The sequence below is a fragment of the Equus caballus genome, chromosome 24 (genome assembly GCF_041296265.1).
Source record: "Equus caballus isolate H_3958 breed thoroughbred chromosome 24, TB-T2T, whole genome shotgun sequence".
Lineage (NCBI taxonomy): Eukaryota > Metazoa > Chordata > Mammalia > Perissodactyla > Equidae > Equus > Equus caballus.
The window spans coordinates 51,207,974-51,352,152 of record NC_091707.1 but is presented as its reverse complement, the minus strand read 5'-3'; the positions used below and the strand labels follow the sequence as shown (position 1 = coordinate 51,352,152).

General features: G+C 47.9%; 1 protein-coding gene across 3 annotated transcripts; it reads right to left on the bottom strand.

The window, feature by feature from the left end:
- Window positions 1–67,017: 67,017 nt before the first annotated feature.
- Window positions 67,018–113,784, bottom strand: TUNAR (transmembrane neural differentiation associated intracellular calcium regulator). Of its 3 annotated transcripts, XM_070249168.1 has the most exons (4): window positions 113,303–113,784; window positions 112,710–113,027; window positions 101,560–101,678; window positions 67,018–69,439 (listed from the first exon to the last, which is right to left on the bottom strand). In XM_070249168.1, the coding sequence occupies exons 2-4, from the start codon at window positions 112,846–112,848 to the stop codon at window positions 69,254–69,256; spliced, it is 444 nt and encodes a 147-aa protein (XP_070105269.1). In that variant the 5' UTR covers window positions 112,849–113,027; window positions 113,303–113,784; the 3' UTR covers window positions 67,018–69,253. The 3 variants fall into 3 exon arrangements, with proteins under 3 accessions (XP_070105269.1, XP_070105271.1, XP_070105270.1); XM_070249170.1 differs by lacking the exon at window positions 101,560–101,678; XM_070249169.1 differs by lacking the exons at window positions 101,560–101,678; window positions 112,710–113,027; window positions 113,303–113,784 and adding an exon at window positions 70,285–70,565.
- Between the last annotated feature and the right edge of the window lie 30,395 nt (window positions 113,785–144,179).

The following is a 144,179-nucleotide window of genomic DNA, read 5'->3' as shown; positions in this document are numbered from 1 at the left end:
GTGCTTAGTGATGTTTCTTGGGTGAAATTTTCTCAGCAATGACCCAGCAACTCTTCTGTGCTGCGATTCGAGGCTTGGGAGAAGGCCCTTCCCCACCCCCGACTCTGTCTCGTCATGGCGCCTTCCTTGACATCACCGCAGGTTCATGCCGCTGGCTCCCAAGAGGGCTTCATTCAGTTAAAATCCTCTGCAGGAAGAGCAGCAGCGGCTCCATCAGCTGGCCGGGCCTGGGCCTGGGTGCTCAGCTGAGAGCTGGAGATGACTTTTCTGCGGTCACAATTTTATGGACATTTGGCCCCGGCCATGGCAGTGTGGGCAGCGAAACCGGACGGCTCGTAATTCCAGCTCTGCTCCTGGTGGACACAGGCTGCAGGTGCAGGCAAGCGCCTTCGTCTGAGCCTCATCAGTGAGTGAGGGCAGACCGTGAGCCGGGCCCTTATTTTCCCAGATGCCCTGAACCTTGATTTTGTGAGAGGGTGGTGTGCATGCCACTATATGGTTAGCTCTTGTCTGTGTTAGCCAGGGTGGGGTTGGGTCAAGGTTGTCCACGGTCTCCACCTCTCCCGTAACAAGCAGAGCTCCTGGGACCATCTGTTTGTCAAACACACGGGCTTCAGGCCCCCACCCAGCCCTGATGAACCAGAGTTGCTGGTGTGGGCCCAGGGACTTGCATGTAATTGGGGGATTCTGATGCACAGTGACCACTGTCCATAGGACAAAGTCCAGCCTCTCTCTAGCGTGGCTTGCAAGTCCTACAGAATCTGGCCCTTGCCTGACATACTCCTTGTGCACCCTTCCCCCAACAACACACACACACACACACCATACACCATGACCCAGCCATTCCCTACCTCTTAAAATTTGGAGAATGCGCCTGGATGAGTCATACTACTGTGATTTTGCTCACACTAGTTCCTTCTCCTGAACATCGTTTCCTACAACTTCCTCCCAACCCACCTCTTCTCCTCGAAACCCAAGATCAGCTGCTCATGCTTCGTGCTTCATTTGAGTGTCATCTCTTCCCTGGAGCCTCTCTAGAGTCATTTGTCCTCAGAGTACACCAACTCCACTTTCCCTTATGCCCCCCGCACCATGTCCTGACACCTGTCACCTCACCTGTCATCCTTGGGGACCCTTGTGTGTCTACCTCCTCCCTCCCAGCCTGCACTCCACGAAGGTAGTGCCACTGTAGTATTTGTCATGGTAACCCCAGGGCTTACCCAAGAGTGCCCAGCACCTAGAAGAGATGTAAGTGTTCGCTGGATGAATGAATGAATGAGTTGTCTATGCAGCTCCTGAGAAAAAAGAACACAGTGTGTGGTCAGCTGAGTTCTGGGAGAATAGGCATCGAATTGGCCAGCATCATTTGATGAGGGAGAGTAAGATCCTTACTGGAGGGTGGTGGAGAATCTTGTAGGGCACCTTGAAGAAATTGGTGTCAGAGAATGGGATGGGAAGGTTGCATGACAGGGAAAGTGGGAAGCTGAAGTGGGAAAGGGATGTTGACCATTCAGGCCTTTGTCTCACATTCAACTGAGATCAGCCTTGGCAATTTGGATGGTTCAAATTCCAGGAAGCTCGTCTTCTTTGTTGCACATGCCTTGCTCATCTCAGACTCTCTATGGCTGGCATAGTGCCTGGTACATGGTAGGCAGTGGGGCCATGTTGGCTGAGAGCATAGGGAATTTGGAATGGGGCGGAGTTGACTTCTAACAGGGGAAGGACAGAGCAGCAGGTGCAAAGCTAAACTGGAAGTAGAAACAGCATAAGCTTTGGAATCTGGCAAACCTGGGTTCAAATTCCAGCTCTGCTATTTGCTGTGAACCTTGAGTTAGTCACTAAACCTCTCTGGGCTTCGGATTCCTCCTGTGTAAACAGGGGTAGGGACCTGAATCATGAAGAACTGTTGGGATGATTGGAATATGTTTCTGAAGTGCATGCACAGAGTGGGGGCTCGTAGACAGCAGCTGTTGCTGTTCTGTGAGGTTCCTGTGATGAGCCTCCTCTGTCCGTGGAGCAAAAGGGAGAAATATTGGAGATTCTACCCATGGGGTGGCCATCGCTCAGCATACATTCAGATCATGTTTTTATATTGGTCTTAGAAAGAGCCTTTTGGGCAATAGATTTCCTTATTGAAATATTCCCAAGGTTTAAACCCACAGGTGTGGGTTGGGGACAACCTACCTGGCAGCTCCAGCTCCACCCCTAGTAGCCTCCCTCTGATTATTGAGGTTCCCATTTATTATTAATGAAGATGGTCAAAAGTTGACATCATTAGGGAGGTCTTTGGAGAACCTATTATACATTTAACAAAGAGCCTAAAATGTGAGGTGTTTCCTCCTTCAGGTAAGACATTCTAATCCCTTAGAGGCCCATGTGTGGGCTTTAGGGGACCTTTGAACATCCTGCAATGGAATGGCAGGTTATGAACTATTGGATAAGTTAGATGATTTTATGTTTTCAAAAGCCAGAGTTTACTTGGGAAGAGTGAGCAAGTCTTGTTTGTCTGCTGGTTGATGGCTGGCTTCAGAGGGAAATGCCTTTCACAGAAATGGATGGGGGTTCTCAACCCAGACACAGCTGGGGCAGAGACTGGATTCTGACCTGGGCGCTTTCTGGAGCTGAACCTGGATCAAGTTCCCCTGTGCTTTCCACACTCCTAAATACCAGAGGTGGGAAGGACATGCACCTTCAGGCTTTCACGCTTAAGAATCTAAATCCTATGGTTCCTAACTTCAGGTAGAGAAATCCTTGGAGTGGGGAAAAGACGTTCCTCCAAGAGCTCTGTGCCCAGAAGGGTTAAGACTCTCCTGGCCTAAATGTACTTGAACAAAGCTACACGGTGTGGAAAGAAATTCTCCAAGAAGCTGTCTCTGGGTGGGGCTGTCCCCCAGGCTGACTGTCTTCAGAGAGGGTGAGGATCATCTGCTGGGAGCCCATCACTCCTTCCTGGTGGGACGAGCAGTGGGAGAGGGGCCTTCATAGGGGAGTTTGGGCCACACATCTTACTCAAGATTGTCAGAAAGGGGAGAGGAGGTATCTGTGAGTCCTTCAGCCTCTCTCTCACATCTCAGAAATAACAGGAGAAAAAATGAGTCTAACCAAACCTGTAGACTGGTTCAGGGGAGGTTCTGAAGTCCAAGGCCAGCAGCATCAGAACTTTCAAGGCTTTGGAAACTTTGTAACAAGCTAAATGTGTTACTTTGTTATCCAATGCCTTTTTCTATTCTGTGACTAGAGGAAAAGTATTACATAGTAGGAATATTAGTCCAGACAGGTAAGGTTCTGCTGCAGAAACAAATAAACCCAGGATTCTCTATAACTCCATGCAATAATGGCTTATTTGCTTCTTGCATAAAGTTTAATGCACTCAGGGGGGGCCCTCTTCCACCTTGCAGCCATGTCACTTGGTGCATGCTGCAGAGGCAAGAGAGAAAGACACGTCACTTCTTTCACACACCATTGGCCAGAACTAGTTACCTGGCCCCAACTTAACTGCAAGGGAGGCTGGGAAATGTAAGGAAGCAAAGAGAGTACTTGACGAGTACTGTCTCTAGCAAGTATGCCCTCTGGGCTCCAAATGTCCTTTTGATCTCTTCTCCTCCCACACACAGCTCACTCGATCCCTCCTTCAAAATCTCTTCTAGTTGCTATATCCAGTTTCAAACCTAAGATTTCCAGACGGTGTTTAACCATCTTCCCATCAGGTCTACATGGCTCCTCTTGGTCCGGGGATCTCTGAACTGAAAAAGCAAGTCATTTGCCAACCCCACCCCCAATATATAATGACGGAACTGGACAAACGTGACTTTAATAAGTACTCCTCTTTGGAGAAAGGAGAGATGGGAGATACACAGCAGTCTCTGTTCATTATAGTCTGAAATCTCGCTGAGCAGACACTGTCAAAGCCCCTATCTAGGGGTTGGGGAGTGTCCATGGTTACACCCTGACATCACTCTCTGGGAGATGCTCCCTTGTTCACTGTTCTCTGTTAATCCTGGTTCCACCTTCTGGGAGGTTCTTCCTTTTTTATGAGCCTTGTTGGTGGCGTGCAAAGCGGTCATTGAGGAATAAGCCCTCTCTGGGGACTGCTTGGTCTTTGGGCTGCTTGGTGTTCTAGAAGCTTGGCACAAAGATTGTCTTAAGTCTTGAACGGTGAAAGCCTCCCTCAGCCTGGCTGTGTCGTGGTTTCTTTGGTAATACGACCCTTGAAAACAGTACATTTCTGATATATTTGCTTCCAGCTGGGTTCATGCATCAATAACTGTACCTAAAGCTTGTTTTGAAACTAGTCCCCTATCTGCATTATTTCTTTGCTCCCTTGCCTCATGCCCCACCCAACTTAACGGAGGCCCCATTGGGGATGTCTGGAGCAGTAGCTTGGCTACCCACACCCTTACTCTGATCTCTGCTGTGAATTTGATCTTTACTGGGACGTTTGGGTGGACTTTGTACCTTAAAGCCTCTTTTGATCCCATCTCGTTCTATTTTGGCTCTAGCAATGGTTGGCTTTTTCATCCCTGCCAGGCCCCAAATTTCTGGACTCTCTGTTTCCCCCTTTTTCGTCTGAGCTCACATCCTCTTATTTTATCTAATCAATCCAGCCAACAGTAACCAACACACACCATTAATGACATTTCTCCAACTCCTGACCTAGAATTGTCAATTCATTAAGCCCGTGGTCTGCCTCCCAGATAACTACAGGCAACAGTTTCACCGTATATTGTGCTATTTTCTAATAAGATGACTTTGACATGTTTCTTAGTTTTCCTCAGTGCCTGTCACTCTATCACTAAGGAAGTGTCCAATATTTTAGGTTTGTTGCTCTGGCAGGACTCCACGTCTGGTCCCAACTTCTGTTGTGGTTCGGATAATTAGTGCTTGTTGCCACAATGAACCAACCCTGAAGTTGCTCAGCTCGCACGATGAGCGTAAGGGCTTGGGAGCAAAGACCAGCATCTCAGATCGGCTCCCCGGAAACAGGCTCTGAGGCGGAGCTGTGTGTGGAGGCTTATTGGAGAGCGTTCAGGGAAGACATACCCGTAAGGAAATGAGGAAGGAAGGACTGGGTGGAGGGACAAGCTGACTTGCTGTGTGGTTGCCTGGAGACCTCAGCCAGTCCTCGGGGGGGCTCTGGAGCTGGGAGGGCCCTTCAGCGTTGTCCCAAACTGGAGCAAGAGAGACTTTGTATCCAGGCATCAGCCACTCACTGGCTACTGGCCACCCCCTTGGAGAGGACATACCCTTGGGTATGGATTTATCCCACTGAGAGGGGAAGTCCCAGTGAGGGATGCAGCTGTGGGCTATCAGCAGCCAGGTGATGTGCGTATCCTCCCTGAAGAGGGGACCTGTGGGGGACACCATAGTGTCCATGTGAGGTGATGCAAAGGTTCAGGTGTTACAGAGAGGGCACCATCACTGACTCAGCTGCCCTCAGCCCTGGAGCAGGCCGGCTCCAGTGGACACCTGAAGTGAAGGTGCTTGGTACGGATGATCCCAGCTGCCTGCCTCCGGATTCCCTCAGATAACAACGGCTGTTTCTCTTTTCCCTTCCATATCGCAAGCAAAGACCTCTCGTTTGCAGAAACTAAACAAGGACCATATTGGGAGAGGATTCTGGGAAATTCAGTTTTGTGCATTTCCTCTGCAATGCAGTGGAGAAGGTGGCAGGAGGTGGGGACGTAGCTGAAACAGACCACCTGATGGTGTAGAGATGCTCCGTAAATGGTCGAAGAAATGAATGATCCAAAAATTGGGAAAACCTTTATGTCCAACGAGAGTCATCCTAGAATCATTTACAAAAGCGAAATGATCCCCAAACAGGTAATAAAAGGGGATATCTGAGTATGTGGGCATGAAATCATGAAGCCAGGCTGCAAGCTGCTTGGAAGCCAAGATGGACCCAGCACAGGGCCCAACTCCGACACTCAGTGAATGTGTGATGCACCGCCTAATTGGCCCCCTCGCTGGGGCATTCGCGGGTATGAAAAATGATAACATGCAGCGGCTAAATACAGTGTGGAGGACATGCTGTTAAGCGGAAAAGCAGGATTCAAAATCTTAAGCTCACTGTAATTAAAATAAAGTATATATGCAGGTGAAACAAGGCAGAGAGTGGAAATGAAAAAGAATGAATTGTAAAGGCTCTGGGCAGCATCTTTGGAAGCTGAGAAGCTGGAGGAAGAAGAGGAAGAATGGGGTGAGTGGCCTCTCAGAGCAAGGGGGGCTGAGGGCAGGTCAGGGGAGGCGGAGAGGTGAGTACAGATGCAAGTGGTCAGCCTGTGGGTGTGGGAGCAGAGCAGGCCTTCCAGCCCACTTCCTCTCAAGGCTAGTCAAGCCATCTTGGTTCAGGAAAGGAGATCACTAGGTGCGGACAGGTGTGATAGCCATCTTCCTGAGGGTCCCAGCTGGTCATAAAGGCTTCTTTGCCTGCTTTTTCTCTGAGCCTAAATTTCCCTCCAAGACCTCATGGTGGGCGGTAGCCAGTCAGATTCAGAATTTGATGATCCCTTGGTTCTTGGGGCAAATATTGTCTATATCTCTTGATGAATGAAGCTCAGGTAGGTTAAACTACCCACTACAACGTGATAGAACTGGGATGAGAACTCAGATACGATCACATCAAGTTTAGCTCCTTTTTGCCGCACATCTTTGCTTCTGTTGAAACTGGGTATGATTAGAGTAGCATGCATGGGTGTGTGCACACTTTGTCACACCGTCAGCACCATCACATCATCACATCATTGTCTTCCCACCACCACCATCATCCCTTCCTCATCATCACCCCATCATCTTCATCACACCAGCCAGTCAGTTTAAGACCTTATGAGTCAAAGCTGAAGTTTCTCAGAAAGAAGAAATTCTCCCTTCAGACTGTTGCAGCAACTCCTGCCTGAGTTTCTAGCCTGCTGGCCTGCCCTATGAATTTCAACCCCACACCGTGTGAGCCAACTCCTTAAAGTAAATCTCTTTATACATCCATATTGATATACATAGATATAAACTAAGATAAATATAGTGATATAGATATCTGACTATATATAAGATATATATGGATAAGTATACAGATATATAAAGATATATATGATATCTATATATAGATATATAAATATATGTAAGGATATATTTATAAACACATTTAAATATAGATAAAAGTAAATATATTTATTGTATATATACGAAAAGACACACACATGTATATGATACACATGTATCTGGTTGGTTCTGTTTCTCCGGGGAGCCCTGACTGACACACCTGGTCTAATGCCTCCATTTGACGCAGGAGGAGAAACTAAGAGCCAGCAAGGGGCAATGGCACGCCCAAGGTCACACTCTGAGTTGGTAGCTAGATCCCAGGCATCTTGACCCAGTTTGAGGCTCTTTCCTGTCCCCCAAATGAAGCCTTTGCTGAGATCTGTGGTGGGGAGAAGGCTGAGCTGGGGAGCCCGCGTTGCCTTCTCTCATCTCGTCTCAAGCACAGCCTTTCATCGTGTGCAGGAGCACTGGGCTGGTGTTAAAGTGGATTGTTTTTCATGTCTCAGAACTTCAGCCCTAGAGGGAAGGAGAGTGGTACAGAGTGAGGGACATTTTCGCTGATTCTCATTTCCTTGAGATTTTGCATAATTTTGGTCATTAACTTCGGGGTGCATTGTCAGACCGTTCGGTCCCTGGGGGGCAGTAATGATGTCTGTTGTGCGTGAAATGCTGTTCCAGGTAGAGAACTCCAGGCGAAGAGGGCGTTCGGCATCAGGAGCTGACCCAGTTTTTCAAAGAGCCCGGAGGATTTGTTGCGCTTAAAATCCTGCATTTCCATGGTCCCTTGTCAGGGAAATTTCCCTTTGTTGTTGCTTCTGCTGTCCTTGTCCTGAACAGCACATTGTGTCTCAGGGACCTTCACACTTCACTCCCCACCCCACCCGAGGGCGCAAGAGCTAGGGGCCTCTCCTTTGCTGATGAGGCAGGAGCACTGGACTGGGAGTCAAGGAACCTGGGTCCAGCCTCAGCTCTCTCCTGCTTTAGCTGTGCAATTTTTCTGGAGCCACTTACCCTCTCTGGGCCTCCTCCCCCACCTCTTGAGGCTCCCGTAGCTTGTGGTTTATACCACAAGTAGTAGTAGTAGTTGTCACATAGTTGGACCAGTCCTGTCTTCAAGAGATGCAGGGTAGTGTGGTGTAGACAGCTCACACTCTGGGCAGAGATTCTGTTTGAGTCCAGCACGGCACTTGTTAGCCACCTGATCTATGACTCGTTACTGAACCTCAATCTCCCCATCTGTGAAATGGAGATGTCACAGGTAATGCCCCAGAAGGCCCTTGTGAGAATTAAATGTGATACTGTCCTGATGACTTGTGAGCTTTCCTCAGCATGATCAGTACTCGGATGCCTTTCTCCTACTAAACTGGGGGCCTATAAAGCAAGGACTCACTGTTCATATTCTTACCTTTGAGGTCCAGCCTGGCATATAAAGGATCTTCAAAAAGTGCTGAATGATCGGTTAAAAAAATGAAAATATCCATTCGTGGATCATTAAATGAATGAAAATATGCATCACTGAACAAACGGGAGCTGGATAGGAAGATCCTGGGGAATAATTTTGACCTCTGCTTCTCAAACGTGTGTTAGCAGTGCCGCTATTTATTAAAACGACATTGTTTGCAGAAGTCTGTCATATAAGAGATGAAAGCAAGGCTCTGACCAAAGTGGAGGTGGGCTTCCGGACCCTCCCAGCTCAGGCCACCTCTTGGCCTCTCCCTTTTCTGTGAGCACTGAGCACCGTCTCTGGGTTTCCCCAAGGGACCCACAAAGATGAAGCTTGTAAACCACAGCATCAGCCCAACCTCTCCCATCCACCTCCTAGAGACTCATCCATCCATCCATCCATCCTTAGGAAATACGCCCCAAACAGAACCCCTGCTCATAAAAATCTTCTCCGCGCTGTTATTTATGGCAGCAAATGTTTGCAGAGAACTAAAAAGACACAACAGTCATGATATTTACACAACAAAGTAAATTAGGAAATTCCACTCAGTGGGGTAGACTGGCTGATAACAACGACTCTGAAAATAATCTTCAACACAGTAGAAGACCAAGTGGAAAAGGATTGGAGCTCTGTAAAAATACGTCTTTACCTGGACAAGGGAGGCAGAAGAACACGGGGGAATTAAGACAAAGTGTTAGGCTGGACTGGAAGGACTCTGGCCAAGTATTTCCCCTTCTTTCTCATTTCTTTATTGCTAGCATAAAGCTGCTTGTGCCATATATAAAAATCAGGAGTGAAAAAGAGACTACTTTTTTTTTTTTAATACAGAGGTGTGAACCAGGAAGTTGTTATTCTTTGCTCCCATGTTACAGCTGTTTCGTAAGAGTTCAGCATACTTTCAAGTTGGAGGAAGTATTAAACTGTGCATCGTGTGTGTGTGTGCATGCGTGTATACATGGTGTATGTGTATGTGCACGCATGCGTGTGCATGCCTGTGTGTATGTGTGCACATGGAAATGCACGTGTGGGTGCCCGTCCAGCTTCTCTGAGAGGCTGGTCTGGAGAGGTTATCCCTGGCCCTGGTATTCAGAGGCCTCTCTCTGTCTGCCTGCTCCAGTCTCATCCCATTAGCCAAGGTGCCGCTCCACCGGGCTGGCACTCCCGTCTCAGAGTGTTATTAAATACACAGATCGCCCCTCACCTATTCTTAGCTCTGGCAGATTCCAGAGGAGGAAAATGAATTCTGCCTCTGCTCAGAAACGGCAAGTTCATTCCAAGTAGTGTCACCACGGGCAGAAGCAAATGCTATAAAGCCTTATAAAATAAGCAGACACTCCTGGACACAGGGGCTTGTTTTTTAAGAAAAATTTTAAAAAGCCTGTCTCTGCTCAGCATGGCATAGTACAAAGATCATGACCCTTGGAATAAGGGAGACCTCGGTGTCAGTCTCACTGCTGCCGCTTCTAGCTGCTGGACTTTGAGCAAAATATTTAATCTACTTGAGCCTCCCATCTATCACTGTTTGCTCATCTGTAATTGGTGTTATGGACTGAGACCCATATGTTGAAGCCCTAACCCCGAATGTGATGGGATTTGGAGATAGGGCCTTTGGGAGGTAATTAGATTTAGATGAGTTCACGAGGGTGGGGCCCACATGATGGGATTGGTGCCCTTCTAAGAAGGGGGAGAGGCACTGGAGCTTCCTCTCTCTGCCATGTGAGGACACGGCGAGAAGACGGCCATCTACGAGCCAGGAAGAGCGCGCTCACCAGGAACCAAACCAGCTGGCACCTTGACCTTGGACTTCCAGCCTCTGGAACTGTGGGATGTAAATACCTGTTGTCTAAGCCACCCAGTCTATGGTACTTTATTATAGAAGCCCAAGCTGACCAAGACAATTGGGGATAAATTGTCTAAATAAAAATTGGGGATAAATTGGGGATGAATTGATTCTAAGGTGGATAGGAGGGTGAAATGAGATAATAGACAAAAGCATTGATGTCTGCCTGCAGGTACATAGTAGGGGCTCAATAAACATTAGTCCCAAATTTCTTCACATCCTGATGAATTGAAAAATGCTTCTCCCGTCTGCTCGCCTCCTGTGCCATTCTCCCTCCTTCTAATATTGAAGGCAAATAATGATTAAGAGGGAGAATCTGGAAATACGTGACTTGATCAAGTCCTCCTCTCCCTTCTCCATCCTTTTTGCCCTACCTGTGGGGTCCAGGGGCAGCTGAGCTCCAGTAAGGCCTTGGGCTTTGTGGCAATTGTAAGTGTTACCAACTGTGGGATTGAGCAAGGACCCAGAGACCACCTTCTGGCAGTTCCAGGGTGAGGACTGGGCATTTTAAGATGCTCAGTGGGAAGAATTTGGCCCTCAGGGACCTGAGGGCTTTGGGAGGATGAAGGAAAGGCCAACACTCCCCTACATGTGTGGGCCTGGTCCCCTTGGCCATCAAGTGCTGAAGAGTTGATGAAACAATGGATCGATTTCTGTCTGCCTTTGATGCCAGAATAGCACTTGAGGACATGGAGGCTCCTCTAGCCAGAGGCCTGGGCAGGGGACTGCCCACTGGTCTTCCACCAGCCTCAGCTTCTCACCTGTGAGACTTCTGCTGCTTGGGACACATTAATAATCAAGCTAAACTGGAGCCCTAAAGAGGTGACAAAAATAACCTATCTAGGAAGTCCAGAGCCAGAGAGAGGGAGTAAGTCATGATACATACAGCAGATGCCCAGTGAAGTAGGGCGCTGGTGGGGAAAGATAATAACTTAAATTCTTAAAACAAAAGAGTAACGTAAAGTGGTTCAAGTAATAGCACAAGTGAGACTCTCTGGGACTGAAAAATGTGGTCTCTGAGCTCAAGGAAACAAGTAGGAGATGTTGATCATGGTTGATACCCAAGTTAGTGGCCCAGAGGGACAAGTGCATGAAATATCTGAAATCTCAGAACAAAATTATAAAGACTTGGAAATCATAAGAGACTAGGAAGAGAGATTCAGGGAACTTAACACATGAACAGTAGGACTTTCAGAAAATGAAGATTGAATAGATGGAGGAAAGATAACCAACCACAAGCAGAAGAAAACTTTTATGGGCCAAAGAAAAAAAAGCTAAGTGGATTGAGAGTGTTCGCTAAGTTCCAGGTTGGATTAACAAGAAAAGGCGCAGACTTAGGCATCTCCTGCTAAAAATCCCCAAACTCTAAGGATAAAGAGAAGCTCTTACAAGCTTCCTGGAGGAAATAACAAATTACCTACAAAGAATAAAGAATCTGACTGACATCGGACTTTTCCTTTGCATCAACTAGAAGATTGAAGATAATAGGGTAGCATCTATAGACAGCTGAGTGAAAAGGATTGAGACTCCAAATCCTAAATCTGCCAAAGACATCCTTCACCAGAAGTGTACACCTACATGGTCCAACTGAAAAAGGACTTGATAATAATGCTCAATTAAACTGAGGTCTCTCAATTAACACTCAAAGCAAGACCTCAAGCTGAGGAGATGAAAAGGAGGGAAGCAATGGTGAGTAGTGACATGTAATAAAATATATATACATGCGTGTAGTTAAATATAAATGAACAAGATTAGGCTGTCTGGGGTAGTGTAATATGTTTGTTCAGTAAAGACTATTGAAATAGAAAGGACAGACTGTCCTACACAGTTCACAACTGAAAATGTATTAAATCAACTCAGCGAAACCAAGGAGTTGTAAGTAGTGGGGGGAAGGGAAAAGTACAGTCATGCACTGCATAATGATATTTTGGTCAACAACAGACTGCATATATGATGGTGGCCAGATAAGATTAGTACTGTATAGCCCGGGTGTGTAGTAAGCTATACCACCTAGGTTTGTGTAAGTACACTCCATGATGTTTGCACAACAAAATCACATAAGCTCATTTCCCAGAATTAAAGTCATCATTATGCAATGCATGACTGTAAAACCATCCTCAAAGTCTTATCCAGGGTGGAAAGAAGAGAAGCAAAATGGTAGAGGAAGGAGAAAATATCTCCAGTACCCATCTTACTGGGCGAGGAGGAAGTATGGGCGACAAAGAGCATCCTGGTGAGGACACAGTGAGTCTTTGGAGGGAAAGAGAAGAGTCAACATCTTACTTCCAAATATTTGTATCAAAATCTATGTACCTGATGAAGAGAGCAGGCAAAGGGAAAGAAAGCACTCATGGAATGGAAAAGGACAAGAGAACTTCTAAATTAACAATGGGAAGAAATAAGATGAATAATAGCTTCCTGATCATGCAACGGAAGGTAAGAAAACAGTAAAATGAAACAAATAATGAACACAAAATAAATGGTAGAGAATAGAATAAAGTCTAATAGCAGTTACACTAAATGTGAATGGCTGATTTTCCCACTCAAAGGCAGAGACTTTCATTTTGGGTTAAAAAAAATAAAATCCAACCATATGCTGTTGAAGAAGCTATGCTTAAGACAGTAATAAATGTTTAAAATAAAGAGGATGGCAAGGTGAAAATACAAGAATCAATAGGCTTTGTCTCTTCCAAGAATAACCGTCTAGAAATGGAAATAGGGAGAAACAGTTCACTCACAGTAGTGATAAAAACTCTAAAATATTTAGAAATAAATATAATAAGAAAGGACAGGATCTATATGAAGAACAGCAGAAAATCTCATTGAGGGGATAGGAAACCAAGATCTGAACAAATGAAAGAAGATGGTGAGTTAGGAAAGGGTATCTCTTGTCATAAAAATGTACACCTGAAACAAATATGTACATGAAATAAAATTTGTACATGACATAAAATTTCAATTAGAATTTCAGAGTCTGTTTTTTTCGGGGGTAGGTTATTGAATAACATAATATGTAAATTTGTGTGAGAAAATTAATGTCTGATCATTGTCCCCACACATATACCAGATGGATGTGGACCAAAAAAGAGGCCATCAGCCAGACACGTCAAAGGTATAGACAAAGAATAAATGACTTGCCTTATTTGATAGCAGAATATCTTATAAAGCCATTGTCACCAAATCAATCTGATATTGGGTTAAGACTAGACAAGTAGATCAAGGGAACAGAATTGTGTAGGTCCCACTTAATAGGAGGTTTTAATATATACTAAACATGATGGCTCAATATGGTGGGAAAAATGGGTTATTGAACAAATAGTGCTGATCCAACTGGTTACCCACTTGAAAGGAAACAAAAATGAATTGCTATTTTAGATTACACAAAAAATTTAGGTGGATTACAGACTGGGTTAAAAAAAAGATAGGGAGCTGGCCCTGTGGCCAAATGGTTAAGTTCATGTGCTCAGCTTCAGCGGCCTAGGATTTCACAGGTTCAGATCCTGGGTGAAGACCTGGTACCATTCATCAGGCCGTGCTGAGGCGGCGTCCCACATAGCACAACCAGAAGGACCTACAACTAGAATACACAGCTATGTACTGGAGCTTCAGGGAGAAAAGGGAGAAAAAAAAAAAAAGAGGAAGATTGGCAACAGATGTTAGCTCAGGGCCAATCTTCGTCACAAAAAGCATTAAAAAAAAAAGATAAATTAAAAATTTTCAAGATGAATTATACATAATATCTAGGAGTGGGAGAAAACTTCTGAACCAAGACCAGAAATCTGGATGCTATAAATGAAAAGACAGAGGTTTTTGAATATATGACATTTTAAAACATATATGGTGAAAAACTCTTGTGGACAAAGTAAACACACAAACGGTAGACTTGGAAAAAAGTATTTGTGGCGCAGATGACAGTCAACATATACACAGTATATGCAGAGTGCTTTAACGTTTGACGAGAACAAATAACACAGTAGACAAAAGGGCAGCCTACAGGAAGAAGCATTATATACAATGGCAAATCCAAATGGCCAGATTTTTATGGAAATTCATCAGCAGTCAAGAACATGCAAATTAAACTTACAACGATGCCGTCACTTTATACCCTAAAGCCTGGCAAAATTTAAGAGTGATAATTGTCGCTGGAGGGCATGTGGGAAAAAGGCTCTCTCACGCATTGTGGGTGGAAGTGTGAGTTTTTACAACCCTTCAGGAACGCAATCTGCCAACATCTGTTAAAATTAAAAATTCATATGAACCTTAGCCTAGCGATCCCATTCCTGGGAACATAGCCCACAGAAATGGAGCCAGGAGACGGCAGCTCATGTGGACAAACATGACTGCGGCAGCATTGTTCACGGGAGCCAAAAACAACTAGAATTAAGCAGACGCCCTTCTTTTCTCCTTGCCACCAATCAGCTTCAAGATCCTAACACTCATAAACTCTGGTAACACTTCACACCTGTATTGGGGCCAGCCCTGGTTGGTGCTCTCTTTCTGGGGCATTTGCCCTTTTAAGGGGGTACTCCAGAGACCAGTGGCAATGGAGTTGTCTTTGGGGCCAGAGGGTGGCCTGCCACCCTCAGAAGAAGCTGCAGGGAGGGGGGTGTTGGCTTGGGGTCTCGGGGTCAGCAGAGACTTGCATGCCAGGCTGACGGTTGGACTCTGCTGGCAGGCATTGGGGTCCTAACGGCCACCTGAGAGAGCTACGTGCTCGAAAGGAGACCTGGACTCGGGGAGACCCTTTGCTCTCTGCCTTCCAAGGCAATCTTAACACAGAATGTGAATGCCCCCAGCTGCCCTCACACACAGGTGTGTGTGGGCATGTGTGTTTTCCTGGGGGCAGGGTTACTATAGCATCAGGGTCTCAGAAGACTCTGTGCCAATCACTATTCTAAGGTGGCATTTTTTCTTTGGCTAAATTAATCCAGCCGTGGGTTAGTAACCTATCCCTGGTTGGGAGGCACTTTTCCAACTTTAGGGGCTCTCTGTTTGAACGCAGGACTCCTGGGTCTCTGCCACGCACACTCCAGTTTTCCAGTTTTTTGACCTGGAGTCAAGAGACCCATTTCCTGGTAGGGGGGTAGCCTGCCTGCTAAGGGGCTGAGCCCAATGGAAGAAGCAGCCTGAAGCTGTCTTCCTCCCTCCTGGGGATTCGCATGCCTGGTTCTCAAACTTCAGGTGCACAGGGAGCTGATCAACGCATCCACATCCAGGCCTCACCCACCGAGAGTCTAGGGTAAGCATGAGCACGTGCCGTGTTAGCCAGCACCCGAGGAGGTTCTGATGCAGAGGGTCTGCCGACCTCGTTGTGAGAAACAGTGCCCTGAAGTCCAGCTGGATATCCCAAGGCCCTCTTCTTCCAGGCTGTTTTGTAATGACGGGCTAGATTCAGATTCTCAGGAGCTGCTCACTCTAAATAGTAACGGTGTGCACGCCCATGTTCATAGCAACACTACTCACAACAGCCAAAAGGTGGAAGCAACCCAGTGTCCATCGATGGATGAATGGATAAGCAAAATGTGATGTATCTGTACAATGGAATATTATTCAGCCTTAAAAAGGAAGGAAATTCTGACACATGCTATAACATGGATGAGCCTGGAAGAGATTACACTAAGTGAAATAAGCCAGATGCATAAGGAAAAATATTGTATAACTCCACTTACGTGAGTAATCAAATTCAGAGGCAGAAAGTGGAACGGTGGGTGCCAGGGGCTGGAGGGAGGGGCTGGGGAGTTAGTGTTTAATGGAGACAGAGCTTCAGTTTGGCAAGATAAAAATAGTTCTGAGGATCGGCTACACAACAATGCGAGTGTACATAACACTCCTGCACTGTATGATACGAGCTTAGATACAGTCCAGATGGCAAATTTTATGTTATGTACTTTTTACCAAAATTAAAAAAAAAATAGTGCTGTCTAGGGAGTGTTGACTCTGTGCTTGACACCGCCACATCACAGCTCAGGTGCATTTCTCTCATCTGTATAGCAAACCAGATTGGGGCTATTAACACCATCAGTTTGCAGATGAGAACATGCTGGCATTCACAAATGTCTAAAACAGTAGCTTACTTAATCCTCCGAAATCATTCATCTATTCAGCAAACACTGGATGAGCATCTGCCCTGTCCTGGATGCTGCGTTAAGTAAAGAGTGGATCGGGGACCCCAGGATCGCAGCCCTCACAGCTCAGACACTAGGCAGGGATATGGGAAAGGGGGCAGAGTATGGAGGCTCTGTGCACTGGATGATGGTCCAGGGGCATCACGGCCATCCCCTTCTAACACCTGCATCATGGAAAGGAAGCCAGAACAAAGACCCCTTCCTCCTAATGCTCTGGGTGACTCTGCCAGCGAGGGACATGGGTGTCATGTCCTGAGTTGTAGTGAGCTGCCCTGGGGAAGGGGCCTGGTTTTACCTCCCCGGGACTCCCACTGCTTCCTGCCTCAGGCTTTGTTCTTAAATGACACCAAATGGCCTGCAGTTCCCTCATGCACTCTGCTTTGGCTCTCAGTCTCCTCCTAGAATTCCCTTCCTGCCCAGGTGTCATCTCCGAGAAGCCCTCTGAGTCCTCTGGGTTGGGCCAAGCACCACTCCCTCAGGACCCAGGCCCTAGGGACCTCGCCCTGTCACTCATGCGTCTGGCTCACACCCTTCCTTGAGCACTCCTTGTGGTCAGGTCCTTTTTTCCCTTGGCTGGAGTCACTAGACTCACCAGAGGGTAACAGGTGGTCAAGAACGGGTTGACGAGTAGACCCCTGTGTTAGTTTTCTAGGACCACCGTGACAAAGGTTCACCAACTGGGGGGCTTAAACGACAGAAATGTGTTTTCTCACAGTTCAAGGTGCGGGCAGGGTTGGTTCCTTCCGGCAGCAATGAGGGAGTATCCCTGGGCCTCTTCCAGCTTGTGGTGCTGCTGGCCACCCTCGGCCTTCCTCGGCTCGTAGACAAGCACGCCAATCTCTGTCTGTCCTCACATGGCCTTCCCCTCTAGACATCTTCTCTTCCCCTCTCGTCTCTTATAAGGACATTTGTCATTGCCTTTAGGATCCACCTAATCCAAGATGATCTCGTTTCAAGATCCTTAATGACATCTTCGAAGACTCTTTCTAAATAAGGTCGTGTTCACAGGTTCCAGGTAGACACATCCCTTGGGGAGGGGGTCACCATTCAACCCACTGCAACCTCATCCCCTCTCTGGCGCTCAGCTTCCACCAGCCGTGACGTGGGGACAGGACCAGGTGCTGTCTGTGCCTCCTGGGGGAAGAGAACAGGGTGCCTCTTGAAAACAACGTTCCTTGGAGTGTCAGGGGTCCCTTGGGTGTGAGCAGCACAAAGCTCTCTAAAGGTTCTTTTTCAAACGGTCTCGTTTTCCCCTAAGAGTTCTACTCCCATCAGACCAGGGGGAGAAAGAAAATGTGAAAAATGAGCCACTTCCATCCTTTCTGAAATACCAAGTAGATGTTTAAGTGTTTGTTAAGCATTCCAAACATGGGTAAAAGTACAGAGATGATACGATGCAGTGCCCAAGCACAGCAAGTTGATGTGGAGAGGCCTCCTGAGGGGGCCGTCTCTCTCTCTGTCTCTCTCTTTCTCCTCTCTTCTCTCTGTTCCTGTCTATCTCTCTCTGCTTACGTCTCTCTCTTTATCTATTTTTCTCTCTCTCTGTCCCTCTCTGTCTCAGTTTCTCTCTGTCTCTGGATTCCTGGTTTTGTTTTGTTTTGTTTTATTTTATTTCCTTCCATTTCAATTTTTCTTCCTCTTTTCTCCCAATTATTCCCAATCCAGTTGTGCTGTCCTTCCATATACATTCTTTCTCACATACTGTATATCCTTCCAAACATTGATTTATTCCATGTCTCAAAGAAATCATGTAGCATTGTTTTGGGAATATATGTGTATCATTTATAAAATGGAGAATAATGAGATTGCATTTTCTTCATGTTTTTCACTCCACATTCTGGTTTGGAAATCACGCTGACTGCTATGCAGATGTGTACACTTCATTTTCCTTCCCATCCCCCAGTGATGGAAGCCTAGGCCTTTCCGGTCCTTCACTACTGTAAACAACAGTGCAATGAACATCTTCGAATATGTCTCGCTGGGTAGCTGTGGAGAATTTCTCTGAGGTTTGAACATTAAGGTGCAGCCTCTGGGTCGTTGAGTGGAAACACACCCAGGATAAACACTTCCAGGCTGCTGCTCTCTAGAAGGCGATTCCAAATTCCACGCATGTCCTGTGCTCACACATCCACACTTACACCACCCAGCGTTCTCATTCTGCCCATCTGATGAATGTGGACAGGTATCTCATTTCGATTTGCAATTTCTCTGAATACTGGACACTAGCTGTCTTGTTCAGAACTAGTTACTTAAACTTTTCATGCCTCAGTTTCCTCTTCTTGAGAGGTTGTAAAGATTCTCTGAGTTAACCCCCCAGAAATGCTTATACTGTGCTTGGTGTAGAGTAAATTGCTCAATTAATGTCAGCTAAGCATAGTCAATTGATGTTTATTTGCATGAATATGTCTAGTGACGAGAAGCTCATTACTGAGGCACAATCTACCTGAGGCCAGAGAGCAGTGGGTGGCAGAGCCAGGTTGAATCCGGAGGCCTGCCTTTGAAGGAAACTGCCCTGCCTTTAGTCCTGGTTGAAGAGACAGAAGTTGGTGGGTACGTTTGTAACACATGACACCTCCCACTCCACATCCAGCCACAGATGAACACAATCCCAGAGGAATTTCAGCCCAGGGTCCATTGACGATGGACATTGGACCAGATAGGCTGTATGGATTTGGGGCCTGGTGATAATGGACGCTCATCAAGAGACGGACAGAGAGAGACAGAGACAGAGACAGAGAGAAACTGAGACAGAGAGGGACAGAGAGAGAGAGAGAAATAGATAAAGAGAGAGACTCAAGCAGAGAGAGATAGACAGGAACAGAGAGAAGAGAGGAGAAAGAGAGAGACAGAGAGAGAGACGGCAGATAAGGACAGAGAGACAGGCAGAGAGAGTGAGATGAGAGAGGGATAGAGGGAGACATAGTGAGAACATAAAAATGTAGAGGAAAAAACAGAATGAAAGAAGGTTCCTAGCCTCTCCCCTGAGGCCAACTGTCTCTTGGTTCCAGTGTCCTGCTCTATCCTACACTAAGCTCCTCCTGTCTTTACTTCTGCTGCCTTGAATGAGTTTCAGTCCTTGCAAACAAATGCATCCTGATTGAACCCGACAGGTGGCAGGACCCCAGGATCCCTACTTCTCATTCCACTCTCTAGCGGTCATTAAAAAAAATACTGTCTGGTTAGCGTCTTGAGGGCAGTAGCTGTTCCATCGATATGGCTGGATTATCCCAGTGAAAAACCAGAGACAGTCCACATGCCCAACTGTCAGAATCTGCAAAGTCAAGCTATTATCGTGGTGGAATGGGAGGCAGACATTTAAAATGATAAGTGTGATGACTACAGACAAGGAGAGACTTTCTGTCAAGGAAAGAGTTAAGTGAAGAAACTTAGGAAGCAGGAAAAGGTATTGATTACAAAGGCATAAAAACAATGTTGACATGTTGATAATGATCAGCAGAGGCCCTGGAGAGGTATGACTGGTCGTTTTGTTAAGATAACAGAGTTCTATATTTTTATGTAATGCTGATGCACAAAGAAGGGTATGAAATAATATTATTTGGGCCAGTATTAAAATACACCTTTAACGCATTTCCTGATAACATACCTCGAATATGGAACACATAGTGCATCCTAATAATGCCCTCCAAGAGGTCTGGGCCACTACGCAGGACTGATGGTAGAGATGAGCCAGGCCCTTGGAGCCAGGGACCCAGAGTGAGTGCTGGCTCCACTGTTAAATCTGTATGAGGTGGTTGTTATTACCTGCCCTTGATCCACCCCAGCCTGGTGGTCGATGGACTCCCTGCACTCAGTCAATTTCTCTCCTCCTCCTCACTCATTCCTTTCCTTAACCAGCAACACAACTTAAGCATCCAATGCTGACACTTTCATCTCTGAGTAGCTACCATGTTGCTTGCAGGGTGCTGGGATACAAAGATGACTACAGTGCATTCATTCAGAGGTTTCCACCATGAGTGACAGACAACCCAACCCAGACTGGCTCACTCAGAAAGAAATGCATCCTGGCAGAATTAGAAACCTAAAGCATGGTTGGAGGATCCAGAGGTTCCATGGTGTCATCAAGGATGTTTCTCCCATCTCTCTCTTCTGACATCCACAATGCTGGATACACACTGAGGCTGGTTTTCTTTATGGTCAAGGAGACACTGGGCCAATGTCCCTCATTCATGGCCAGTGCAGGGTAGGGGTGAGACAGAGAGATCGCAAGAGAGAATGAGAGATCTTCCCTGCCAACTCTACAGGTCTACAGATAAAGAGCTCCTGTCTTCCTTCCAATTGGACCAGCTCTCACACCTGCCCTGAGCCAGCATCCATCTCCAGAGCAATGCAATGCCTCAATTGGCTTAGCCCTGGGTTCATGACAATCACCACTAATTAGTCCACACAGCTTGGACTAATACATTCCCCTCCCTGGGCCTGCAATCAATTTCTCAAATTTCATTCCTCTGTACAGTGGGGGAATAGTGGGGCCATTGGCAATCAGTAATGGTGTCCATCACACAGAATTTCTGCCCTCAGGGTCCACAGCTTAATGGAGGAAGCAAGTAAATCACTAATCCAGGAAGTGGTGGAGTGACAGACGAAGCCCACCTCTGGGGCACAGAGGAGTGAGGAATTACTCAGCCTGAGGTCCTGAAAGATCCCTGGGAGGCCCCAGCAGATTGGAGAGCTGGGGCGGGGCAGGGAAGGGTGAGGAGGCATTCCTAGGAGGGAAGAGCAGAGGCAAAGGTACAGAGGTTTTAGTGGCCATGCTCTATGTGCCTAACTGAGCAGCTTGGTTGGGCTAGAGCAAAGCATACGGCTTAGGATGGGGTAGAAGGAAGTCCAGAGTGGCAGGGTGACCCAGACCTTGGTGTCCCGCTATCCTGGTTAAGCAGCCTGGGCTTGATTTGGTGAACCAAGCAAAGCCATGGTGGTCTTCAATAATAACCAAATACAATTGGATCAATGTCGCTACAAAACCACACTTCCTCTTTGAAGCCTGGAGGTCCTTATTTGACCATCCAGGCAGGAGTCACCTAAAGGTGGGGGAAGGCTCATCTCTCCTGACTTTATTGTCCTTTGACTGGTCCCCCCTTGCAGTGTCCGCCTAGTAGCTTATCTGCAGGAGAGGCCTGGGCACCAGGGCTGTGACTCACAGGGACACTTCTGCAAACCTGATGAAAAGCTTCGTGCCGTGAAGCTTTACTTAGCAGCATGTTCCTCCACCGCAGGCAAAGTGACAGCCAGTGACTAATGTGTGGATGCAAAGGTGTTACTCAGGGTGTACGCTGGAGGGAAGATTAATAGAATCAATACTTGTCCTGCGTTTTGGGTTTGGGGGTGAGAGAGCCGATTTTAAACCAACAGTGAGTCACGATGTTTGCTTTCTTCTCTTGACCAGATCAAATAAAGCACAGTCTTAACTCTGACTGGTGAGCCCTACTTGCTAAAGGGTCCTCTTTTGCTTTGTGACCGTTGAACGGTAGTAGTGACTCAGCGATGCACAGTGTTCTTGCTTTCTTTCCAGTGTCTTTGTCTTTCTAAGTCTCTGTCCCTCCAGCTCTTTCCTTCTCTTCCCCTCTATGACCCCTTCTCTCTCTCTCTGTTGAGGTAGCATTTCATGTGGATACCCTACAAATATCTGTATTTTATTAATGCCAGGCATTGTGAAGGATTCAGAGAATATGAAATCATAATTCTCAGTCTTAGCGTGGAGACTATTCACAGAGTTGGAAAGAAGCCAGAGTAACCTACAGAAGGTATGCTCATGTGAAATGGGGATGCCAGTTCTAAGTCCAGGCACCTTCTCAACCATGGCTGAGCCATCTTCCCAGGGAGATGTCCCTTGGCCTGGCTTATGGTGGCTCTCCGGGGAGGATTTGGATCTATAGAGAAGTTAAAACTGTGTCCAATGAGCACCTCCTCTGTGGCTGGACTGTGCTGGGTCTGGAGATACAGATGAGTTAGGGACAGACCTTGCCTTCATAGTACCCAAAGTTCAGGCAGAGGGGCAGCATCCCAGGCGTGGCATGCCCCATGAGCAGCCAGATCCTGCTTGTCCTGAGCAGCTGGACTTAGCTTGATGCTGGGAAATCCCTTCTGCTCTCTGGGCCACAGAATCCTCATGTGTAAGGGACTGGACTGCATGACCTTGCAGGTCCACCCAGATCTAGTATCTCTGAGTCTTTGATTTCTGATTTCAGCAACCAGAAATGTTGCTGTCCTTGGTGCTGACTGGTAAAGAAGACTGAAAATAGGATGAAGGTTTCTGGGAATTGGGGAGCCCCAACATCTGTCTTGGATGCTCTCCGTTACTCCCCACCCCAGTCAACTGGCTTCTCCTGAGCCCAGCAGTGTCTTGGATGGGAGAGTAGTGGAGGCTGGAGGGTGAGGGCCAGACTGTGTCTCCCCTTGCCTATCAGAAGAGGAGAGCAGGACCAGGACTTGGTTCTCCTCTTTGTGCAAGGACGCCTGGGATCCAGCAGTGGAGAGGCCTGAGGGATGGATCGGGGCACTTGGCTCAGGGAGACCCACGATGGCTCAGTTAGACTCTCTGTGTCTCAGATTCTTTTCCTACACTCAGGGACCATGCGGCAATATCTGGCTTAGAACCCAGGTTTCTTGGTGGCACTGAAGCTAACCCATAACTTCACCCTACTGTCACATGCCTGCATCTTAACCACCCATGGCTATCCTACTGTGAAACAGCCCTGCTCCAAAGTTCTGTGTGAGCCACATTTTTTCACGTTAGTGTACAAATCAGGGCAATATATGAGATGGGAGTCTTGGATTGGCGGATCACATATGTGATGCCTTATGGAATTTCTCAGCCTGACTCCAACCCTCACTGTGTTTAGGACTTTAGGACTTTTTTTTTTCGCACTTTAGGAATTTCAGTTTTGCCTCCGCATTATGCAAATATTATCTGGGGGAGCAGGGAGATGTTACATGTAATTATGGTGAATCATTTAGCAAACAATTAGGGGACAGAGAACAAACAAGTCACTGTTTCCAAAACTCCTCTTTAATCACTTTGCACATCCTCAGAACCCAGAGCAAATATTAAGATAATTAATCACTGCCAGCCTGTCAGTCATAAGGACAGCATTCCCAATTAATTATACAGAGTTGATGCTCAGTCCAGGAGGGGCCTGAAGTTTTGTCCAAGGTCACTCTCTGAATTCTGGATTCCCTCTCTGTGGGCAGAGATTCAAGTCAGTTCTGACGCTTCCTCCAGGATTATCTGTCCCAGGCTTGGCTGTCATTGACAATGAATTCCACACAATCTTGCTGTTTCATCAGAGCATCTTCCACATGACATTATGTAACCTTCCATGCTTGGAGGAGGAGGGACAGACTTTCCGGTGATGTTTTGGAGGTCAGGTTGCGGTGTTTTTGTTACACAAGGGCCCCTTTGGAGAACCAGATGAGTCTGGGAAATCCCTGAGTATTTGGCAGCAGAGTGAGGTGGTGCCACATGGTAGAAGTGCCCCATCAGGGTCTGAGACTGGCCTCAGAAGCAGATGACCTCTGGGTGGAGCAGTTTCAGAGAGCCAAGAGCACAGGAGGAGATCCGTGGGCTGGTGTGATGTGCTGGGGGCCCACCAGCATTCACATGGGGTCTGGCACATGGTGAGAGCCACTAAATGTGACTTTGGGTGGATGGATGAATAAATGAAACAAAACTTTATGCCTCATCCTCAGTAGAGAACAGGTGTTAGATGAATGAAACTCTTACTCCGCCTTTACGATTCAGTTCACATGTTACCTCCTTTGCAGGCTTTCAATGACCCCCTTTGCTGCATTGGGGGGCCCTCCCTGAACTTCCACATGTCCCTTCACCTCCCTCTCGTCTCGGATCACACTCCGCAGAGACTGTCTGTTTACCTGCTTGCCTCCCTGGGACTGTCAGTTCCTGGGGGCAGGGACTGTCTTATTCACCTCTGCATCCCTGGTGTCCTCCTAGGACTTGGCATGAAACAGGTGTCCAGTAAGTGTTGAGCAAATGAAGGAAAGTGGAAATTAGAAACAAGCAAACAACAAAAGGTAACAGTGTAGAGCCGTCGCAGATGTAAGTATGTGCAAGCAGGAAACAGTCCTAGCAGAGCTGGAAGGACCTTGGAAACACAGGCCAAGTGGAGTCTGTGTGTGGGGAGTGCAGGTGATGCTGACGAAGCAGAGGTAGTCTGGGTACAGTCAGTGGTACCGCAGGTGAGTGCAGAGCTGGAGGAAGCTGTGGCTGTGTGGGGGCCCCTGCGTGTCTGGGATGCGGTGGATCATAAGACAGCCTGCACTGGCAGGGATTGAAGTTGTGGACTTCCTCCTTGACCATCCAAGTCATTATGGCCCCCAGGCCATACTGGATTGGGTGGCAGAAGCCAAAAGTTTCAATCTAAGAGAATGGGCAGAGTCAGTGAACTCCTGGGCTCTGGGTCCTGCCTGCCATCAGGGCTTGTCTGGCCATTTTGATCCTCACTGACCTATCTGGGCTCATGCTCCAGGGCATCTGCATCCTCCTGACCTTCTTGGTACCGCTCGGTCCCGCAGGACTCCACCTCCAGCTGTGTGATCTGAGAGATGGCGTGGGCCAGGGGAGTGAGCCCTGAATTGGTTTTGAATCATAGCCTTACCTCTTACTGCTCTGTGTCCTTGGGCCTCAGTTTCCTCATCTTTAATAGGAAAATTTAAATTATATAATGCATATTAAAGCCCAGTAAAGCCTGGTTAAAGATGCCAGATTAAATACATGTATTTAACTTTGCTCCCTTATGAAATCCCATAAAAATTACAGTAAAAGGATTTTTAAGAAGGCTTAGACCTCAAGGCTAAAGAGAGAAGGAAAGGAGACAGCAGCAAATTTGGGATCTGGAATGGGAAGCTGGTAAACAAATGAACAGGATGTAAATGATGGAGCGATTGGAAGTATTGCACTTCTGGAACTGGGGGAGGATTGATTGAAAGTCAAGAAGCAGTTAGACTTCCAGCTTCCTTCTGCCGCTTCATGTCACTGGGCATGCCCCTTTCCCACTCGAGCAGAAGATGGGAGCCTTGTTCTCTGGGGAGAGTAGGGAGAGGGGCTCTGCTCTTGGGACTCCAAGGGCACCTTGATGGAAAGCAGGGGGCTCAGTGAGCTCTGTGTGCTGGAGTACCGAGTACCAAGGGCAGGCGGGAAAGGGTCTGCCTTGGGTGCAGGCAACAAGGCCACACACTGTCCACACAGAACTTCACAGAAATTATAAAATGGAATAAAAGTTGGTTTTCTGCTTCACACATATTAGAATGACTGTCATAAAAAAAAGAAATATCTTTTGTTGATCTGTGTTCTAAATAACTGTGTGGTTACTGTTGGATTTCAATAATGTAAATGTAAGCTTCAAAACAGCACATTTTTATTGCTCACCCTTTAATATTTTATTCTACATGGAAGATAATTAGAAGAACCCCCAGCACATGCGGACTTGGTAATGTGCACCGTTTGGGTGGAAGTGGCTAACTTTTCAGATCTGTTCCAGCATCTTGGGGGGTTCCTGCACATGTTCCTGCATTTGCAAAAGAGACTCAAGATCAACCATTTGTAAAAGAGAGCTCAGTGCTTGGCAAGACAAAGAAACAGAACTTGAGTTCCTTCACCCTTGTCATTCTATGTGACCAGTGGAATTTTATTAGTGCTTAAAATTGAAATCGGTAAATCAGAGGATGACTTCAATGCACCAGTTTTTTTGCTAAGTACAGATTTTAGTTCTTACAAGAAATATTTTACTGAATTTGCATAATATTATTAAAACTGCAGTTTATTCTCCTGTTTTAACCATCAGTAGTTGGTTCTAAAACTAAAGAAGAAATTAAAAATGATTAACATTGATCCTCACATGATTATAATTGAAAATAATGTTTTCATATAGAGGAGGGGGTTTGTAAATTGATCTGTTCTGAAAACAGGCTGGGCATGGCTCTGTTGAAAGTTTAAAACTCTGATTAGCTTCTTCCACTAGCATCCAAAAAGAGATTAGGAGTCTTTCTGGGAAATTTAACCAGCCCAAAGGAAGAGCACCAAAGATATTAAGATTTGGGATTTCCCAAAGAAATTGCCCAACATGAGCACTGTTATCAAGCTCTGTCTCCACCTTGCCTTGACACACAGTAAGCTTTTTAATGACCACCTGCAAAGACTACCAATTGGCCAAGAAATTTTGAGAACACACTCAACATGAAAGCTATCAAAACAAGTGAATAGAAAGGTCACTTGAAAGAAATGGAAGCTGTGCAGAGACAAGTAAACTTCAAATAAATTATCCTTGCTGGTCTTAACAGTTAGTCTCATGAATATCTCCTCTTGCAGAAGACTGCTTTAAACAGGGGGAAATGCTATGAAAAGGACCATTTCAAGACTGAAAGAGGATTCTTGGAAATTAAAAAATATGATAGCAGAAATGAGAAATTCAATTGATAAAGTTGAGTAATCTCCTGGAAAGTAGAGTGAAAGACAAAAGATGACAAAATAGGAGTTAAATGATAAGAAAACATGAGGACCAGTACAGGAGTTCTAATATCTAAATAAAAGCAGTTGCAAAAAAGGAAAAGAGAGGAGAAATTCATTGATAAAAAATTCTAGTTGCTTCCCTAGGATTGAAGGAGCTGCGTTTCTCATCTGAAGGGACCAATCAAGGCCCAGGAGGAAAGTAGACCCAGCCACACGCAGGCACATTGCCATGAAATTTCAGGATGCTGCAGGCAAGGAGGAATCCCACATGTTTTCAGAGGTGGAGAACAATTTTCACACGAGGGATTGAAAATCAGAATGGCTTCAGGCTTCTGAACACCAACACTCTATGTGAGAAGACAGTGGAGCAAAGCCTTCCAAATCCTCAAGGAAAATGCTTTCCACCTAGACTTCCATGCCCAGCCAGACGGTCATTAAAGCAGGAGGGTAGACTACAGTTTTAGCGTTTACAGCCCTGCCTTCTCTCCTCAGGAAGCTACTGGAGGCTGTGCTGCACCAAAATGAGGGGGTGATTCATGAGAGAGCAAGGCATGTAAATTAGGAAAGTGGGGTGCAACAAAAGGAAGATGTGAGGGGAATCCCCAGGATGCTGGCAAAAGAAGCTCCTGCGAGGCCAGCTGCCTGGTGGGCAGAGAGAGGTCAGTCCAGATTGGGGCAGGTCAGAAGGCTCCAGGAAAGGGCTCTTGGAGATGAAATTGATAGATTGTCTGGTGTGTTTGGACACAGGGGGAGGAGATTTACATACCAGGAGAGTGCAGGGTTGAATTAGTGATAAGCACATGAAAAAACTAAACAGAATGTCGGGAAGAAACAATGATTGACAGTTCAGGTTTGATGAGAAGACACTAAGATGGAATTAGACGTTCACAAGGTTGAGTTGGGGAAACACTGTGAGTGACAAAGGGGAGGGGGAAGAAGAAGGCAGGAGAGCCCCCAGACAGCATGCAGGGCGGACCGAGTGAAAGAGAGAGGGAAGGGCGGAGAGTGGGGTAGGAAGAGTCTGGACTTCAGTGCAGTTCCCAGAGTGGAACAGCCAGAATGATGGGGGAGCTCTCCAGCCAAGGATGCCCATTGGAGGTGTTTCTAGGCTTGCAGGATTGGGCCTGTGCTCAGTCATCAGGCTGCAGAAACGTGGCCTTGGAGTGAATGCGGAGACGGACCGAGACAGGCAGCAGCTGGGCCAGCCATCAGTTATGCTCCCCGCAACCAGAGATCTGAGTGGTGCATTTTCGAGGCCACCAAACCAAGAAAAACGAAACACACGCTGCAGGGGTCAGCTTGGCATTGCAGTCACATAGTCATAATAATGCAAAACTGGCTGTGATCTAAATCAAATGATGAAATAGCCATGTTGGGAGGATGAAGGCTGGGCGTGTGTATGTAGCGGGTATGGGAGGTGGGGAGAAACGGCTGAATTCCGTAATGGAAAATGAATAGATGATGTTCCCAAATCAACCAGTGTAAATCTATCACCTATAGATACGGAAGCGAGTAGGAGAAGAATCTGCAAAAAGAATTGAAAGTGGTTGTCCCAGAGGAGCAAGATAACGAGAGAAAGAACAAGAGGGTGGAGGTGGCAGGAAGCACGTATAAATAAAAACTAGACTTAGTGAGTCTGTCAGGCACCTGGCGCACGGTGAGTGCTCAGTCACGATGATCATGATGATGGATATGGTGCTCCTAGTGCCTGACCTGTAGTTGGTTTTCACTTAGGGTTTGTTTCATTCCCTCTGTGCAGGGCGGGTAATTAGCAACGGGTGCTCATTTTTAAGGATTCCTTATTAAGTGATCAAAGCTTTTTAGTATCCATCTCCCTCTCAAACCAGCCACTTTACAGGGAGCCAGAGCTGATGTCTCATTCCGCATTAATTTTTAGAGTGTGTGCACACCCTCCTTTCTTCCCCGCCTTTCCTGAGAACAGGATGAGTCTGTGTGCCAAGCAAACCTCTTAATGGTGGAGGAGAGGAAGATGGCACGTGCGTTTTAATAAGCAGAGAACACTGAAGGGAAAGCGCCTGGCTCACATGACGTCAGCCCACAGATGGGGCTGGCAGGTAAGCAGAGCAGAGCTGGCTGCAGCCACAACCGTTCCAGCTGTGTCTGCGGTGAGGCACCAGGCGGAGTGCGGGGAGCAGGGGAGGGCCCACGCACACCTGGAAGTCTGCTGCAGTGCACGGGGCTACGGGGGGGAAGGCCTGCCTTAGGTGTGCCAAAAGGACATTCCTAAGGAGGTCTGGGTCTTCACGCTGCCAGCTGCAGCCAGGGAAAGGGGACGCTTGGGAAGGCTGGCTGGCTCTGCCCATTACCTGTGGCTCCAAGTTTCACCGCATCTGCAGACGGAAAGCTTGGACCTGCGTGTGGCTGGTCATTGGCAAATGCTGATGGAAACAAAAGCACGGCCCTCACCTGGGCACCTGAAGGCCGGGTTCTGAGACAGGCTCTGCTGCCATCTGTAGGGCCTGAGCCATCTCCTCCCCTTTCTGGGCCTCAGTTTCCCCATCTGTAAAATGAGGGGTCCTCTCCATCCATTCTGATGCTGATAAATTTCTCTTTGGCACAGGGCCCACATACAGCAGGCCTGCCATCGATGTCTGCAGAGTGAATGAATGAGTGCTGTCACCCACTTTAGCAGCAGCTGTTTGGAATGGTCCCTTCTACCTCTTGAACGTAAGAGACAGAGAAAGCAGGAAGGATGGGGAGCTGGCTGAGAAATTTAAGAATAAACAGGGGAATCCAAAACGTGGCTTTCAGTGCCTCCTGGGGCAGGGGAAAGACCAGCTCCACACCCATGGGCGTGCAGGGGAGGAGGCACAGCTGCAAGAGGCAGGCAGATGCCAGTGGTTACCATGGCAACTGCAGTTGGTGGGGAAGGGAGCCAGAGGATGCCAGAGTGGCTTTGTTTTTCCTTCTTATTTTTTTTAAAAAACAGCTTTCTTTCTGGAAAGGAGAGAGGAGAAGGAAGTAATTGGGAAGAGGGGCCAAACAGAGGGAGAAGTTGGGGGGAGCAAAATTCACCCTTAAAACTGTAAGGAAATCCACCCACTTTTAAGCAAACCAAGTGCACCTGTTCGATGATTTGAGGATAGCAGTAAACGTCAAGAACTGCAGTAGCTACCCAACAGCTGCTGCGTGGCGGGTCGTTGCTCAGCCCTCCACACACGTGATGAGTTTAATCCTCATCACGGTTGCCATCAAGATAGAGGATCGGGACCATTTTACAGATGGGGAGACTGAACTCCAGAGAGGGTACGTGCCGGCACCCAAGGGCAGCACAGCAACGGAGAAGAATTGACACCCAGTCTGTCTGGCTCCAAAGCCTGTGACTACACTGTCTGCTCCATTGCCGTGGCACAGCCCCGTGTAGGTAGGTAGGAAGCCGCAATGATTGTGCTCCATTTTTCTTCTCAACACCTTCAGGGTGCAATCCCCGGACCTGCACCGTGTAAAGACATTTGCTTCCTGCGCTGGGGGACACTGAATGTCCTCTCCTCTCAGAGTTCATGTGGTCACATGCATGGGGGGTGCAGAATCAGTGGTGGGTAACGCACAGGTTTTGAAGGTCAAATCCTGCCCCCTGCAACCTAGGAGTTGCGTGACCCGGGGCTGTGCCTCAGTTTTCTCTCCTGCAATGGGGATGGTCACAGACCTTTTCATACAGGGCTGTAGCAATGACCGAATGTGCTAAAGCATGTTGAACCCACTGAAGTGTCTGACCCATAGCACCTGCTTGACACGCTTAGCCAGCTTACTGAACACATGCCTTTTACAGGAGAGGAAAGGGAAGCCGAGAGGAAGGGCGATTCCCCAGAGTCCCACAGCAAGTTAGGACAGGGCAGTGGCCTGGACTCAGCCTCCTGGCTCTCAAGGTGGGTGTGAGGCTCACCACACCGTGGGGCCGCTGACTCATGCATCCAGTGAACACAGACCATCGTCCATGATGGGTTGCAGAGTAACAAGGACACAAAGGACACAGCGCCAGTTCTCTGGGAGCTCCTAACAGGGGAGGGGTGGGGTGATTACCTGCAACCCTAAGCCCAAGGAACCCTGTTATGGTGACCCACAGCATCACCTCCTTCGAGTTAAGGTTTTGTGGACAAAGGTTACCCTAATTCATCAGGTGCACCATTCGTGCTGCCACGCTTCGGCAATCGGCTAGGCCTGTCCACTGAGTTCATTTAAACAGGTCACTGCGCTGGTTACAGACAGGGTGAGGGTTCTGCAGGATAGAGCAAAAGGCAGGTGTGAGGTAGATTCCTGGAATGTTTGTGCTGGAAGGAACCTTAAAGTCTCCAGGAGACAGGTCTGAAGGGAGGGCTACCTGTGAGGGGTGGAGGCTCACTTGGGAGCCCCGACCAAAGACAGGGAGATCCAGGTAACAAGAGGGCATTGAAAGAAGAAAGGCGAGTTATGCTTCCTGAGCATGGGCTAGGAGCTTCTGCACACATTCACTTGCTAATTCTTTGGGGTGTTTTTTTTTTTGAGGAAGATTAGCCCTGAGCTAACATCCACTGCCAATCCTCCTCTTTTTGCTGAGGAAGACTGGCCCTGAGCTAACATCCATGCCCATCTTCCTCTGCTTTATATGTGGGACTCCTGCCACAGCATGGCTTGATAAGCAGTGTGTAGGTCCGCACGTGGGATCCAAACCAGTGAACCTGGGCCGCTGAAGCAGAACTTGCGAACTTAACTGCTACGCCACCTGGCCGGCTGGCTGGGGGGAGCAGGTATTTTTATCCCCATTTTGCAAGATGAGGAAACTGAGGCTCAGAGAAAGAGCCAGAAGCTTGTCCACAAACAAGCATGTCGGTGCTAACACACACGATCCAGCCACTGGATGGACATGATGGGGCCTGGGGATAATGCTCTCGTCCTGAAAGTGGGAAGGGAAGTGTTAGTCTTTGTGATCTCCACCTGAAAGGCCAGGGATCGGGTTCTGCAGAGACACAGACTGCTGTGTTCATGGTGCACGAGTTTTCCAGAGCGAGAGATAAAAGGTAGCCCCTTCTCACTGGGAGCCAGTGTGGACAGCATTCCCCAGACACATTGGAGGTGAGTAGAGTGGAATGTTGCACGCAGGCTGGCAGGGGCCGGAGGGGCTGGCGGAGGCCGGCATCCAGGGCCAAGCTGTCCGTGTTCCCAGGGTGGATGAGTCAGCTGGGCAACCGCCGACCGCAGGCCGGTGGCACGTCTTTGGGGAGAGATTGTTCTATTATCAGAAGGTGTTGACGTGGCTCTCTGTTTGCAAAACGCTTCTGGGTCACTTTTAATTTGGGAAATATTCGGTGCAATAGTACTGATGCCTGAGGATCGAATTTCCTTGGGGGAAGCTGCTTTTTGGTGATCCCTGCAAAAGAGAAGAACAGGAAATGGGGAATTATTGCTGCAGAAACTGGAGTGGTTCTGGAGAGTCATCGGATGCGACAACACCTTTTTAGGGTCAAGGAATCAAGTAGGAAGGACCCCTAGACACCAGCTGGTCCAACCCACTATTTAAAGAGTGTGGACACTGAGGCCCAAGAAGGTCCTGTGACATTCTCAAGATCATCCAGCCAGTTAGCGGCCAAGCCAAGACTGAAACCCAGCTCCTCTGACTCTGAGCGCTCGACAGGAAGCCTCAGGGTCTGGGTGCCCAGTTGCAGAAGGCTGACTCCTTTGAGTCTTGGGGAGCTCACCAGGTCATCATTAACCGTCCAGGAAGTTACTTGATCCCAGCTGGTTGGTGGAGCCAAGACATAAACCCGGGTCTTCAGATTTCTAGTCAGGGATCCCAACCACTTACCAACCCCAAAGTTGGCACAAAAGCCCCCCAAACTGTTAGCTTGTCCCAAGGGAGTTTTCTAGCTAAATCAAAGTTCTGACTAGATGCCATAATGGATCTTTGCCATATCACTCATTATTTTGGAACACTTTCCCTGTGTTTGAGGAAATTGTCACATTTTGAGTCTCTATTACCCAAGTAGAAGCCAGAAGTCAATTTCCCAGCTATTCTTGAAGCTAAGAATGTTGCCTAGAGTTAGACCGTCAGAGGCACCCAGGCAGGGCGTTGATTTGGAAGAAAGAAGCAGACTCCACTTGGAATCCTTTCCTGATGAGGATGGCAAAGAATGGGGGCAGAGGGAGCATCCAACTCTCAGAGCCAGCAGAGCCCCAGGACACAGCAGCTGCATCCTGTGTTCAGCATCTGCGGGACGTGTACCCCGAGGCCGCGGAATCTGAGTGAGCTGGGAGCAGGGCAGGGAATGACTTGGACGCTGTTCCTGGGCAGGCGGCCTCCAGGCCCCATCTCTGGCTCTCTTGGAGATTCTCTGAGCTCCTAACAACCTTTATAAATTCCACCTCCATTTAAACTAGGTAGAGTGGGCTCTATTGTCTGCAAATAAAAATGCTAATCAGCACATATCATCATCGTCATCATCATGGCTGTGATTTGTATCTTGGATTTAAAATGATCGAGAAGAAAAATGTCCTGGTCTCTTTTGTTTGTTTGCTTGCTTGCTTTATGAAGCATTGTAGACCCTGAGACAGCAAGCTGTGCACACATAATAGGTGTTCATTAATGATTTGCTGGCTGCTGGCTAGCTGGTTAGAGAAATGAATGAAATTCCCCTGATAAAATACATCACAAATCTGACCTCTCATTCCTGGTTTATCGGGATGATTTCAGCTGCATGTAATAGATGACCCCGTTAAAAGTGGCTTAAACAATAAAGGACGTTAATCTTTTCACATAGCCAGAAATTAGAGTGAAACCAGAAATAGGATGGAGTCAGTATTGCTTAAGTCAGAGGTTCAATGACATCATCAGGGGTCCTTTCCATCTCTGTCATCTCTGCGTGGTAGCTTTTGTCCTCGAGCTTATCATCCCCTCGTGGTCACAAGATGGCTGCAGCATTTCTAGACACCGCAGATAGACACCAACATCTGGTAACACGAAACACCTGCTACATTTACATACTTCCTTTTGAGGTATCCCTTTTCCATTTTGACAATGTGATTATAGTGTATCTAGGGTGATCTTCCCTGGGTTGATTTTGCTTGGAGATCTTTGAGCTCCATGTATCCGGATGTCCACGTCCACTCCTAAGATTTGACTAGTTTTCAATCATTGTTTCTTTAAATAAGCTTTCTGCCCCTTTCTCTCTTTTCCATCTGGGACTCCCATAATGTGTATTAAATTAGTTTATTTGATTATGTCCCATAGTTTCTGTACACTTTCTTCACTCTTTTTCATTCTTACTTTCTTTTGTTCCTGTCGAGAGCTTAGCTAAGCTTCTCCATGGTGTTGATGCCTTGGCATCCATTTTGTTTGGCCAAGAGGACTGTGGGGACCGTGAACTGACAGTAGCCCCTCATGCAAGTACACGTCCTAGATAGCAGCCCACAGAGTCACAAGCAAATGTAAGTTTCTGAAATGACTTGCCAGTGGCCCTTGTGGTCAACAGTCTCCCCCGCTTCCCAGTGTCCTCCTCTTGTGTGCCCCTTAGATCAGACTTCAGAACTTACCAAAACCCTGCTTTCTGATTTGAATTGACCAGTCTGGATTTAGCAGGGAAACCCCACAGCACTCCGCCCACAGACCCTAATAAAGGCATGTGCCCTATTGCTCTCTCTCTTCCTGCACCCTGCCTTGACTTCCCCATGTGACTCCTTGAGGCATGCTGTGCACTTTCTCCAGGACCTGTGGATAATAAATTTCATTACTTCAATTTCTCTTGTGGTCTTTTGTTGAACTGCAGCTCACCATCCTGCACCGTGTGCTCCATTTAACAAATCTTAATTTAATGAAGTCACAACAGCTCCTCTAACTGGCTGATTTCATGTGACTTGTCTTCAAGTTCACTGATTCTTTCCTCTGCGTACTCAAGTCTGCTGTAGAGGCAGAATTTTTCAGTTTTGTCATTGTGTTCTTCAGCTCCAGGATTTCTGCTTGTTTCTTTTTCTGTGGTTTCTATTTCTTTATTAAATTTCTCATTTTGTTCATGCATTGTTCTGCTGATTTCATTAGGTTGTCTATCTATGTTCTCTTGCAGCTCAATGATCTTCTTTAAGGTGGTTATTTTGAATCCTTTGTCAGGCAATTTGTAGATCTCTATTCCTTTGGGATTGATTACTGGAGCTTTATTAGTTCCCTCTGGTGGTATCGTGTTTTCCTGATTCTTCATGATCCATGTAGCCTTGCATTGGTGTCTGTGCCTTTGAACACCTAAGCCCTGTGTTATGTGGCTTCTTAGTCTGTGCCTTTGAAGGAGCAGACATCTCTTCCAGTCTTTATAGATGGTTTCAGCAGGTGAAGACGTCTCTTGTCAGGTCCTCAGGCTGATGGTATTGTCTCCAGGACTGCAGTTGACTGGGATTGGAGCTGGGTCACATGGCTAATACTGGGCCTGCCGTTGGGGGGGCCTGTTACCAGGGGCTAGGTTGGCGTGTATTCTCTCTGGTCCCTGGAGGAACAGGATTGCCTCCAGGGCCTTGGTCGGTAGAGCTGGCACTGGGACAAGGGTCTACTTCAGGGACCACAGATGGCAGGCCTGTTACCAGGTGCACACATGGGTGTAGCTCCCTCTGGGTTCCTGGGAGGGCTCCTGACAAGTCACTGGGTCAGTCCCTAGGCAGGCAGGATTGGTCCTGGACTGTGGTTGAGAGGGGCTGGAACCAAGTCTCAACGCTGCTTCAAGGTCCAAGCTGGCACGGAGGTCTGCAGGCCTGCCTCTGAGGGCACAGGGCACATGTCTCCCGGCAGCTCCCTGGGCAGGGAGGAAAGTTCCTGGATTGCAGCTGAGAGGGGCTGCAGCCAGGTTACAGGACCATTTCAGGATCCGCAGTTGGACTGTGTTCACTGGGCCTGCATGTCTCCTGGCTGGTCACTGGGAGGGCAGGATTAGTGGCTAAGAGGGGCTGCAGCCAGGGCACAGGCTGCTTCAGCCTGGACTGCTTACAGCCAGGACTGAGGTCAGCGGGTCTGTTAGGTGGGGAACAGGTAAGTGAGCATGACTCCTGTCATCTTCTTTGTCGGATGGTGCTGGTGGAGGACCAAGGCCAAATGGGGCTGTAGCCAAGTCCACAAGGGGGACAGGGCTGTTTCTGGGTCTGTAGCTGAGAACACGATCGGTGAATCTGCCACTTGGTCAAGGATCTGCCTTCTCAAAATGACTCTCCTCAGTGTTGGGCTCCACTAAGGTTTCACAATCTCCTCCCTGGATCTCAAAGCTCCGAGAGAGGCACTTCTGTCATGAATGGCTGCCAAATTATTGCTGCCAAGGGAGGACATTGGTGATTGCCTCTCCTGCTGATGTCACTCCTTGAGGTTTCCCTTTTGGAAGTGAGGATACCGTTGCCAGAGAGCCTCCCTCCCCCCCCCCCCCCCCGCCCCCACAGGATATTTCCCCTTATGTCTCATTGGCCAAAAATTTGTGTCCTGTATTCTTTCTTAAACCAGTCGTGGATGGGGGATAAGATTACCGTGATGGTAAGCATCAATCAGGAATCATGTCCTGGCCTGGGAAGGCTGTATCCTTTGTCCACGGCCACCCAGAGCCTGAACAAAATGGGAGCTTTGTTACAGAGAAGAGATGAGTAGCTTTGGACAGCCGCAGAGGTTTGCTGACTGCCTTCAGTGCACCTGCCCTTCATCGAGCCCCTTCCGTATTCTTTCACTCCCGTACTGCAACACCTCTGCAGGTTCTACCCCCTCTCTGCACCACGCAGTGGGTATTCCTATCCTCATTTTCTTGAACTTGAAGCGCAGCATGCTGAAGGGTGGCTCACACGGCTGGCTCATGGGAGAGCTGGGATTTGAATTTGATTTCCAGTTCAGAACCCCCACAGGCCCCGGAGGGCAAAACTCTCTACCTGCGGTTTGTGCAGAGGCTTTGCTAAAGCAGGAAAAACTCCAACGTTCAAGGGGCTGGCTAATTGGAGGAGGAGGCAGAAAAATGTATTCCCTTGTTGGAGTTAACCTTGTATTTTAATAAACAGTTTAAAGGAAAGGGAAACAGCTTCCTGTTGGCTGCTGAGTAGCTTAACTCTGTGCTGCTGAAATATTTACTCTCCCGTAATTTTTGGCCATCCCTCAGGCTCAGGCAAACTGCTGCGCAGGAGAAAAGAATTCAGCAGCAACTCAATGAGACCTTCACAGGAAGAAACTCCTGCCAGTGGGTAACTATTGTTCACTAATGGCCTCCTTGGGAGGCTCACTGGGGATTTATTTCTGGGCAGCATTAATTTCCCCTTAGAGGGAACATTCTCAGCTACGTCTTCCCGTCTTCCGGAAGGAATGGGGGTAGATCTGGCTAATTTTTTTCTATGTGGCTGGCAAAAGTTTGCCCCCTAGGCACTTGGGCTGTGCTGGCAAATTGCTTTGGATTTGCAGGCAGTTTTGTTTTTAATTCAGATAAATTCAGTTTAAGTCGCACATACGGAAAGCACCCACTGTGTGCCACTCCCTGTGCCAGGAACTGTCTGGAAGAGCTTGTCTGTCCCAAGGGCTCCACTGTCAGCGAGGAGAAGATACTGATCACCCAGACACAGGTGGCCCTAAAATAATGTGGGTGTAGGGCTGTGGGGGTCCACAGAGGTCAGCACTCCCACCTGGGGAGGTGCAGGGGCCAGAAAGGAAGGCTTCCTAGAAGAGGTGATGCCTGGCATCAAAGGAAGGATATTTCAGGGTGAGATAATAACCACAAAAACCTAAATCGCAAAATCCCCAAAGCCTAAACTAGTGTCGCCCCCTCCACCCCATACACACGGTATACATGGTAAAAAGAACAAACACAGATCACTTACTATGTCTCAAGCTCCATCCTAAGTGTTTTTACATGTATAAAGTTATTTAATTCTCTAGCAACCCTGTGTGGTAGGCATTTATATTGCCATTTTGCAAATGAACAAGCAAGCACAGAGAGAATAAACAACCTGGTCAGGGTAGGTATGTGGCAGAGATGGATTAGAACTCAGGCAGCCTGGTTTCACAGCCCCCTGCTCTAAACCACTGTGCTGTGCCTCCTCTCTTTGTGTTTAGCACACGTAAAAGTTATTTACACGCTGTATGCATTTACTATTGCAGCAACATTTATGTACATGATAAATAGACATAAAATTTAATTTTAAAAGATAGAAATTTACATTTTCTTCCAACCTCTCAATGGTTTGTCTTGGGCATCTACATCCTTGAAATAGCAGTATATTGGAGGGAAATGAACCACAACGAGTGTGATTAGAGCAAACTGACCAGGGAAAGCATATGTTTTGCAGGAAGTGGAATCTGAAGTGGGACAAAAAAATCTTCATTTGTTTTGGGATCTCAACACTTCTGACAGTCTTTTTCTCCTCTATGGTACTGGAGAGAATGACAATGATAGCTTATCTGAAATAGAACTTTAAAGTTTATAAAACATATCCAAAGTCTCTTTTGCCTCTCACTACCAGCTTCAGAAGGAATCAGGGCAATGGTCACAGTTGTCAATACACAGATGAGGAAATGAGGCTCAGAGATGGGAAATGATTTGGTGCATGGCACACAGCAAGCAAGTGGCAAAGCCAGCCCAAGAAGCAGAAGTAGGAAGACAGGTAGCTGCCTGGAGTAGAAGGGAGCTTTGAATGAGAAGGGTCAGGTGCCAGGAAGATGCTGGGTGATTCTAGGAGAGACTGAAGAGGTATGGGAGGTTGTCTTTGGATGCCCAGCAACCTGTAAGATGATGCCATTTGATGTTGCGCCTTAATTTCCTTTTAGGCTGTGAGGCTGAGAGGAAGTATAGAGAGAAGTTCAGAAATCCACTGGGGCAGAAGGACTGGGGCTCCTAAACCTGTAGCAAATAGAACCTGGAATAGGAAGGGATGAAGAAGCACCTGACCTTTCTTGGATGGTGACAGCTTCGCCCGAAACATCCAGGCCAAAAGTTGTAGGAGTCAGGAAGGTTTCCATTCAAAATCAGGTATTTTTTCTCTCTGGAGCTCATCTATGAAATGAAGGTAAAAGAGAACCTATTCTATAATATTAGTTGAGATGGCACATGTAAAGATTATGTGACAGTGCCTGGTATGTAGAAAGTGCAAGGTATGTGAGTAATTGGTTGCTAGATGTTGTTGGGATGCTTAGCAATAATGTATGTAAAATGTTTCACTCAGTGCTTCTTGTTAATTGTGCTAAAAGGTACTTACTACTGTGCTAAGAGCTAATGCTTGCTGGGTGTCTTCTGTGTTCCAGACACCACTCTAAAGACCTTTCATATACTAATAGATTCAATCATCACAACAACACTATGAGGTAGGCACTATTTTGACTCTGTTTTGTGGATTAAGAAGCCCAGAGAATTTGAGTAGTTCACAGAAGTTCTATGCAGCTAGGATTTGAAGTCAAGTGTCCTTCCTCTGGGAACTGCATTCTTAACCACCATACGGTTCTGCCTCTTGCTGTTTAATTTTATTCCTACTGTTGTGACGCTTCTCCTCATGATGGCTCCCACCACAGGGATGGGTTTTTCAAGAATAGTTTTCTTGTAATTCATATTTCCCTGCAGTTTTCTTCTTGAAGTTTGAGTATACTTCCCCCATGCAAGCAGTGAGTAATGAGGAGAATCCTTGATGGAATGTCTTGTCAGGGACACGTGCATGTTCTACAGATGCTCCTGCCAAGACTTACCTTCTTGACAGAGGACAGAAGTCCCCAGCTGTCATTAGACAGATCAGCACCATGGAGAGCTCTACACAGTCACCAGAACGGAACAAGGGCTAGTGGTCAATGGGAGTGAAATTAAAACTCTGGTTCTATAATGGTAAAAACTTCAATTTATGGACTGAATTCTATGTGCCATACACGTTGCATACCCGACCTTATTTAATTCTTACAACTACCCAGCAAGGTGAGTGAGATTATTCCTGTTTTGCTCTTGAGAAGACTGAATCTCAGAGTGAAGCAACCTGTTCTTGGTCACACAGCTAGTAAGTAGAGGAACCAGGGTTCTGGAACCTAAATCAGGTCTTTTGCCTTTAAAGTCCTTGCTTCAAATTGTTCTGCGAAGCCAGTTATAGGTTTCACCCTGGCTCCTGGCCAATGCCACCCCCACAGGAACCTGCCCTTAGCTGTTTGAGCCAAACAGAAATTTGCACTGGTTCTCCTGATGTCCCCATCTGCCCACTAACCTGGCTTCTCCTCATGGGCGTGGCCATCTGTGAGAGTGGACTATGCATCTATACTCTTTACTGGTGTAGCTCCAGACAGGCATCAGTGTATAGCAGGCAGTCAAGTCTTTGTTGGAGGAACAAATGAGTGAGTGAATGGATGAATGAGTAATTACCTTTGAAGGCTCTTCCCCAAAGTCTTGGCCTCCAGCCTCTTTCTATCCTCCTGCTCCTGCATTCTGAGCTTTAGAGATCTTGCCTCTTTGTTTCTGACAAAGTCAGATAAAGTCAGGGTGAGTGAGTGGACAGGAAGGAAGGTGGTTACCCAAGGGGTATGGGGAACTGTCCTTCACTGAGATGAGCAACAGTGTCCAATAAACCTGTGGGGAGACAAAGTATTCCACTTAGAGAATATTCTCCTCCTTGTGTATGCATATTAGAGATGAGGCTGTAACTTGCGTCCCTTCATTAATTGTTCAGCACCTATCAAGTACCAAGGAGATGCTCCAGCCACACTCAACTTCTTTACTTCTCTCTATATGCCATACTCTCTCATTCCGTAGCTTTCTGATGTCCTGCTCCCTCTATGGGAATACTGTTCCCTCCATCATCTAGACCCTTTGCCTGGATGATTCCTCTTCCTCCTTCAAGTCAGAGATGAGAGAGTTCCTTCTGTGGGAAGTCATCCTCTAACTTCCTGAATATGGAGTCAGTTCTTGCTAGGATCCCATATCACCCTTGACTTCCCTCATCATTGCATTTCTTAGTATTCTGCAATGTAATTTTCAGCTTCCTTGTCTGTATTCTCCCAGGAGATGGGGTGGGGAGGATGACAGTCCCTGATGTGCTCCCTGTTGTATTTCCATTGTGTCTGGAAGCCACAGAGTTGGTACTCAATAGACTTTTTTCTTTTTTGCAATGAAATATTTTCATGATTATTATTATTATTTTTTCTAAATTTTATGTTTTCCTTTTTCTCCCCAAAGCCCCCCGGTACATAGTTGTGTATTCTTCGTTGTGGGTTCTTCTAGTTGTGGCATGTGGGACACTGCCTCAGCGTGGTTTGATGAGCAGTGCCATGTCCGCGCCCAGGATTCGAACTGACGAAACACTGGGCCACCTGCAGCGGAGCGTGCGAACTTAACCACTCAGCCACAGGGCCAGCCCCGGCACTCAATAGACTTTTAATTGAATAGACAAAATAGAACGTATGAATGAATGTCCTAAGCAATAGAGAACTACATAAACATAAGTTATTTCCATTCTTCTCCATTGAGGACTGCAGAGGATCTCTCCTTCCTACTCAGACAGTTGACCCTCAAGTCATGAGTCCATTCTCCTGACTTTTCTACATCAACTGAATGGATAGCCATTTCCCCAACACCTGCTGAGCACATATTACTTGCCAGGTACTGTTTTACCCCCTTGTGTACGTTAGGTTATTTGATCCTCAGAACAACTCTCTGAAGTATGTACTATTATTCGCACCATATTCATCTTACAGATGAGGAAACTGAGGCACAGAAAAGTTAAGTAACTAGTACAAGGTCATACATCTTCTATATCAGTCAAGGTTGTGGTAGGAAATAGATAGCACCCCCAAACTGTAAATTGAGGCAGGCTTAATAAAATAATAATCACTTAGGCTGAAGCACATGAAATTGCCAATATTTGATAATTTTTGACCTTCAAAATGGGAGTTTTATAAGATTAAACCTAATACAAATGTAAGGACAGAGTTTAGGGAAAGCAATAAATGATGATGCAGTGTCCTGGGGCTAGTACTCAGGGTTAACTATGACAACCACTAGGTCTGAAGGAGTGAGAGGAAGGAGTGGTTACCAGAACCCAGAGAGAGAGATGTGTGGAGATACCACCTGAAAGGAGATTTGGCCTTTGGATGAGGCTGTAGTGATCCACCAGGGAGGGAGCTGGGGGAGCAAATTCTTCAACCTGCCTCTTCTCATTCCTCCAGTCTCTACTGGGCTTCCCATTGGCTGAAACCAACTGGAAGTCAGAGGTCTAGGGTGCCTGTCGCTGCAGTCCATAGAGTTCAGCCTCTTGGAGCACAGAGCAGAGTGGGGAAGGGTAGAGAGTTATCTGAAGAGGGAAACAGAAGACCTTCAGCAGAGCTCATAAGTGATGGAGCTGGCAGGCACCTGCAGGCAGCCTGGCTCCAGAGCCCGTGCTGGGAAGCAGCACCCCTCACTTTGAACTTGGCGGGAAGAGCTGAGCCTAGAGAGTCCCTGGTCCATCAAAACCGCCTCTCGGGGATTTCCACTGAGCTTCTTAGGCACTCAGCTTCACTGATGAATTATTCACCCTTCATGCTAATATTTGATTTCTAACAAAAGAGCTGGTTTTAAGAGTGCTTTGGTGCAGAATGGAGCCCATCTGAGCCCAGGGCTGCAACCCACTCTTGGTAGCTCTGGTTCACCTTTGGCCAGTTAAATATTTCAGAGGGTGCATAAGGGCACCTATGCCACATTTCATGAATATTTTAAAAGTTAAAACTGGCTGTCAACATGATGGTACGTTTATGAACATTGATGGCACCCAACCAATGGAAAGCAGCTCGCTAAGACCACAAAATATTGACTCTGGGAAGAATCATATGAGCCTGGAATTTAAAAGCCCATTCTTTGAGGACATTTTGCGATTAAAAATGCCAAAACATTAGGTTCTGGAACAACCCAGTTTTGCTAGACAGTGGCAGAAAGAGATGAGAGTATGTGTCCTGGAGTATGTGCCAAGAGGTCGCCCCGGAGCTAGAGGCAGCCCCGTTCTCTCTCCCTTTGGTACCTTTGCACTTGATGTTTTCTCTGCTACAACATCCTTCACCCTTAATCACATGACCAAATCCTACTTATTATTCAAGTGTTGCCCTTTCTAGGAAGGCACCCATGATTTTCCATTTTGCCCCAGGCAGAGTGAAGCATCTCGGGTAATAGGATAGTTATCTGTCTCCTACAGCAGACTATGAATTAACTTCTCCTCGTGGCCAAAGACCATGTCATAATTATTTCTGGAGCCGCTAGCCTACCATGGTGACTGGAACATAGTAGGTACTCTACACATGTTGGATGCACAGATGAATGAGTCAATAGATCTCACAGTTGCAGAGGAAGCTGTCTTCAGGGTTGGAGGAAGGGCTCAGTGAAGTTCAGCAAGCAATTCCACTGGAAGCTGCCGCGTCTGTTCTGCGGGGGCAGCAGGGGGCATCAGCTGGAACTCTGAGTGCCTGAGAACGGTAAAAAGCCATGCAGGAGATATGTGCCCTGGGATACTGGGTTCCTTTCCAGAATGCACGTGTGATTCTAGTCCCATGAGGTCCATCTAGCCCTATTTTTCATTCTGGGGAACAACTAGAGGAATTCTTTAGTAACAAGAAGCCAAAGTGCAAAGCCTTTGGGGTCAGACAATCCTGGTTCACGTTCCAGCTTTGTCACTCACTTGGTAAATGACTTACCCTCTACGTGCCTCAGTTTCCTTGTCTATAGCATGAGGATACTCACACCTAGCCCTGGGGGCTGCTGTAACCTCTAAGTGAGACGATACATGCAAATTGTTGGGCACATATTCAACAATGAATAGCATTTCCTTTCTCCCTCTTTAGGCTGTTTTGTCTAAAATCAGTAACTCCAAGTGCAGGACTCTGCATGGTCACTCAGACGCTGCGTAGAGGGATCTCTAGCAGATTACCAGAGTATCAGTCAACAGGTCACTACGTGTTTCTCACACTTCCCTCAGCGTTTTCCCTTCTCATTGCACTGGTACTGGTCTATGTCCCCAGGGCCTCTCATCTCAATCTCAGCCCTGAACTGGTGTACCTCCCTGGGCCTGATTTCTACCACTTCAGCCCATCCCCCACACTCCAGCCAGAGTTATGTTCCTAGAGTCCAGCTCAGACCAAGCCCTATCCAACTTCACATCTACCAATAGCTCCCCCTTCCCAACTGAGCTGAGCCCAGGCGCACTAAGATAGCATCAATGCTCACTGACATCTGGCTCCAACTTTCCTTACTCTGCACTGCTTTCTCCACTCGCCCAGTGCTCTGAGGATCGAATTTCTCTGTTCTCTGTGTAATTCTGCCTACCTTATATTTGAGATTGTCCTTGTGTTGCTCTTTTCACCAGGGGTGCCCTTGGTCTCATCTTCACATCCTCAAGAGCAACTTGACCTGCAAGAATCAATTCTATAATAACCGGAAGTAGAGGCCATCTTTCCCTTTTCTGACCCTTAAAACTGGTTCTATGTTACTCTCTATGAGACGCATACCACCACCACCGCTGCTGTAGACTGAATCTTGCGCCCCCCTGGCCCTAAACTCGTATGTTGAAATCCTAACCCCGATGTGATGGTCTTAGAAGGTAGGGCTTTGGGGGTGATTAGGTCATGAGGGTGGAGATTAGTGCCCTTATAAAAGAGACTCTAGAGAGGTCCCTCGCCTCTTCTGCCCCGTGAGGACACAGGGAGAAGATACTGTCTATACACCAGGAAGAGGGCCCTCCCCAGACATGGAGTCTGTCGGTGCCTTGATCTGGGACTTCCCAACCTCTAGAACCCTGAGAAATAGTGTCTATTGTTCAAGCCACCGAGTCTGTGGTATTCTGTTACAGCAGCTCAGACGAATTTAGACCACCACCACAACCACTGCCACCCTCCTGCTCCACCTCCTCTCCCTCTCTACCTCTTACCACTATTATTTAATAATTTCTTCTCTGTCATTCTAAACTGAGAGCACCTCGAGGGCAGGGCTAACATCTGTGTGGTCTTTGTATCCGACCCCATGCAGTAGCCCGGTCTGGGAGTTTTGGTAACTGAGGCCCACAAGCAAGTGAAGCCCTGTGTTTTGTCCTTTCTGTGCCCCGTCCTTGCGCTCTCACCAGTTTGATTGTTCAGGTTCCATAACACTGATGTAGCTGTTTTTAGCTGGAGACACTCAGCGGATAAACCAGCACATGGGTGTGGCTCCCCTCCATCCCGTGGGCTGATGCGGTCCTGGGGGAAGGCCTTGCTTCCCTGGGGCCCAAGTGGTCAGCATCTTTGCTTTCTCTCTGGAATCTCTCTCTTCTTCCCAGGCGGCAGTTGAACAGGATCACTGTCCTGGATGCCCAGGCCAGCTTGCGTGAATGCACTCTCTCTGGTTAGTCTCTCGGCTCCAACAAGTCTGCAGTGGTGGCTTTAGACCCGAGGCTGCTGAAGCCTCTGAGGGCCAGGAGGCCCAGCCCTCCCTTCCAGATGTGGCAGAGGTTACCACCTGTTCACCTGAACCTGTATCTTTTCCCTCCAGGTCACACTTCCCAGACTCCCTTGCAGCCGGGTGTGACCTTGTGGCTGCCTTTTAGCCCATGGAACACGGGTGGGTGTCGTGCCCTGACGTGGCAGAGCTGGCTCCCACGGGCCCAACTGCTGATTGTTAAATTCTCAGGAAATTTGTGAGCTGGCTGTGAAATTAGCAGCCTGAAATCAACCATGGTGGAGGATTTATACTATGAAAATTGGAGAATACTACAAATCAGAGTTTTTTTTGAGGAGAGCCTGTTGTTAAACCGTGTACCAGCAACCTGCTGCATGCTGGCCTTCTCCAGGCCCAGCTTACAAAGTCATTCTCACACACAATCCTTACTCTTTCTCTTTCTGCTACTGCCTTCAGGACCAAGAGAAGGACACAGCCAGAAGACAGAAGGAGTCTGGATGCTGGAATGGTCATGTGGAACCAGAAGCAGCCATTGTGGACTATGATGGGAAAAAGAAATAAAATTTATTGTGTTCAGCCAACAAGAATTTGGGTTTGGTTGGAAGATAGCATCAGTGACCCTGCATAGTGTACCAGAGTTTGGGTCAGACGGCAAAGTTTGAATTCTGGCTCTGTTACTTACGAATCACATGACCTTGGCCAGGTGCATACCCTAACTCTCTTTTTCTGGAGAGAAAGCATCTGCTCACAGGGAGCTTGTAATTTCGAGTGAGATCATGAGCATAAAGCACTTTACACGGTGCCCGGCACAAAGCAAGTACATGTCGGTGTCTGTGATCATTAATGGTGTCCTCTGCGTGGGGTTTTGGGCCTCAAAATTGCTACTTCTGCTTCCCACCTGGCACTGATCCTCCTGTTAGATCTCCTTTACAAATCTCGTGGAGTGGGAAGGCTGCAGTTTGGTGCAGATTCTGAGGATTCCCCAGATCCCTGGTTATGATATATCTTATAAGCCCCCCATCCTGCCATTTTTGATAACTGACATAGTTAAACAACATAATATCTAATAGTAGAGAAGACAGAAGTAGCTTTCCTTTAGAGGAAGAGGGGTTCCCCAAACTATTTCCCATTGAAGCCTTGTAAGCACCAAGATTTAACATGCTGAAAACCTGACTACTGTTCCTCAGGTGCTTGGAGCAAGGGGATACACTCCCTAAATGAAATAAAGTTCATCAGGGTAGGAAATTAGCTAATGCAATCCTAGAGTTGCATCTTTGCATGAGCCCTTAGCAGGGGATCCCAGACAGCTTCAGACACGTATGTAGCTGGGTGTTTCCCCTCCTGCCTCCCAGAAAGAACTCTCCTTTTGCAAAAGGCTAATTTATGAGCGGGGAAAGGAAATCCATTGAAGCCTGGTGGTTGCGGTAGGTTTCTCTCAGGCATTGTTTCAGAGAAATTCTGTTCAAGAAACGTTTACAGAGCAGCTATTATGTGGCAGGCATATGTGTGCTGGGTATTGAGGGCCTCAGAGGGGAGTAGGGGACCTCAGTCTCATGAAGACCAGAGTGACTACTCAAGTCCTGACAGACCAAGGCAGGGGTTACTGCCCCCCACCCCCTGAGGCATAGAGAAAGCCCTGAGGGCTCCATGGAGGAAGAGGAGGGGCAGGAAGATGGGCGGCACCAGGTCAGAGAACTTTGAATGCCAGACCAAAGCTTTTAGAATCACTGAAACTTTAGAAGCAGGAAAACAACCTGATCAGAGCTGGGTGTCAGGGAGGACAGCTTGGGGTGGAGGCCAAGATGGGACAAGTGTGGGAGAGACTGCAAACGGCGAGGCCAGTCTGCAGCGCGGGCAGCAGAGTGGTTAACAAGCATGAGCTCCAGGGTCTAATGGCTCGGCTTCAAATCCAAGTTCCACCAAGAATGAGCAGCGTGACCTTTGACGAGTCCTTTAACCTTTCTGTGCCTCAGTTTCTCCATTTGTAACATGAGGATAATAGCACAACCTGTCTCATAAGGTTGTTCTGAGGACCAACGGGGGCCGCGCTCCTGAAAGCAGCTGGCACATACGTTCACGAGGCAAACTTTAGCTCTCAGTGTGCTCATCTATGGAGCGCCCGCAGTGTGACAGGCACTGTTCCAGGACTCCGGTAAAACTGTGAAAAGATGAACACGGTCACGGCCTCTTGAGGTTCCTGGGAGACACAGGTCCCTAACCCTGTCCGACTAACGTCGATCGATGGCTTACCACTCACTATTCGAAACTTCCAGCATGCTTTGTCTCAGCATCCTGTGAGTTGGGTACTGTTATCTGTGTAACAGAGATGAGGGAACTCGTAACCATTGCATAAGCACAGAGGGCTATGGTAGCATCAAAGAGGGACCCCGCTAAGGAGTTGGGGGGCAGGGGTCGGTTCTCGGAGGATGTGATGTCTTAGTGTGGGCCAGAGGCTAAGTGGGTGTTAACTTGCCCAAATTTGACCCATTCTGAGTGTCTCGTTTCTCTACATTATAACTTCTTGAAGCTGGGAGTGCCTCTACAATGATGGCATGCCATAAATAATGGACAGCATCTTTTCCTTTCTTAGAGACACATAAAATACTGCAGCCTAGAAATACAGGATTAACAGGTGAGGGTGCAGGCGGAGGAGGAGAGGAAGACGTGCTTCAGGTGAAGGAGGGGCATATGCAAAGGCCCTGAGGAGGGGAGACCCTGCACCCAGGGCTGGAGGCTCCTCCGTGGGTAGAGGTGAAGCCCAGAGCCCAGGCTTCCGGAGGCCCTTCCTGTGCAGAGCGAATGAGCACTCTCCACCTCCCTCCGCAGCAGTAAATTCTGCCGGGATCGAAATAGGGAAGCATTCCTTTCCAGCGTCCCATAAAGACCAGGAATGAGAACGCTCAGCTGCCTGCGTCTGGCAGCACCTGCGACTGTCACTCTCCCGGATGGAACCAGAACCCCTCCCCCACCCCATGCCTCTGCCCCCGCCCTCCCCACCCTGACCTACAGTCTGCATTTCCCTCTTGTGGCCTGAATGCCCGGCTGCCTCAGCATAGAATTATTCCCCCACCGTAGAGAAAACCTTGGGAGTCGGGGGCTGTGTCTTATTTGTCACTATGACTCCTACTTGACTCTGCGCTGTGTCACACGATGTCCTGCATTCGGTCAGCACTGAACAAATGCTCGCTGCCTAGAATCAGATGAAAGGACGGCTGGAATCCCTTCTGGGTCACTTTGCATCACACTGAGGCTTCACGCTGACTCATAGACAACCTGGGTCATGGCAGTCCTGACCACGAAGTCATTGTGGGGGACTGGCTTCGTTTTCTCAGCATTCCTTCATTCCTGTCCCCAGGAACGACAGCACAGGATCTGGAGAAGTTTTGAAAAGTTCTCAGGTCCCGTCTCAGAATTGCAGATATTGTCACTTCTAGGAGCACAGTTGTGAATCTAGGTTAAAAAACAGGGGCCGGCCCCGTGGCCTAGTGGTTAAGTTCCATGTGCTCCGTTTCAGTGGCCTGGGTTTGGTTCCTGGGCGTGGACCTACACCACTCATCAGCAGCCATTCTGTCACAGCAACCCACATACAAAATAGAGGAAGATTGGCACAGATGTCAGCTCAGGGCGAATCTTCCTCAAGCAAAAAAAAAAAAAACAAACAAAAACACAAAGAACAGAAATCCATTGAAAATGGGCTTAATTAAAGAAAGGAATTTATCAGTTCCTGCAACTGAAAATCAGAAGCAAATTGCCATCAGGTGTGGCTGGATCAAGGCGCTGGCATGAGGTCATTTTCTAGCAGGCTTCCTCCGTGTGGTGACCCTTCCACTATAGACTTAGGAGGTCCTGAGTCAAACACCATGGCAGGCATGTGGAGTAGGAGGAGAATGTAATGCCCTGATGGGACAGGTTTGGTTCTTGTGCCTCCTACCCTGGGGTCGGGGCAGGAGGTCATTCTACACAGACTTCATGGGATGGGAAATGAGTTCCATTTCCAGAAGAAAAGGAAGTAGATACTGGGCAGGCTAAAAGAACAGTTGATGCTTCCAGCTCCCAGGGCATTTCTGATGGGCAGCTGGGGAGCCTGGGGCAGGAGAAAGAGCTGGCTGTCACGTCAGGTAGGCCTGCGTTTGGGATCCTGGATCTGCAGGCTGTGTGCCCTGGACAAGTCCCTCTGATGCTCAAAACCTCTAGATTTCCCATTATAAAATGGCAAGAACAACCGCCTGGTGTAGGGTGTTGTGAGGTTCAATAAAGAGATGAATGTGTATACTGCATTTGGTACCATTCTTGGCTCCCACAGAAGCCTGCCAGTATTCCCCTGAGACCGATCTGTGCTGAAGGGGAGGGACAGGAAGTGTCCTCAGGCACCGGTCCACCAGCCCCTCATCCCCTAAACCAAGTCACAGCTGAGCAGCAAGAAGAGTCCAGGCCACTATTAATGGAGTGCAATTCTATTGATTACAAAGCACGTGACCTCCACAAGCTATCAACCCTTCAGAGTTTCTGTTTCCTCATCTGAAAAGTAGGGATGGTGATCCCCACCTAGCTGGGCTGCTGTCAGGTTAAGTAAGACTATCACAGAGCTGAGAGTATCCCAGGGCTTCCTCCCCGGCCAGACAGCTGGACTAGGAGCTGGCAGAGAGGGGGCATACTCATTCACTCACTCACTCATTCGTTCATTCATTCCTTCATTCAATGGTTACTGCATGCCTACTATGTGCCAGACACCGTTTCTGGTGCTGAGCTACAGTGTGCGCCAGACGCTCAAAGTCTCTCCCCTTCTGGAGCTTCTATTTCAGTCACAGGAACTTCAAAACTCTGCTGGCATTAGAGGTGGCAGCTCCACAGGCCCACGCAGCATGTCCTGTGTGCTGGAATCTTCCAGTGGGCCCCAGATCCACTGTCCAGCCATCTCCCTTGCTGACCTGCATAGACCATCAGTAGGTGTCCTTGTCCTCTGGCTTCTACTTGGCCCACCCAATGGGAAGCTCCAACAGACCAGGGAGAGGGAGGGGGCGTCTCCGCCTTCAGCCCGCCCCTCCCTGCTGTACTGCCTGGGTTGGCTGCGTCCCCCCAGCTCCTGGGGGGCAGCCCAATCCTGCAGCCACTCCTTCTGTGTTCTGGGGACTGCTCCGTCCCCCCGTGCCTTCAGGCTGGAGGGTAACAGCTCTGCCCTGTTACTAACCTGGGGCTACTGCACCGTTCTGTTTTGTCCCTAAACTGGCCCTGGCCTTTGAACCAGTTTCTTCCACACCCAGCTGGTGCTGTGGTTAGCTGGCTTATGCTCCCTGAGCCTGGAAGTTATCTAAAACTGATTCTTCCTCCTAGAGGGCGTTTTTGTGGGTTCTTCAGACACCCCATCCCACCCCAATGTGAAGAACCTCTTAACTCCAGTTCCCTGGACCAGAGCGCATGCATCTTCCTCTGGCTGTCCCCAGCCTCTGGTTTTGGCAGTCAACTCCACAGGGCTCCCTTTGTAGGGGTCCATTGCCCCTCCAGGTCGTCTTCTTGGGCACGATCAGAAATGGGCTCCCCCAGCTTTCTCACTCCAGGGCCGCTCACGCAGTCCTGGGGGAAACATGCTTGCTGGTCCTGACACTCTGAGTGCAGCCATCTCAACACAGCCCACTCCTTTGGCTTGTGCCAACTGTCGGTCTGCTCAACCCTTGCCCTCGAGACACCAGCTTCCAGCCTCCAGGAGACCCGCGTTACTCTGAGGCGTCTCTTGAAGCCCCTCTTTAGAAGTGACAAGGGAGACAATCTCTGCCCTCCAGGAGAGTGGGGCTCACCCCCCCCCCCCACCAAAGTTCTTTCCAAAGAAACACTCCCTGCAAACCCTCCCCCAAGCTCCATGCTTGACCCTTTTATACCCTCAGTGTGAGCAAGGGGCTATCTCAACACCCACTTTGACATCTAGTATCTGCTATATCTTGGTGCCTCAGGCAAAGCTATTAGACATCCCATGATGTCATTTCTGTGCAGCTATAGGCGAAAGCTGGAAATGGAAGCCTTGTAGCTTAGAAAGGATCAGAGCGAATGATGGAGATTTGAAAGATCTACCCATGGGATTGAGGGCAAGGGTACTTCATCCCCAGCTCCCTGTTTTCTCATCAATAGGACTTCAGAAGCACTTCCCGGCTGTGTGATTGCAATTCAACGAGGCAGTGAATTGCACGAAGCCACAGCAGGTCCTTGATCATAACAGCGAATCACCATCCCTGGTTATTCACTCATATGGAAACATTTAATTCTCACAACAAGGCCATGTAGCAGGCTCTATGGTTAACACACCCACCTCACAAGGAAGATCATAAAGCACAAAGCCTGAGCGACTTGCCAAGGTCTTCTGGCTGGTAAGTAGTGCAGGTTGATTTGAAGCTGGCGAGTTGAACTTTGGGACCTTGGTCTTAATCACTGTGCAGACCATCCTCTGCTAAGTTAGATCTTTCTGCCCCTTGAATTGAATTCGGCTGCCTTTGCCCCAGCCCTCCGTGCCGTGTAGTCTACACCCTGTTCCATCTTCATTGTAGTTTGACAAGTTACAGAGCCCTGTGGGGTTGATTGTGCCCAAAATTTGGAGTTATAGCCTGAGGATGGACATTTCGAGGAGTTTGCACAAATCTGGGTTTTGGAACAAATTCGGTTCTTTATATACCTGACAGTCTGTGTGCCAGACTTAGGAAGCCAATATATATTCTCCACTTGGACAAGGATTCTTAGAGCGTAAAACTGTTAACAAGGAAAACAAATTACTTGGCAGGAAAGAGCGCCACACATCCAAGTGACATCGGGAAAACGGGATGTGTCTTCTTCCCACCAGCTGGCAGCCACATCCTCTGCAAAAGTAGCCAGTCTGTAGCCCACAGCAGCCTGTAAGTTAAGAGCCGTGCCAGGCCTGGCCCGTCTACCTGGTGTCATCAGGGAGGTAGGTAGTTCTCATCTGGTCATGCCACCAACTCAGAGTGTGACTTTGGGCCAGTCACTTCCCCTGCCTGAGCCTGTCTCCCTAACTGGAAAAGAGCAGGGGTAGACCAGAGGATGCCGAAGGTCCCCCAGCCTATATATGATTGTTAATTCATGGGTCCATGCGTGCCAGACGGTGAGGGGTCCATGCTGAGGAAGGTCCGTAGGACACCAAGCAAAATGGAATTCAGCATTTTGTAATTAAAGGTGTTAAGTAAAGGATGGTTGGGGAGGGAAGGTAATGTTTGGGCTCCCAGGGTCTCAGAATAGGTTCTTATCTTTTCTTCCTCCCATTCTATTACACACAGACCCTGACAGAGTGTAGAAGAGATTCTGTGCTGCCGTCTTGCGTTGGCCCTTTTGATTCCTAGTGACAGGGAACATAAACTTTAAGTTCCCAGGACAGCCCAGGAAGGGAAGTGATGCACCTGGGCCTGAGTGACTCCTACTCATCTTTGTGTCTCACTGCATGTGGGCTTCACTCTCTGGGACCAGCTTCCCCCCACAGGCAGAAATCACTCGAGCAATGCAGAGTAGTGGTGAAGCATAGGGGCCCTCATGTCCTCTGCCCGGGCTCAGATTGCAGCTCTCCACTTTATTATATCTGTCCCTTTAGCAGCTCTGTTAACCTCCCCAAGCCTCAGTGTTCCCGTCTGTAAAATGTGGGTGATATTGGAACTACTTCAGAAAGTGTTGCAAAAGCTATTACTGTGTTTAGTAAATTCTAGATATGATGATGATGATGATGATTTTGTCCGCTGGCATCTCACAGCTGTGCCATTAAAAGGACTCATACTCTTCCTAATCTTTAGTTCTAATTGTCCCAGCTTGGGTCAGGTGACTACCCCTGGACCATTCAATGCTGGCCATGTGGGAGGTTACTCTGATTGACTTACTTATGAGCCAATCAAGATTAAGGGGGGGGGTACAGAGAGGTGGGATCTGGAAGAAGATGGAAGCTCCCGCTAGAATCACGTCAAATAAGAGAAGAGCATCAGGCAGAAAAACAAGCTGTGTTTTTGCAAACAAGACTGTAGATGTCCACTATAAGATCCAGTAGCAGATTCCCCGTGAACCAACAAAGCCAACACTTCGGGACCTCTTAGACCCGAAACAGGCCTGTTACAAGGCTCTGGGCAGGCTGCCAGCAATGTGTTCGCAGGGTCAGAAGATTTTGTAAAAATAGAATATTTTAACCATAATTGGCTGATACTGCTGTCTCTTTCCAATCTGATTTCGCCTGTCACACCTTCCTTTGTGTCAGGAGATGCTGGCTTGGCTGTGAGCATTTTTGGTATTTGGCTAAAGGGATGTTGAGTTAGGGACACATTTATTTTTGGTTTTGAGAAATAAATTTATGTCATTTGCAGTTACTTTCATAGATAGTTAAGCTATTACTAGCTCCCCCAGCGCAGGAAGAGCTTTCAGGAGAATTGCCAGGAGAATTTAACTGACTTAACTGGCATTATGACCAAAAGCCCAAGGCAGAGATGGATTCTTAATAACAATATGATCTGTGGCACCCGGCATCAGAAGTATGTGGTTAATGGAGGAGAAATTTTTTTTTGTTTGTTTTGAAATATACAAGAAGAAAGCTTTTCTGGAAAATTCTTTCAAGCTCTCAGAGTCTCTTAGTTGGACGGTTTTAAGCACACACGGCACCTCAGATTTTAGTCTGGGAGTAAATGAGAAGACCTGCCATTATAAACTGCGGAAGGCTTGCACTGTGGGTGGCGGCTTAAAGAGCCTAGAAAATATTCTCAAAGACTCAGAAGACACAAACGAGATGCAAAAACCTTATTAAAAATGTGGATTTGTAGTTTGCACTTTACATTCACATTTCCCTGATGATTAATAAAGTTTCATACAGTCATTGGTCATCTGTACATCTTCCTTTGTGAAATGTCTGTTCAAGTCTTTTGCTCATTTTTAAAAAATTGGATTGACTTTCTTTTTATTATTGAGCTGCCTAAGGTCTTTATATAGTCTAAATCCTTTGTCAGATAAATGTATCATGAATATTTTCTTCCAGTCTGTGTCTTGACTATTCATTTTCTAATGGCGTCTTTTGATGAATAAAAATTTTAAATTTTACGAAGTCTAATTTATCAATTTATTATTTTCTAATGAGTGCTTTCTGTGTCCCATCTGGGAAATCTTTGCTTATCCCGAGGTTGAGTAGATATTTCCTTGTGTTTTCTTACAGAAGCTTTATAGATTTAGCTTTTACATTGGTCTTTGACTCATGTCAAATTAATTTTGTATAATTTATCTAAGTGAGAGAATAAAAGTTCCGTTTTTTCCCCATACGGATGTTCAATTGATCAAACACTATTTGTTGAAAAAATTTTAATTTCCCCATTAAATTGCACTGGTACTTTTGTCAATAATCACTTGGCTTCTTAGGGGTGAGTTTATTTCTGGATTTTCTATTCTGTTCCATCGGTAACTTTGACATATCACAGCATCTTGTTAATTACAGGTTCAGAGTGAGTCTTGAAATTAAGTGGTGTAAATCCTCAAAATCTCTTCTTCTTTTAAAAAATTATTTTGGCTTTTATATGTCCTTTGAATTTCCATATAAATTTTGGGATCAGCTTGTCAGTTACCACCCAGAAAGGCTGTTGAAATTTGATAGGGATTGTATTGAATGCATAAGTCAAACTTAGGAAAAACTGAAATCTTAACAATATTAGTTTTTGAATCCATGAGCATGCAATATTTCTCCATTTATTGAGATCTTTAAAATGTCTCCTAACAAATATCCATAGTTCTGATGCACAGATCTTGCACATAACTTTGAATTTATTCTTAATCACTTCATATTTTTTGCATTGGTATTTTGCTCCCAATTTTAGGGGGAAAGCATTCAATTTTTCACCATTAGGCATGATTTTACCTTTTAGATATTTTTTAGCACACTGAGAAAGTTCCCTTATATTCCTAGTTTGCCAATAATTTTTTTTAATCAGTGGGTGTTGAATTTTGTCAAATGCTTTTCCTACATCTCTTGAGACGAGATAATCTTACGTTTTTCTTCCCTTACTCTGTTAATACGGTGACCTACATTGATTACCTTTCAAATGTTAAACCAACCTTGCATTTCTGGGATGAACCTCACTTTGTCATAGCATATTATTCTTTTTATATATTGCCAAATGTGAGTTGCTAATTTTAAAAGGATTTTCGTGTCTATGTCCATGAGAAATAATAATGTGTAGGGTTGTTGTTTTTTTAAATGTCTTCATCTGATTTTGGTATCAGGGAAAGGTTGGCCTCATATAATGAGTTGGGAAATGTTCCCACCTACCTTACGTTCTGAAAGTTTTTGCATAGTTTTGTTGTTTTTATTTCTTTATATCTTTGACAGAATTTATCAGAGAAGCTATCCAGGCCAGGAGTTTTCTTAGTGGGGAGGTTTCTAATTTCAAATTAAATTTCTTTAGTAGATATAAGACTTTTAGGCTTTTAAATTCCTTCTTGAGTCAGGTATGATAACCTGGGTCTCTTGGGGAATTTATCCATTTCATCTGAGTTGTTAAATTTCTTGACATGTTCTTGACAACTTCATAACACACTGTTATTACCATGTTAATGTCTCCAGGATAGTGATAACCCATCTTTCATTCCTGATACGGTAAATTGTCTTCTCTTTTTCTTCTCGATCAGTCTAACTAGAGATGTATAATTATTTTTGTAGAACCAGCTTTTAGTTTCGCTGACTTTGTCTCCTATTTTTTCTGTTCTCCATTTCATTGACTTTTGCTCTTATCTTATTATTTCCTTCTTTCTACTTACCTGAATTTTTAATTTGCTCTTCTCTTTCTAGCTTCTTAATGTGGAAGCTTAGATAATGTGAGAGCTTAGATTTTCTATAGAAGCTTATTTTGTATTTTCTGATGCAAATGATAAGGTTATATTTAATATCATTTCCATGTGTTTATGTCTAGCATATAAAATAAAATTTATTTTTGTATATTGACTTTATATTCCACAACCTTGTTAAATTCAGTCATTAGTTTTAGTAGTCATTTTGAAGATTCCTTAGGATTTTCTATGTACACAATAGTATTATCTGTGCATAAAGATGGCTTTACTTTTTCCAATCCAATCTTTATAATTTATATTTATTTTCCTTCCCTTACTGCACTGGCTGGGACCTCCAGCACAATGAGGAATACAAGTGGTGAGAGCAGATGTCCTTGGACGACTTCCAATCGTAGTGGAAACACAGTCCATCTTTTACCATTAAAGGATGGTTTTTATTAGATGTCCTCTTAGGTTAATGAATTTCCCTTTGTCTCTATTTTAATAAAATAGAAATAGGACTTTTTTAATGCCTTCTTTTGAAATGAGTATTTTTATGGTATTTTATTACATTTCACTTATTGGCTTTCTAATCTATATTGTCTTCAGAGAAAAATTTTTGTGGTTATTCTAGGAATTACAATCTTGTGTCTTTAACTTATCACAGGCGACCATGTATTGTTATTATATCACTTTACATATAATGCAAGAACCCTACGATAATATACTTCATTTAACCCCCACTTTCTTTTTTTTGTGAGGAAGATTTGCCCTGAGCTAACAGCCATTGCCAATCATCCTCTTTTTTTGCTTCAGGAAGATTATCCCTGAGCTAACATCTGTGCCAGTCTTCCTCTACTTTGTATGTGGGATGCCTCCACGGTGTGGCTGATGACGATGATTGGAGTAGGTCCACACCTGGGATCTGAACCTGCAAACGCCAGGCCACCAAAGCAGAGTGCACGGAACTTCAATCACAGGGCTGGCCCCCCCTCCCATTCTTTACGCAATAATTTTCATGCATTTTATTTCTACCTGTGTTATAATCATCTTACTATATTGTTATTATATTTGATTTAAATAGTCCATTATATTTTGAACAAATTAGGAAAGGAAAAGATGTTTTTGAACTTACTCCATACTTACTATTTCTAGAATTCTTTGTCCCTTCATGTGGGTCAGTTTCAAATTGGTATAATTTTCCTTCAGCCTGAAGGGTTTGTTTAACATTTTTTTGTGTCATGTAATTCTTCTGATAGAATTCTGGTGAATTCTCTCAGCTTTTGATCTTCTAAAAGTCTTGATTTTGTCTTCCTTTTTGAAGGATGTTTTTGCTTTACATAGAATACTAGGTTGTTGGGTTTTTTTCCTCTTTCAGCATTTTAAGGATATAATTCATTGTCTTCTATCTTTTATTCTTTTTTTTCCCCTGAGGAAGATTCACCCTGAGCTAATATCTGTTGCCAATCTTCCTCTTTTTTTACTTGAGGAAGATTTGTCCTGAGCCAACAACTATCCAATCTTCATCTATTTTGTGTGTGGATTGCCCCCACAGCATGGCCACTGACAAGTGGTGTAGGTCCACACCAGGAACCGAACCCAGGCTGCCGAAGCAGAGTGCACCAAACTTAACCACTGGGCCATGGGGCCAGCCCCTATCTTTTATTCTTTATCATGAGAAGTTCATGATATTTTTTATTACTGTTTCTTTGTAGGAATGTATGTGTTCTCCAACCCAAACCCTAGTTGCTTTTAAGATTTTTCTTTGTATCACTGGTTTTCAGCAATTTGATTATGATGACTCTTGTGTGGTTTTCTTTGTGCTTAATCTGCTTGGGATTTGTTGAGGTTTTTGGATCTCTGAGTCGGACATGTTTTATAAATGGGAAATATTTTTGGCATTATTTTTAAGAAATTTTCCTCTGTAACAATCTCTCTTTCCTCTCCTTCTGTTACCCCAATTACCTGTAGTTAGAATGCTTGATTTTGCATTGATGTTGACAGCGAGGCTCTGCCATTATTTCCTAGCCACTTTTCTCTTTATATTCCAGTTTGGATACTTTCTATTGCCCTGTTTTCAAGTTTAGTGATCTTTTCTTATATAGTGTCCAAACTGCTGTTAATTCTCTCTAATAAATTTTTTATTTCCAATATTGTATTTTTCAGTTGGTTCTTTTATATAACTTCTACTGCTCTACTGCGATGTCCTTATCTGTTCACTCATGATGTCCATCTTTTTCTTTAAATTCTTAAACATATTTACAACATCTGCTTTGAAGTCTTTTCCTGCTAATTCCAAACTCTCTGTTATCTCTGGGCCTTTTTTCTTTATTTTGGGGGTCATATTTTCTTGCTTTGCATTTGCAGCAATCTTCAATTGTATGTCAGAAATTGTGAATGCTACATTGTTGTGAGTCTGGATTTTATTGTCTTCCTTTACAAGGTGTTTTATTCTATCTGGCCATTAATTTCCAGACAGACCTGCATGATTTGTTTTTATAGACTTATTTTTAAGTTGTTTGGGGGTTAGAGCAGCCCTAATTCAATGATATGACTTTCAAGGGGCCTCAATTGAATGCCTGGAGCATTTAGAAAATTCTCTCTACTCTAGAACTCTAATTGGAACTCCTATAGGTTCCAGCTCTGTTGACATCCAGGGTCTCTGTTCGGGTCATAAATTCCCAATGGCTACTCTCTGTCAGGCATCAGAGAGTCTCACTTTTCTTTCGCTGACATATTATCTGGCAGAGACTTAAGGGGATAGCTATGTAGATTTCTGGATCTCTTTCACAGGGCAATTCCCTTTTCCTCAAATTCTGCACTGCAGATTCCAGGTACCTCAGCACTCCCAAATTCTGATTTCTGCCTCATCAACTCAGTGAGACTGCTGTACTCTGCTTCAGCTCTTCCTCCTACACGGTGATCCAGATAATTCCTACAGTCAGAAAGCCAGGGGGATCTTGGCGCGCATCTCATGTGTTTCTCTTCTCTCGGGGATCAAATTCCTGTGCTGCATATTGCCTAACGATGTGGAAAACAGTAGCTTCATATATTTTGTCTAGTTTTTAGTTTTGTCTTTTTTAAAATTGGCACCTGAGCTAACATCTGTTGCCAATTTTCTTCTTTATTTTCTTCTTCTCCCCAAAGCCCCCCAGTACATAGTTGTATATCCTAGCTGTAGGTCCTTCTAGCTGTGGCGTGTGGGATGCCACCTCAGCATGGCCTGATGAGTGCTGCTAGATCATCACCCAGGATCAGAACCAGTGAAACCCGGGCTGCCAAAGCAGAGTGCATGAACTTCATCACTCGGCCACGGGGCCGGCCTCCTAGTTTTTAGTTGTTTATGGCAAGAAGTCTGGTCTGGTATCTGGTATTTCCTTGGCCAGAAATAGAACACTGCTCATATTTTTAAAATCCAGTAATTTTTTGTGATATTTTCTGTTATGATAAATAAGGGTTTACTTTAGTGCCTAATTTTGCATTTGTAATTTTGTATTCTTTTTCTTAAGGAGGGCCCCAAATTGTAGACACTGTAGACCCCACAAAACTGAATCTGTCTCTTATAAGACTATTTTCTTGAGTGAAAATAAGAGTTTATTGCACAAACACAAAAAAGAGTTCCACAGAAACCCAAGGGGAGGAACGAGGGCACTGCTGGGTTCGGGAAAACTCAAACTTGGAAAAGTCAGGAACAGACGCTCCTCCCTGTCATGGTACATCCCCCTCGCTCTGCCTGTGTCAATCAGCTATTGCTGAAAAACAGCCATAGAGGCTCAGTGGAAGACAACAGTAACTATTTCTCATGCACACGTCTTCAGGCTGATGGGGGTGGCTCAGGCTGCAGGTGTGGGTTGGCTATGGGAACTGATCCTGGGGGCTCATTTTCAGATTCGGGTTGTAGTGCCAACAGATACCCAGAACGTATTCCCTCACGATTATGTCAGATGCTCAAGAGGGGAAAATTAAATGCAAAATCCCATCCCAAAGCTCTGCTTGCCTCATATCCACTAGCATTTCTTTAGCCAAAGCAAGCTATGTAGCCAAACCCAAAGTAATAAGCTGGGGAATTAATCATGGGAAGTGGGGACAGGGAGAAAAATATATGACTCTACCATATGGGAGTGAAGAATTAGAACCATTAATTCAGCCTACCACACGGTCTGTATGTTTCTTTCCCTCTCTGATCACTGTACTCAACACTTCAGGCTGTGCATGGCCCCCTAGATTTTCTCATCCCTCTGTATATCATGGAAACTCTCAATATATTTATCTTTCCGAGCTGGATCCTTCCCGGAAACTCCTATTTATATCTCTTGCAAATTGAATTGACCCAGTCCGTCTTTCTGAGCCAGGCTACATACAGCAAGGGTCCTTGGCCTGTCAATGAGAGGAAGCATGAGAGGTGGTGGGGGGTGATGGAGGTTGGGGCGTAGAGGTGGAGGATACAGCTAAGGATGGAGCATATTGACCCCTTCTAGGAAGCCTGGGGATAAGGTAACAGATGGAGGCAAAGGGATATTTAAAATATCTACTCATCTGTATGGCATGGGAACTAGGTAATGAGAAGGTGCTACCGACCAGTCAGAATGGGTGACAGCCCTAACAGACACACATCCACACAGGTGCCGACCCGCTGAAGACCAGCTCTGGAAGGAGGGCAGGAAACAAGAGGGAGGATCTAGGACGATAGTCTCAAATCATTTTGCATCCAAATTATTGGAGGCATAGTTAGAATTACAGGAAGCATAACTGAAGTATTTGTACTTTAAGGAGGAACAATAAATATTGGTGTGTTCTTATCCATCCCTGGAGATTCTATGCAGATATCACAGCCTCCTCTAAGGAAAGAGTGCTCAGACAAGTCGTTTGTCTCAAGACCACACAGCTAGTAAGCAGCTTCAACTCCTTACACTTTCCGATGTGAGATCATTTAGCAAGAGGGGTCTAGAATGCCATGCTGGAAGAGGTGGTTACTAAGACTGACTTCAAAGGAGCAGAATGCAGCCCTTTACTCCTGTATCTTAGGGAAATAATAACAATAACTCCCACTCAGTAAGCATTTTCTATGCACCAGGTACCATGCTAGGCACTGGATATGCATGATCTGTAAATCCTCATCAAATCTTTGCAAAGGAGCATCCTATTTTACAGATAGGAAAGCTGCGGCTCACAGAAATGATATACCTCGGAAAGATAAACGCTATCTACTGTAGGAGAGGAGCGGAGAACCAAGAGAGCTATGGCGACCTCTTCCAGCAGCCACGGCTATGGTTCTGTCTTCTCCTGGGAAAGGAAAGAGGCAGCGGAGGGCACATGAACACTGGCCTGAGAGTTCAGGAAGGATGTGCTAATTCCTGATCGAGACGGATGGTTGGCTCCTTCTGCTCCATCCACTTCACAAATACCCTTCTGAAGACCGTCTGGAACATGGGGGGTTAAAGTCCACAGTAAGTTCTATCTACACAGAGGACTTTTAAAATTTCCCATCTGCCGATTTTTCACGACACACAAACACCTTTGTCTTCCTAATAAGTATTTCTCTGTTCATTTCCTTTGTGGGTAGAAGACAGGGCCAAAATCTCAAATGACAGATGAAGAGCTCAATGTGCTCACATTTTAATATGTAGCTACTTCCAAGTGCCCGATATTTAGTTTTTCAGTTAAATAGACCTCTGCCACCATTCCAAGCAAAGCTACACATTGAATTTTGTTGGTAAAAGGACTTGGAAACATTATTGAATCTGATCCTTTTATCTTTATCATTATGCCTTAGTGGAAAAAAAATTTTTTAAACACATATTTTTAATTGCTGTTATTAACAGCTAATAGAAGCAGAGATTCCTTAGTTCCCAAAATATTACATAAACATATAATCTACACAGCTACACTGAGACCAGATTTATTAAATTCATGACAAGAAAATGAAGGCTCAGAGATATTGAGAGTCTGGTCCAAGATCGATGGTCAGTCAGTGGCAGAGTTGGTACTTGAATGCTGATTTTCTGGTTCCGACCCCATCCTCATTTCTGGATGACTTCCTGGTTGTCAGAAAAAACGAGGGGGTGGTCATTGGTGAGGAGTGAGTGACAGGCTTTCTTCATATGTTTATTGCTCAAATACCCACAGACAATGGAATTATCTACTGAGTTTTCTGAAGGAAAATGTGATAGCAAAGAATGATTGCCCAGCTTGGGAGGCTGAGCCAACATCAAACCAGAAGACCCCATTGAAGTTGAGTTCACACGTCTCTTTTGTACTGAGGCAGAGTCTCACAGCTTCAGAAGCCAAAGTTCTACAGCAGAGTCTTTGGAACTAAAGACACTAAAATGGATTCTTTAGAACTGAAGACAAAGTTACCAAGCAAAAAGTGTAGCCAACCTTGGTCAGGTAATGACCTCAGAGGTTGGGACAATAGGGACTTAGTCGGTGAGATGTGGGGTGGGTGGATGATGACGACAGGAGGGACAACCACATTGTGGTGTGTTGCCTGATTCCTGTTCTAGCAACTACAAATTCTCAGTCTCTTTGGGAACTGACCAAAGGATTAGGAGAGCTAACGATGTGTGCACTCCAGTGGAACCTACACGTTTATTCTGGAATATGCAGGTTTGTGTGGAAGTGCCTGAAGTTGACCTTTCCTGGGCTGGAGGTCCCAGAGACTCAGGGGCCTGTAGGCATCTCAGCAGCTTTGATTCGCATCTGGTCCACACCGATGGACCATCAGTCTGTGCGTTTGGCCTTTTATGATAGAAGTGGCTTCTTCCTGATTAAGAGAAAGATGTCAGCTTACAGGTAGGGGGTTTGAGGAGCAATCTTTGGATCTTGCCGGAATTAAGGCTGACTCACCTCTGCTTGTTCTAACTTTTATTCCTTTAGTTCCAATGAGGCAGACACTAGTTAAACAAAGATGTTCCTTTTATTTTTTACTAACCACAATGCTTAGGGCGATTCAGCTGTTACTCCATGGCTTTCTGCCCACGGCTGCCACTGTCTGGACAGGACGTTGAGTTGTGCTGTCCTCTCAGTGATTAGGGACAGGTGACAGAGCTGAATGTTCAGGCTTTGAAGTCTCTACATACCTGGCAAGCTGCTGCCTGGGTAGGGAAGTGTGCCGACCCTTCATCGCCTTGCCGTGGAGACATCCAACCATGACTCTTATCTTATTCTGCCAAAGCGTCCCCATTATGCTTTAGCAGAAATGGAGATGGTAAATAACTCATCCCACTTAAGGAAGAGGCTCATAGGGGAAAATTTACAGATATTATGTGATCTTATTTCTCAGGGCAATACGTAGCCCTTCTTCTGTGAAAAGTAGAGAGTTTTGTGTAACTTGTTTACGAACAACAGAGAGTATTAACAATCTGTTCATCCCATCTGCTTCCCTTGAGAGGGAAGAATCACCACATAGTGATGTCACAGGGCCTCCCAGCCCGCAGGGGGATCTTTCTGGGGGTGGCTCGTAATAGAAGTCCCGCCATACAGGGAGGTGGAGGCCACAGGGTCTTCTAGGAGAGCTCTCGCAGGAGAGGAGTCAGGAATGTGGCCTCTGGAACTTTCTCTTCCCAGTGCGTGGCATTATCATAGCCAGTCTGGGCTCCTGAAGTAGCCATTAGCAAAGTGCTTAAATGGCCAATGGGATTGTCTCTGTGGAGAACAATGAAACAAGGAGGCAGGCGGGCTTAGTCTTGGGTGGGATGGTCTGCAGGCAGCTGGTGGGCAAAGGGAGCCCTGAGCCTAAGTGGTGAGGGGAACATTCAAAGGACAGGAAAGTGAGCTGAAGCCCTGGTGCTTAGGGGAGAGAGCAGGGGAGAAGGTGGAGGGAGGGAAGGAGGGAGAGAGGGAGGAAGGGAGACAGCGAAGGAGGGAGAGTAGGGAGAGATGGGGGAGGGGAGACTTACTCTAACTAAAGGATGCCTGTGATTTTGCCATCCAGCGATGTACACAGCGGCACCTGAGAGAGCCCACCTGTCCTCCCAGGCATTCTGCTGGGAGCTGTATCTGCTTTCTCGTCTGACTTTCATAATGACCTGCGATCCAGCTGCTACTAGCAGTTTTTTATAGGTGAGGGAACCTGGGTAAAAAGAAATGAAGTGATCTGTCCAAGACCAGCACAACTGCCAGAGTCCCGGGGGGCCTCAGAATCAGGCTCCCAGCTCAGGGGGTCATCCTGGGCTCCAACCGTATCAACACCTCCATATATGCCTGATCATCTGGGAGGCAGTAAAAAGACCCCAGGCCAGGCTCTGCTGCAGAGCTATTCAGCAGAAGCCTGGTGGGGAGAGGCCTGAGAACGTGTGTTTTTAATAAGCATCCAGGCGATTCCTACCATCAGTGTAGTCAGGGAAACAGTGACTCACCAGCATGCCGTCCTTGAAGCTTGTTGTAAGGGCTACCGCCTCAGACCATTCTAAGGGGTCATGGGGAAGGTAAGGGCAAGGCTTGCGATGCTTTAAAGAGCAAAGCTGAGTGGTTCACGGCAGACGCTGACAGTAACCTGAAGGTCCAGCAGTAAGAGAATGGGGAAACACGTGATGTCTACACAACAGACATTACAAGCGGTTTGCAAAATAGAGTCATTGATATGGAAGCACATTCACGACTGTTAATGAAAAAAATGTCTGGAAGCAATGTTCACCGCATGGCATCATTTGTGCAAATTATAATATTCAATCTACTGTTCACAGGGAAATGTCTGGATGGCCAGTCATGGATGGCCGTCTAGAATGTCTTTGGGCCCAGCAAGTAACAGAAACGAGGGAAGCTGTCCACTGTAACGGGGGACGTGGGGACTATGACCTATAAAGAATATGCTCTGTCTGAAGGCAACAGAATTTTACAATTTGAAGGAGAATGGTCTGAGCAAACAGATAGGCAGGGCACCTGGTCCATAATTTATACACTAAATGTTAACAGTGGTTGCAGCTTGTGGTGATATTCGGAGATTTTTCTTTAGTTGTACTGAATTTTGAAAAATTGTAATTCTTTTCAACTGTGACAAGGCATGTGTGATTTATGAAAAGATAAGTCAGAATAAAAGAATAGGCCTGAGTGGCTGTGCCAATCGGTCCCCTTTTGCTGTGGGCGTAAAAAGGCCTCTCTCTGCTTCTGTGCAAAGCTGCGCTCTGGGGGTAGGCTGCCACCTTCCTGAGGATAACACAGGGGCAGAGCTCAGGATTCTCTGAGAAGCCATTTGCTTTGCTTAGAAATCACAGAAATAGGCAATGAGAAAGGCTTGTGGGCCAGCTCCCAATAACCAAAAACCTTTAAAATAAAAAAATCTCCATAAACCTTCTTTTCCCAGGCTTCCCTTGAGACGTCAGCACACCCGAGCTGTGTGACTCTGGGACTTGATCCCGTCTGGGCCTCAGTTTGCTTATGGGTTAAAAAAAGAAAAAAATCTTAGGGAGAGGGTCACTCTGCCCTGCCCCTCCCCAATCTTGCAGAATCCGTGAGACCCGAAGCCCCTCCTCTCCCATCACAGGGTCCGGGTCCCTCACACTGCACTCGAAAGTCTTTGAGGCATTCTCCCCCGCCATGGAACCTCAGGCCCCCGGGGCTCTATATGGGAGCTTAAATGTCACTCTTTGGCTGCAAAGGGGAAGGCAGCCTGCCTGGAACCCAGGTCTGACTCCTCACCAATGACTTCACGGTCCTGGGGCCTCTGTTAACACCACTCAGCTTGCCAGGTTGCACTTTCTGCGTCAGTTCAATGAGGTAGAAATACCTACCTGATGGGGTTTGGGGGCTATTATTACCCCCCATTTACAGGGGGGAAAAGAGAGGCTGACAGAGCTGGTGTGAACCGCCCATGGTCACCCAAATCATAAGAGGCAGAAATGGGATCCAGGCCCAGCCAATTTCTCACCATCAGCAAGCACCTTGCAGCTCCCGACCTCCAGGCCACACTGCCATGCATGCCTGGCCCTCCCCTGCCAGGACCCAGGCTCTCTGAGTTTTTTCCCAGGGTAGAGGTGAAGGCATCCATTCAGCCATGCTCTCGGGCCACCTGTACTGTGATCAGGGAGAGGCAGGGTTGGTAGGAAGCTGTGTGCTGCGAGACAGAACTAGCCAGATGGCGCCAGCGGAGCTCAAACCCATAGCCTGGGCCCCGCAAGATGCTGACGGCACGTGCATGTGGAGCCAGAAGGTCTGATTCTGCTGGTTTCAGGCTGTGCGACCTTGGGAAAGTCAATGAGCCTTTTCCTTCATCTTGCAAAATGGGGATAAGCACACACATCTCCTGGGGTCGTTGTGAGGGTCTGTAGGAAGGGTGGGACATGCTGGGTAAAGTATAGAGGCCTGGCATTGTTTCGGTTATTGCTGCTGTTGGCCGGGCTCGGCTCAGTACACTGAGACTCTGAAGACCCAGGGCCACCGGCAGCCTCTCCCCTCCACATCCCCACAAGACGCCTTCAGATCCTGGGGGAAGCCGTGAGTTGCCCAGTGTGCGTGCTTGGGTGCTGCTAAATTAGGAGGGAAATAAGACAAGGCGTCTCAGAGTCACGGGACAGAGGGCTGCCGCTCTGGGTGGCAGTCACTGAATGGGCAGCTTGATTTCCAGGCTGTGGATTAGGACAATCTAGAAGAACCATCGGGGAGCCGTTCAAGGGTTGGAAAGGCCGTTTTTCCCTTCGATAAATTTCAAATTAGTATACTTGAAAAATCACTGGGGCTTCTACAGTCTAAACAAAATGGTTTGGGTTTAACAGAATCACACTCAGTTTGATGATTTTTGTTGTTGAGGAAGATTGGCCCTGAGCTAACACCTGCGCCCATCTTTCTCCACGTTATGCGTGGGACGCCTGCCACAGCATGGCTGATGCGTGATAGAGGTCTGTACCTGGGATCCCAACCCGCGAACCCGGGCTGCCAAAGCAGAGCTCGCCGATTAACCCCTCGGCCATACGGATAGGCAAAGGAATGACACTGAAAATTTTAAATACTGCAATGTTGGGGTTAAAAAAAAAGGACAACAATAGTGTTTTTCATTGCACCTTTATTGTTTACTCTGTTTACTGTTCAGAATTTTCATACAGTCTTTCTAGAACCACACAGAGCCTGTGAGACAGCTGCCTCCCCCGACATTCCATTTTCTCTCTAACCGCCTCCTCTCGTCCCTGGTCCTTATCTGTATGCTATTCTGCCAGCGGTCAAGGAGTTCCCAGGGGGTGCTTATTATTATGGGGGTGCAGAGGGAGGGATACTGAGCTGGCCCTCAGCAAAGCCATTGGGTTTCTGTCCTGACCCCCAGGACCGTTTCCTGTGAAGTCACCCCTTCTCTTCCCAGCAGCCTCCAGGCCCTCAATGGGCGAGGAAATCAGGCAGATGAGGGGTTAGAGTCCCGACTCACCACGTGATCCCAGGGAAGATTCCTGATCTCGCTGAGTCCTACTTTCTTCTTCTACAACGTGGGGAACAGAATCCCTATCCCACAAGGTTACTGCAAGAATTTAATGACTTTAGGAATACAGTGTGTGGCACAGCGCCTGGCACACAGGATGCCCTAAATGGACACCAACCTCCTTCCTTTGGGTGGGGAAGAGAACACATCTGATGAATCAATGTCAGAGCCAGGTGCTCAGGGGCATTTGCTTTATAAAAGAGGCTGGAAACCATAGAAGAGCCCATGAAATGACTCTCTAATGGTGAAATTTCAGACACCACAACATGAGGAGGGAGAGATCAAGGGGCAGAGACCTCCTGGACATCATTCGAATCCAACCAGGCAGGTCACTGCTTCTGTTGCCCACGGGCAAGGCTGGTGCTGGCAGAAGGAATTCTGACCCTCTTTTTAAGGCCTTGCCGCTGCAGCCAGCAAAGGCCTGTCTCCGGAAGCCAGGAGAACAGGGCAAACTCAGATTTATTCCACCATCCCAGCCCGGGAGGAAGCAGCTGCATGTGGGTGTAAACCAGGAACTTTAGGAAGTGCAGCGATCCCTTAGGGCCATCACCCCGTCCCCTTCCAGTGCCCCTGAAAAGTCACCCGTCACGGGGGTGTCCTTGCAGCTTGAAACGCCCAGGTGAGCTCAAACAGTGGGGAGTCCGTGTCATTTACACCCCCCCAGGGAGCCCAGGCGGCTCGCTCAGGAAGGAATTATGCATCTAACGCTGAGCTTCCCCCCCGTACAAGGCCATTAAAATCAAAATCTGATCGCCAAATGGTCACAAGAATGAAGTAATATGCTGCGGAGAAGAAGCGGAATATTCCATCCCGTAGCGGATCTGCAAACTTAGCTGCGCTCCTCCTCAATGACAGTCCTTTTTAGATTATTTTAAAGCTGATCTGTCACTCAGACCTTGTTCATGCATAAATCTCAGTAAGGGTACGGTGCATCTAAGGTCCACATGCCCACGATCGTTTTATATCTCCGATATTACAACAAAAAGCCGCTCGACGGACAATCTTAAAACATGCACCAACCAAGAGCATGGCTGGTATTATGGAAAAATGTCCTCCAGACCAAAGAGAGGGGGAGAGAAGGCCAAAGGCTAAAGATGAGAGAAACAGGATTAGAATGACGACACAACAGAACATCGGCAGTCTAGAGGGCAGAGCAGTGAAAGCAAGGAAGCTCTATGTATCTGGGAGCATCTCTCCAAATATTTGGTTCATGCTAAAAAATAGAGCACATTTATTAAAAATATATATTTATAAACCTTGATATGAACAGATACACATGTCAAGCCAATGAAAAAAGAAAAATAAGTTATCTCCCCGGTATCAAATAGTTAGACACTTTTGATGAATGGGATGTCTGTCAAAGGACCGCCCCTGCGGTTTCTCGTCCTGGACAGCTCATCGAGTCAAGATGAAACGCGCGTCCTGGGAGACACACCGACGAGCGGAGTCTGCCCTGTTCCTCTCTTTGAATACGTGATGTCGTCAGCGACCAGGCATCTTGAACGTCTGCACCCATGCGCTCTCCGACGGCAGCCAAGGCTGGTCTTCCGAGCGTTCTCTCGGGCCCTCTGCCGAAGACGCTGAGCTCCTCGTTGCGTGGATGAGTTCTGTTGGGTTCATTGTGCTTTAGTGTCGGCTCCTTGTAGCAGGATCGGTTGATTTTTGTGACCTTTGATAAAGTTCAAAGGTGCCTTTGATCGAGCAGCGTGGGTAGGTCAAGCTCGCTTGTTCACACAGTGTCTGCTTACCGATCTGTCGACACACAGGACTCCCGTCTTGGCCATCCCGAGGCCTCTGCGGACCCGCTGGGCCGTTCACAGAGTGGTGTATATGTACACAAATATGATCACGATTAGGTTCAGGATGGTCCCGATGATGCCCAGCATCGCCAAGACACTCTCCTCTTTGCTCTCTTTTTCTTGGCCTCCTCTGTCTTCGTCATTTCCACTCGTGATTACCATCTTGGTTGCAAATGTCTTTATCTTCCTCCCCAGGCTAACCTGTAATTAGAAAGAGACAGCACAGAAGATGACTGTTTGGAAGTGCTGTCTCCCCAGCCAGGGAGATCTGGAGGGCCAGGTGACTTCCTGCCTGGGGACTAGATCAGGTGGGAGAAAAAATCCACCCACGGATCCAATGGGACACACGGCTCTTGGCCGTGGGGAAATGGCAGAGCATGACTGTCCTGACACTGGCCTGGGCACCACTCACTCTATTAAGCATGTTTTATCCCTTTTCCTAGAAGCAGAAATGCAGGCTGCTTTAGAGCAATCCAACTAAAACATGTGCGCTTTCCCCCCGCGGCGGGAATGTTACACACATTCAAGTCCTGAGTCACACCCAAGAAACGTGCTGCCCTGAGCTTGCCCGGAGCATGCGGGAGGGAGTGGCCGTTGCCCCGTTCTGAGCGCCGGCTGTGATGTGCGCAGGGGCGGACAGACGGGATGTGGGAAAGGCGATTTACTGAGACCAGAGAGGATGGCAAGGGGATGAGGGGAACAGCACGAGAAACTCGCATAACCTCTAGCAGGATATAAATTGGTAATCATTCTGGAAAGTTCCCTGGCATCACCTAGAAAAGTGAAGAGACACATGTTCCAGAGCTGGGCTGGACACCTGCTCTCTGAGCTGTACATCCTAGAGAAATCCCCACACCCGGGCACCTGGAGATGCGGGCAGGAACGCTCCCACGAGCTTCGCGTGTGGCAGCAGAGGACTGGGAGCCAGCAGAACACGTGCCCGAGGTGGGGCAGATGGACACGTCCTTACGATGGAATTTCATATGACAGTGGAATGAACGAAATGAGGCTCCACCTGACACCGTGGTTGAAGCCCCAATACTTACCGTGGAGTGACAAAGCACGTGCACAGTGGGTCCAGGGTGAGTCCACTGGAGAGACATACTTTGGTTTTCATAAAAAGCAAGAGAGTGATCAGCACAGAATTCAGCAGAGTGGCTCCCTCCAGGCGAGGGCAGAGAGGGAGGCCATCTGGGAGGGGCACTAAAGGCCTTCAACGTCGGCTCATTTTGCATGTGTCAAGCGGGGTGGGGGGGGTACCTGGGTGCCCATTTTTCTCCTCATCCTTTAAGCAGTACGCGGTTGTTTCAGCAGTTCTTTTGCATGTATGATACATTCTGCAATAACCAAGATCATTTCTTATTCTCTACGACAATGCACATGGCCATCCAGGGGCCCAGCGGGCAGCTGAAGCCTTGCTTTCCACTGATTACTAATCCAAACCATATGCAAAAAATGACCGATATGCGGTGATGGCGGCAGCCTGTCAACTTGACGGGATGTGCTGTGGGCCAGACCAGGGCCCCCAGCCGCATTTCTTCCAGTAGAGAGTTGCACTTTAGAGCCAGAAGGCTTTTCATGCACCAGAGCTGTGATGGTTAATTGAGTTATGAGGTGCCCAGACGTTTGGTCAAACATGATCCCGGGTGTGTCTATGAGGGTGCTGCTGGATGAGATGAACATCTGAATTGGTAGACTGAGTAAGGCAGATGGCCCTTCCCTAATGTGGGTGGGCCTTGTCTAATCAGTGGAAGGCCTGAATAGTGAAAAAGGTCTGAGTAAGGGGAAGTTTCTCTGGCCTGACGTCCTTTGAGCTGGGACATGAGCTTTCTCCTGTCCCTCGGATTTAAACTGAAACATCAGCTCTTCCTGGGTCTTGAGCCTGCTGGCCTCCATACTGAAACTAAACCATCGGCTCTCTGGAGCCTGCTAGTTGCTGACTCACCCTGCAGATCTTGAGACTTGCCAGCCTCCACGATGACATGAGCCAATTTCTCATAATAAATCTCTTTGTCTGTCCATCTATTATCTATCTGCCTACCTACCTACCTACCTACCTATCTATCTATGTACCTACCTACCTATCTATCTATCCATCCAGCCATCTGTCCATCCATCCATCTATCTATCTATCTATGTACCTACCTACCTATCTATCCATCCATTCATCTATCCACCCACCCACCCTTCTATCTATCTATCCATCCATCCATCTACCTATCTATCTATCTATCTATCTACCTATCTATCTACCTATCTATCCAGCTATCCATCCATCCATCCATCTATCCATCTGTCCATCTACTCATCTATCTATCCATCTACCTGTCTACCGATCTATCTCTTATTGGTTCTGTTTCTCTGGAGAACTCTGACTACACACGGTCAAAGGATTTCTCAAGGAAGCTCTCCAGGAAGGATCATAAACAGGAATCCAGGAAGGTGGGGAGTGTGGCTGCAGAGTGAAGTGTCTGCACGCCTCCCTCTGTGGGCACAGGAACCCCGAAAGGGCTGGGTCAGACACTGTGGATCGAGTCCAGACTTCGAAAACAGTACATGCAAATAGCTGTCTCTGTGAAGGAGAGACAGACAATCGCTGAAGACTGGGGGAATTAATGCAACATGAACGGGTGCACAAAGGAACGAATGAGTATCTTCGAGCGAAGCTTGATTTCCTTCACAAATTTGGTTCACTAGACAGGCTTAGAGCAGGTCTCTACCCCCACAGCTCACCAGATAGAGCTTCTAGGTAGATCTGATTGGTTTTGTTTCTTTTTTCCCTAGTTCAACCTTTGACGATGTATATACACACACAGAAAAGTGCACACTTGAAGTGTACAGCTTGATACATGCTCACCTCTGTTTAGCTAGCACAAAGATCAAGAAACAGAATCTTCCAGCCCCTCAAAAGGCCCCCATGGTGCCCCATGCCTCTCACTACCCCTTTCTCTCCTCTCCCCGAAGACCACTATCCTGACTTCTAACACCCCGGGTTAGTTTTGCCCATTTGTGAATTTTATTTAACTAGAATCATACAGCAAGTCCTCTTTCGAGTCTAGCTGTTTCCCCCAAAATTATGTTGGAGACATTCACCCACATTGCTGCGTGTAGCTGTGGCTCATTCACGCTCATTGTGAATAGTATCCCTTTATAGAAACAGACCCACAATTTATGCCTCTATGTTAGTGCTGATGGGCATTTGGGTTGCTTCCAGTTTGAGGCCATTATGCTGCTCTGAACATTCTCGTACATGTCTGTTGGCAAACATACATATGCATTTTCCCCAATGATTTACATGAAATTTTTCAACATATAGCAAAGTTGAAAAAAACTTTATGGTGAGTACCCACACCCTCACCATCGAAATTTCACCAACACGTTACTATACTTACTTTATTGGATATCTATCCATGGGTCTATCCGTCCATCTTCTTTTTTGGGCACATTTCAAAGTAAACCGCAAATATTATTACACTTCCCCTTAAATACTGCAGCATGCATGTATTAACTAGAGTTCTATATTTGCTTGCAATAGTTTCTTTTGATGAAAAATTTATACGAGTGCAATTTCCTAATGGCTGCACACACCCAGGAGAGGAATTGCTGGGGTATAGGGTATGCCTGTGTTCGGCTTCAGCAGATATTGCTGAACAGTTTTTCAGAGCGGTTGTGTCCGCTTGCTTGTTTGTGAGTGCTAGACCAATCCCTTCTTTTATTTTGGTGACCCCATGGCCCGGCCTTTGCACGAGAAGGTACTATAGACACCCACTCTCTTCTCTGCTCTGGACAGACACCAGGTATCTCTTTAACAGGTCTCTTGTGTCTGGTAGTCTCCATAGCTAGACTTCCAGCCTTGGGGGCAAGCTGTTGAATCTCCGCCTCCAGGCACAGCGCCTGGCAGGGACCAGGTCCCTAGGAAAAGTGTGCTGGACGAAGGGGTGGGTGCTGCCGAGGGATCTGGCATCCGCCCATCTTTGCAGGGCAGGGAATAGATTGCCAAGGTCCGTCTAAAGAGACACAATTAGTGCTGCCCTTAAAACCAAAGACCCATCATCGCAGTCACTCAGGCAAAACCAAGCGCCTGTCACAGAGGTGCCGGGTTTCAGGGCTTAATTTAGCTTAGCCTCTTCCCTGAGTTAACCCAAGAGGACTCTGACTCAGGAAGAAGCGGAGGGGAAGAATCAGGTCGACCATGTTTACTTTCTGAGGACGCTGCACGAACGAAGGGCCCAGAGGAGCCCAGTTCCGACTCACAGAAGAGTTGAACCCCAAAAGTCTGTTTCTCAGGTGCTGGAGTCATCAGCCTGCACTTCCCCCTGGAAACCATGCTGGGAGTGCAGCCGGATTCCCAAGGGAGCTACCGAGGGCTTCCTAGGAAAGAAGTGGGTGGAACACTGTCTTCTTGGTGGAGGGTGTGAAGGGTGAAGGACGGTGGAGGAGAAGGAAAGAGGCGGGCGATCAGCCTGGAGACCAGAGCAGTAAAGGAGATGAGAGGGGAAATAACACAGAAAGCAAAGGCTGGGCCAGGCCTTCCAAGCCTGCTGCACGGGCATGAATTCATTCATTCACTCATCATTCGCTCATTCCTTCCTGCCAGGAGTTGGGTGGGTGGGGGGGTGACTGTTAATGGGGACGGCGTTTCTTTTGGGGTGATAAAAACATTCTAAACTTAGATTTTGGTGATGGTTGCATGGCTCTGTGAATGTACTAGAACTATTAAATTGTACACCTTAAATAGGTGAGTTTTGCGGTTTGTTATAAACACACAATAAAACAATAAAGGTGTTTATTTTAAAAAGTTAGCATTTGCAATAGTAGCTGAAGTATAAAGTATCTAGAAATAAATCTAATGAAAATGTGTAAGATCTTTATAAAGAAGATTAGAAAACTTTACTAACAGACATAAAAGAAGACATACAGCCATGTGCCACTTAACGATGCGGAGACGCTGAGAACGCATCATCAGGCAACTTCATCATTGTGCAGACATCATAGCGTGCACTTACACAAACCTAGATGGTACAGCCCGCTACACACCTAGGCTGTATGGTACTAATCTTACGGGACCACCATCGTATATGCGGTCCATCATTGACCAAAATGGCATCACGCAGTGCATGACTGTGCCGATCCTGGGGTGCAAGATTCAATATCCTAAAAACATCAGCTCTTCCTATAGCGATCCACAGACTTACTGTAGTTAGAGTCAAAATTTCTGCACGGTTTGGGTGCCACCTGACAGCCTGATTCTGAAATGTATATCAAAGTGCAAAGGGACAATAATAGCTAAGATATCTACTAAAGAAGAATGAGGTTGGGGGACTTGCCTCATAAGACATCAAGAATTGTGATACAGCTTTAGGAATTAAGCCTTAGACAAAGAGGCCAAAAGAAGAGAAACAGAGCTACACACACACACGGATACTGCTATCTCTGGGGGAAAACGGGCCTTGGGACAAACAGTGCTGGAGTAACTGAGAATCCATATGGAAAAGTGAAGGAAATTGAACCAGTATTTCATCAATTCCAGATGGATTATGACAACTGTGAAAGAGAAGAGTTAAGAACTTTTATAAAATAACATAAGTGAATATCTTTATGACCCCGGGGTAGGGAAAGATACCTTAATAAGACAGAAATCTCCAACTATAAGGGAAAATATTAATAAATTTAATACTTCTGTTTATCAAAAAATATCATGAAAAAGTGAAGAGTTAAGCCATAAACTGGGTATATATATGTATAGGTATGTATGTGTCTATCGTATGTATGATAGACATACCATATGTGTCATATCATGTTAGTATCAAGTCAGTAAGATAATGATAAACGTCCAGTAGAAAATTGGGCAAAAGTCATGTCCAGGCACTTCTCAGAGTAAATAACTACAAAGAACTAAACCTCAGTAATCAGAGAAGCACAATGTGCTACCACCCAACGGCCATCAGATTGTCAAGAGCTAAAAAATTCTCCAAAACCACCACACACTGACAAAGGCTGTGAACAGCGACTCTTCAACATCAGTTTCAGGGGTACCACTTGGTTACTGCCACTTTGGAAAATGAGACGACATCATTTTGTAAAGCCGAATATACTCACCCCCTGGTGACCGGCATCCCACCTCTGGGCACACCCTGAATGCACCTGCACCTGGGCACCACGGCACGCAGACAAGAACGTTCATGGATTGCATGGTCAGAATCAGTGACGTGCTGGAAACAACACAAATGTCCATCCACAGTAGCCTGGATCTACCGTCACTTCTTCATACACTGGAATTCTATACAGCGGTGAAAAGGAACGAGATGCTGCAACAGGCATGAATGAATCGCCAACATGACTCATGAGAAAGCATGCCGCCAAGGCTGCAGAGAGGAGGCGTCCACTTATATGAAGTTCAGAAACAGGGAAAACTAACACTATGTTGTTTAGAGCTATGAGTGTGATAAAATTACAAAGAAACGCAAAAGAATAACAAACCCAAAAGCCAGGGCAGTGATTACTACTACGTTAGAGGGAAGGGGATGGAGTTCTTAGGGACGGTGCTCAGGGAACCTCTGAAGTACCAGGAGTAGTTCTTAAGCTGAGTTGTGAGCATATGGCTGCTGCTTCTCTATACCTGGCATTCTCTAAACAGGCTTCTGTTATCTATCCAATAATTAATACATCAATTAATGGATTAATAATTATTACAATTGAATAATTAATTAATAATAAAGCAATACTGATAATAAAACAAAGTAGTAACTAATAAAAAACAACAACAAGAAGCACAACACTAGAGACTAGTACTAGGGTACCAGAGTACCCTAGGGTACTAGAGTACTAAGGTACTAGAGACTCAGGGTACTGAGAGCTAGGCTAAATGCCAAAAGCACCCCTGCATCCTGGAACCAAGGAGGCAGCCATCCTTTCTGGAAAGACACAGACCCCTAGAGTGTCAAGGTGATGGACAGCTCGGTTTTGAGTATGGTCCTCAGCAAACGGGTCCTCTGCTAGACTGCTTCTGATAAACACACTCGAGAGTTTCTAATAGTTTAACTAATTGGAATGTATATCTTGAAAAATAAGCCCCAGGAGTATACAGAGTTGGGTGTGGCCTGGGTGTGGAGGCTGCAGGGCAGCTGGAGAGACCCTGGAACAGAAATCCGGGCTCAGTGTGGCTGCTGGAGTCACAGCCAGTCAGGGCGAGCAGCCACCGAGGTTACTGCCCACCAGACCTGCCCAGCGTCCTTCTTTCGGTATCAGTGTCTTGATTTCCTCTGGAAAATTATCTTTCTAATGGATGCTGTCAATCAAGGTGGCAAAGGGGTGGGCCTGGATCAGGCTAAGCCCATCGACAATCTCTCTGGAGCTCAGTCTTAGCCAGGGTGTCAGAAGATGGGACAACTGTAAAGCCTGAATGAGATCCATTAGCTGCTGCCACCCGGATGCCTGGAGCCAGCCTCACTTCTGCCCTTTTTAAAGCTGGGCTCACAGTTTCCTTCTATGCCATGAACTACCTCATTTTCTGCAAAAAATAGAGTGTTTTTGCTTAAGGCAGTCAGAACCCATTTCTTACCAATATCTGCTGCCTGCAACCAAAGAACGTTTACCGGCACAGAAGGGCTACTCATGTTTATTTCCTCTGCTTCCCCCTCTGAGCTTTGATCCCCTGGTAGAGCTCGAAGTGTACATCGGGCCCCTGGAATACCTCCCGTGGTTCGAACTTACCCCCTGTCCGGACAGCTCATTCTACCTGCCGAAGGCTCAGTCAGCAAAGTTCTTGGCTTTGAAACAGAATGTTCTCCCTGTAGCGTGCACCCACTGGGACTACTTCTGTTACTAGGAACTAAACAAAAACAAGGCCTTGTCGTCTTCTGCAAGGCAACAGCTCAGGTTTTGAAAAACTGATATTCAGTGGGAAGAAACAACAACTCTGGCCTCACATACATTTGGGATCCAATCATGGCTCCTTCGTTTAGCAGCTGTGTGACTTGGGCAAGCTGCTTCACCCCTTTGGACTCAGTTTCCCCATCTGTGAAGTGGGGGGTAATACTTAGCTTGTAGCATTAAAGATAACGGATGTAAATTGCCTAGCTCAATGATTGGCAGCTCCTATGATTAAATCATGATGGTGATGATGCCGATGATGATGATTGAGGCTAGTTCTCATTGCCCCATGTCCACACAGCCCCTCGCAATCATAATGCCTCTCCTGGAAAGGCCCATCTTAAAATCACAGCACGCATAAGGAGAACATTACTCAGGAAAGGTCTTCCCAGCCCCCATGGGGCAGGGCTGCCCCTCCCTCATTTGGACGCAGCACACCCATCAATGCTGCTCATAAGCACATCGGCTTCGGGCCACACTGTGCTGTGGATTCACGATGCAGCACAGCCGCCCCGCCTCCTCCCTGTTAGAGGGAGGGAGTGTGTGAACCCCCCGACAGGACCGTGCATTTGGATCTCATTACGTTTCAGCTGGCTGACTTGCGCCCACAGTGCCACCTTGTTGAGATGATGGTTCCTGGATGATTCCGTCTTCCTACACAGTCGCTCTCCTCCCAGCTTCAGAAAATCCACAAACTGGCTGTGTACGCCCTCCACGCAGATGTCTAAATGACTCACTTCCCAATTTTTGACCAGGTCTCAGGTTACTACTAGCTGCTTGATTACCACTCTCCTGATGCCATCATCCTGTTGTTTGCCTTCTCCTCCTGCCCCCATTTGTCCATCTTTTCTACAAGGTGCCCCAAATTCCAGCTAGGATATCTAGGTCTACCAGCCTAGTAGAAAGACACGGTTGAGAGATGTCCAGTCTTAGGGACCATGCTGCGTCCTGGCAGTTTGCTCCTCTGCTCGCTTGCAGAGTCTCCTTCTCTACACCAATTTCTCAGGGCCACTTACTAAAAGTCAGAGATGTCCCTTCAACCACTTGGTGGTCAACAGCAAACAGGGAATGAAAATACTACAGGATCATGACCCACTGAAACATCACACAGCAGTTAAAAGGCATAAAGAAGGATGCTCATGCTATGCTACAGGGAAAAAACCACAGAATACTAAAATTCAGGCCCACTTAGAATTGAACAAAATTTTTTTTTTTTTTGTGAAGAAGATTAGCCCTGAGCTAACGTCTGTGCCGATCTTCCTCTACTTTGCATGTGGGACCCCACCACAGCATGGCTGGATGAGTGGTGTAGGTCTTTGCTGGGGATCCAAACCCAGGAATCCAGACTGCTGAAGTGGAGTGTGCCAAACTTAACCACTATGCCACTGGGCTGGCCCTGCAAATAATATTTTTAAAACCTCCCTGGTACAGGAAAAAATGCCTGGGGGAGACTATTCAGAAATTTTCTGTAATGTGGTTGATTGTGTTATTTTACTGTTTTCATGTTCAAAGCACATGTGTATGTAAGTAAAACGATAAAACTCCGAGGGCTTCTGTTTTCCTACAATCCTGGAAGAACCTCACCCCCCAAGTGATAAGAAGAAAGTGTTCAATGCCACTGAGCAAGGAGACATCTGTGTGTCAGCATCTCTCTGCTTGGGAGGCTAGAATTTGAGCTGGAAAGGGGGCGTTGCTGCCATGAGAATGACAAATGATAAAGGTCGCGACAGCCTTTCCATAACATAGCAGAGGTGTTCAGGCTGCATGGGGTCTGCTTTGGAAACATTTCATTCCTGTTTTTCGAAATAATGCCAGTCTTGGAACTAAATCTGTGCTCCCCAATGTGCTGAAAGGTATCACACATTCAAGACAAGGAGGGGAGAGACTTTCCTCCAAATTCTCCCCATGGCTCGCTGACGGGCTTCTCTGGAGTGGGTCAGCCTCAGCTGAAATTCCAAGTGTTTCTCCATCTCAAGAACACTTCTATACTTTGGGATGAGGAAGGTTTGTTCCGATCCTATTCACAACGACGAGCTCCTGCCTAGAAACGCAGAAATGCAGGTGACAAATGGAGTGGATGCCACTGGAGCGTCAAGGAAGCCTCAACTTCTTCCAGGAGAAGAGAGTGCCGTGGTTGCCTAAACACAGCACCCCCTGGGGACCATGAGGCCCAGGCTTCCATCGAATTCCCCTGAGTGCCCACGTCGAGCCGAGCCCCACACTAAGCAGTGGGCACACGCAAATAAAAGACAAGGGCTTTGGTCATCAAGGTCCTCCTGGCCCAGTGAGGGGAAGACACAAACAGATCACCATGGGGACGTGAGCCCGGGGCATTGTGGGAGCACAAAATGGGGAGTCCCAACCTGCTGGGAGGGCACGCAGGGAATTCTCCCCGGAAGATGGGGTGTCTAAGCTGAGATGTAAAAGCCCAGCAGGACCAGCTCGGCGATGGTGGCAGAGGAAGGGCACCTAGTTAGAAGACTGACAGGTGCAGAGAAAACTGAATGTGCAGACGGCCGCAGCAAGTCTGGACGACGAGGCATCGCGGCGAACGTGGTAGGAGCCAAGGCCACAGGGGAAGAAGAGACCAGAACAGGGGCTCTTGCAAACCATGCCAAAGGATTTCGGAATTTGTTCACATTTATTCAGTAGATGCAATGGGTATGCGGATGTTCATTTCATACGCATTTTCCCAACCATACATATACACTATTTACACTCTTTTATACACACCAAACACGTCACAATAAATTTTAGTTCCTAAAATCAGACCGCAGTTAAGTAAAAGGTGGTAACTTGTTTTCCAAGATAAAACACTTGGACCAGGTGGCCTCCGGCTCTGCCGACATCTCACAGAGAGGCCTCGCTCCCTGCCTTCCAGGTCCTCAGGGAGTCAGCTGGGAGCTCTCCCCAAGTGGCAGACACCCTGCACCCAAGCGCGGTTCTCGGCAGGGGCTGGGCAAGAGTTCTCCAGAGGACAGATTCTTCCACGTGCGCCCCTGCCCAGCCCAGGCGGCCACAGAATGGCCTGGGGGGGCACTCAATGGCTACTCAAGGGAGATGGCAGCCAGGACACCCCTGGTGACTGGAATTTACTCCCAGGAGTTCCAAGGAGCCATTGAAGAGAGGGGACATCTGTAAAGTATTGAATCTGCTCAACAAAGGTTCACAATTCTGATTAGGACTATGATATGATTAACAAGTAGAGTGCAGTTTGTCATTAATTGCCAAGACGTTGCTGGATCTGGCTTTGCACATGACGTGGCCAGTAACTGTTTCTCCAGCTACACACGATGACAGCCATCATAGCTGCTAATGAGCAAGTACAAGGTAGAGGCCAAGCCCTGTATTGTCATCCAGCCATTCGACACATATTTACCGAGCACCTACGATATGCCAGGCCCCTTTCTGGGCTACTAGGATACAGTAGCAGTGGCACAGACGAAAGTGTTATTCCCATTTTAGAAAAAAGGAACTGAGATTTAAAATTGAGCCTAAGGACCTAGCCATGAGTAAAACACAGAACTCATCCCAAACTGGGTCAAAATTGAACCTAGCAGCTGATTCTACTGCCTGACACTGCTTACCTCCTGCCCGCCCTCGCATGCCGCTCTCTGTGCTCTCTAACCACAGTGCATTTGCTCATGCTCTCTTCTTGGCTTGGACAACTGCCGCTCATCCTTCCAGGCTAAGCTTGCTTGGCAGCATCTCCGGAGCCCCCTTCTTATGTCAAGGCCTGCTGCAGACTGCATCTGAACACCTCCTGCCCTATTCCATAACCAGTCCTTTCTCTGGGTCCTTTCCTGCTAAACTGTGAGCTCTTGGGAGGGATGGGTCTGAGTCTGATTCATTTCAGGTCCCCCAGCCTCTACACCTGGCCTGGAGCACCAATGGTGCTCAGGGCACTGAGCGAGAGAGTGAATGAATGAATGAATGAAAAGAAGGAGTGCAAGCTAGCCTGGGGAGGCCCAGCTTCCAGGTCAGGGGAGGCAAAGTCACCTGAATGGGTGACACGGATGGTCCAGCTCAGCCCACCCAGCTGGACCTCACTATAAAGGGACAGGCAGTGAGGAGAAACTGCGGCAAATGAGAGTGCCATCTTCCCTGACTCTCCAAGCAGGGTCAGCTGGAGTGGGCAGGCTGGCTGGGCTGATCAGTGTGGGGGGAAGGGGTACGGGGAGGGGACTGCGTGGGGGGCAGGGCGAGGGGTCAGCAGCCCCGAGGCTGCGGTGAACAGAGTGCTCTCCTGCTCCACCAGCTCCCGGCTTCTTCTTTCTCTTGTCCGCCGTCCACAAATGGCGACAGCTACAAGCGTCGCACTCAGAGAGCTGGACAGCCTGAGCCTCACCTCCCGGCTCTGCTCCTACCTGGGGAAGAGCCCAGGCAATGGCCCTGGGCTCAGCTCGTCCATGTCACCGAGAAGAGCGAGCACCCAGATGAAAAGGGACAGGGCCCTCGGGAGGGTTGCTTGTTCTCATTCCCACCTTGAAGTCTGATGAGAAAGAGGCTTTGTTTACTGTGTGTGGAGAAAGGGAAGTTTAAACACTGATGGAGGGGGACGAAACAGCTCCCTGTACTAACCCTTTAGGGCAAATTAATCAGGATTTCCCTTGCTCAGATGCAAGTAAGGTTTTCAGTTGTGGGAAGAATTAATTACGTTAGCCTAGGCTTCCCCGAGGAGCAGAGTCGTCAGACAGCTCTGTGGCAAGGCTGCTTAGGCCGAGCAGTGGAAACGAGACATCGTCCTGCACCCCCATCAGCAACGTCACACCCACCTGCCTGCTGCTTCCGCTGGGCCATGCACCCCACATGGCCGTGGACCCCACTTGCCAGCAGACCTCACCCCCAGTTCCCAGGAGCAGCAGGAAGGAGCCTGGGAGTTGGGGAGCTGGACTGGGGTTCAGCGTGGCCCCCAGTCAGCTGTGTCACCTTAAATACATCCTCCCGCTCCAGCCCTCATCTGTAATTGACTTGGGATGGACTCAAATTGTTGACTTTCAACAACAAACAGGTATTTCCAACGGATGAAGGTAAAGCTTAGCTGGGGGAAAGTGGGCAACATCTAACAAAACTCCCTATGCACTTACTCGCCAATGTGGCAACCCCACTCCTTAGACTCTATCCTGAACATAACCTGCAGCTCTGTACAAATGCACCTGCAAGTTTATTCACTGCAGCATCATTTGCAAATGCAAAAATATGGGGGCAACCTAAATGCCCAGATACAGGAGAGGGGCTGAATAAACTTGGTACAGCCACACAATGGAGTACTATGCAGCTGTGAAGAAGGATGGGGGAGAGTGATGTGAACTGATTTGGAGAGAATTCCAGAACATACCGTTAGACTAGAGAAGTAAGAAGTGAAGAGTACTTATGGTATGCTATAATGCACGCAAGAAAGGGGCCATAAAACATATAATCTGCTCATTTGTACAAAAGAAATACAGGAAGAGTAAATCAGAAATGAATGAGACTGATTACTCAGAGGAGGTGAGTGAGAAAGGGGTGGAGAGAAGGGGGGACGGGACTGGGCTGGCAGGAATGAGGAGGGGGTGGCACTTCTCTGAGTGCATCTTTCGGTAGAGATCTGATTCAGACGCTTTGTAATGTTTTGCATGCCTTTCATATACCCACAAAAAGGTGATGAAACCAACCAAGATGTGAGGGAAACATGAATGGAATATAAACACTACAAACGGATCAAACTATTACAAATAAATAACATAACTACACTGGAGTGGGTGGGAAAGAAAAGAACTAACCTAAGTGACTTTGGAAAATAGTCTGTTGACTGGATAGTGTAAGGCTGAAGACAGAAGGACTGTGCACAAAAGCTGGCATCTACTTAGCAAATGTGCTTCTCACAGGGTATGGGTGAGCAATTCTGAAACTACTCTAGTGTATTCTTGAATTAAAGAAATATATTTTAGCTAATGAGAGCTGGGTTTCTCACCGTTGGAGAAAGAAGTTACAAAGGGGAGGGGCTGGCCCGGTGGCAGAGTAAGAGTTAAGTTCGCACGTTCCGCTTCAGTGGCCCAGGGTCCACCGGTTTGGATCCCAGGTGCGGACATGGCACCACTTGGCAAGCCATGCTGTGGTAGGCGTCCCACATATAAAGTAGAGGAAAGATGGGCACGGATGTTAGCTCAGGGCCAGTCTTCCTCAGCAAAAAGAGGAGGATTGGTGGCAGACGTTAGCTCAGGGCTAATCTTCCTCAAAAAAAAAAAAAAGAAAGGAAAAGAAATTACAAAGGGGAGAAGGCTAAGTGGACCTTGTCCTGTTGGACTAGAATTAGGGATATCAGTATAAACTGCTGGTTTCTAATAAACATATAGGTAGGTAGATGCAGAAATACAGATGAGCGTGCACACGTGGGTTAGCGCATATCCGTGTAATTGCGAGTTGTGTCCCCTGAGAGGGTCTAGAAGCAAGGTGCTCCAGTAGCAGTGAGCACACATAGCACCCAGATCTTGGTTTCTATACACCATTCTCCAAGGACAGGAACCAGCGCTCCTTGGAAGAGCGTCTGGTTGCAGGGTTGGGGAAGGGAAAATACGAGATGAGCCTTGAACATCTTGTGAGTCGAGAAAGGAAGGAAGTGCCCAAAAAAAAGATGAAAGGGGAGAGGGTTTGTCAAAAACACAAGCGCGAAACTGAAGGAGCTCCTAATATTAGATCAAAACTGGAACAACCTGAGAGGAGAATAACCACAGTATGAAATCATAACTCACAGAATGAATATCCAGGAGTCCACAGTGATATAAATCAATAATCACAGAAATAAATAAACAGGGGAGAAGGGACAGTTCTTCCCCACAGTAGAACTCCAAGTAATAAATGTAGAAAGAAAGAGGGAAATAGAAACTCTCCAGTAGGTAAACATCACATTAGTAACTTGTAGACAAGAGCTGCCGAGGGATGCTAAAACTAACAGGTGGACGTTTAAGGAGAAACAGGATTTCCATGGTCTCAAAGTATCTAGGCCAAGACATTTATCATTTTAACAAAGGAAAGACAGGAACTTCACGGTGGAGATGTCTGGCAGACCACCTTAAGCGAGTGACCAAGGTCGACATCACTGTGATAAGACATGGACACCATGAAGCCCCGTACGAGGCACCGAGCAGGACGCAACATCACCTCTGTGGGATTCTTGCCAAAAATGCACAGCTTTGCTCCAATCCTGACAAAACATCAGACAAAATAACTGACAAAAGAAGTGCCAGGGTCACGAAAGACAAGGAAAGATGGAGGAAGTGGTAGAGATTGGAGGAGACCAGGGAGCTACGACGACTAAAGCAACGTGGGGTCCCAGATGGCATCCTGGAAGGGAAAAAGGACATTGATGGAAGATCTGGAGACATCTGAATGTGGCCTGTGGGTTAGCTGGTGGTACTGGATGGTGTTAACTTCCTGGGTTTGCTGACTGCACTGAGGTCGTGCAAGATCTGTGGTCATGCAACGTGGCGACTGGAGGGAAGCTGGGCGAACAGGACACAGAAACTCTACTATTTTGACAGCTTTTCTATAAGTCTAAATTATTATTATTATTATTATTATTAAAAGAGGTAAAGCTTAGATTCATCATTCAGTTATTCCACAAACACCTATGCCAGCCCACCAGGACTTTGCAAGGCTCTACTTAAGGGATTGCTTAAGCGTCAATCACTCTGTGAGGGTTGGAGGGGGACAGAGGCTAAGGGGTGGGGTCTTGGATTTGAACCAGACCCTCCAGGGACCTTTGGTTACAGGCTCTAGGCGAGTGTTGGGTCATGAGGAGCCTCAGAATTGAGGGGAACTTAGGGAACAATCTATCCAACGTCCTCAGCAGGGCTGGAGTCCTGAGGGGAAGGAGTGTATAGTCAGCCCCTTCAGGGTACCCAGCCTGGGCAGGCCCTCCACTGCCACCCCTCTGCAGACCCTGCCCACTCTGGTTCTCAGAAGCAATCAGGACACAAGACCACCATCTCTCAGGGGCCGAGTCTCAAAGGCCTTTGCTTCCAGCCCCCTCAGATTCTCTTTTCAGGGCTGCCACCTGGGCCTTGCCAGTGCACACCGCACGTACTTCCCAGGACCAGGCCTGGCTGAGTTCCTGGCTGAGGAGCTGGCTTGGAGACCCTGGGCCCGGGCCATTGACTTTTGTGCCTGCCCCTCGCTCTCCAAGGACAAGGGTCCTGCTCCAGAACCTGCCTGGTGGCTGGAGCTCTGCTCCTGAGGCTGGGGGTCAGGCTGCCTGTGTCCACCCCACCTCTCCCACCCCCTGCCCCTTAGCTCTGCACATCTTGTGGCACACGTCCCACTGCCCCGTGCCCCATGGACCCTGAGTGTCGACTGCCTGCCTGGCCTCAGTCTGTCTGCCAGACGGACTTTTTCCCAGCTCCCAAAAGAGACACGTTCTTGCCTAAGCCACTCACCAGGCCAAGCGGCCTGTCTCCAGGTGTCTCTCAGGTAAGGCCCCCGATCTGTTCTAACGGAACCAGCAGAACTCCGGTTACGTGGGAGCGAGCCGTCAAACACACTCAGACTCCACAGCATCTGGCTAACCCTCCTTCTCCAGCTGCAGAGGATTAAGGATGACCACAAATCTGCTGACACTCTCCCATCGAGAGGAGGGTGCCTATGTCCCCGTCCCTTGGGCGACAGCACTCAGTGGCGGTCACCCTGTGCCACTTCTGGGTCCCACCTTAAGAGATTGGCAGCTTCCACTTCCTGTCTCTTGGAACACCCAACTCTGGGGAGAGCCAGGTACCCTGTAAGGAGTCCGACTACCCTGAGACCACCTGCTGTGAAGAAGCCCAAGCTGGCTCCCTGGAGAGGAACGTGGAGAGAGATGCCCAATGGCCCCCGGCTGTGCCAGCCGCCCAGCCCAGACACCAGACAGCAGACAGAGGGGACTTCAAAACTACCCCCTGACTCCGGTGCAGGGGAGCCCCAAGGAGAACCGCCCAGCAGAGCCCGTCCCCCCACAGAACCGCAAGAGATCACAGAACTTGTGTTTTAAGCCATGAAGTTCTCAGTTGGCTCGTTAGGAAGCCATAGATAACACTGGCCCAACAGACTTTTGTCCGCAGTCCTTAAGGAAAAGGTTCTTCTTCTACAGGCCACAGCAAGTGCTTCCCGCAGAATCTGAGAGATAAATGGGCAGACCGAGCCTTCTGGGGGAGCAGCAAAGGTTAGGAGCATCAATTTTCTCCTCTGTGAGGTGGGGTCATAATTCCCCAGGGAAGCAGAGGAGACCTGAGTGGCCAGGAGAGTGGACCAAGTGCCGCGTCTGTGGTTCACGTCCACTGTGTGCACTGTGTGTGGGGAGGGGGTGTTCTGGAATCCTTCTCCCTCAGTTCCAAGTTCTCGCAGATCCCGAGAATCCAGCAGGGTCTCCGGGTATGAGTCTGGTTGTCCCTCACCAGGACGATCCCGCCTGGCTATGATATCATCTCTCACTTCCTGCCAGCCAGTGATCTCAGCCACACTTGGAGCAGTCAGCGGGGCCCCCGGGGTTACCGAGCGCTTCCTGGAGGCCAGGCAGTGTCTGAGCACTTCGTATCCACTGATAGGTTTAATCTCCCAACAACTGAAGAGGGCGAGGTGCTACCATCACATTTTACTTTATTTTACTATTATTTCATTTTATTTTATTTTGTGAGGAAGATTGGCCCTGAGCTAACATCTATGTCAATCTTCCTCTATTTTATGTGGGATGCTGCCATAGCACGGCTTGATGAGCAGTGCTAGGTCTGAGCCTGGGATCTGAACCTGCGAACCCCTGGCCACCGAAGCAGAGTGCCTGAACCTAACCACTACACCGCTGGGCCGACCTCTATCATCACATTTAATAAATGAGCAAAGTGGGCCCAGCAAGGGGAGGGGACATCCCATGGCAGGTCCCACAGCTGGCCCCAAGCCCACCCTCTGGAGTCCCCATTACATGGCTTCCTGGCAAGCAGCCACAAACCTCCCTTCCTTCTTTCATCTCTGAGCCTCAGTTGCCCCACCTACAAAATGGGATGACCACACCTCCCTATGATTGTCATATGGACTAAATGAGAACGCAACCCCGCGCCCAGCAGATGTTTCTCCCTCTCTTTCCACCACGATTCTTTATGGCTCTAAGTTGCAAATAAAGGATATTTACGAGAAATGCATGCTCCCCTCTCCCGCTCTAAGTCCCACAAGGAAAAAGGATAATCCTTTTTAAGGAAATCCAGCTGGAAGACCTTGATCAGGTCAGAAATAGAAGAAACAGAAGGAGTAGGAAGGAACGTGGACCCCTCCCCATCGGCCACAGTGAGGCATGAGTCTCTATTCTTCGCCCCCAGGGTCCATGCTGAGAGCTCCCGCTAGAATATGAAAGGGATGTGGCCAGAAGGTGCTTTTAAGAAGTGGGCTCCCCCACTGCATCTCAGGATTCCCGGGCACCTGTGCATCCCCATCTCTCAACGCCCCTGGGGAGATCCCAGGGTTTCCGGAGGGCACAGAGCAGAACAGCACCTGTAACTGAGACTTTTCAGCGCTCAGGTCTTGCTGAGCAAACAGCTCGGCCGGCTAGCTGTGGATCGACAGCCTGTATTTCATGAATATTTTTCTTTGGAGGGCTGTACCCATCAACATTTCAGTTACTCAGGAGCATTTGCATTTTAATGTGATTTTTTCGACAGGACCAGACAGCTGGGTGGGTTTTACCGTCCTCAGAGATACAAAAATCTCATCTCTGCATATGGACCTCTCCAAGTGGGTTTGTGTCCAGGCTGGAAAGAGCATCCGTCTGGATGATGGCTTTTTGAAGAAACTGCCACTGACATGCAGAGAAATTCAGGGTTATAATTTTGATCTAATACTTGTCTAAAGCTAATGGGGGAAAAATTGATTTTGCTATGAGGTGCAGTAACCGAAAAAATATACATGACACAGCTCCTGCCCACCTGTCCAAATTCCTCCTACTCTCCCTTCCTCTCCGTCATTCCTCTACCTACTAGCACTCGATCTTTCTTGAAAATACTACCCCAGGGCCTTTGCACTTGCTGTTTCCTCTATCAGAACACACTCTGCCCAAACTTTTGCAATGACTTGCTCTCTCATAGCATTCAGGCTCTGCTCAGATCATAACATCAGAGAAATCTTCCTGCCAAGCTGTCTATAAAGGTCCCCATGCTTGTCACTCTCCATCCACGTGTCCTATTCATTGTCCTCAAAGTACTAATCACTACTTAAAAGTATATTATTTTTTCATTGCTCCTCCCCACTTTGAAGATAAGCCACACGACGGCAACCTTTTCCTCTGCTGCAGCCCCAGTGCCAAGAACAACACCAAGCATACTGCAGAGACAAGCTGTTTGTGAATGAAGGCATAAGTGCCCATTTTCCGGAAGAGAAAGTTGTGGCTCAGTGGGGGTAAGTGATTTGTCCACAATGGCACTGTGAGGAGCCAGGGGCGTCAACCCACAGGTTATCATGAGCGCAAATCCATCCGATTAATTGCAACATTCTACATTTGCCTAATTGGCATTTCTGACTTAATCAAAACAGACTAGCTCCTTTGACAACTTTACCGCCACCATCTACATGGGGCCTGGCGCCCAGAAAATGCTTGCAGGAGGAGGTCTGAGAGCACAAGCAGAACCCCCTGCCCCGACTCCCCAGGCTCTTCCCGTCTGGCCACGCAGGGCACACTCAATCTCTTCTCTAACAGTTTTGCCGCACGGCTGCCCAGACTTCGGGTGGAGCATCTCAGGGCTGCGGGACTCGCCACCTCCCTTAAGCAGTCCCTGAGCAATGTCTCTTGTCAGCGCCGACCCTCGGAAAGTCCTCAAGCCGAGCCAGACAACACAGCACTTGCTCATTTCTCTGCTAAGCACACGCCTTCTGGAGCTGTTTCTTGGATGGCCTCCCACCCATCTCAAACGTTATGTTAGAAGATAAAAGAGAGAATCAATAAATGATCACTGAAAATAAAAAGCAGGGAAAAGGATGCTCTTAAAAGATAGGTTAAAAAGGCTGAAAAAAAAGGAATCAAAAAGCACTTACAAGCCACCTGCCCCTAGTCGTCTCACTACACATCAACGGGCCAGCCTTTCACTCCACGAGCCCATTTGCCTGTCTATAAAATGGGGATTGGGGGCAGGTGGGGTCACCCCTTCTAAGGCTGTGTCGCTCCCTCCCTTTTGCTATTAACTATTTGTCAACGCCGATGGTACTCGGAAATCCAGCACCACTCGTCCTCCGAACTACTCACTGCCTGGGGTCCTCAGCCACCTTGTCATACACGGTAACAGCTAACACGGGCAAGTGGTACTGCACACCCGGCACTGTGCCCACCACCTGTCCAGGCCGGCTCCTTCACTCCCCAGCACGGCCCTGTGCGCGAGGTAGGTACTGTGCCCCTCGTCAGACAAGAAACCCAAACCTCCAAGTGGCCAAGTCCTCTGCTGCCCTAGGCTCCAGCCCATGGGGGCCCCACAGCCCTGGAATGGGCCTTGCACCTCTGCACCTCTGGGCCCTGGCTCTGTCCTCAGCCATCCCTGCCCTTCTCACAGGCTCCATCGAACGACATCCAGCTCACGCTGCCTGCGGAGACCGAGACCCAGCTGGGGGCAGGGACGGCATCCTCCCCACCCCTTGAAAGTAGCACAGTTTTATGCTTACAGAAAGATTTCATATACACTTGCTGAATAAATGAAACAAAGAAAAGCATGAATGAAAGCTCCTGCTAAATGCCTGGGTCTCCATCCTGCGTGAGTGAGTGGCTTCCTGAAGCTGGAGGGCTGTGAAGAACTTCCTTTAAGGGATTTTATTGTTTCTTCTCTGCGAGTCAGAAGGCTCAACGGAGAGTTCTGAGCATCAAAAGATGAGGGGGAAATTAGCTGAAGACCCTATGGTTAACATTTAGTCCACATTGTCCGAATTTGGCACCCTGTCTGGAGTCATAAACCCCCTGGAATCCTTCCGTATGCAGGTGGAAGCCGGGGGGACCCAGGAGTCCCTGTAGGGGGTGCTGCTCCAAGGCAACAGGGGGGTACACTGGGCTCCCCAGGTGGCATCCCCAAGTGGAGGGTCTCCCGTCCTGGGAGGGAGGAGCCCGAGTCTACACTCGGGGCTGTGGGAGCCTAGGAGTGGATTCTCCAGGCCCTGCCTTTGGCAAAGAACACCGGGCCAGGGAGAAGCAACCCTCCCAGGATTGGGCTGCATACCCCCTGACAATCCTGAACTCGGAAGGAAGGAATTTCAGAGACCTCCTACTGGCGCAGCAAAGACCAGTGCACGGGAAACGTGATGCCAGTCGGAAGGGAAAACAGAGAAACAGAAAAGAACGAGGGTCTGCACCTGCGTGGGGTGTGGGGCGTGCTGCCTGCACATGGGGTCTGGTCATTGGCCAGCTGTGCGGCTTCAGACAGGCCACTCCCTCTTTGTGCCTCTCACCGTCCCCATCTTTGAACTGGGTTGGGATAGATGAGACCAGACAAGCTCTGGGATTGCTTCCAGCTTCTACATCCCATTATTCAATAGCCTAAGTTGAAAAATATATGAGAGTGGAACGGGATCAGAAAGCCAGGTATCTATTGAAGCCACCAGGACGCTCCAGCAGCGATAACTCTCCCTCCTTTGCAGAGATATTGGGCCAAATGTTTTCACTTGGTGCTGCGCGGAGCACGCTGCATCTCAGTGACGCGCTCTGACTACCTCGCCTCTCCTGCCACACTTTGCAGAATGAGAAATGTGTCCTACTCCTTTCTGTATTCCCAGCACTTAGCACGGTGCTTGGCACTCCATGAGCACACAAGAAACGCTTGCTGGATGGATGGGTGGGACTCTGGCAGGTCTTTCTAGGAGGGCTCACAACACTCACTCGGGTGGAGTCCCACCACGTCCACACTCCGCTTTTCCTTGGCGTGCAGCCAGGCGACATTTCCCATCTGTCCTGTAGTTAGATGTGGCCAACGTGCCTGAGGTCTTGCCAAAGGGATATGAGCAAGTGATGTGCGAGGCCTTTGGAGGGTGAATGGTTGAGCTGCTCTCTTTGCCCTTCCTCCAGCCAGGTACAGAGGATGACAAGGTCCCGGAGGATGGGGGAGCCACAGGAAGGGGGAGCCTGGGTCCCTGCATCACTGCATGGAGAGTTGTCTACCGACCAGGGATACCCACTGGGACTATTCATGAGTGAGAAATAAATTTCTATGGTGTCTGAGCCAGTACCTTTTTGGGTCATTTGTTACAGTCATTTTGCTTGCCCTGACTAATAAATCATCTTTGCCCTTTAAAAAATGAAAAAGAAAACTGTTGAATTGTGAAAGGGGAAGGTGGCAGAAAAGCTGAATGCATTTGCAGGTTTTCCTTTGGAACTGGCGTTTCCAAGGCATTGAGGATCAGATTGCTTGTCCTCTTACTGACACAACAGCACCACATTTCTTTCACAACTGGCTATTAGCAGAAAATTCCAGCCCTTGAACAGATGAATCTGGGCCTAAAATCTACCTAAAATCAATCAAGTCTTCTGGAAAACAGGTACTGAGGGCCTATTATGTATAAAGCACTGGGATGGATGCCCTGCATTTGCTGTATGTTATGTTTTTCCAAACCCTAAATCAGGCCACATGGCCTGAGAAGCACAAGAAGAACCAGCACAGAGGCAGCAGGAAAGAGTAAGTGACGCTGAGAGAGTCCCCATGACCTCCCAGATGCATGGACGTCACAGGGAAGGACATCCAGACCTGGAAGATGCAGGCCTGCCCTCTAGGTGCTCAGAGCTCACTCAGGGGAGGTGTGAACACGTGCTATTGAGAAGCAGAGTTGTGTCTGGGGAAGGCGAGCCCATCAGAACGCAGAAGTTTGGGCTCTGAATACCAGCTGTGCCATTCCACCTGTGTAACTTTGGCCAATGACTCAATCTTTCTGAGTCTGATTACTTATTCACTTACTAGCCAAGGAGGAAACTCACAGCAGCCACTAGACTTATCTCAACTCTGGATGAGCAGGCACAGGAGGAAATGAGCAACAGGAAGAGAAAGATCAAGATAAACAAACACAGAAACTGACCTTGGAGGAGAGAGAAATAATTCACGGACCAAAGCAAACAGACACACAAAGCTCTAGTTAATATTCTCCCACTCGATGTATTAACAGCTAGGATACAATAGATTCTAGGAAGAGGAGCAATCAGAGATAAGAAAAAGCTCTTAGAAATGAAAAATATTAGTGTCTAAATGTTTTTAAAAGTAAAAAAAAAAAAAAAAGATGGACTGGAAAATGAAGTCAACCAAGTCTAGAATAAATAGCAAAAGGCAATGAAATTAGAAAAATAGAAGAATAGAGAAGAAAAACCCATTCTGGAGGGTCTAAGAGCCAACAAATAAGTTCAGAAATGCAGAATGGAAAACACAATGGAGATTTTTTAAAAAAATCAAATACATTAGGTTCTCCCAAAGCTGAAGGACACGAGTCTTCAGATTACAGGGGTCCACTAAGTGTCTGGAAGCATGAAGGAAGGAAGGGTTTCCTCATAGGATATATGAATGCCAAGGATGAAGAAAAATTCCTAAAATCTTCCAGGAAAGAAAAATAGTAAAAAGAAAATGTACAAAGGACCTAGAATCAGACTTCTCATCGGCAACATGGAAAGCTCTGAAGTCTTCAAAATTCTGAAGGAAAATGATTTTAAACTTGGAAATCTACCCTCAGTGTGAGTATAAAATACAGACATTTTCAGACAGGTTACTTCCCATGGATCTTTTCTTCGGAGGCTCCAAGCCAGGCAAGCAATGAAGGGGAGCGCAGGACAATGTCTGGGGGCCAGCCGTACGGAGAAGGGGTACATCTTGGTATGGGAACAGAGAGGATCCTGAGGGGACAACAAACCAAAACCAAAACCAAATGGAGAGGGGCGCAACCGAACAGGTGGTGTCAAGAAAGGGAAGATGTGATAAAGGCAGATAATGCAAGAAGGAAAAAAGAAAGGCAATTATAAGCTCCAGGAAAAAAAAAATCCTGCACAATAAAGTCATGATCCAAACCTGAAGCAAACTAAACTATGGCATGATTTTAAGTAACTGATGGAGTGCAGCAAAGAGAATCCACTCGATTCTTTTATGGGACATTCTGCCTTGAGCAACCCAGGGGGCTGGGAAGCTGATCTCAGGAGAAGGAAACGTAACCCCAGCACATGGTTTAACCCAGCATTAGACACTTCTGAAAGAGCAATAATTGTATCAGTGTTGCCTACTGTTTTGCACATGGTGGAGAGTACAGGACAGGATGTAAATATAAATGACCTCAAAGTAATATCAATCCTAATGTAGAGGTGCATGATGCTGAAGGCGAGATTAAGGCAGGAGAAATGGCAGGTCACTCATACCTCATCTTACCAAATGAGGAGACGGAAGCACCGTGAAAGGATGATGGAGAAAGACATGACAAAGATTAAAAAGTAACTGACAGAAACATTTTAATAAAAATAGGTAAGAATGGGAGGAGTAGGAGCCAACTCTTCCCTTTTCACTTTAGAATGTCCACAGCTATGGCCTAAAGGTGATAACACTGCCTGGATGCGAATCCTGGCTCATGCAGAAAATAGAAAGGGTTGAGGTGAGGATTAAACGGGTTTGTACGAGTAACAGCCCCAAGACAGTGCCTGGCACACAGCAAGCACTCTGAATACACCTAGTATTTCGTTATCCGTCTGCCCAGACAATTTGATTTATTACAATGTGCGTGTGTCGATGAAAAAAGAATGTTTAATGTTAAATAAAAAGATACACCAAGTAGAGCTATTTGAAGGAACAAGTGGGAAAGTGGACTCGGATCAGGGCACAAACTGTAAAGTTCTATTTAGAGACTGCTAAGCAGGGCAGGCAGCTTGCCCTGGGAGCTAATGAGAGGCAAGAAAATAGGGGACCGGGGGCTTTGGTGAGGAAGGCTGCCCAGGGAGAAGCCTGGAAGGAGATTCTGCTCTCGGCACTCCCACACTGTTTGCAAACTGTAGAGCTCTCTACCGCTGCCTTACATCCACATAACAAAGTACTATTTTTTTTCCAAACAGAAGTCTATACACTTTTCGGGGAGCCAGGGCATTTCCTAAAAACGCCTTACAAGTGGGATTCAGGCTGTAACTCTACTGCTCAGGTTATTTGCAGAGTAAGGCAAAGGCTGCAGAGGCTTTCTTTCTGTTTTCACGAAAAGAGAAACAACGGAGGGTCAGAACAGTCTCCAAGGTGCGGGAGGGCATGGAGCAGCCAGCAGCTTGACTCTAGTCCACCCCAGGCCCTTATTCTGAGCCAAACAGGGCAGGAGGGACCTCGTCCCAGGAGGTGGGGCTGGAACGAACCTTGTTGACAAAGACTCCGTCTCCAGCAGGCCCAGAAGTGTGAGGCCTGCACACTTCCCCTACTTAGGAGGATCAGCCCCATCTCTGGGCTCTACCTCAGTCTCCCCATCGAGCCCGAATACTGAGGTCCTGGCACTCTGCCTGGCTCCCTCCAGGGCCCCATTTCTCCCACTGCTGGCCGCGGAGCTGCTCAGGTTGGCCTGAGAAGGAGAGGCTGGGTGGTGCAGCGGGACTCGCACAGGCGGGGAGACAGAGAGAAGACCGGGTTTAAATGCCAACCCTGCCCCTCACTGGCAGTGTGAGCTTGGAAACAATTCTTAACCTCACTGAGCTCTGGCTTTCCCAACGATTCATTGATTTATTTAACAAATACTTCACTAAGCACCTACCTGGGGCCAGGTGCCGTGCTAGGTGCTCAAGGCACCTTGTACGCTTGCAAGGAACTTAACGAGGAAGAGGCCGCCTGGTGGTGGACGCTGTGATGGACAAGCTCTGTGCGCTAGAGGAGCCCAGAGGTACAGGAGCAACAGCCTGCGGAGGGAGGAGCCGGGGTCAGGGAGAAGGGGCTCCGTGAGGGTGAGGAGGCAATATCTGAAGGAGCAGCAGAAGCAGGGAAGTGTTCCAGAAGAGCACACAGCATGTGCAGTGGCTCAAAGGAAGGAAAGACAGACTCGAAAGAACATCCAACGGTTTAGGGCACAGAGTGGTAGTGGTGAGGGAAGATTCCAGAAAACTCTGCTAGGAAGATCAGAGGCTCTGTAAGTCTCTGTTGTACCTTGTAAGGGTTTTAAATCATTGGTAAAATGCAGAAGATGATTTCCACTTTGTAGAAATGCTAGGTTTAGGGAACCATGACCCTGGGGCGAGGGGCTGACCCCTGGGACCAGTATTATTATGGACTGTATGATCACCCTGTAAAAGCATAGTTGACTAGTTGACTCGACCATCCCACTGCCTGGATTTTGCCTTGCCTCATTTTACAATGCTCCACCCTGCTGACCCCGACACACATGCACACGCACACACATACACCAAATATAGGCACACACACGTGCCTGGCTGGAACCAAGCTCTCCGGACACTGAGCGAGACTGGGATCCCAGCACTCCCCCCACCAAATCAAGCCTGAGTGCAAACCTGTCTCTCCTGCCCCTCCCACTGGCTCATGCTAACTAAGACCCATTGCGCCTTGCCTAGAGCTCCCCTCCCGGGTGAGACCCAGATCTGTTCTCCCTGCCTGGACTGTCCTCTTCACATGGCTGGCTGTGCTCCTCCTTTAAGACACAGCTCAAAGGGCCCTCCCCAGGAAGCCCTCACTGACTCGTCTGATCTCAGTGCTGGTCTGCGCTCCCTGCACCCACCACCCGGCTGACAGCATTTGTCACCATCCTTAGAGGCGCTGCTGTCTGACCTCCCTCCCAGCTCGGTTAGTCAGCCTGACCCGCCTCTGCCCTCAGCTCCGACAGGCGCCAGAAGAGAGGAGGTGCTCGATAGTCCACCTCACGGGGTCTCCACACAGCACCGCATGCCACTCCAGGAGAACCCGCTGAGCCAGGCTCCCTCCCGCCTCTGCGTCCTCCCACCGTCCTACGCCTACCTACACCTGCAGCTTCGCCGCACATCATCCCAGGCCCATCTGAGGCTTGCCGAGGGGCCGGCAGCCTCCTCTTCTAAGATCTCTTAAAGCTCTGCAGTGGGGCCAAGAGAAGCAGGTCAACTTGTGCAGGAGTTGGCTCTTTCAGGCATGGCCTTAGGGATTTTTTTTTTTTTTTAATGTAAAACCTAACAATCTATAGACCCAAAGCTTGGCACCTGCAGGAGGTCATGGGCCCGATTCCAACTCTCCTTCCTCGGTCGACTGGTAACAGTTCACGCCAGGGAAAGACATTTTGTCGTGCATGACTGCTGCTGTCAGTGGCCCGCCAACCCTGTCCTGCTCCACGTCTCACCCCCGACCCTCCCGAAGCTGGAGTGCGGCCCTCTCTCCCCCTGCTCTCCTCCTGCCCTGGATTAAAAGGCGAGCAAGAGGAGGCCGCCCAAAGCACGCTGGGCTCCACCAGGGCGTGACTCTGTCTAACCTATCTAATTCATTTAGGGACCCCAACCCCTCGCCCAGATGCGGCACGTAGCGGGGGTTCAATGAGAGCTTGTTAACAGGAACTGCACTGCCTCGTCTCCAAGGAGAGGAGTCCTGACAGAACCACATTTGTTTCACCAAAAGGAGCCCTCGTCCAAGGAGATGAGCTCTTTTGCCTCAAATACCCTCCGTCCCCCTGGCCCTTTCCCCAGCGCTCACGGCCACTACCCCAGCTCCAGACCCCCAGGCACCTGCTCCCCCTCCTCCCTCTTCCCCAAATCTACCATTTCCCTGAGCTGAGTCGCCTCAACACAAGGAGGCCTTGCGCCAAAGTGTGGCAAAATCCTCTCTCTGCCTTGAGTCAACAGGAGCAAGGGTGTCAGTATGCCAGGCACTGTGTGAGACCCGCCACACACATCGCATTTGCAGGGCTGCGCCTCGGGTGGTTTACAAATGATGGAACAGGCAGGGCACGTGCCCAGCAGTGGAGCCGCGATGCAGCCCTGGAAGGCATCTTATTAGCCCTGGATGCAGCGTGAGTCACAATGTAAAGTGCGGGGGCCCAGCCATCAGCATCTTTCAAATGCTCTGGGGAGAATATTCTCATATGCAGCTGCAGTTGAGAACCCCAGTACTCGAGCAAGCTGTGTCAGGCAGAGGGTCTTGTCTTCTTAACTGAGCTCCTACTACGCACCTGGCGCTCTGCTGGATGCTGGGGGAACCTGTGGTCTTGCAGAAGCAGCCCCTGCCCTCAGGAAGCATTCATGTGGCTTCAGAAGCAGGGCTACACGCAGGGGCAGAGGACAGATCCGAACTTATAAAGAGCTAGCTAAGGATGGCCCCTTCGCTGTGGGCCCTGGCCACTCGAGATTCTTCTTTGCTGCAAACTTTTCCTTAAAGGGCCAGGCAGCCAATATTTCCAGGTTTGCTGATCCCATGCCCACCCAGGTTGCTCCAGGCTCCTGTCCTAAGACCTTGAATTTGCCTCCTCCAAACCTGACTTTCTCAGGCTGCCTTCTGTGCTACCGATAGGACAGACCGTCCCTGCCCAAGCTCCCCTGCCACCTCCTGCCCCTTCCACTGTCCCGCCTTCTCCTCTTGGGTCTCCTCCCGCCCTTGGCAGAAGACCCTTAACAAAACCCTCTAGAGGTCACTCTTCCTCTCTCTCTGGTCTCCTCTAGTGAGAAAATTTACCCACCCCATGGGCCACAGTCACTGCAGACTTGACAGATCTAGAACCTAACTCAGCTTCACACATTCACTCGCAACAGCAACAAGTTCTTATAGGAGGCCACCCTCCTGGTCCAAGCCACCGCCCTTTCCTCTGAGCTATTTCCACTGGGGCTGCGTTACCACCCATCCCTGTGGCCAGGCAGCAAGGCGCCATCTTTGACTCTGTGCTTCAATCAAGTCTTGCCACTTCCTCCTTAAACATCTCCCAGATTATAACCAGAGCTGGCATTTCTCGAGTGCGTGATTTTAATTAACACACATGATCTCATCGATTCCCACCGCAGCCCTGCAGTGTGCGTAGAGAGTGAAGAGACGTGCCCAGGGGAATCTCAGAGTCCCCAAGCACCAGCCACGTGGTGACTGAATCTGCAAACACGTGGCAGCTCCCAGGCACCCGAAACTGTGCCAGAGGCAAAACAGAGATGGTCAGACGTCCCTGCCCTAGAGATGTCTGCGATCTGGCGGGGGAAAGAACCAGATTAGCCTGAATGTCTGAGCTCTGTGCTACCTCCCCAAACACAGCCACCCCTTGGCCACCTGGATGTCGGAATGACACCCTGACTGAGCAATGCACCAGGTGCTGCCTGGAGCCCTGAGGAAGGATGCCACAGCCAGCCGGGGGCCACCCTGCTCCCCAGAACACGCGATGTGCCCAAGCTGCCACCCACTCTCTGCATCCAGGCACTGGCAGCATCCCAAACAGATGCAAAGCGGTACAACCTGTCCCCACGAGCTCCAGGCTGGCAGCAGCTGACTTCACACCCATCCTGGCAGAGGGGCCAGAGGACACAGGGGCCCACTGGGGGCATGTGCAGGGGACAGGTGAGACCCCCACAGGCCAGTCAGCACTGATTACTCACAGAACCTCCGGGGTGAGAACATGGCCACAAGGGACCCCAGTCCCAGTCTCTCAGTGTACTGGGTTGAATTGTGACACCCCTGAAAGATACGATCAAATCCTAACCACTGGTACCTGTGACCTTACTTGGGTCCCTGCAGATGTAATCAAGGTAAGATGCGGTCATACAGGACTAGGGTGGGCCCTAAATCCGATGACTGCCGTCTTTATAAGAGAAAAGAGACAGAGATTTGGGTACAGAGAGACGCGAGGAGAAGGCCGTGTGAAGATGGAGGCAGAGATGGGAGTAATGCAGCAACAAGCCCAGGAACACCAAGGATTGCTGGCAGCCACCAGAAACTAGGAAGAGGCACGGAACAGGTTCTCTAGAACCTTCGGAGGGAGCATGGCCCTGCCAGCACCTTGATTTTGGACTTCCAGCTTCCAGAACTATGAGATAATACATTTTTGTTGTTTTAAGCCACTTAGCTTGTGGTACTGTTATGCCAGCCCACTCAGTCCACGGAACTAAGACTCAGCAAGGACACGTGACAACAGAGAGCCATGATCAGGAAAACCCACTCACTTGCTGGCGGCCTGCATAATGGTAGGGCTACAAACTCCTCTGGGGTGGGGCCATCCAAACAGGAAGGTGTTCTCAGAAATCAGTCAACTGAGTGTATCTGTACAGCCAAACATTTGCCAGCACAGATTTCTAATCTGCACATGTTGGTTCAACCTCCACGTCGCCAGTAGAACTCTATTCCTAAACCACAGACTGGATCATGTCCCTTCTTGCACCCCACCCTTGGCTGGCTCCAACAGCAAAGTCTGGCCTGGGCCCTCCAGGCTCTCCAAGACCTCTGTCCACGCCTGTGTCCATCCCCCTGAGAGTGCCTCCTCCCTCCCCCACCAATGCCTCCTTCCTGCTCTTCAAGGCCTGAGTCAACACTTCTTCGGGGAAATTTCCCGAATCCCTCCGTTAGTCTCTGACCAGCTTGTGCATTCTGCCATTAGCACACCCATCCCACAGGCTTGCCTCTGCTGTAGACGGGTCCCCACCATCTCCCTCACCAAAAAGGACCGTTTTTTAGGAGTCAACAACCTGGAATCAAATCCCACTTCTCCTGCTATCCGTGGCCCCTTGGACAAGGCACATGACCTCCCGGAGCCTCGTCATCTCCACCTTCTAAGGCAGAAGCAGTAACGGTGGCCTTTAGGAGACCTAGGATTCAACAGTGCACCTCGGACCCTGGGCCTAGTGCCAGCACGTGCCAGCTCTTCCTGCTGCTGTCCGTGTCCTTTATCATTGTTAAGAGACCTCTGGGGCATCCTTAACGCCCGTGGGTCCCCAATAAGGGTCCACAGACCAGATCAGGTCTCTGACCATGGTCTTAGGTGCCTTCGGAAAAATTAGAAAATCTAAGAACAATACACGTTGATAGGTTACTTAATTAAACTTAATTAAATAAATTAAGAATAATTTTTAAAAATTCTAATATTAAGGTCTTCCTATTTTTCTTATTATTTATCCTATGATGGTGATAAAAGAGGGCAGATTAAAATGTGGCAATCTCATGCCAAGTCCTCGATTAAACAGCTTTCTCACCCATGTCCATCGAAAGGCTGGCAACCACAACCCGGAATCAGGAACGGGTTTGAGGCCAGGTGCAGCGAGGGTGCCAGGTCTTTCTCCCCTGCACGCTGGCCCCAGGGAACCGTCCCCGCTACCGTCGGGGGGAGGCAGCTCTCCCTACCACGAGACCCCAGGGCCCAGCCACAGCTGTTTAGACCAGAGGGCCCTCACCCGATCTAGGCCACTCGGCTTCTCCCCTGGGAATCTAGGCCCCTAAGAAGACAGAGTGAGTAGTGAGGTCACGCAGATGTAGGGCTGAGGTTGCCGTTCTGGGGTGTGACTGTGCTCAGAAGAGCAGGAAGAGAAGCCAAAGTCGAGAGATGGAGAGGGAGGTAGCAGATGGTGAGGCCTGGAGAGAGAGGACGCCCAGAGTCACCGGGAACGTTCTGTTCCCAGTTTCCGTACTAGCCCAGGGGTACAGACAGGGACCTGGGGGTTCACAGTCCAGCAGAGGAGACTGGCCTGCAAAGTCAGGACCAGAATAAAGGGTGAAGCAGTGCAGAGAGGGGAGGGAGCTGAGGGGAGGTGCTGGCAGGCCTGACTTCTCCATCAGATGCAGCAGGCCCAGGGCCCAGGGCCCAGGAAAACGGTTCCATTTTTTTTAAAGTCAGAAGAAAAAAAATGAACTTTTACTTAGAAGAAAATGTTTTAATACATAATATGAAAATATTCATCTTTATATCAACTCAGTCGTAAGATGTAATTTTTGATACTTTTTTTGCAGAGGAAGGGCCCATGGAAGCCAAAGGGCTCAGGGCCCAAGACAGTGGGCACATGGCCCTGGGTGCAGGGAAGGGAAGCGCGAGGAGGAAAGGGCAGGTGGGAGAGGTGGCTGAAGCAGGTCTGCACCAACCGATCGCCTGTGCCATATCCCACTCTACTGCCTCGAAACGTCCACCTGTGCAAGGCACCTAAGCTCTACGTGGTGGCTTAAAATGCACTGCAAACACTTCAATGCTCCTCCCATCCAAAGATGGAGTGTCAATGCCCTCCCCTCAAACGTGGGTGGCCTTAATGACTTGCTTCGGAGACACAGAATATGCCAGAATTGACACTGTGTGATTTCTGAGGCTTGGCCATAGAAGGAGATACAGGCAGACTCCCACTGGCTCGCTCTTTCTTGGGACATGCACCCTGGATCCCTGAGCCCCAAGGTAGGAAGTCACCAGCCTGGCCCGCCATGCCAGAGAGGCCACATGGGGAGGCCCACAGAGATCTGACAAACCCCAGCTGTGCCAGCCTCCCCACATCCCCAGGCTGTGCCAGACGTGAGTGAGGAAGCCTTCCAGATGATTCCAACCCAGCCACCGTCTGACTGTGATCTCACATGAGACCTCCAGCATGAACCACCTACCTGAGCCCCGGCAGCCCCTGGACTCGTGAGCAAAATAAAGGATGATTGGTGTTCAAAGCCACTATCTGGAGGTGTTTTATATGCAGCAATAAATACTCTCGAAGCCTTAGTTTCCTCATCTGTAAAATGGGAATAATAAAAGTAACTACTTTATCGAGCTGCTGCTCAGATTACATGCCCTAGTCCATGGAATATATTTAGCACAGAGTTTCCACCCAGAGTAAGCACCCAGTATATAAAAGCTACGATTATCATTAATTGTTTTGATTATAGCCATTGTGGAGAGAGAAAACAGGGCTCGCACGGCTAAAGCAAATTGTCCAAGAGTCACACAGTGAGTTAGACGCTCCATGGTCTGACTCTGAGAACGGCTTCAAATAAAACACGGACACCCCCTGGAAGCAGCTGGAACGGTACCCAAAAGCTTGAAGAACTGCCATTCCAGTCTGGGAGATGCTAGGTCCTTGACCAGAAAAACAAGGGGGACTGAGGTCAGAGGCTCAAAGCGTCATCATAATAATCACCCTGCCTACCCGTGGGACACCCACACGGTTTCCAAAACACTTAGTCTCCTACTTCACGAGGATGGTTTTATAGCTCTGCTCTCCTCTTTCATTCAAATGAGTCAATAAGGTGGTGACACATGAAATTTGCCAGCAGGTAGATTACTCCTGTCCCAAACTGCAATGACGTATGGGGCACCCGAGATTATTTATCTAGTACATATATTTACCAAGTTTGGGGGTAATAACACGGGAAAGTTTGCAAACAATTCCTTCTCGTTCGGCAGGGCTGTGACAGATGCATTTTATGAAGGGGAACTGTATTTATATATCTGCCTAATAAAGCCTTGAAGGTTTTACTGTTTTTGAAGTCAGCCAGCAGAACTGCCATCAGCCTCTCATGCATTTGGGAGAAGCCACTTGATAAGGTGAAAAACAGGCAGGAAAGCCAGGTCGCTCCAGAAGCTCGACTGGGTTACCGTGGACCAAGTCCCTTCTACACTGTGCCCCTCACTCAGCCACTTACAAGCCCGGAGAAACTCCAGGTGCTAAGCAAGCTCTGTCCTTGGTGCTGAGATCCAGGGAACAGACAGTTGAGAGAAAGAGGCAGAGACACCGATGATGATGCAGTCGGTGGACATGGGCTAAACTCGGGTACATACAAGGATCTTTGAGAGCTGGGATGACAGGCTTTCCTGGACAGCTGATGGGGCTTTTTGTGAAATCCAGAGCTCCAGAGCCCTCAGCCTCATTTCTTTCCATGCCTAGATTCTGAGAACCATTCTAATTTGCTCTGATATTGCTCTCTCCCTGCATTAAACATCCACACAAGCTTCAGAAACCGAAGGAGTGACAAAAGGACCAGAGATGTAGAGATCATGCCCAGCCTTCTCCAACTCCGGTTGTTCAGGACCCTGGCTCTTAGCCTGGCTTCCAAGAGGAAAACCAAAGGAACAAGGAGAAAGCCACAGCCTCTACGCCTGGTTGGTGGCAAGGCAGTGTGAGTACAAACTGTCCATTTCCACATGGACTTCTGCCAACACTGGGCATGGGCCAGCCTCAAGGATCATGACTGATTCCAGAATGACTTGATGCCCCGCTCGGCTACAAGCCCACTGTGCAACTTTGGGCCAGGCGCTTCAGCTCTCTGGGCCTTGGTTTGTTGACCTAAAAATGGGGCCAATGAGAGAGGAGAGCAGCATTCCTTTCCCAGGCCCATGTCCTGGTGCGGCGAACTCTCCAGCAGGCAGCAGCTCTTCAAACAGCCTGGGACGCTTTGCCCTTGGCATAATTTGGCAGCCAGCCTGCCCTGAAGAAGGCTCTTTGCCAGGGCCAGACTCCCCAGAAACAGCTAAGAATTGCCCACTGGCCTGTGCAACGTGCTTTTTTTTTCCCCCTCCTCTCTTCCCCTTAGCAATGAGAAGGTGGAGGTGGAAGACAGAGGTGACATAACCACTAGTGACCTGTGGGACATTCTTCCTTAGGTTGTCCACCCTGCTGAGCATGTTGACTGCAAAGCAAATGATCACAGAGTGGCACGCACTTCGGTTCCCGACAGCGGCCCCCTTTCCCGCCCATTAAGCCCGCTGCTGGGGGAAGCTCAGGGAAGCTGGCCGGCGAATGCATGCCCTGGATTCTCTCAGCTGTGGATTTAGGTCTGGGAGCATTGTTTTTAGGACAGGAGCAGCCTGAATGCGTTTGCAGAGGCGCAGGGAGACCCACGGCTCGGTGAATCAGGCTGGGACACTGCCCACTCCATTTCCTGTTGGCCGGAGTCCACAATGGCTGGGCAGCAAGTGCTGGAGCCAGCGGCTACCTCGCTTTCCCTCCAAGCCCCAGCTGGGTGGGTGGAGCTGGGGTCAGGGCAGCCGTGCCTGGAGGATCACTCAACAAATACAGACAAGTGAAGACAGCACAATCACAGAAACAGGGCCTGGAGGTCACACCTCAAGCATCCTCATTCCCGCACAGTACGTCTAGAACATTTTGCACATCTTCTCTATAATAGAGAAGTTACAAGGGGAGCATGACAAAGGACCACCAGCTATCTTTTTAAAACCCACACCCTCACTCATACACCTCCCATGGCTCCCCATCACTTATAAGACATGGAATACTCCTTAACCTGGCATTCAAGACCCACTCCCATCAGGACAGGGCTGACACACTGCACTTCCGTGGCCCAACGCTACAGCCATACACCGCCACCTGCTCACCTGTTCCCGACAGTCCGGCCTCCGCTCATCCTTTCCTTCCCACCTGGAACGCCTTTCTCCTCGTCTCTGCCTGAGAGACTCCTACTCATCTCTCAAGGCTCATGTCAAACGCTCCCAACCTCCTCCATCCAAACCCATCTTCCCCGCCTCTGCCTTCTCAGGGCACGCTGACCGCTCTAATTAGCTACAGGTAGTTACAGAACACGTTTCCCCAGTGGTCTCTGAGTCTGTTAAAGACAGGGAACATCCTGTTCACCTTCATCTCCCACACCACCCTGCCCAAGGGCCTCTCCAGAAAGGCTCGGTCAACATGTGCACCGCAGAAATCCGCAAGACGAGCAATGCTAAGAGTGAAATGCTTCCTTCCCTAAGGTCCAAGAAGTGTCTACAGCAGACTGAGCCCGGAAAGGTCTAAAGTTTTCAAGGCCTTTCTCGTGTTGGTACACTGCCAGGCAGGCTGGCTTCAAGGAGACGCAAACTAGCCCCCGTCCACAAGACTCGTCACGTCTTATATATCTGTACCCAGTTATGCACTCAGCTCGCCCTGAAGGTAAATCTTACGAGCTGGTCCACCTCTCCCTCCTTCTCACTGGGCAGTCGATATTTCTGAGTGTGGTTTGCTTAAGCCAGGCTCCGGGAGCTACTCCTGATAAACAGGCCAGAGCTCCTCTTCCTTGGCAAGAGAAGATAAAAAAGGCCAGAGGAATAGTGTCCAAACGTCAGCGTTCCATCTGCATGAAAGCAAGAGCGGGAGTCAAAGATGAAACCAAGCGGATTCTGCTCCTCCCGAGCTGCCGAGCCTCCACGTGGGGCGGGGCCCAGGATGGCGCCTGGATGCCGCCAGTGCTCTGTGAATGTTTGTGGAAGGAAGAAAAGGAGGCAGGGCCACTGGGATTAGAGGAGGCTGAAGGAACAGCCCAGCCTGGGGTGGGGGGGCGGGGGGCGGTGCAGCCTAGTTCTAGAAACTTCCTCTGAAAGAGATTTCTAGACCCACTTTGACAATCCAGACCAGCGATGAGTCACCCTATAATACGGTGCCCAGAATTAAATGGCCACTTCTAAATCAACTTGTACTACAGCGGAGAGCCTGGAAACACATTGGCCTCAGTGAGCTTAAGAGCATCCATCTGAACGGGTTTCCAAAGCGGTGGTGCGACAGAAAGAAGCAACTCCTCAGGGCTCTTCCCCACTCCCCAAGCACCCTGTCTCCTCAGTCCCCGGGTCCTGTGGGCCCTCAGGGAGCGAACACCTGGCAGCTGTGTGGGTTTTGGCAGCGGCATGGAAGCCAGTGTGGCTAGAAGGTGAGAAGCAGACAGCGCGTAGTAGGAGAGAAAGTCAGGCCCAGGGCCAGACTGTGCAGGACCTGGAGGTCTTCTGAGAGTCACTGCTCACCGCTCCAGGAGCATACAGGGAGCACCAGAGAGCTCTAAGCAGAGGAGAGTCACGATCCTTTAGAAGGTTCCCTCTGGGTGCCTGCTGGAAAACAAACTGTAGAGGGCAGAGGGGAAGCAGAAATGGTGGTTAGGAGAGACAGGAGGGCTGGAGGGACATGGCAGTGGGGGGAGGTGGAGTGGCCAGCGTGGGAGGGGCCACATTCTGAGTACTTTGGAGCAGGAAGGGGTATTAGCAATAGGCTACAGTGAGAATCAGTGCTTCTCCAACTTCATCGTGCCTGAGATGAGAATTACCTGGGAGGGTGTTAAAAATACAGATTCTGGGCCCCCACCCTCAGAGGTTCTGATTCTGCAACAGGGCCCGGGAATCTGCATTTTAGTAAGTTCACTGGGTGCCTTCATGGAAGGAGTCCTCAGATTACACTTGGAAAAAACCCTGCAGTGCCCTAATCCCTGCATTACAACCAGGGAAACCAGTGGAGGGCCAGAGTAGGGCAGTGGCTTGTCCCCAGGCACCCAGGTGAGCAAAAGAGAATGCAGGGCTGACAAGCAGACCCCCTGACTACAGCTGGGCTGCCCCAACTGACCTTGTCCCGCGGCAGTAGCCAAGTCCTCCAGATGTTGGATGGGTCCCTAAAGGGCAGGGAAGGGTGCGCAGGTCTAGGGAACAGGAGCCATGCATGGACACACCACAGCTGTCTTCTGTCCACCACTGTAGCCCCAGTGCTAGGCAGTGTCGAGAACAGAGCTGGCGGTCAATACATTTTTGTTAAACTGTTGACAATCAACACCTGCCTGATGGGAGAATGATGGAGGCGGATCCCAGCGATCAGGCAGGACCACAGGGAGGCACATCCCTGACGGAGGAGATGGCACCATGCCTGAGTGCCATCATACTCCACAGGGAGGTTCCAGAGCAGGCCTGAGGACAACCAGCCCTCGCGTAGATGCAGCCTCAGCATCTACAGGGAAGTTTCAGACTGAGGCAATGTTGATCTCGATGGTACAACTGATTAAGGAAAGTCTCAGTCTTCCCTGTTAGAAACCAAGTGTACTTTTCCACTCCTGCTTGACGTATGGAGAACACAGGGTGCGCACTTCCATTGTCACCTTCAGATTTTAGTGTTGCAAAGCTGGGCTTACTCTTCTAGAAGTATTCAATAGAGCCCTCTCAGCAAGTTAACGGGAACCGTAGGCATTCATAAATCATTTTAAGATTGCGCGTTATGCTCCCAGGACACATTCACTTTATTTAACAATGTAAGACTTGTCAATATTGATATTTAAAAGAAGATGATGATCATTATCATCCATTTTCTGAATTAAAAGGAATCAAGACTCCTTCGGGGGGTCATGTCAAGGCCAATATAAACTTGAAAGGTTTATCTGTGGCAGAATGTAGCTGTGTGTCGGTCAGGATTCCAGACTGTATTAGCAGATACAGGCTGAGAAACCCGGGATGATGGAAAAACACCAGACCCTGGGCGTTCCTTACTTGCTCTTTTGCTTTGGGATGCTAAATGAGGTACAGGCAACAGCTCGTCGCAGATTATCAAGAAACTGAACCAGCTGGGAACACATCGACCCTCCCCAACACTGCCATCTGACCTTGTGATTCAGGCTTCAGCAATGCTCGATCCGCCAAAGCATTGAGCCCAGCAAATAAGACACACCACTCAGTCCACCAGGAGGGCTGGTGAAGGTATAGCTTTTTAACCCCGTGTGAAGTCTCACCTATAGTTGTCACAAGCCACACATGAAGAAAGCACAAAAACATCTAAAATTATTTAGTGAATTGATTCTGTGATTCTCAATGCTGGAAACGGACATTAAACCATTTCTCCTAATTGTGTCCCAAATAACTGTTCAGAACATTCACGAATCAGAGGCCACGGACTTCACTGCCTTCTCGCTTACCATCTGACAGCTCTGGAGAGCTACTTGCGCATTTTCTGCTCTTTAATAGCCACGTGTACTAGAAATCGGGCCCAGAGCTGAAGCTCCCTGGCGTCTGTTCTCTCAAAATTTGGAGGCAAAAGGTACAGACTCTGTCGGTCTCACTGGGGATATGCAATGTTATTTCTAATTTACCAAATGAAAAAACCGTGCGGGCTCCTAGGATGTTTTGGTATCCTACAGCCGACAGATGAATCACAATTGAGTTTTCCAACTCATTCTGTCTCCTTTTTCTCATTAATAACCTATCACAAAACTTGAAGCTCTTGGCACATAAGTGGTTCAGCAACCCAAGCGGGTTGGAGGGAGGGTCCTGTTTGTTAAGACATCATCGCTCACATGACATGGCAAGGCCAGCATCAGGCCTGGAATGGTTTTAAACTGCCGGCCAAGAGAACCAGCTGGAGTATCATTACTAAAATGTAAGAATGGTGATTTCAGTGTTGTATGTTACAGATGGGATTCTGGAATCTCCTGTCCCAGGTGTGGATGATTCCATCTAGATCTACGGGCCTATCAGCAAAGACGAGCAGCAGCTACACTAACGTGGGTGGACTTCCTCAGGCCACACAAAATATCTGATGTAACAGTATCCGCATTCAGTGGCTTGAAACGTTCTTCAAAACCTGCATTTCCTTCTGAGTCCTGGAGATTCTTAAGAGCTCCACGTGAACCTTTAAGTTCCTGAATATGTTCCTCCTACTTCCCTCTCTAGTGTGTTGTTTTGGGGAGGATTAACCCGTATGGCCTCCTGGAGGAGGAGTCATGCTCCTTCCAACAGCTTCTGTTACATAACTTTGATGTGAGGTCCATTTCCAAAGGTGGAGGCTAGCACGCCTTGCAAAACACCCCACGTGCCAGCTTGTGCTCACTTCCCACTGAACCCCAGGGTGCCATGGGACCAAGAGAAGTTATTTCAGCTTCCCTCGAAGAACTACCAACACTAGCCATTTTGGGGTTGTTTCTGAGCATCTCTGGAATCTAACACATTTGACAGAGAGTTAAAAGAACTACAACGTGCTGACAAAAATCCTGGTGAATTCTGAAGTCCCTCAGTAGCCACATCACCCCGATACGTTACCCACATCAAATCTTCTGCCTGCTTTCTCGGCGCTATGGTGTTATTTACAAATTCGGGATGAAGGACACAATTTGGTTGCCAGGCACACTACAGCAACAGTGGAAAGGAAGTGGCGCGGGGCAATAAACTCTAGCAGAGCGTATTTGAAATTACGCTTGGTTCTGCCATTCAATAATTGTGTGAGTCTGAGTGACACACCTCAGCTCTCTGAGCCCGCGTGCCTCATCTAGAACAGGGGGTGAATGACATCTACTCTGCAGAGTCCTGAGGACAAAATGTGTAAGGGCTGGTGGTTCCTTCCTCCCACCACCCCCTCGCCAGTCTCTTTATCTGACAGCGACTGCAGCTTCGCTAGGAAACCTACCCCACACAACACACTACTTAAAGCGTTAGGAGGAAGCCTGCCCAGAGAAGCCGGCAAAAACACCACTGCCAAATCCACGAACTTCTCACCAGATTTCAGCTTCCGCTGAGTTCAAGGTTCTAATTAAAGTACTTTCCATTTTCAAAACAACTGCAAGCAGTAATTACATACTTTCCCTCCTAACCTTCCAGGAACAGCCTGAGACTGAGGCGAAACCTCCCAGGCCCCTGGACCTCGAGCGATGCAGATCGGACGTCATACTCTTCCTACCCCATTGACCCAATTATATAACGTCTCCTGCAGCTTCTGCCACACGGACCCCAGAGAGGGTCCTGTCTCATTCTAGCCCTCTCAGATGTGCGCTGAGACTCCACGTGCAAGGAGCTCTGATGGGGAAGCTGGCACAACGGCCTTTAAGATGAAAGTCCTATCGTCACACATTCAGGGTAGGGTCCCCTCTTTGGGTAATAAGTAGCATCTTTTATAATGACTGGTTCCTTACTGTTTCTATGGATGTCTAATTGAAAATGTTATGTAACTTAAAGTACGGAGCATTCCGGAGCTATTAATAACCAGCTGCATGCAAACGCTGAGGACTCATGGAGCTTAGAGTCAGAGGGGGTCATCTGGTACTAATATACACACACGCACGCAGACACACACACTCCTTGCATATATGTAAATTGAAACCCAGAGAATGGGAATCACTTATCTAAGGTCAGAAAGCCAACTAACAACAGAGTCAGGAATAAGTCCCAGGTATCCTGGCCTCTGGAGGACATTCTTTTCCTCTACACTCCCCTAGGTACCTGTGTACATCCTCACTGTTGCACAGATGTCACAGCCCTCGAACTGGGTTCTCACATTACTGGGCATGTCAGCTATGATCAAAAGAGCTCATGGTCTGGACTCCCGAGTTAGAAATGGGATGCCGACAAGGGAAACGTCTCACTGTGGTTTCTCATTGGTGATACATACCCCTCCTGTTCTCCACACCAAATCTAAGGCACCTAAAATATATATTAACAGGAAGCTATTATATGTATGGTGAGGAAGAGCTCAGCTTTAGAGATCTTCCAGAAAAGAAGTGGTTTAAGACAAGATAAAATTGAAAAGGGAGAATTCATTCTTGACTGCATATTTTCATGCCAGAGGGGGAAAAAAAGCAAAAACAAAAGTGAGAGAGAACTGTGAACTAAAAACTAAACATCAGGGATGGGAGTAACGTTTTACTACGTAATCTGGCTTTGGGCAACAGCAGTATGATATATGACCTAAAAATCATTCTATCATAATTACATCAACATTTTCAAAAGTAACTTAATGAAGATGGTTTCTCTGAACTCATTTTTATTCCAAACCTTACCAGTTAGTCATGAGGAGCTAAAATACACAATGCTGGGAGATTAATATGCTCACACAAGATGCATTGCTTGCCATTCGCAGACCCTATGAGCCTGTCAAGAATGAAAGCTTTGCTCTGGTTGTGTGAATTTCAAATAGTCACAAAACCCACTAGGAGTTTAGTTTCTGGGAAAAAGCGAGACATGCCCATGTCATCTGGGATTCAGTAACACTTTAAAAGGTTCATTAATCCACATCTTAAAAGACCTATGACAACCCCATTAAGGGCTCATAGGTCAAGTTGATGAATTTAGCTGTAATCAACAGGTAAAGACTAAGTCAGGTCTAGACATCCTGGTGGCCCACCTTTCCTGTCACCGTCCCTCTGTGTCCCTGCTCAGGCAGGCTCCACCGATCACTGACAGAAGCAGCAAATAACTGGGTGGGGAGAGTCTAAAAGTCACTTTATTTGCATGCACTAATTGTTTAGCCGGAGAAGGCTTTACGATTCAACTATGATGGATTCTTTCTGGAAGGGACAGGCAAGCTCACCAGCTTGCTGCTTTCTAGCCGGCTGGACATCTAATTGATGCATTGCATTTCATCGGTTCTTAGGGGCCAATGTCATCTCTCTGAATGAAAGCCTAACCTATCCCATAAGCCCCATCTGGTACCTTGGGGCACTTTACTACCACCATGCTTTAGCCCAAAAGACAACCCACCAAAGCACAGCTCAGGCTTCCCCTCCTTTGGGTGGACCATGAATCTTGTAGGCCCCTCCCCACCACATCTTCTTCTTGGAAAAAACAAGCTATTCAGTGTGGAGCTGTTAGTCCCAATGCCCGGGTCTGATCAGCTCACACCACCCCAGCTCAGGCCCGGAACCCACTCTTCGTAGAATCGTTTAGATGGAAGGGATCTGAGAGGTTATCCAGTCTGACGTGTTCCTTTCACTAACAGGGAAACTGAGGCCCCTTATTGCCAGGAGAAGCTTCCTGCACTGACACCAACACTGCATGAGTCGTATAGACAGCAAGCCCAACATTTGGTGACTCAACTGATTAAACGAGCTGCTCAGACCAGGACCAGATGATTCCTCGTGGCTTCTCCCTTCAGGATGGACCTAAATGCTCTGAGGCAAACAGTTAAATGCTGCAAACCTGAGAAGTAGGGGAAAGCTTAAGGCCTGATGTCTACATTAAAACCCCCTCCCCTTTTCTTCTGGGCTGACAAGTGTGAAGTGCTGCTGACACGGAAGGATGACAAACGTGAGCCAAGACAAAATCTCTGAGAGGGTCGGCTCCTGCCCCGTGGCCCTCTGGGATCAGCCCCAGGGCCTGTTAAGTAACCATCCCCAAGGCTTACACAACCAGGGGCAGGTAGACTTGACTGCCCCTCACCCCACAGAAAGGTTTAGGACAAGGTTCTGAGCCTGAGCATGTGCAGGGCAGGCAGGCACAGAAGGGGCACATCCGAGAAAGCAAACACTGCCTTTTCCATCCTTTAAGAGGCCTGGGAGAAACAGGGTCCCAGGAAAGAGGGTGCCCAGGGGGACATATCATCCTCCCACCTTAACAGAAGTAGCCTTACACTCACAGTTCACATAATGGGTAAGCAGCATGACGGAGGGATGGACAAAAACCATACGCGGCCAGCAATTTATTTCATCTGAGCAGACACTCATTGGCACAAGTATTTTCACCACACGCAACGCCTGGAGACGGAAGCAGTTAGTAGAAGAAATGGGAAGGTGTGTTTCCTACAAAGGGATCAGCTTGGCAGAGAAGTAGAAAGAGCACCCTGGGTTCCAATCTGGTCTCCCACTTCCTGGCCTTGTGACCTTGATTAATTCAACCATTCAACCTCTCTGGGCCTCAGTTTCCAAATCTGAGCCATGGAAGAAGGGGGATCTACTTCCTCGGGTGGTTTTGAGGCACCTACCCAGGAGAGCCTGGACACCTACTACGTGGTCACTATATGTGAGCTCTCTCCTCCCCGCAAATGATGAGTTTGAACCCAGGACGCATATATCCTCATCTGGACCAAACAGGTCTCCTCTGCCTGCGTGTCCAGCCGGCATCTGCCTCCCCTATGGCGGAGGAAAGCACCAGGTCTCCAAGGCGCCGGGGCAGTTCAGCCTCCAGGCAGGGTTTGGGGAATGGGGGAACCGAAGGGTTCCATTGGAAGCCACATAGGCTTCCAGATTCGGGGTGGGGGCCGGGCAGGGGGCTCGGAGGCGGCCTCCAGGCCTTGCGAAGGGGCTTTGTTCCCGAAGCGGAGGGCCTGGCTTACCGAGCAGCGCATCCGGAGGCGGGCGGGGGGCGCGCGGGGCACGCAGCAGAACCACAGCCTGGCCCGGACCCGGGGCGCCTGAGCCGGAGAAAGGCGAGGAGGAGGAAGAGAAATAGGCTGCCGCCAGCTCCTGCCTCATTCTCCCGGGCAGCGCCGACCCGCTGGCTGCCGCCGGCTGGGGCTGGCCGCCGGGCGCCGAACCCCGTACGCGCGGCTCATGTCCCCGTCCGCCGCTGGAGAAGTGTACGCGCAGCCGGCTCGTCTCCGGGCGGCGCCCCGGGGCTCCTCATGCCCCGAGCCCGGGCTCGGCGGGAGGACCTCGGGGAGGCAGCGCGGAGGGAAAGAGAGAAAGAGAGAGCGTGAGAGCGCGCAGAGCTGCGCCCCGCGGGGGCTGGGGGCGGCGGGCGACCGGCAGGACCGCGCCGCCCCACCCACCGCGCCGCTGCGCCCCGCGCTGCGCGCCTGGTGGGGCGCCGAGGCCCACAAACTTTAGCACATGGCTGGTCCGGCGGCCGCGGTGGCGGGAGCTGCCTCGCTTGTCGCGCGCCCCTACTCACTCCCCGGCCCAGCCGCGGCCCCAGTGCACAGCTTACCGGCGGCGACGGCGACCGCGGCAGCGGGGCTCCCACCCTGCTGCGCGCAGAGCAGTGCGCACCGGCTAGGAAGGAGGAAGGGGCTGGCGGCGTTGGGGTCCCTGCAAGGGAGGGGCACCTGGATGACTGCGATCGGCGCTGGTTAAGGCATCCTGGGAGGGGGCTGCGTGCGAGCCAGGGTCCGCAAGCCCGGATGAAGAGGGTCCGTGCGCCCTCTGCCCCCGCCCCGCTGCGCCGCTGCTGACGACGCGCGCGGGCTTCCCCGGCCCCGGGTCTGCGGAGCCAGCCCCGTTACCTAGCGACTCGCTCCGGGGAGCCCACGCTGACGCGCGCGACTAGCGGGGCTGCGGCAGCCGAGGGGAGGGGAGGGGAGGGGAGGGGAGGGGAGGGGAGGGGAGGGCAGGGGGAGCTCCGGAGCGAGGAGGGCGGGCGGCTGCGGCCGGAGCTCCTCCCTCTCCCTTCCACTCTGCGCTGGGGAGGGGGCCCGGGGAAGACGTGGCTTCAGCCTTACCCCGGAGGATGAGAGGGCTTGGGCTGGGTGGAGGCGGATGAGGGGAAGCACGGAGATGCTCCTTCCCTCTCACTGGGGATGCAGCAGCAGGTGGCGGCGACGTGGCCCGTGGAGGCCTGGCGCCCACAGGCGCGGAGATGGACCCGGTCCAGGCAGGAGCGCGGTGAAGGTGGCTGTGGGCGCGTGGATGTGTAAGACACGCTCCCACCCACGTGGTGTACAGGGGGACCTGAGGACGCGGGTGAAGGAGAAGCCACCTCCTTCCTCTGGTCTCCCTCCCTCCTTCCTGGACATTTTGCTCCTGCGTTGTCTCTTCATCATGGAAGCAAAGGTCGCTAGACTCCCTGCTCTGAGCTCCTCCTACCTTCTCCAGAACTGGAGGATGGCCAGGTGGTTGGGGGGCAGCTGTGTCCTCGTGATCAAACCAACCCCCCCCCCCCCACGCCCCCGTGGCAGCGCCTCCCCGCGCCACCCCTTTGTCCGGTTGCCCACCTTGGGGACCCTATCACCTGCCTTGGGCGCCTTCCTGTTTCTGGATTTGGGACTTCTCAGACCGGGGTTCAAATCTGGGCCCCTCCAGTTTCCTGCAGTATGTTCCCTAAGGTACCCATCTCCAGTAAAATGGAGTGTTTGTCCCCTAAAGCTTGTGGCTAAGTCCTAGTACATAAGGTGCTCTATCAGTGTGAATGTGTACTTGCTATAAGGTGTGCAGCCTGTCTCCTGCTCCTCTGAGACCTCACCAATAGACACCCCAAAGCCCAGGAAAGTGGGGAAAGGTTCGTGAAATGCCCTCGTAGCAGACAGGGAACATTGCTTTTCAAGATGAGGGAGGTGACTTGCTGGAGTCCACTGGGTGCCTCAAAGCAGAGCTGGGCCCAGAACCCAGGCACCCTGGTTCCCAGGCTCCCACACCCCACTGTGGCCCCCTCTTCCACAGCTGGGTGCAGGGAGTCTCGCTTCCCCACTCCTCAGAGGCCCTCCCATTCTTGCTACAGGATAGGAACCACCTGCTGCCTCACCCACAGGACCCAGCCCACGCCCCTTCCTGATGCTTCTGCCCTCTTCCTCTCTGGAATGGTGTAGGGAGGAGAGGCAGAAGACGAAGACGGACCCTGCAGAGGGGGGATCCTGCCTGCCCAGGAATGCCCCTCACTCTCCACAGGGCGGATCCCCTCCCTAAGGGGCTTTGAGCAACATCAGGGCCTGAGCTGGTTTTGTTGGCCCAGTTTCAGGATACTTCCTCTTATTATGATGATGATGATGATGGAGATGTCAATAACTCTCGTAGAAAAACCCTGCAAACCCACCCAAACAGAAACCTGTATCTTAAGACACAGTGGCCCAAAGGCAGCACTTTACTGGGAAAAATACTTCGCGTCCCAGCCCATATGCAACAGTTGAGATGCAGCATTTCCCAGTGAACTTGGGGGAAACACCTCTAAATTTCCCCACCAGTTTTTATGATTGGCAGCAGGTCCACAGAAACTCCAGAAGACCTGTTTCCTGGGGCTGTATTGGCAGCCGACCCTTTTTCAGCCCAGACTTCCCAAAACGCAGACATCTAACTTGGTCAGGGAACCCAGTGCCTACAGCAAAGGAAAGCTCCGAGCTTGTAATCCATGCATAACCAGTATCTGGGCCCCACTATTCCAGGAAACAGGGCAGCCTCTGGGGAAACATGAGTTGATGGCACAGGCATCTCATTCATGGTTCACAAAGATTTGAAGAATGTTGGCCTGTGCTGTAGCCAAAGCCAGCATGTTCACCTTTACAGTGTGTGTATGGGGCCGGACAGGAAGCCGCAGGTAAGGCTTCCCTCCATTGCATTGCCATCCCTCAAGCTTTCCTCAGTAGAGGTGGGGAGTGCACCAGCAAGCTGGGATCAAGGCAGCCCACGGATCCTCAGGGCCACATCTTTCCAGGGTGCCCATTTCCAGTGGAGGAGCATCTCCCCAAGTTTCTAAGGAGCATTCACTCAAGTCAGGCACCGTGCTGGGCACAGGGATGCAAAGATGGATTTGATAAGCCCTCTGTCCTCTGGGTCCTCCTGCATTTATAGAGGGCCTAGCCCAGGCCAGGTACTCCAGTTACTAAGGGCTTCATCTGCGGGAGCTTGTTTTAACGTCACCAAAGCCTGTAAGGTAGGTCCATTGTCCCTTCTTAGAGGGAAGCTCAGAAAGGTTATGTAACTTCCCTAAAGTCACCCATCTGGCAAATGATGGACTGGAGAGTTACAGCCTGGTCTCCCTGCCTCCAAATCCATGTTGCTAGCCATGACCCTATTTCATCTGCCAGGTTAAGAGAAAATTGAGACAATAATAATACGGAAAATACCTAATGACCTTTAGGATTACAAATGAGATGTATGCATTCCCAGGAGGGTTCCTGGAACAGAGTGAGCTCTCAATGATAGAGCCATTATTATCATCACTAGATACTCAATTTTGTTTTGAACTGATAAGCTCTACCTTATAGGCATTACCAAGTGCTACTCTTGGAAGCATAAGGAAAGCGACTACATCTGTCTGCAGGGACTGCAGCTGGCTACACAGAGGAGATGGCATTTGAGTTGGGTCTCCAGGCATGAGTAGGTGTTGGGTAGTTGGAGAAGCAGAAGCAAGAGCAGGCAGATCAGGAGGAAAACGTAGGGGAAATGCACAGAGCTGTGAACAAGCACTCATTTGGGTAGAAGCTGAGAGAGACTCGTGATAGGAAAGCAAGATGGTGGACAGGAGCTGGGGGAGGCCACTGCCTCTGTTAGTGCTGGTCCCCTCCCTGAGGCATCTGCTGAGCCAGGCCTATGTGGAGGGGAGTGGGGAGACACAGGGGGACAGAGAGCTGGAAGAGAGGACCCAGCCTCCAGGCAGCCACCCAGGCAGAGACTTTCTGGCCATGCTTGACTGGAGAACCTTCCATCACTTGCAGGGGCAAGGGGTCATGATCCCTGCCAACCTCAGCACTTTGCAGGGCCACTGAGAGGGACATAGGCTATCCTCCGGGTCACTGTGTGGGAGAGAGGTCTTGGCAACCTGTAATGGGTGCATTACGAGGCATGGCTAGTTCGCTCATTCTCAGGTTTTCTCCACAACTCATTCATTCATTTAATAAATGTTTGTTGAGCCCTGTGATGTACCCAGCACTCTGATGGCTGTCAGCAGTCGGCAGTGAACACACCACAGCCCCTGCCCTCCCATCACTCACCATCTAGTAGAGGAGAGAGACCAGTCAGCAGGATGGTGTGGCAAGGGCTGGCATCAGTGCTGTGGTGTCTGCAGGCCGTGTGGTTGCACAAAAGAGAGGCCCCTCTCCAGGTTTAGGCGGTTGATGAAGACTTCCTGGTGGATAAGCTTTCTAAGATGAGTGGGAGGCAGCCAGATGGAAGGGAATTGGGGGCGGGGGGGAGGAGGGGAGAAGGTTCCATGTGCAGGGGTAGTGCTTGCAAGAACCCAGAGGTGAATTGTGGGGAACTTCAAGTCCTAAAAAATATAACCCATTGAGAAAAGCCCAACCTAGCTGTAACTTTCAGAGAACAACTCTGTGTAGTTCGGCCAGATAAGTGTATGATGTCGGGGTGGGGAGGGGGGTCCTGGAGGGAGGAAGGAAAGAATTCTTTAGAAATAGTTCAGGAAAAGTTTGAAGTATTTTTAAAAAATACTTCAAATCAGCTTGAAGTATCCTTTTAAAAGTCAGTATCTCTATTTGCTAATGACTTCCCCCGTTTTTTTTACAGTGTTTTGCAGTTTTCCAAGCCTTTGGCACCCCATATTTCACTGGCCCTTGTCACATACATGAGAGTTTGGTCGGGATGATTCCTCAGCCTCAAAGCTGATAGCTGGCAGACCCCACGACTTGAACCTGGGGCTTCCTCGTGGGTCGTCTCGTCCTGATAAGTCTGGATAATTTTGTATGGCTCTTTATGGTTTGCCAAGGACGTCCGCCTCCCTGAGTCCACTTCTCCTGACTGTGTCAGCATCTCCAGCTTCAAAGAAAGAAAATGCCAGGCCAGGAAGGGGCAACACCTACCCGGCAGAGCCTCTGGTCTGCAGGGGGCCTGGAGGGTGGCTCATGGGGCTCATCCAGACAGGCTGGGCCTCCGGGGTGAGCAGCAGTTTGAACCAGGTGTGTTCGTGTTAACAGGACGGCCCAGGTAAGGAGAGGGCTTGTGTGGGGGTGACATAAAGGACAGGTAAAAGGAAGAGGACTCAAACACTGCTTTCTGTGGGAAAGGGGGCTTTAGGGTCTGAAATCTTCCTTTGTGACACCCATATTAAAGTGGTTATCAGAATAAAATGACCCAACCAACCAAGCTCAGGAAGCAGGAAGAGACTTGGACTCAAGACAACTGAGGAGAGATGAGAAAAGAAAACAGGTCCCTGAAAGAGGGGGTCATCAACTTCAAACATCTGGAGGGTTTTCTGACAGGAGAGGGTTTGACAAGCTTTGATGTGTGGCCCCAAAGGGTAAACTAGGCCACCAGGGAGACGGTGGTTTTCTTCAGGATTTGGAAGAGTGACACTTAGAGCAATGATTGGTGAATTACAATTCATGGGCCAAATCTGGCCCGCTGACTACTTCTGTAAATAAAGTTTTGTTGGACCACAGGCTGCCCATTCATTTATGTATTGTCTGTGGTGCTTTCCTGCTGCCTGAGCAGAGTTGAATTTTTGCTACAGAGACTGCGTGGGCCACTAAGCCTATAATATTTAGTATCTGGCTCTTTGCAGATACTAAACAGTTTGCTGACCCCTGAATGAGAGCAATCCAAATACCAAATGGGCTGCCTCGTGAAGTAGTGAGTTCTCCATCATCTGTGGAATTCAAGCAAAAGCGGAAGGCCTGTTAACCAGTGTTGCTGCAAAGTGCCTGAGTAACCTTTAAGGTCCCTTTGAGATTGTAAGAGTCCAGCAGTTAAGGACAATTATTCAAATTTCTTCACGGCCTGCTAGTCACAATAGCCACAACTATCGATGAATAATCCACCCACAGAGCAGCCTCAGTAGGCTCTCAGGTCTATAGTTTTTCATCATCGGACCTGAAGTCCATCAAAGAGAGCAACGGCGTTCTCTGCCTGTGTTATAGGAGATAGATGGAGTACAAATTCAGGCAATCCCAAGGGTGAACATCTGCTGGAACTCTCTACACCCAAGCCTCCACGTGTAAGCTCACTGAGAAATGAACACACAGATCATTTCTGGGCCACCAATATTCCCGTGAGGCTCACATGTTACTGTGTGTTTAAAAGGGGTCAGCTACGGTATAAGAGAATTTATTTTCCTTAGGCTCCTGTTAGGGTCTCTGGGGGTGTCATTCAACAAAGTCAGTGCCAGATCTCGAACTGGGCAGACCACCTGCCCTTGGAGAACCGGTCACCTAGGCCCCAGCTACCTGGCCAGAATGTGATGACTATCTGGTAGATCCCAAAGGCGGGGAGAGACTTACTCAGCCGGGTGCATTTATCCAGCAATGCAACATCGCTGCACAGCCTCCTTAGCAGAAATTTGCCTTCCAAGTGGGATCACAAAGAAAAGCAAAATGCTCTCTTTAAAGAAAAAACATATCTGGCCATTTCACTGTCTTTTTCTCAGCCAGATTGGATACAAACAGGTTCAATTTCCCCATCTCAGACTGTCTTGCAAGCACCGTGATGGAAACAAAAGAAAATTTTCTCATGCAGTAGTCACAGCCTGCGTGCAGAAGCACAGATTTTCCAACAAGAAAAGGAGAATGTCCCCTTGTGAATAGCATCGGCTAAGGCTAAATTGATTAAATATTGTACCTAGTGTCTGCACAAAGGCCTGCGTCCCAGATCCTAAGGGGCCTGTCCAGGTACCGATTTTCCTAAAGCCATCGTTGCTTTGAGTTTTCATCCCTTTCCCCTATCAAAGTGAAAAGACAGCAGCAACAAACTTAGGTTACATTTTGACATTTCGTATTTTTCTTACTGCTGCTTTTGTTTTCAGGTGACAATTAGATAGTCAAGGTTTTGGTTGCAGGTGGCCACGGGCAGGATTCCCCAGCAGAGAGACGGGTGCCCCTAAGAGCTCTTCTCCCGAGAAGCCTTCAGATATTAGGCCAGGCCCTGGCACATCCATCCTCAGACACTTAATCATACTCAAAACCTATGTGAACGGAATTTCTGCTAGCTCTCCAGCTAGAGGAAATATGTTGCTGTGTGTTTACATAGAATTTAAAAAGACCACAGAGAATGCCGGGGACTTCCACTCGGCCGTAAACAGAAGCAGCACCTTGCTGAAAGCTGTAAATGGTCCAGGCCTTCAGGGGGATCCCCTGAGCCGGTTCCTCCTTTGTCTTCTCTTCCCGTTTGTTGTCTGTGACCGGATTGTCTAATCTCAATGCCGAGGCCTCGTGTCCACCCTCATCTCTGTTCCAGGCCACAGGACACCTGTCTCAACTTATTTTCACATCTCCTTCAGCCGTAGGTTGGACGGGGTCGAATTCTCAAATGAAAGTTGATTCTTGTGGGAGTGTGTGTGTGTTTTACAACTTACAATGCAGGGGGCATGGTAGTAATAGCCTGTTCTGCAGTTAATTGCAAATAAAATGATTCCTGGTATTTTATTGATAATTACGTGGTGTCAGCATGCTTGGTTTTAGCTCCCAAGGTAAAATTGGAAAGTGTTGTTGAATTGCTCTCTATACGTTCCAGCACACATTACCTTATTCCAAGGGTTAATATTAACGTAGTAATTCAGTTCTATTGGGGAGATCTTCCCATAAAATGGACATTTCCATAAAATAACTAAAAGTGTGAAGGTTGCTGAAGTCACTCATTCTTCCTTAGCCTCACGACGTATAATGTTAATTACTCTAAAAGCTGACAAATATTCTGCAGTGATGGGGGAGCCACAGTCATTAAGAGATAACACGCCACAGAGCTGATCTGTGATCAGAGACCGTTTCTCGAAACTGCCCCCCTCCACTGCACACACCCGGTTAACGATGTCGTCAGCTAACGTTGAAGAAACCCTCACACTGTCACCTCAGTCATATGTAAGGGATGAGTTCTTGACTGCAAAGAAGGCAAAAGTTTCCCCACCTTGTCTTTCCAATCAAGATCCTTGCTAAGATTTTTATTTGTTCTAACAAATCAGCCGGAGGCTGATTTGACCTTTTTGAGGCTCTGCATAAAACCAAGTCCAGTTCAAGGAAGCCGGTTTCCTTGCACTAGACTCCTCTAAATTTATAAACAAAGATTTGGACTGCTTATGAGAAGGTAACATCTCATCAAGCACACGAGCGTTGAACTGCTAGAGTGATTATGTTGACAACCCACCTAGGAAAATTTCCAAAGACATTTCATTGAGTTAAGAAAACTTTCAGTAGGAATAATAAAGATACACAAATCTCTGCTGTAGTTTCTTCATCATCATCATCACTTCCAGCATTTGTTGGACCTCTATTCTGTGCCAGGCACTTCCACATACGTTATTTCAACCTGAAATTCACAGAAACACTACAAATACATACCATTAACCCCCTTTTACAGGTGAAGCAGCGACGGTCCCAAAAACTCAAGGCTATTTTTAATCTTCAAAAATCTAAACTTAGCTGATGAATATTTCAAATTGTTAGATGTTATTAAATTAATAGAAATAGTCAAATATATTTATATCTGACCAGCCAAAGGCTGTAGCTAATACGATGCAACACATCACGTCTGTCACATCAATGAACATAAATGCAGAACTTTCAAGAAATATTTTCTCTCTTTTCAAAGTCACAAAACAAGCAGTGGCTGGAAGACTTTACCTCTTTGCTTTCTAAACAGATAATATTTTAAACTACCGTCCTCAGAGCTTATCCACTCAAAACCCTTGGTCACTGAACGTACTTTTGAACAAAGGAAAAATGTCCTTCCATCTCTTACCTGTTTTTTCTAAACCGTTAAGCTTTAAGCATCAGCAACCTGGTTAAAACGTCATTGCAATCCACTACGTTTTTAGAGATCATTGAATATACAAGTCCAGAGGGTATCACTCGGTTAGCTTCCAACCCACGTCATCTTCTTAAGTCCTTTCAAAGATCGCTCGCCAGCTGCATTTCATAGCAGCTTTTACGTTAAAAGAGCAAGTCCTGCTGCTGCCTTGAGTAGGATGCACAAAGTGGATGGATGTGTGATCGGTAAAATGAAAATGTGTTTATGACTTCTCCATTTCCCAATCAAATTGTTGCCCCTTTAGAAGTGGAGGGCATCCTCTGTTTGTGTGTGTGTAAGAGAGTGTGTACGTGCTTCATCAAACGGCTGGAGAAGTTACCAAAGAGGAGAGATGAAAGTGATAGTATAGAAAGCGGCAGGCAGCGATGGGTCTCTCATGATGACTTTGAGTTAATACTCCTCTGGGGAAGATGGAACAAAAAAAAGAAAGCACAAATACAGCAAAATCTGTCCTACAGAGTTAAAATCTGTTGGATCAGCCAAGCTTTTCTGGCCAAGTGGTACAGAATATATGTTTACCCTCTTGATTTTAAGTATCACAACTGGAGAGTGACTAATATCTAAAGGTTATAATCTTCATTGGGGGTTAAGTATGATGGAGGAGTGATAAAGAAAATGAAAGCATATTTTTTTACCATAACTTGGGAAAAGGCTGCCTTGAAAAGCTAGCACAATGTTGCACTTCTCCCCCTGACGTAAGATAGGCTAATTAATATGTATCACAAATTCAACCGCTGTACCAGATCCAGGAATTTCTTGGTGCAGTGTTCTAGGGAAGCATGTACAGTCAGGGCTAACCTGAGGAACTGAGAGGTTTGAGGCACCTAGAGTTTTTTTGTCTATTTTTTTGCTCTTATTCTTAAGATAAATTTCTGGGAACAGTTCATGGGGCCATATTGATTCTTCCACTAAGTGGGAAAAATGCACAGGTTGTAAAAATTTATTGAGGGTCATTTCTCCGTTATGCATGGTTAATGGTGGTGTTTAGGGCAGCAGCAATGGCTATCATTTATTGAATACCTACCACTAGCCTTGCAGAATGCTGGCATTCCACATCTTATTTTTTTTTCTTTTCTTTTTTTTGAAGAATATTAGCCCTGAGATAACATCTGCCGCCAATCCTCCTCTTTTTGCTGAGGAAGACTGGCCTGAGCTAACATTCATACCCATCTTCCTCTACTTTGTACGTGGGACGCCTGCCACAGCATGGCATGCCAAGCAGTGCCATGTCCGCACCCGGGATCTGAACCGGGAAACCCCAGGCCGCTGAAGCAGAATATGTGCACTTAACCGCTGGGCCCCCGGGCCGGCCCCTACATCTTTTTTTATTTAATTTTTCTACCAAACCTAAAAAGTGGTTCATGTATTACTCTCCCTTATAGAGAAGCAAACCAAGGGTCAGAGACAGTAAGAACATCCCTAAAGCCACTGTATTAGTTATCTATTGCTGTGTAACAAATTACCACAATACTCAATGACTTAAAACAGCACACAATTATTATTTAACAGTTATTGTGGGTTGGAATTATGGACATGGCTTATCTAGGTCCTCTGCTTCAAGGTCTCTCGCAAACCTGCGATCAAGCAGGATCCATGTGTCAAGCAGGGCTGGGGTCTTGTCTGAAGGCTCAACTGGTGAGGTAGCCACTCCAGGCTTTTTCGCACATAGTTGTTGGTTGAATTCAGTTCCTCGAGAGGAGCTGGACAGCCTCAAATCTTAGCTGACTATTGGCCAGAGGCCACCCTCAGTTTCTTGCCACATGGGCCTTTCCAACATTGCAGCTTGCTTCATCAATGTGGGCAAGTGGAGAAGGCAATAGACAGAGTCTGCTAGAAAGATGGAAACCACAGTCTTAAGTAACCTAGTCACAGAAGTGACATCCCGTTACCTTCACTGTATTCTATTTGGAAAGCAAGTCATGGGTCTTTCCCACACTAAGAAGAGGGGAACATCAAGGGTGTGAATGCCAGGAGGCACAGTTATTGGGAACATCTTTGAGTCTGCCCACCACACCCACCCATCTAGTTCTGGTAAGTGCCTTCGCTGGCATCCCATCTCCAGGTTTTTCCTCCTGTTGCTTTCTTCTCCTCACCAGATCTTTCTCATCCTGTTCTTCAGGATAAGGAGGATAAGGAGGCTGTTCTTCAGCTGTATCTTCCTCCAAGAAACATTCTCTGGCAACTCCAGCCTTCCTTTTCCTCTTTCTCCCCAGTGAATTTCCCTAGCATCCATAGCAGCAGACACAGTAACCGTGAACTAGTTCTGTTGCAAACTATTTTTGTGTGTAAGCTGTTTGGTGGACTCTTAAGGCATACTTTCAAGGGGCATATATTCTTAAACCATGCACTTGCAATCACAGGGGTCTGCAGAACTTCTCCAGGGCTGATGTTCTAGGGAAGAAAGGGAGGGCAGAGTATTTTCATCTATGTAAGAGAAAGCACTTCTTTAAGAACCTTCTAGAACCCATCCAGAGATGTCCTCTCCTTTAGCATTGCACCAACTTTATTTCAGGTGCTGAGACTTCCTCACCTGAATGGCTACAATAGCTCCCACCTGGCCTCCTTGCCTCCAATCCATCCACTACTCTGTAGGTCAAGTGAACCCCCTAAACTATCAAAGTAACCATGCCATTCACCTATTTAAACCCCTTCATTGACATTCCCCAGGACAACAGCAAAACTCCTTGATTGGCTCATGAAGTCTGTCATGGATGGATCCTGTCATTCATGGACGTTTAATATCTTTTGGACAACCTGTCTACACCTTGACTGTTCCCGCAATCCCATGACTGAATGAAAAACACCCTCAACAGCAACATTTCCCAGTCTCCTTGCAGCTAGAATGCAGGCATGTGACCTGCGCTTTTCCAATCAGATCTCTCCCATGGAAGTTGCATGTGGAAGTGTTACATGAGTCAACGGGCCCAATCATAACCCAGGAGATGGTCTTTGTCAGGCACAACAGTGGTGGCATCTGATTCCTCTGGGGTAGCTTCTGGCATCCAGTCCAGGATGATTGATGCCAAGTGGTGGGTGTTGACAAGCATGGCATTCTGGCATGCTCCTTATTAGTCACGGCTGCATAGTTTCTGACTGCAAGGTGCCTTAACCCTGTGAGCTGACTAATGGAGTGAAGTCTGTGATTTGTCAATAATAATCCTATGGACAAGACAAGGCCTTTTACGTCCAAGCTCTGACCGGTTTCTTCAGCTTCCCTCTTGGCACTTCCCCCACATCCTCCATGCTATGATCTGACTGCATTAAAAATATTTGGAGTCCAGCAAATACTTCATGCTTTCTCTAGCTCCTGGGCTATTCCATTTGATATTCCCTGTGTCTAAGACATTCTTATCCATCCTTTATTTACCTGGATTACTCCTATTCAGTTTTCAGGTTCTATCTTGTGTCACTTTCCCTGGAAATTCTTTCCTCACTCTCAAGTCCATGTAAGGTCCATCTTTGACCTGTACTTCCTGTACTGCAGCACACAAACTATTGGGTTTTCATAGGCATTAACTCATCTACATTGCCCTCTAGATTTTGGGCAAAGAATATGTTTACATTGTTCACCCTTTGCAGTGGACAGCTACTGTTCTGCTCCTCATAATTGTACTTTCTCTTATTCCAGAAAATAGTCTCTCTAATTCAGCTGGTTAGAATGAGGCTGCAGTCTTCTTGCTGATTCCAACCTTCCTAGCTACAGTGATTAGTAGGATGGGAACCTGACACAAGCTGGGCCAATCACAGCCCTTCATGAGGATTTTTGAATGTGAAAGGAGGAAAAGTGGTCTTCAGATCTATCCAGGCTCCAAAGTTTGAGATGCGGGTCTGGGAATTTTAGGGGCCATATCCCTTGTATTATTTACCTATTGCATAACAAATTAGCACAAACTTGGTGGCTTAAAACAACATGCATTTATTATCTCACAGTTCCTGTGGGTCAGGAACCTGGGCACAACTTTGCTGGATCACATCTGAAAGCTATAGTCAAGGTGTCCACAGGTGCCCCAGTCTCATCTCATTTCAAATGGGGAAGTATTCCTTTCCAGTTTTGTATGGTTGTTGGCAGAACTCAGGCCCTTGCAGCCCATGGGATAGAGAGTCTTAGTTCTTTGGCTGTTTGTGGCCAGAGGCCACCTTCAGTTCCTACCTGGTTGTTGGCTGGAGACTGTCCTCGATTCCTTGCCACATGAGTCTCCCCAACATGTCCACAGACTTCCTCCAAGCCAGCAAGGGAAAATACGCTAGTGAGAAAGGTGTTACAGTCTTATGCAATGTAATCAAAGAAGTGACATCCTATCACTTTTGCCATATTCTGCTGGTTAGAAGAAAGTCATAGGTCCTGCCCACATCCAAAGGGAGGAAATCACACAAGCTTGTGAGTGTTAGGAGGTTGGGATAATTGAAGGTCATCTTAGACTCTGACTGCCACACGCCTTCAGAGTAGAAGAACTCATTTTGGAATAAAACATAAAGAATAAAGAAAGAAGATCTGAAGGTGTCGCAGATCCTCATTCCAGTTGTATCTTAGTCCCGGCTGTAATCCTACAAGTTACCCCATCATTATTATCCGTCCTTCATGTAAGCCAATGTGTTTTGTGTCCATTTCAACCACAGGTTCTAACTAATATAACACTGTATTTTTAGTGCCTAAAACATATATGAAACATGAGACATGACCTTTAGTAATATTTTGTTCAATCATACTGAGATCTCTGCCACTTGTTCCAATATTTTGGCAATTTTAAGTTACCGAATTATACAACATTGGAGCTTGGAGTCCTCTTGTGCAACTTGTTCATTTTACGTTCTAAAGAAATCAAGGTTGAGAGGACAAGAGAGTAATTTGTCCCTGACCGCACAACTATTCATATAGTGATAAAGCCAGAATAGGCTTATAAATCCTGACTCTGAGTCTGGCCCTCCCAGGGTGAGGAGAACCACCACCAGACCCTAAGGTGAGAAGATGGCTGTTTCAGGACCATGGACAGCGGTCCACATACGTGGGCCCCTCTGTGCATTTCAGCCTCGTCTGGCCGGTAGTTTCCTGAACCCACGAATTAAGGATTGAAATAAAAATATCTGGTGTACTAAGTAAGAACGTAGCTGGGTGTCATTATTAGTTTTGATGTGATTTACAGTTTTAATATATATGAGAACCATATAGCCCATCCCTCTTGTGGCTCTGAGTACCTAATTTTCCTTAATGCTGTCAGACAAGGAATTTAGATTAGTAGCTATTTTTTAACAGAGTTTCAGTAATTCTTGAGAACCAATTTGTTTCAGAAAGAAATCAGCATTCTTGCAGTTCAATGATCTAAAAATATGCTTTAGGAAAAAGATTATTTTATAGCTTTATGCAGAATGCATGTCTTTTTTTGCTGAATAATGTTCTTTGTTTCTGCAGAGTCATATGCATTTCCCACTGGTTTGGTTCACATAGTCAAAAGAGTTGAAATGTTTTGCTTGCTCTTTTTAATACTCGAAGGGTGTCAGCATGCATTTTGGCATAGTCAGAAACGGCCCGCAAGAGGTTCTCTTGATAGTATTTGAAAACAGTAATCTTTCAAATTTACTAGTTGTAGAAAATTGAACGCAAGTACTTTCAACTGAAAAATATTGCCTGACTTAAACCTCTCTGATTCTGTGGTTTTAAGGCACTTTGAGTGGGAAAGTGCTTTGTAAACTTTAAGGCACCATACAAATGCTCGTTGCCTTGTTAGAAACAATAGCATTACTGTGGTGGAATATATTATTAAGAGTTGTAGGGGGAATAGATACCTTTTCTATTTGACACACATACAAGAGGTTGCCGCAAAGATGGTAAAAAATTTGGACTTCAGTACAAGAAGCTTGGAGAGGACTTTACAGATCTCGCTCTTTGGGGCTCACACTCGACTTAGCAGTGGTTGGGTCCATCTCCTCCAGCAGATGTTGAACTCCTTGAAGTCAAGAACTGTGCTATTCATCTTTCTGTCAGCCCTTTCCCCATGCCAAGTACTAGACTCTCGGCACATGTTCCTTGCTTTGAAATGCGTGCCTTCCTAAGCCAAATCACTCAAACTAAGCAGTTATGTGTGTTGTATAAGGACTGAATTTGCTTTCTCCACCAAATTGCATCTTGTGTCTTCCTTTCCTTTTTCTTTCAGCTTTTTTTAGAGTATCAGAAGTTGTAAAACTTCCAAGGGATGCTAATTAGAAGTTAGTGTAACTCACAGAGAAAATTCTTTAAAATAGCAGCAGTGGAGATGAAATATTAAAAGGGAACTTGAGAAATGGACAGTTATTTTCCTGTGCCATGGAGCACCAGGTTAAGTGGCTTTAATGGAACCACATCTTTCAAAAGCAGAGAGCTACTGCTGGCTGTTTTCATTGTATCTCAGTATATTGAATTGTTGAGTGATATTGCTGCTACCCAATAAGACAGGTCCTGCCTCACTTTGTCTGGCTGGGGGAGAAATGGTCTGCATGTGGCTTATGCTGGGTTTTAATTCTTTCTCTTTCCCATCCTCTTGTCAGCTCTGTAGAGTGGAATCTCAAGAAGACTGTGAGATTTGTTGGCTGTGTCTTTTACTAGCAGTGTGACCTTGGGCAAGAGATTTATCGAAGTTTCAGTTCTTCCACCTGTAAAATGGGGAACATGGGCTTGCCTCAGAGGCTTCCTATGAGAATTAAAGCTGAGTGGAAGCATGTTGCAGTCTGCTAAGGGTCTTCCTTCCTTCCTCCCTTTCTTCCCTCCTTTCTTACTTCATTCCTTCCCTTTCTCTCTACCTTAAAATCATTTTCAATGTTTCAGCAAGATATACCCTTATTCAAGGGGAAAGAAGGAATAAAAGAGGAGGAAAAAAAAGTCAAGCAAGACTGAAATAAATGCATGAGTTTGCAAACCTTCTCAGTTTGCTTTTGTTGGCAGCACTAGAATAGGTTTTGGAGGAGTCAGAGAAGGGGGCATAGGCAGACTTCACCCATATTGCAGCCCTGGCTCAGCTACTGACCATAGGTGAGACCTTGGATGAGTCACTTCTCCTCTCTGAGCCTTGGCTTCCTCACCTGCAAGACGGGGACAGTGACTGCTGCCTGATAGCACATGAGACAGTGGATCTATAAACCATAAAACTCTACAAAAGTACCAGCAATTATTTTATTGTTAGTTAGGAGTGAATGTAAGAGCACTTGGAAGTTTTGAATCCTACACTCAAAAGGGAATATTATTAAATCAGTCCTTTTATCTTAATTGTGCGAGACTGTGGAATATCAGTGCAGTGGCTGAACATCATTTTATGTCCAGGTAGCTGGGATGGGCTGTCACCGAATTTCATCATTAATGAAACTGATGGTTAGGAATATGAGTTCCACTTCTATTTCTTCAGCCTATATTTATTGCACATCTACTATTGCCTGGATTTGTGGCTGGACCCTAGAGATAGAGTGAGCCAGGCCTTCATCTCCTCCTCCCCCACGAAAAATGGGTGGAAGCGTGTTTTCGGTAGAGAAAGGGACAGTCATCAGTAGAAGCAGAGGGCTTCCAGGGGATTTGTAGGTAACGGGGTGAACTATGGCTAGGATATGACTTGTAAGTGAATTAATTCTATGTTGAATCTGATAGGTTTGTTTCCAGAAAACCTTCCAAATTTTATTTTTCTTATTATTTTCACTATGTTGGCTGTTGGTTGTTGAACACTTGGAAAATAAACCTACTACTTACTACTTTACTGGCAAAGTTCTGTCTTCGTTTGTAACCTCGGAGTCCTCCGTGTCTTTCCATATGAGCTCTACAGGCACAAACTCATAGAGCTTGAGAGCTGGGAAAGGGCCTTGGAGAAAATACATTCTAGTTCCCTCATTTTACAGAGACGTGAGCGAAGACCCAGATGGACGTGACAACTTGTTCAAGGTCACACAGTAGATTAGTAACAGGGTTGGGAACATAGCCAGGCTCCCCTCCAGGGCTCTTCCCACCGCTCCGCATTGCTCCCAGCTCTGCAATGTGTCCTCGTCTTCTGCGCTGCCGACAGCATTCTTCTCAAGTCGCCATTGCCTGTTTGGCAAAGTAACCATTCAGGATATGAGGTTAAGCCAGCCATGCCCGGGAACCTTTCTTCCAGAGAGCACACTACTGATGAGAGATTGAGTTCGGCATCAGAGGCAAACCCATTCTGGCTTGGTTATTTTGGGTCAACTCCAACATTCCAGAGCCCTGGAAAAAATTCTAAAACTAGCGAAATCCTTGGCTTCTCATCTGCATTGGGAAGTGTGAGAAAGAACAGAGACCTGGCAGCCTGAACACCAGGGTCTGGCCCCAGCTCCTCCCCCTAACTCCCCACATGACCATGGGCAAATGTCACTCATCTGGTCAGACACTTATTCAGTTCATTCAGTCACGAAAGTTTAGGGCTTCCTGTTAGGTGCTAGGGAGACACTTACATATAAAACATGGTCTCTGTCCTTAGGTGGTACAGAGAAGGGGGCAGACATACAGAAAATATATACTGGGCTGCAGAACCTGGGCTCACAGAGGCTTGATAAAATTGCACCTGACTTAGACTAGGGATGAGGTTCAGAGAAGACTTTATAAAAAGAGGAGAGGTTGAAGGTAAGGAAGCACTGAAGGAATATTAGGTAACAGGTGGATTCCAGAGGTAGAAAATAGTATTTATTCATTCATTCATTCATCCATCGATCCATTCCTCCATTTGTCCATCCATTCATTTCATTAACAGGTGTTAAACATCCCCTACAGATCAAGGAATAAGGAGATGATAAAACATGGTCTTGGGAACTCCCACAAGCTTGAGTAAAGACTCCAGGGCCACAGAAGAGCCTTTGGCTTCAGGGAACAGCAGGTAACTTGCTCTGGCTGCAGTGGAAGCCCCTGTGAAGGAGAAGCAAGAGGAGAGCCTGGAGAAGTGGGCAGGGCCTTATACATCACAAGAGGCTTTAGGAACCATCATAAGACATTTGTGGTTTACCTGGAGGACCAGAAGGAGGGTTCATGGAAGGAAGAGCAGAGGGTGGCATCACCCAACCCGAACTTTTGGAAGATCTCTCTGGTTGAAGAGTGAAGAATGAATGGGAGTGGGGAAGGAAGGAGCAGAGCAAAGGGGACACATTAGGAGAATGTTTCTGAGATCAGGTGAGTCGTTGTGGTGACTGGGACAAGGGCAAGGGCAGAAGTGATCGAGGGAATATTACTGAGCAGGAATCAGAAAGTCTTATTTTATATGCCCATGGTACAAAAGAGAAAGTTAAGAGAGAACACATCTTGCCCACGGTCATGACCTTGCTCAGAATTGTCCTACACGAGCCCTGATGTTCAGTCTCAGGGAAGCTGGACCCTGTGTTGGCTCCGTGACTGGCCAGAGAAGCATGTTCCCTTGTGCTGGGCCTCAGTTTCTTCATCAGTCACACCTGAGACTTGAGCTGAGGTTCTTCTGGCTTCTGTCTATGACCGTGACTGTCTATGTCTACACTGTGGGTGCTGACAACGGACACTTACAGCGTCTGCTTTAACCAAGGATGGTTAGAGTCTTAGGACTTGGGCAATTTTAGAAGCCTGGCCCTCTAGGGAGACAGGTGGCCAGCTGACAGAGAGTGACAAGCACTGGAATAATCAGAGAAGCCATCTGAGGAGGATGTGGGCTGGGTGCGTACAGAAATGAGGAGGAGATGTAGCTAGGAGAAAGAGAAGCCACTGCGTGGGGTCAGAACAAGACTGCTCAGTGGCGCTGGGAGGGTGGCCCTGGCTGTCTATGGTCAATGGTTTTCCTGATTGGTTCCAGCATCCCAGGCTGGCTGGCAAATATGGTGAATAGCAGCCTTGAGTGTAAGCCCTTAAGGTGGCAATCTCCCTCGCTAGGAGGTATTCTCCGAGATGAGTGGAAGGAGGGAGAAGAAGTTATAAGAGAAGGAAGAGGGCATGTCACAGGAGTCAGATGGCGCTTGATGGTGGAGGCCTTGAAAGCCGAAGAGAAGGCCTGAGCACGTGGGCTCCATCCCACCTTGTCCCTGCTCTCTGAAACCACGATGCTGGCAGTCTGGTTTCGCAGTTGAGAGTGCTGATTTCCACTCCAGTTGCAGGTCTAGCCTAAACCTTGGGCAAGTCGCTCAACCTGACTGTGCCTCAGTTGACCCATGTGTAGTATGGGTTCAGTAAAAATAGTACCAACACATCATGTTCTGTTGAGATCATGAGAGGAAACAATGTGTTTAGGTCCCTAACGCAGTTCTTGGGTATGCAGTAAGTGCTCAGTGCAGATTGGCTATTGTCACTGTTTTGGAGAGGCCCGCCGGGGCCTTGGTCTTCTGCCCATCTGGTGTGTTTCACATTGCATGTCTTTGCACGGTTCCTTCATCCTCACCCACTGTCGGTCCCCTCAGAATTCTGGTTACTCCACAACCAGCAATGTGATTCTTTTCCTCTAAAAGACTCCTGTCAGATTCTTACATTTTGCATGGTCCCTTCCCTTAGAAAGTGGGTTTTCAAAAATAAACACAATTTAGAATGACATACTTTCCCCTTGCCTGCTACATTTCCATGAGCCCTGTATGGCTGGGAGGAGAATCAGCCAGGGGTTCTCAGTGAGTACGCTCAGCTCTGGAAATCCTTGGGCTATAAATAGTGTGTGTGTGTGTTTTTTTTAAATATGATGGACTCCTTTTCTCTCATCATAAAATCCGTGGCTTCTATTTATAGCCACAATGTTGCCTGCTAGTACTGAGCGATTTTAAAAATAGGCTTCAGGAAATCAGATGTGCTTGGCCAACACTCTCAGTACAGAGACAGCAGAAGGGGCCTGGAGATTTGGGACTGGATATTAGGGTCTTTGCATTAACCCCATGCTGTCTCTGAGTCATCCTTGGGTTCCAGTTTCCCCCAGGCCTTGTGCCTTGAAATTGCATTATATTTGCTCCAGTGAAGACATTTATTCATTCATTCATTGAGAACGTGCTCTGGGCCAGCCATGATGCTATGATTTGGGGAGATAAACAGAGTGCTCCTAGTATCAAGATGATCACAGTCTAGTGGGAGGACAGACCCGTAAATACATCCAGGATTCCATGATGAAACTGTGATAAATGCCACAGCATAGGTGTGAAGAAAGGCCTGAGAAGCATGGGGAAAAGTACACTTAATTCTGCCCAGGGCAGCAGGATAGCCACCTGTAGTGGGTGGAATAATGGCCCCACAGATATCCAGATCCTGATCCCTGGAACCTGTCAATGGTACCTTGTATGGTAAAAGACTCTGCAGATGTGGTAAAGTTAAGGATCTTGGGACAGGAGATTGTCCTGGATTGTCTGGGTGGGCCCAAGATAATCATAAGAGTCCTTATAAGAGGGAGGCAGGAGAGTCAGATGAGAGAGAGAGGAGAAGGTGATGTGACCACAGAATCAGAGAGATTTGAAGATGCCATACTACTGGCTTTGAAGATGGAGGAAGAGGCCATGAGCCGAGGAAGGCAGGTCAAGGTAAGGAAAAGAATTCTCCCCAAGAGCTTCTGGAGGGAATGCGGCCCTGCCAGAACCTTAGTTTCAGCCCAGTGAAACTGATTTCAGACCCGTGGGTTCCAAGAGTGTAAGAGAATTTGTATTGTTTTAAGCCTTCAAGCTTGTGATTATTTGTTTCAGCAGCCATCGGAAACCAGTATGCACCCAGGGTGACACGTTAGCTGGACAATTTAACAAACATTGGATGTTTGGGGCCACCTAAGATCCATTCCCTCCTGTTGGTCCCTGCAGCCAGTTTTTGCTTAACTAACCCTCTCCTTGGTGTAGCCCATGCTGCAGTGAGGCTGGCTCAGCCCGAGCTCTAGGTTGGGCCCACCGTTTAGGCCCAAATCATTAACATAATCCATTCCCCACGCCATGTAATTGGCTCAGGGCTGAGCATGACACACATTGATCCAATTAGATGTTAAAAGAGTTGCTTTCCCACCACACTCCAGCTCTGGGGTGAAGGAGGAGGCACATAGCCCCAGAGAGAGCCTGGGGCCATCTTGGAGCCAAGAATGAAGAATCATGCTGAGAAGGACAGGAACTCCAAGCAAGTGGAACCTGGAGACATCAAGAGACACGTACGTGGTCCTGGCTGTGTCCCCTGAACTTTTGGACTTTTCAGATGCAGGAGCCAATTACATTTCTGTGATGGTTCATTTATGCATCAGCTTGACTAGGCCACAGGTGTCCAGATACCTGGTTAAATATGATTTCTGGGTGTGTCTGTGAGGGGGTTTCTGGATGAGATTAACATTTGAATCAGCAGACTGAGTAAAGCAGATGGCCCTCCCTGATGTGGGTGGGCCTCATCCAATTCTCCAGAGGCCTGAATGGAAGAAAAAGGCTGAGTAAGGGAGAATTTGCTCTTCCTGCCCGCCTTCTTCCAGCCGGGACATCAACCTGCAAGTTGAGTATCAGTCTTCTCCTGCCTCTGGACTTGGACTCAGCCTGGAACTCACACCACTGCTTCCCTGGGTCTCCAACATGCCAGTTGCACATCGTGGCCTGCTCAGCGTCCATAACCATGTGAGCCCATCCCTTAAGTAAATCTCCTTATATAACTCCCGTTGGTTCTGTATCTCTGGAGAATGCAGACTAATACAATTTTATTATTAAAACTGGTTTGAGTGAAGGTTTCTGTTACTGGCCCCCAAATTATAGAATGGAAAATGGAGAGTTTCTGCTATGAGCAGAGAGAAGAATGAAGACTGAACAGGCGGTCAGAAACAGACATCGTGACTGCAGTCTGCATGTGGCGGAGAGGGAAAACGACACCAGAGACATGAAGACCAAGATCACACTGCCCAACAACAGCCCACTAAGGGTTAGGTCACAAGACCATGTCGGAGCTGAAAGGAGCTTGGCCAGCGTTGTCTCCAAACCCTTTGTTTCACAGATAAAGAGACTGAGGCTCAGAGACGGGAGGGCTTGTTCCAGGTCACACTGTGAGTTAGCGACTGACACAGGACAAAAAGCCACCTGTCTAGTCTCCAGGCTTGGTCCCCTGGGCTCTGCTCTGCCCCGACTCTGCTGGTGTGCAGATGACTGGTCAGTCTAAGCCCAGGTCAGCCACACAGACGTAGGTGCCCAGGACCCCCTCCTGGACAGTCTATACCTGGGGGTTCCAGGTGGTCCAGGTTCAAAGGTGAAATCCTTTTTATGCTTTCTCACCATCTGTGGCTCACTGAGGAAATGAGATGGCTGCGCAGGACCACACGTGTTTTCCTGTAGCCACAGGCAGTGTGGTGTGGAAGAGCGGGAGTCCCAGAACCGAGTGCAGCCAAATCCTGCCTGCTCCACTCTGTGCCCACAGACGGGCTGTTGAACTAGTAGCCTTGCTGTTACCCACGAGCTCTTTCCGCCTTTCAAGAGGAGCAAATAGGGAGAGATACTGGGGGCAAGGTGCTTTCCGAATTGTACATTGATGTGCCTCCGCCAAGACAGTCATCACTCCAATGATCCCTTCTCCTCTGAGGGATGCTCCACTGAGACTGGGGGCCTTGACAGCTGGCCCATATGTCACTCTAGGGGGTGGGGCTCAGTCCCAGGGCCAGGCTGTAGTTCAATGCCTTTGATCTAGAAATAAGTCCTGCCTTATCTAGAAATAGGCGTCTGCCTTAAACTGAGTGTGAAATATGCCAGGGACTGTGGGAATACTCTACAGGTCTCACTGTGCTTCTCAGCCCCGCAAAAAAGTGGGCTGGGCTGGGGTGGGAGTGATGTCTTTAAAAACAACAGAAATTTCCCTCCCACGACTTTGGAGTAAGGATGTGCGTTTTTTATGCTACCAAAGTAGAGGGTCAGCAAGTGGTATAAAGATATAAGCCATAAAATGTAGAATGTTGTGGAGATGGAAGGGAATTTATCAATCATCTAACTCACCACACTTATTCTACAAATGAAGAAACTGAGGTCCCCAAAAGGAAAGCAGCTTGCCCAAGACTGAACAGAAAAGTCATAGCGTTGCCCAGGCTGGATCTCATCTTTTCTGACTTTTCACCTGGTACCATGTGGATGCCCATAATCAGGTCTTAGAGCTAGAGTGTGCCAGCCTTCCTTTGTTGGATATGTCTATTGGCCAGAAAATGGCATGATATTAGTAGATCAAATACAACAGTAATATTTGTTGTTAAGCTTTGCAGACATGTGAAAACCTTTGCATGAGATTTTATAGCATCCAGGAGATTTCTTTCTAGAAAATAGTATGAAGTTGTAGCTAAAGGATACATTTAAACAGATATGAACCCTCTCATTCCAAGTCATCATTATTTCCAACTCTAGGTCCACGTTGAACATCTCCATTTTTCTACAACAGCCACAACGCTCTCTAAGGCAATATCTAGCCCACTAAAATGCAAGATGCGCTAACCTAGGGTCAACCAAACACGACTTTGGAATCAGATCTGGCTTCAAATGCCAGATCTGCCGATTGCTCACTTTGTGACCTTGGCCAAGAGACTTAACTCTTCCAGCTCCCTCTCTTGTCATCACCGCCTCTCAGGTTTGAAGGAGGATTTGATACAATGTAGGCAAGACGTCCAGTTTATGGCTCAGGCTCTGGTGGTCATTATTTTCTTGGCATGGTCATACCAACCATCACGTTGGGCACAAGTGACAGACACTGAGGGATGGAGAGAGGCAAGGCTTTCAGTAGCCCTCGACATCCTTAGATAAGGACCTGTGCCACAAAAGGAGCCAATTTTATTCAACTGCTATCATGAAGATCCCAGGATGCCTACGGAAGGGATTCTGGGATGAGAGAGCCCAAATCACTGCCCTCAAGGAGTCCACAGTCCATGGGGATGCAGACACCTGCAAATTATCACACAAGGCAGAAAGAAAGAAATCCTTAGAGACAAATAGACAAAGAAGCCCGTAAGAGGAAACAGTGAATCCCAACAGTGAGGATCGCACCACTGTGAACCCCATGGGAACATTAATGATCAAATGGTATGACTTCCACTTTGATGGAGGTGCCGGTTCAGTCCCAGGGACAGCCGAAACGGAGGGGCTGAAGGCTGGAATCCTCAGGATTCCCAGCCAGGAGACAGACTTGATAACGCAACCAAGGAAGAGCTTTCCAATTGTTGGTTTCTGTGCAATGAGAACGAGTTTTCTCAGCTAGAGCACTTTTAAAGTTGTGCCCTTCCTGCCACACCCAGGGGTACATGAATTTACTTTCCATCACAACAGAGTGTGCCATGTGGAAAAGCCTGCCTGTTGGGAAAACAAACTAACCCGTACTTTTCTCATTGAGTAGATCTGTGCAGTATCAGACTAGGGACGGGGCCAGCCAGGGCTATCAATGACAGATAGGGAAATTCCATCCTAAATTGTGACCTTCTTTGAGCAATTACAGATGGAGAGAAGGAAATGTCAGAAGAAGGTCCTATGACACCGCTGGTTGCCCATCAATATCTACTTTCTCTGACTTCTGTACTTAAAAAATCGTGTTTGTGGAACCTAGGAAGGGACCTAGCTTGAAAAAAAATCCTGCGTTTCCTATTCCCTCATACAGTTCCAGCCTATGAGATGTAAGCAAAGTTTTGGGTTTGGGTTCCAAGAAAGCTTCTCAAAGACAGTGAATTATTCTACCAATTGTCTTTATTCTTCTGTGCTGCTCCAACCAGCAACACAGATGTGATGGCTGGAGCTGCTGCAACTCTGTTGCAACCATGTTAAAAAGGCTAAAAATGTCACAGTGTCCCTGACCCCAAACGAATACCAGCCACTCTCTACTTCTGAACTTATCTTTTTGTGAGAACAATAAACCCATATTATTTATGTCATTGTTATTTGGGTTTTCTGCTACATGACCCAAATGCATATCCCTCAGCGATAAACACTAATAATAGAAAGTGTCAGCTCCAATGTAAAGTGCAGGGACTGTGTATCCGTGTGGGACACTGAAGATGATGGACACACAGTGAAGAAGCAAAACAATAAAGAAGGAGGTCAGGATAGAACCTGAGATTCTCAGCCACCGCAGGCCAAGAACTGTACCAGCTCCCAACCAGGGGGGATTGGTGCTTATAAATACAACCAGACAGGCTTGTATTCCTCTTAATTTTGTTTTACTTTTTGTTTGTTTGTTTTAACAGCTTTATTGAGGTGCACATCTGATGTATGAAACTTAATGGGGGCTGGCCCAGTAGCGCAGCAGTCAAGCGCGCACGTTCTGCTTTAGCGGCCTGGGGTTCGCCGGTTTGGATCCCGGGTGCAGACATGGCCCCGCTTGGCACGCCATGCTGTGGTAGGTGTCCCACATATAAAGTAGAGGAAGATGGGCACAGATGTTAGCTCAGGGCCAATCTTCCTCAGCAAAAAGAGGAGGATTGGCAGCAGTTAGCTCAGGGCTAATCTTCCTCAAAAAAAAAAAAAAAAAGTAAAACTTGATGAGTCTGGACATAGGAAAACACCTGTGAATCCATCCCCACAATCATGGGAATAAGCACCCATCACCTCCAAAAGTCTCCGTGCCCCCTTTGTAAGAAATTTATTTTGGCAAGAACACAACGTGAGATGTACCCTCTGAACATGTTTTCAAGTGCACATACACTGTTGTTAACTCTAGGCATGATATCGTACAGAAGATCTCTAGAACTTAGGCATCTTGTGTGACTGCAAATTTACACCCTCTGAACGACGACGCCCACTACCCCTCTCCCATCCCCTGCCAACCACCATTCTAGTTTCTGCTTCTATGAGTTTCGACAATTATGAAATATTTACAAACTCAGTAACAGCTTTGTTTGAGAAGAAAAAAAGTAGCATTATGTTAAATGTGCTTTTAAGAAAACCTAGAAGACACCAACTCTCATTTGTACCACTTTCTTCTTCAGTTTCACGATTCAAGTTTAAGCCAAGGCCCCTTCCCCTAGTCGGAGTCTGCAGTCTTATTCACTGTGGGACATAGTTGTCGCCGAGCCCAATGGAGACGTGCTGTTTTCCATAACTCGTGTTCATGATCTTGCCTTTTTAGTGCCCAGAGAATGACAGCATAATTCAAGGGATACTGAAGAACATTGGCATGCCGTCTGAATTTCCTATTTGGTTAAACTCAACGTTTTGTGTTTTCCTTAATTGAATTCCTGTTGCTGGAAGGTAGAAAGCTTCTCGTGGGAGTCAGCTCATGACTCCTAAGTCACCCTCCTTCATTAGCATTGATCAGTCACACGAACTCTGCCAGCATCAGCACTCACTAATCTATTCTAATGGATTGGTCAACTTTGCTTGCCCTCAGCTGGCTGCATTGCCTGACCTGTGCCATCATTTGACATGTGTCTCGCAACAAGACAAACACTAGCTCTATACAGATGTTTCTCCAAAGAAGACATGCAAATGGCCAACAGGTATATGAGGAGATGCTCAACATCACTAATCAGCAGGGAAATGCAACTCAAAACCACAGTGAGGTATCACCTCACACCTGTTAGGATGGCTGTTATCCAAAAAGTGAAAGATGAGTGTTGGCTTGATGTGGAGAAATTAGAACACTTGTACTCTGTTAGTGGGAGTATAAAATGGGGGAACCCAGTATGGAGGTCCCCCAAATACTTAAAAATAGAAGTACAATATGATCCATCAATCCCGTTCCTGGGTATAAATCCAAAAGGATGGAAATCAGGGTCTTGAAGAGATATCTGTGCTCTTGTATTCACCGCAGTGTTATTCACAACAGCCAAGACATGGAAACAATGCGAATGTCCATTGGCAGACAGATGAATAATACAACGCAATGTTACACAGCCTTAAAAAAGAGGAAAACCCTACCATTTGCCACAAAATGCGTGGAGTTGGGAGACATAATACTAAGTGAAATAAGCCAGTCACAGAAGAACAAATATTGCAGGATTCCACTTGAATGAGGCATCTAAAATAGCCAAACTTATAGAAGCGAAAACTAGAGTGATGGCTGCCGGGGGTGAGAAGAAGGGAAATGGGAGTTCTTGTGCAATGGGTATAAAGTTTCAGTTATGCAAGTTCAAGAGGTCTGCTGTACAGCATAGTGTCTATGGATGGCAATACGGCATGGTACGCTGAAAAGTGTGTTAAGAAGGTAGATCTCGGGGCTGGCCCTGTGGCCGAGTGGTTGGGTTCGCGCGCTCCGCTGCAGGCGGCCCAGTGTTTCGTTGGTTCGAATCCTGGGCGCGGACATGGCGCTGCTCATCAAGCCACGCTGAGGCGGCGTCCCACATGCCACAACTAGAAGGACCCACAACGAAGAATATACAACTATGTACTGGGGGGCTTTGGGGAGAAAAAGGAAAAAATAAAATCTTTAAAAAAAAATAAAAAAAAAAAGAAGGTAGATCTCATGTTAAGTGTTCTTACCACATTAAAAAAAAAAAAAGAGCAAAAGGACACAAAGAAACTTTTGGAGGTGACGAATGTTTATGACCTTGATCGTGGTAATGGTATCATGGTGGGTGCATGTGTCCAAACTCATCAAATTGTACACATTAAATAGTGCACAGTGCTTTTGTCTATCATTTATAGCTCAATAAAGCTGAAAAAATCCCACAAAATTATGTACACACACAAAGTAGCAATTTAGTCTGTGGATTTGCGTTCCCTGCCCTGATCCTACTAGACACTTTGTTGTTGGTTTTAGAGACAATGTGAAGTGTGAGATGCGCTCCCCTCAACCCCCACCCTTAGTAAGTTTGCCTCCTGCAGCTCCAGGCGCAAGCTCGTCTGCCTATAAAAACTTTTGTTTTAACATTGAACTAGAAGGTAATCTTTTTGAAGACATCACAACTGACAATTAGGGATTCAATTTAAGATAAAACCCAACTCTACGTGGTGCTGCCAAGTCAAATAACTCAATTAGGTAACGATACCTGACAGGCAGTGGCAACATTTTCACAGAAGGCAAGTTCTTTTTAAAATCACTTGTAAGCTGCAGCCTGATTTCAGGCCCATCAACATTTGAAAAGTCGTGATTTTAGAATTGAGGAAGTGCAATGTAGCAGCTGTCATATGGAACGTACTAAAGTGAATTTTCTAGTAAATTCTATATTAAATAAATTTCATACTATGGGTGCAGCTCAATGGTTTTTCTCCCTGTCTCTTTCTAACATTCAGAGGTGAAAGAACCCTTTTAGGTATTGTTAGAGCCCATGCAGTCTTGCTAGACTTCTGGCTCCAGCAGGCAGAGATGCGGGCGGGTTCTGAGGCGGCTGCTGCACCAGCACGGAGTCTGCCACAGAACTGAGGCTCCATCTTACCTGACTGATTGCAGAGAGACCCCCCAGACTATTGTCAGAATTCTACAGACATGCGTTGCTTAACGACATGGGCGTGTTCTGAGAAATTCATCATTAGGCAATTTCTTTTCTTTTCTTTTTTTTTTAAGATTGGCACCTGAGCTAACATCTGTTACCAAACGTCTTCTTTTTCTTCTTCTTCTTCTCCCCAAAGCCCCCCAGTACATAGTTGTACATTTTAGTTGTGGGTCCTTCTAGTTGTGGCATGTGGTATGCCACCTCAACATGGCCTGATGAGCAGTGCCATGTCCCCGCCCAGGATCCGAACTGGTGAAGCCCTGGGCCACCGAAGTGAAGCGCGACCTTAACCACTCGGCCACAGGGCCGGCCCTAGGCAATTTCATCAACGTGTGAACATCATAGAATGCACTTATGCAAACCCAAATGATATAGCCCACTACACACGCAGGCTACACAGTACTAATCTTATGGGACCACTGTTGCATAAGTGGCCCGTCGTTGACCGAATCATCGTTGTGTCCATGATTGTACTGTCAGCGACAGTCAGGACAGCTTTTCCCCGAAACAGTAGCCTTTGAGCTTGGCCTTCCTTGAAAGATGGGCAAGGTCACATAGTAGTCACATCTGGCTACTGCACCAAAATACCACACTGACTGGCTTATAAACGGCAGAAATTTATTTCTCACAGTGCTGGAGGCCGGAAGTCTGAGGTTGGGGTGCCAGCATGGTCCCGATTCTGGTGAGTCCCTCTTCCGAGTTGCAGATGGCTGACTTCTCCTTTTATCTTCACGTGGTGAAAAGAGGACAAGAGAGCTCTGTGGCCTCTTCTCGCAGAGCGCCAATCCCGTTGGCGAGGGCTCCACCTTTGAGACCTAATTACCTCCCAGCAGCCCCACCTCCTAACACCATCGCATTGGGATTAGGGTTTCAACACATGAATTTGGGGGGCGGGGGGACACAAAGATTTAGTCTGTCGAAGGCAGGGAGCGGAGGGTGGTCAGTGGAGGAAGGAATACGTTGGGAGAGGATGGAGTTCTGTTTGAAAGAACAAAGCCCAAAGATGAGGACATGTCCAGGAGGGCCGAGCAATGAGGTGGCATCTTGCTGGGTCAGGAGTGGGATGTGGGAGGTAAGGAGCCAAGACTCAGGAGGTTGTGGGGGTGGGGGTGGGGCTTGCCTAGAGCATTCTGGGCATTCACTGCTGTGCTGCAGTTACCGATGTTTCCAATCCCATTTGGCAGAAGTTACAAGGTATTTGACCTTTACTTACGTCATTTAAAAATGCTTTTAAACAATCAGGTCAGCATCAGTGCTTGAGCCAAAATGATGAACCCTTTGTTATTTCAAGCTAGCCAGCTAGGATATCACTTCTAACTTTAAGTACAAATATGACATTTCCTGCTAAACAAACTCCAAGTCAAAATATAATTACTCCAAGTCTGCCCTTTCCAGCATCCATGCCTCACCGTGACATTGTATGCCTAAACGGGCCCACTGCTAGATTTTTGACAACCACCCGTTCTCCAATTCTGACAGTTCCCAAGCATGTTTTCTTAAAACAGGAGCCATAATATGAAGATCAAATGGATGGGCCACTGGACAGGAGAGAATTCATCAGTTGCAAAAAAACTTCTTGCAATTCCTTCAGTTAAGAGTGGTGTTGAAGATCGAATTGCATCCCCCAAAAGGTACGCTTAAGTCCTAATTCCCAGTACCTATGGACGTGACCTTATTTGGACATAGGGTCTTTGCAGATGCAATCAGTTTAAGACGAGGTCAGACTGGATTAGGGCGAGCGTCCTTATAAGAAGAGGGAAATTTGGACACGGGGAGAAGATGTGGGAAGGCAGGGATTGGAGTGATGTATCTACACACCAAGAAACACCAAGGATTGCAGGCCACACCATGAAGCTAAGACAAAGGTGTGGAACAGATTCTCCTTGGAGCCTCCGGAAGGAACCGACCCTGCAGACACGCTGATTTCTGACTTCTGGCCTCCTGAACTGGGAGAGAATGTTTTTCTGTTGTTTTAAGACCCACTTTGTGGGCATTTGTTATGGCAGCTGGAGGAAACCAGTATGGATGGGGACACTGTGAGAGGGGGTGACTTGCCTCGTGTCCTGGAGCTAGTTTCTCACAACCGCAGTCGTAGACCCAGATCTGACGTCATGGTCTCTCATCCAGCTGGAACATAAGCACGTGTTCACCTCTCGTGCTGCATTTCACTCAGCTGCGGACTGAAGGAGGCGCGGAAGAGAGGGATGGGCTGCTGAGGTTGATGCCCGGTTATCTAGAAAAGGACAGCATTCTTTCCTCTCAAATCACTGTGCTCTTCTTACCTGTCTCATGAATTGCGGCCACATACTAAGAATATTCTCAAAACTGTAAACCTGACTATGTCTCATGAGCCCAAACACAGGTCAGTGCATCCCATTTGTCATTCATTGCCCAGCCCCTACTCGGCTAGAGCTATCAGAAGAGTATAAGGAGAAAATCAATGTGCATTTTAGTTCTGTTTTTTAAGAAGTGAATTAACAAATAAGAAGAAATCCTGTCATACACAGAACTCCATGTAAGACCTGTTATCTGACTTTTTTGTTCATAATTCAGAATCTTTTCTAATGAGTGAATTTTTTTTCAACTACAGGCTAGTGTTTGGTATTTCAAGGACTTCTCTGCATAGTAATATTTAGAATAAGCTCCCTTGATCAAATATCCCTGGAGTTTTTCAGAAGTCTCAAAACACCTGATCCAGATGACACCAGTGTAAAGAATAAAACCCAGGGCCGGCCCAGTGGCACAGCGGTTAAGTTCACATGTTCTGATTCAGTGGCCCGGGGTTCGCCGGTTCAGATCCCGGGTGCGGACATGGTACCACTTGGCACGCCATGCTGTGGTAGGCATCCCACATATAAAGTAGAGAGAGATGGGCACGGATGTTAGCTCAGGGCCAGTCTTCCTCAGCAAAAAGAGGAGGATTGGCAGCAGTTAGCTCAGGGCCAATCTTCCTCAGGAAAAAAAAAAAGGAAGAAGAAAACCCAAACCATGTTTTTGAATTCTCAGCCCCTGAGACTGGTCCCTTTACACCCTTCTGTGACAGTGAAATGTTCCAGAAGCAGTGGGGGCAGTGGGAAGTAGACGCAGAGCCTGTGTGTGGAAGAAGACCAGATGCAGTCAGAGGTC

Coding starts and splice junctions, on each gene's coding strand:
- TUNAR (XM_070249168.1), bottom strand. CDS start 112,848: ATGAGGCAGGAGCTGGCGGCAGCCTATTTCTCTTCCTCCTCCTCGCCT. Junction 101,679..112,709: donor GCCTCCGGATGCGCTGCTCG/GTAAGCCAGGCC, acceptor CCCATTTTACAG/ATGAGGAAACTAAGGCTTCG. Junction 69,440..101,559: donor CAGGGGCTGCCGGGGCTCAG/GTAGGTGGTTCA, acceptor TTCTAATTACAG/GTTAGCCTGGGGAGGAAGAT.